Genomic DNA, 141,809 nt, shown 5'->3' with positions numbered 1-141,809 from the left:
TGTGTGGGCACACGAGAAAGGATAAGAATAGGAATGAAGATATCTGAGGTAAAATAGGAGTAGCCGAAATTAAAAGAAAAATGAGAGAAAATTGGTTACGGTGGTTTGGACATGTGAAACGAAGGCCTACTGATACTCTGGTATTAGAAAATGCGATTACAGGACTGAGGGCCGAAGGGGTAGAGGAAGACTTTGGAAGAAACTCTAAGAAAAGATTTAAAGTACTTGAACCTAATGGAAGACGTGACACAGAACCGAGTGCAATGGTGTTTTAGGATTCATATAACTGACTCCACTTAATGAGAAAATGTCTTGTTGTTGTTGCATGCCAGTCCATTAACATTAAACGAGTACTCGTAGCCTTCGGTGCTGTGAGTGATCAGAGTACTCGTTTAATGTTAATGGACTGGCATGCAGCTACAGCAGAAAAAAGAAAAACAGACTACCCTTTTGGTTTTTTTACCGTTTACTTCCTTTAAACATTTCGTTCAAATTTACTGTTATAAATTCAACCAAACCCAAAGGTAACCCCTGACCACCACCTCTTTCATTCACCAAAGGTTACCCTCTCTCTCTCTCTCTCTCTCTCTCTCTCTCTCTCTCTCTCTCTCTCTCTCCATATTTTCTGCTTTTGGTTTAGCAACTAGAGCTAGCTCTTAGAAGTGTGATTAGGGTTTATATATTTTCTACCACTTTAAATGCATGCATATCATGTCTGTTTTTGTGTGTATACGTATGTGTACACATGCGCGCGTGTGTTTGTTTTTATATCGATCGATCATAATAGCGTATTCCCTTTTTTTGCTCTTAGCTTATTCCTCAATCACTTGAGATTTCAGTTCTAGTAATCAAATTTTTACAGCTAGTTTAGCGTTGTACTAGTCGTATCATCATATAATATGTTTGTATGAAAAAATCTATTAATTTTGATTTGTTTTTTAATTAAGGGAATTAAATAATTCCTTGCATTTTATGAAAACCATATGGCTGCAAACCAAGGAAGAGTTAGGGAAGAGCTAAGGAAAAAAAAAACTGGAATCCGACAAGTGGATCAAATCTTAACTGTTCACCGGTGTGCTCCTTGTCTTCCCCTCCCTTGCCTTGCAAGGAATTTTTATTTTCATCGCCACCTATAGCGAAGCTTTGAGACGCTCAACCACTTGGTTCATCCTCAGGCACTATCTGTTCCTACGTACAGTTCGTTGGTTTCAACTGCTTTTTCGAAGCACTACGGAGCACGACCGGAGCTGGAATGAGCTCCGAGAGATAGAGAGAAGGCTGGTTGTTAAGGTATCCGGGCTTCAGAACCCTAACGGTGAGCTGTGTCAACTTGCTTCGAGAGTTCCGATGGATCTTTGTAAGACCTCGATCATCGTTGGCATGCTCAAATTTTCGTTCAAGGCGTTTGGAGTATGAAGGGGAAACTGAAGAGCAGTAACTAGGCTTTGGATGCATGGTCAGATTTCACTTTCAGACATTCGTAGTTGTATAGCATTTGGACGCAAAAGTTTCAATTTCCTCTAATTTTGTGATTCCAAAGTTTAATTAGGCAGTTGTCGCATCCATGATCAAAGTGTAGTTTCTTATTTAAAGCCATGCTAGAAGATATAAGGTAAACTTAAATTAAAGTAAAAATAAGGTAGTTGATGAGAGATGTTAATTATACAAGATGACGAAAATGTTGACGATGATGTCGTACGGAGAATAGCTGCAGCCAAAAGCGCAGGCACAGAAAGGACGATAGAGGAGGTGCTGAAGTATGTTAAGCCGTCAGTGCAGTCCGGGACCTCCGTACTGTCCAAGTTGTCTACAAAACTTCTCAACTGTCAGCCCTCCTTGTCCCAACGTTGATTGGACTTCGTCGAATTCGGATACTTGATTGCACATCATGGACTTCAGAACGTTTTCTTCAAGTGTAGATGGCGATGTGGATCTCCTGGAAAGCCTGGCGTTGTAACCAGGGAACTTACCATATTTTCGCTCAATCTTTGGACGTTCTCGTTTGATGCTTCCGAAGATAGTCTCTAGATCTTATATCAGCCTGCATCAACATCAGAAAGATCAGCTAAAGCTTGAATATAATTTCCCAAACATAACATCAACTAATGAAATAATACAATGGAACTCGGTGGTTCTAAAAACTGAGGAAAAAAAATTTTTAGCAAACATGCGAACTAGAATGCATCTTTGTCTTTAGTTTGTGGTAAATTAAGTGGTCCCTAATATTTTCATAACACATAACTTTGGTCCTTGAGATTTAAAATCAATAGAAGTGGTCCCTGAGATTGTCCATCATCCATTATTTTCATCCTTCCATTAAAAAACTCCGTTAAGTGGTCCATGAGCTTTTTAATGGAATGACCAAAATAATGGATGGTGGACAATCTCAGGGACCACTTCTATTGATTTTAAATCTCAAGGACCAAAGTTATGTGTTATGAAAATCTCAAGGACCAAAGTTATGTGTTATGAACAACCTCACAACTTAACGAAAGTCACATTGAGATTTTCTGGACCAATTGTGGAATTAGAAGAGATTATCACCATACAAATGTATATTGTTGTTTAAAAAATTAAGCTCATTCTAGGTGTTGTAACCATAAGGTTGTCCTCACCACAGAATCTGCTCTGCAAGCAGCTTTTTTATGTCCGCATATTAGTAAGAAACAGGAAGTATTGAATATGGAAACACTGAAAACATTCCAAGAGTTCCGGTTTTCACCTGCCGGATAGGCTCAGGGACACGAAATTTGCAAGTCATTTTCACAATTCTGGTGGCAGTATCAAGTGATATACGGTGACCAGTTGAAATAAATATAGGTTTCAATGAGCCACCTGTAGATCTTGCTGCCTGAAGAACAGAAAGAGAATGCCGTTTCAGTTTTATTGAATCAATTGAAACTGAGAACACAAGGCAAAGTGCGAAAATAGTTCCAGCAAAGGCACTCTACTTTTTAATCAAAGTATATGTCCGTGATTGTTCAGATAAACAAAATATATTACAAACAAAAAACCAAAATGATAAGGATCTTCAAGTTCCTTTTACTGCACTCCAACCGCTAAAGATTCCCATCACAGTTTAAAAACCATAGCAGATCAAAGTTTAATAAAAAAATTAACAGTTATGAGAGGAGAAATAGAGCTTATATAATGCTTACCGCTCCCCATATACGGCCTGAAAATCCTTTCAAAGTAATAAAACCTTCAGCACTGTCTTCTTGGGCTTCAAGAAGCTGCTTCACTCCGGATAGTGTTAGACCATCCACATGATGAAGCTGAAATACGGTACTTTGTCACAACTCATGCATTCAATTTATATCAAGAGAAATTTCTCAAAGTTAGACATGCAGAGAAATCCCAGATTATGAAAGGTATGGATGTAATATAATTTTTACTATCAGTATTACATTTTTTCCGATCCCAATAGTAGGTAGATTTGCCAGAATGCCAAGATGACAAGCCAAGCCAAAACCTACAAAACAAACTCTACCCTTTTTAAAAAATCTCGAGTTGAGTGAGGGGCCAACCGTTCTCAATCAACTAAGGTAAAGACAGAATTTTAACAGACTGTTTCGTCTAAGTTACGAAAAATTGAACTAACAGGTTCTAAATGAAGTGAGCAAAAGATTCACTAGGCCTAAAAGTGTTCCCAAACCATATTTTCAGCAATTTCAGACCATCATTCCCCCCCCATAGGTCTCAAATCACATTTGAAAGCAGAAGTATATAAATAAGAAAAAGCGGTGATTTAGCTTCATTTGCAAAGGGTAAGCATGTAGTCCACGGGTATTTTTGCCAAAGGACTTGCCTCGAGGATGAAGTATTCCGTTTCCATCGACCATTAGAAGCTGTTAACATTAAGGATAAACATTGTTATTTACCCAAATTGTAAGGTACCAACTTGCCGGATTTGGCATAAAGTTAAAAGACATTGATATGTAAAAATGAAAAACCAGAATCAAATATTAAACTTTACTGATAAACTCTAAGCAATTCTAAACAAGTTCAAATATCTAACATTATAACGAATTCGTGTAGCCAGAGAATGCAAGGGCAACGGTCACCTGTGGGTAGAAAGGACTATTGTTGTTTTTCATTTTCTCCAAAAGCTCAAGCAACACTGGGGCCTAATCAATACAAACAACCAAATCGCTTACATCCATAGGGATGCAAAATTCATGACATGGAAAAAAAATGTAATGCATTTTTCTTTTTTGACAAGACGATATTCTAAACTAGCTTATATTGGGAGTGACAATACAGAAAACCTATGAAATGAAAATTGGACCTCTCTGAAGGCAAGGAAGCCAGGAACATAAGGCACATTGGGAGTGACAACACAGAAGTTTTGATACACAACTTGGAGAGTTTTGAGCTCCAAAACCACAAGAATTCCACACGCCAGTGATGGGTTTTCTTTTGAATAGCTTATATCAACCCCTCCCACATACTTCAACACCTCCTCTCTCTCCTCCTCTTTCTCCTCCTCTCTCTCCATTGACTTTGAGTTTGACTTTGAACCTAATCTCCATGAGAAATCATCTTCCGCAATCAATTTTTGCTTCAGCAAATCTTGGGCCCTGAAATTTTCAATTGTGTTAGAAAATTGGCATGCAAAAATTGAGAAATGTGGAGAATTTGTGATGACTAATGTGTTTTGCTGTTCTTCAGCCTACTCTGTCCAAGCTTTGTGGTCGACCGACGAAGAAGAAGGTGACAGCTTTTCCATTTGGATTCTGAAACACTCCGGTTATTGGTTTATGGGTGGAAATCGGAGCATGGATGGATGATTGAATCTTGACGACGGCGCGGGAAGAGGGCGGGGTGGCGCTAACACCCGACGGATCCTTTTGTGGCCCGTTTGTATTTGAACTACTTTGAAAATTGGGCTGGCTCTTATCACACCCAAAACCAAAACCCTAATTTTTTCCATTCGATTTTGAAAAGGTCGTGCAGCAAAGCTTATAAAATTTTGTTTTTCACAAGGCAATATTTTTTTTTATCCAAGCTATATAATATATTGTATCTAAATTACAGAGATGAAAATTTGAGTGCAGGAGGGATATACACATTATCTGTCTATCAAACTTAACTAAGTTTAGATCGCCTTAACTAAATCCAGGTCTTTTATTACCGTTTGCTTGCTTCGAACAAATCATTTCTTCACAGCCAAGTTTTTGTTACGCCCGAAACTCTACTTTGTCCTTTAAAATTCAAATTTCTCTATTTTACACCCTAAACTCCAATTTCGATTAACTATGCCATTTTCCGTCAAATTCATCAATAAAAGACTAAAAGTGATAATATTCTGACGTAGCATGCCTAACTACGGATATCACTGTCACATCACAGTATTCTCATATTTTACCCGTTCATCGTATATCGTGCGCTTAATTTTCCTCAGATACTATTTGTGTTTAATTTTAAATAAAAAAAATCAAATAATTTCTGACCGTACAATACACGATGAATGATCGACAAAAGATGAAGTGGACGAAGAAGATCCTTGTTTGGTAACATGCTTTAAGTGAGAGTTTCTGTTTGGTTACAAATATTGCAAGTATTGGAAGTTTACAGGTATTTTAAAATGATTGGTCCGCGTAGTTTGGTAAGTAAATTGGGTCCTCCTAGTGAGGACCCAAGTATTGTCTACCGACCAAACCCACACGAGAACCTAGTAGGCTACCACGTCTCTCTCTCCCCCCACCACACGATACATATATTTTTGTCGTGTAGGAAAGATTGTGCAACTTTCCTACGCATGGATTCAAATTTTTGTCACCTTTTTATCTATATAATAGTCATAGAGATTTGTCGAAACCTGATGAACAAATCTCAAATTTTGCTTACGATGAATGCATGGAAGCAAGGTCTAGTTCATATAAGAAAAATTATTTGTTTTTACACGTAAGATTTCGATAAATTATACTTAAAAAAGCACTTCAAATTCAATAATTTATTAACATAAAAAAAAGTAATTTATTTTCCATTTAAAAATTCATAAAAATTGGAAAAAATAAACATGCACATTACATTTTGAACTCCGGACCTCTCGTTAATTTTAAGCAACAGAAACCACCGCTTCTGATAATTTTTTTTTATAATTTGTAAAAATTAGAATGTAAATAAAAATATAGTACTTTAAACCCATGACCTCCTCATTAATTTTAAGCAACAAACTATTAATTCTAATTAAAATTCTTGATCATTTAACCAAATTTTATAAATTTATACTTTTATGAAAACATATGTGAATATATCATCCTAATAATTTTGGTGCTCCAATTTTGTTGGGCTTCAGACGGTTGCCCAACCCGAACTAGGCCAGGGGCCGGCCTTGCATGGAGGTTGGAGTTTTAAATGATTGTCAAAAGAGAAATGATAAAACACATTCTTTTTAACTTTTTACACATTTTTGCATAATTTTGGTTGTTGATTCTGTTAGACTTATTCAATCCGATGACTAAAAATAAGAAATGGTGGGTAAGATACTAAAAATAGTTTGTGAAAACCATGTTACTTATCAAAATCATGTGCAAATCAAACTATGGTGTTGAAATGTGCAGAATTCCAGTGGTATAGTCTCGTCTTTGAAATTGTATCAAAATCTCATCTTAATGACTATTGACGAGTCTATTTTGATGTGTAAGAAATTTCAAATGTTAGTTAGAGGTTCGAGACAAAAACCAATCGAAAATAATAAAATCATATAATGTTTTTTTATTACAAGCGATATTATTGTCCTAAACTATACTAAGAGGAGAAAAGAGATTTTGACCCCATGATCAAAGTTAGTGCTTTAGTTCAACTATCAACCGTCATTTAGTACATCGACTCAGTACTATTCATTTTCATTTGAATGGAAAATGTCTTATATTCAATTCTCATAAATATGGAGGTCGATACCAATTATTATTGTTAGTTTATGTGGAGGTTGATACCAATTCTCATATTAATTACTGTAAATATGTCATTTTATTAGTAAAACATGCACCCAACGTCACTACTTAATTTCGATTTGAAATGACCACTCAATGACCATTTGGTAACTAATTTCAATTTTTTTCAAAATCAAGCCAAATTTTGAAAGAAAAATGGGCTAACAAACGGGAAGAATTGGTGTAGCTAATTAATATTATAATATAATGATATTTTTCTTCACTGGCATATAATAAAAGTTTTAAATTCGATTATCAAGTATAACAGATTCAATTCCAATTTATTTCTCTACCTGTTTTAATGTAAACATGTCGTATTAAGAAAAATTGGGAGTTTATTGGAATGCAAGAAAGAGTGTGCTCATTAATCAGAGCCGTTGACCTTGTACTTTGTCGGTCCAAAGCCGTTGATCATAAGTGAAGAAAAGAGACCAGTGGAATATATTATGAACGTTCTCTTTGTTTATTTACCACAAGTAGGCCGGAGTGGGTTACTTGCAGAGAGAGCACTGGGCAATATTCATGAGGGAAGAAGGGAAGAACAGAAACCCACTTCTCTGCGTTATCTCCTCCAATTAACTCCCGTCAAGGTATTTGTTTTTAGCTCTGGGTTTTGGAAATTTGGCGGTTTTAATTTTACTGATTTAAGTGTGTTCTTTTTCCATGGCAGCTCCATCTCTCTTTCTGGCGTTCACAAAGCTAAAGCTACCATCTTTTCCAACAGGCAATTTTTTTGTGAAAATTTCGTTTTTAGTTGAAAGTTTGTGAATGTGTAGGGTTTAATCACTTGCAAAGTCGTTTATTTATTTTCTATTTGTCAGATGTGGTTATTTGCTGCTTTTCCTCTGTTTGGTTTGTGAGAAAAAGAAAGGAAAGAAAACAGATTTATTCAGTTTCATCATCTTCTTCCTTTTTTTTTGTAGGGTTTATGCAAAAAAATAATGTATCACACTTGTTGGGAGAATGGGTGTGCAGAATGATTCAAAGGGTGTATCTAAAATCACCCAATTCGATATTTGAAAGCTTTGTGTTAGAAAGTATTGAGAGTCTCTACATTTTAATTTTGTTCCGACAGATCCATCGATCATGTTGAGAAATTTTTTTGCTGCTCATATAATGTTTGTGAAGCGTTTGTATTGAAAAAGTGTTGAATCTCTTAACTTGTGTCTAATGTTGGGTGTGAAATGTGCATAGTGATTCAACGGGTGTATCTAAACTGACCCGATTCGATATTTGAAATTTCTGTTGTATTTTAGGAATACAGAAGCATTTGAAGTCATGGCGGGCAGAAACCACGCGATTGCACAGAAACTGAAAACTTGGTGCCGGCTACATTGTTCTTCATTTTTTTCCAAGAATGTTTTTGGCACATCCTCGGCCATTCCGTGCTTGTGTAGTTAGCCACTTGGCTTGGGATGTATGAGGCAGAATGTGACGTTACTAGAACCATTCGAGATAGAGAGAGGGATGTTCTGATGAATGATGATGATGACATTGTTGATGATAATTGGGCAATGATGCAGCTTGATGCTCTTAAAAAGCGTCACCGAAAGCGCAAGAAAATGATGATGATTTGATTGGTTATGTTTCACGGCTTGGCCTTGTTCGTGTTTGCACGTTGCTTCTCCGGCCTGCGTGTTCGCAATCCAGAGGGCGCTATGAGGCTGTTGTTCTAGATTTCAGTTTTAGTTATCAAGTCACTGGATGAATGTAAAACCTTAAGAATTTGTGCTGATTTACGTCTTACCCTGACGTTTATGTTTGCATTGCAGCATTGGAATGTCGTGGTTTTCAGAAGTTTTAGACATTTTTCTTTAATCCAGTTCCAAATTTCTAAAGTTTTGAAATTCATATTTGAATGCTTTTCTGCTGGTTTGTGGATTTTCTGAAGAAGAATGTGACTGATGTCTTCTGGTGGATGTGAGGTTTGTTTGTTCTCACTAAACGGTGCGTTTTAAGTTGTTCCCGCCCCATGCCACTTTAGATATTGGGCCTTTTTTGACTGAAACATTGGGCCTACATATCAACCTTCTTATGTCGTGACCCATACCATTCTACTCATCTCTTCTCCTTAAGCTAATTTGTTTTTTGATTGACCAAAAAAAAAAAAATAAATAAATCACAAAAAAAAAATATGTTTTTTTTGTAATAAAAAATTTTAAGGAGTTGTTGTCGGTACTCCTGCAAGAGTGCATTTTTCTTCTCTTACATTGTCATGTTCGGAGCACCGAATAACTTTTGGTGTCTTACTAACATCTCTCAAATTTTATTTTCTCTACCTATCTCCACGTAAGTTCGAAGCACTGAATAACTTTCGGTTATTTTCTTACGATATATTATGCACAGTGATATAATAATTTTGTATGAACCATGGTTTTATCCTGATTTTCCAAATAATACATTGGCGTCACCTCAAGTTAAATACCATAAGCGACGTAGTAAATGTTTTTTCTTTCTAACAAATGGTATTATCTACATTAAAAGATGGGGGAGTGGATAAGCCTGACAATGAATTTGCAATAATGTGATTCAAATTCGTTTTTGGCAAAAATCGAACTTAATACTTCTTACTTACGAGTAAAAATGAGTACCACTATACTGTAGTAGTAAGTAAGTGGTGGTAAATTTTAGATTAGTAAAAAAATACATGCAATAAGTGATGTGGTAAAGTTAATCCAATTTATACATGAAAAAAAAAAATAAAAAAAAAAGAAGGAAATGTCCTCTGTAAAAAAAGTCCAAACAAAAAGCCCAAAAGTAAAATGTCCTCCAACAAACGCCGGGAACGGCAGGGTAGGGCTCCAGCTAATCGGGTCGGATACTTTCCGGAACTTTCCTATTCGACCTTCCTGTCTCACTGTCCCTCTCTCTCCTCCGCTGTAAAAACGAACGCTCACTGCGTTGCTTCCTCTTTCATTTCTCTCTCTCTGCAAACTCCAGAATTATAAATAACACAAACCCTGAAATTCCAATTTCAAAAAAAAAACAATAGCGAACATAACTCACACACAAAAAAAATATTAATTCAATTTCCAATTGTTAATCCCTTCTCTCTCTACAACTTTTTCTCTCTAGGATTCTCTGTATTTGATATGGAGGCGGCCATGGACGAGCAGCAGAACTTAGGGCAAGGCCAAGGGGAGGAAGGCGAACCCGGGACGCCAGTTCCGCCTCCACCGCCTCCGCCGGCGGCGGCGCCAGAATCGCAATCTCAGGGAGGCGAGGAGGAAGAAGATGAGGAAGAGGAGGAGGAGGTTAAGAATGAAGGCGACGAATTGGTTGCCAAGGCTCAGAAGCTTATGGACAAGATCACTGCCGCGCCTGATAACCCTAATCCTACTGTTCTTCACGCCCTTGCCTCGCTCCTTGAAACTCAAGAGTCTCGGTTAGAACAGTTTCTTTCCTTTTTAGCTTTCGAATATTGTAGTTATATTGTGTTTATTGATGCCTGTCGATATAATTTGCATTTTCTTGTTCTTCTTGTTCTCGTTATTTTCTTTAAGTATTGGGTTTTCGCTTTAGATTAATTTGTAGGCTGTGGGTTTTAAAGGCATTGAGTGTGTATTTTAATGACTTTTGTTGGCCTATGTACGATTATATATTTGCTTGCTGTTTTGTTGAAATTGGTGAGTAATGTGAATTTTCCGAAAGCTCATACTGTCATTTAGTGGGAGTTTCATTTCTTAGTAAGCAATACATTCTCGGCTTTACATGGTAATGCATGGCCTGCTGGTGGTATGACATAAGTGTCGTTTGAAGACTTTTCTTGACGGTTGTCTATGATTTGCTGTGGTTGAAGTTAGGTTTAAGGACGGTATGGGATGTAGCATTGTAGTTGTATCTTGAGGTTAGGGTTTTTTCAAGTCCAAAATGATAGGTGAGTTGAAGAAGCTGTCTTTGAGATGTGAAGTTAATGAGTTAAACTTTTCCTGGTGATTTTGAATTTGTACTCTCAATCTCAGCAAAGGAAAGACATTTGGAAATAAGTCCACTAGATTATGAACTTTCGACTTGGGAAGTTACACTAGGGTGTGATCGAGTGGTTAGACGTGGACTTTTTCAAAAATGGTGGTAACTATTAATTGTTACATGATATGCTTTTGGGTTGATTTGATGTTAATAGGTTATGCATATGTACATATGCAGAAAGGAGAGTTTGAGATCTGAAAAGAATATTGATTTTTAATTAAAGGAAATGGTTATTCTATTATGTTGGTGGTAATCATGATTATTTTCGTTGCTCAGAATGCTTTGGATGGATGTATATTTACCATTTGGTGACTTTTCACTGTTTTGGTCATTGCATAACTCTGTATATCTTATATGTATGCTTGGCGTAATTTTTTTATTTCTCTTTGAACCATAATTATTGATTAAAAAAATTCATTTAATGCAGATACATGGAAGAGAATGGTCATTCATCTGGCAATGGTCGGGCTTCACATTACATTGGACGGCTTGGGACCTCAGTCCGGGTAACTGGTTTCGGCATGTGATTACCTTTTACATTTTATATCTTCAGGATGGTTGGTATTATATATTCATATGAGTGGAATGTAACTTGTTTCAAAAAGAAAAAAAAAGCTTTCTGTCCTAATTTTTTTTCTCTTTTACAGGAACATGAAGATTTCTTTGAATTAATATCTTCAAAATACCTGTCAGATACAAGATACTCTGTTGCTGTGCAAGCAGCTGCTGCAAGGCTGCTTTTAACCTGTTCACTAACCTGGATTGTAAGACCCTTTTTTCTTTGTAATGATTGATTTTCATTTAATCATAGTTTTTTCTTAAAAAATGAATAATATGGGTTATTATCAATCTGACAAGCCTAAATGTGATACAGCATCCTCATGTTTTTGAAGATGCTGTTTTGGAGAGAATAAAAGATTGGGTGATGGATGAGACTTCAATCTCATCGGTCGAATATCAGAAATGGAAGCATGATTTGGGGGGGAAGGAGGTCTCAGATTTTGAAATGCTGAAGACCTATTCTACAGGACTTCTTGCTGTATGTTTGGCTGGGTATGCTTTTGCAGTATATCTTTATTTTTTTGCATCCTCATTTTATTCTTATTTACTAGTTTGGCTGACATATCTTAATCGTTATTGAAACCAGTGGCAGTTCAGTAGTAGAAGATGTGTTGACATCTGGGCTGTCAGCCAAACTTATGCGTTATCTTCGTGTGCGTGTTTTGGGGGAGACAAGTATTACTCAGAAGGATGTTACTCATTTAGCGGAGAGCAAAAATACTTTGGGTGCTATTTGCATAAGAGGTAGAGATGAAGGTCGTGCTAGGGTTCGGCAGATTTTGGAAACAAATCATTTTGATGATCCAAAGATAACAGATGAGAGATGTTTAGATGATCGGATTGTTGAAGGGGATCATGTCAGAAGTATCAGTAGGCAAACGTTTGGTGAAGAACAATGTGTTGATGGAGCAAAACCACCTGATGGATTGGCTGAAGAGGTTGAGATCAATGATGCTGATGGAAAGATGAAATCTGGAGATTTTGATGAAATCGGGAGAGATGACTCCTCAAGGCGCAGACCCAACCGTGGATGGGCAAGATCTAGAGGGAAGGGAAGGACCAATGAAGGAGTTGTAGAGAATGAACAGCTCTTGACCTCTCCAGGATCTGGTAGTCAGTTGGGACATGGACGGAGCGTTAAAGATAGGAGTTCGCTAAAAAATTCAGATGTGAAAAAAATACCGGATTCTAGGAAGAGTGCAGATGTTTTCTTTTTGGAAAGGGCAGATAACGATGACTGCTTCCAGGACTGCAGAGTTGGATGTAAAGATATTTCTGAGCTAGTAAAGAAAGCAGTTAGAGCTGCAGAAGCTGAAGCTAGAGCAGCCAATGCACCTGCAGAAGCAATCAAAGCTGCTGGTGATGCTGCTGCTGAAGTGGTCAAAAGTGCAGCTTTAGAGGTACAAAAGATGTTACTGTCACTTTCTGTAGCCATTTTGTCTCTTTTTTTCTTACACTTCTCAGTTGTTTGCCACTTAATTACGCAGGAATTCGGAACTACAAATAATGAAGAAGCTGCAGTTTTGGCCGCTTCAAGAGCAGCGTCTACTGTCATTGATGCTGCCAATTCGGTTGAAGTTTCAAGGTAAGGTACCTCTGGGTGATAAAGAAGACTTGTATCAACTTTTTAAATTTTAATGATTCAAAAAAAAAAAAAAAAAATATGACTTGTAGGTGCTAGAATATCCTTCTTTTAGTGGGCAATAATATTTTCTATGGATTGGCAGGAGCTCTAGTGGCATTAATGCCGAATCAATGACTTCAAGCAGCATAGAACCGGAAAACCATGTAGATGCTGAAGAATACTTCATCCTGGATGCTGAGTCCCTTGCACAGTTGAGAGAAAAATACTGTATTCAATGTCTTGAGACTTTAGGAGAATATGTCGAAGTTCTTGGACCTGTACTGCATGAGAAGGGGGTAGATGTATGTCTTGCATTATTGCAACGAAATTCCAGACATAGAGAGGCTTCAAAGGTTGCTATGCTTTTGCCTGATGTAATGAAGCTCATCTGTGCTTTGGCTGCTCACCGGAAGTTTGCTACCCTGTTTGTGGATAGGGGTGGCATACAGAAACTTCTTGCTGTCCCTAGGGTTGCTCAAACCTTCTTTGGTCTTTCTTCTTGCTTATTTACTATCGGCTCTCTCCAGGTAATGACATGTCGGGTGAAGTTTAGCTGTTAAGAGTTCTGATTTCAGATTAGGGTGATGATATCCATCTGCTCTGTTGATCTTGACTGATGACTTATTTATGTTTTTAGGGAATAATGGAGCGTGTTTGTGCTCTTCCTTCAGATGTGGTCTACCAGGTGGTTGAATTAGCTCTTCAACTTCTTGAGTGCTCACAGGATCAAGCCAGGAAAAATGCAGCCTTATTCTTTGCTGCTGCATTTGTTTTCAGGGCAGTTCTTGATGCTTTTGATGCTCATGATGGCTTACAGAAATTACTGGGTCTTTTAAATGATGCTGCATCCGTAAGATCAGGAGTAAATTCTGGGGCACTAGGACTCCCAAGTTCAGGATCACTTCGGAATGACAGGTCACCTGCAGAAGTACTGACTTCATCAGAGAAACAGATAGCTTACCACACTTGTGTTGCTTTGCGGCAGTACTTCAGAGCACATCTTATTATGCTTGTGGATTCTATTCGTCCAAATAAGAACACTCGAAGTGCAGCTCGGAATCTTCCAAGTGTAAGGGCAGGTTACAAGCCACTTGACATCAGTAATGAAGCTATGGATGCAGTATTTCTGCAGCTACAGAAGGACCGAAAGCTGGGTCCTGCATTTGTGAGAACTCCTTGGCCTGCAGTCGATAAGTTTTTGGGTTCTAATGGACATATTACTATGTTGGAGTTATGCCAGGTATAATATATTACATTTAAGTCTCTCTCACAAGATTTGTGCCCAGGTTTTATTGAATTCCCCGCTCTTGCAACATGAACTTCCAGTGTGCCCTATTGCCTTTTCACTTTATATTCCGTATCTTATTATACCTGATTTTTCTTTCTGCAGGCTCCACCTGTTGAGCGTTATTTACATGATTTACTTCAATATGCATTAGGTGTTTTGCATATTGTGACATTGGTCCCTAGCAGCCGCAAGATGATCATGAATTCAACAGTAAGCAATAATCGTGTTGCTATAGCTGTCATTTTAGATGCAGCAAGTGTTGGTGGTAGCTACGTGGACGCCGAGGTAAAGACGTGCTTATGACTTCATTTCTTACTTTGATGTGTTGCTTTTCTTATATCAATGCATTTAATCCGATTACCTATTTGTATCTTCTCAGATCATTCAATCGGCCCTTAATGTGTTGGTCAATCTTGTCTGTCCTCCACCATCAATCAGTTGTAAATCACCCATACTTGCACAAGGTCAGCAGTCTGCCCAACCCTCTACTGGTCCTTCTGGGGAATCAGCTGTAGCAGATCGAGGCTCCACGGCAGCTCCTGGTACACAGTTCAACAGTAGCAGCACACATGCTCCTGCTGCCACACCAACTTCAGGATTGGTGGGGGATCGCCGAATATCTTTAGGAGTTGGGGCAGGCTGTGCAGGCATGGCTGCACAATTAGAGCAAGGCTATCGCCAAGCTAGGGAGTCTGTTCGTGCCAACAATGGTATAAAGGTTCTTCTGCATCTCCTCCAACCCCGAATATATTCTCCTCCCGCAGCACTTGACTGTCTCCGTGCACTTGCTTGCCGAGTCCTTCTTGGTTTAGCCAGAGATGATACTATTGCCCATATATTGACAAAACTCCAGGTAAATGACTTATCAATTTTTCTGTCACTTCACTAGTTCAAATTGAAGGCTTTTTGAGTTATATCCTCAGTCTTGCAATGATTGGGCATGTACCTCAGATATTTCAACTTTAGAGTTTACTCCAAACATATTGAAGCCTTTTATTGTTATTCTTCACTGTATCCATCAAGTTATCGTCTTCAAAATCTCAATTATGGTTTTGTTGTGTCAATGCCTGAAGTTAGGACCTTATGTGATAAATCAATTTTTGTGTGCTAGCTGCTACTAAGTGCAATTTGATGTTCTAGGTTGGGAAGAAATTATCAGAACTGATTCGAGATTCAGGTAGCCAGACGAACGGAACTGAACAAGGCAGGTGGCAAGCTGAACTTTCACAGGCAGCGATTGAGCTCATTGCAGTAAGCATTTCTCTTCTTGTACTAGTGTTCCAATCTATCAAAATTAGTTTTAAAAACGATATGGGGTTGTGGATTACTTTTTAACGGCTTTAATTTACATCCAAAGAATATATTTGATTCCATATTCTTTTGCCCCCTCCCCTTTGTCCCACTGATTTATTAGTTCATAGTGTAAACTCATTTCATATTTCTTTTTCTTGTAGATTGTGACGAATTCGGGACGAGCTAGCACATTGGCTGCCACTGATGCTGCTATGCCAACATTGAGGCGCTTAGAAAGGGCAGCTATAGCGGCTGCCACTCCTATCACATACCATTCCAAGTATGGAACGATTTCTTTTGTTATTCCATTCTTCATTTGAACTTCATTGCTTTTGAATTTTTCTGCTTACTAATTTTCCTCTCTGTACATACATGTATGCTTGAAAATTCAGGGAACTACTGCTATTAATACATGAACACCTTCAGGCATCTGGGTTGGCCACAACAGCTGCCTCTCTGCTGAAAGAGGCTCAGTTGATGCCTTTGCCATCTTTGGCTGCCCCCTCATCTCTTGTTCAGCAAGCCACACAAGAAGCCCCTTCAGGACAAATTCAGTGGCCCTCTGGTCGAACCTCAAGTGGGTTTCTTACAAACAAATCAAAGATTACAGCAAAGGATGAGGAATTAAAATTTGATCCTACTTTCTCATATACGAAGAAAAAACCTCTAGTTTTCTCTCCTAATCTTGGTCTACAGTCAAAGAATCAGTCTAATGACTCTCACCTCACATCGCCCAGGAAAGTTTTTAGTGCAGCAAAACAGTTTTCTGCTTCTGCAAATGCATCAGAAACTCCTTCAGTATCCCTGCCAAAACCTACCACCGATACTGAGTCCCATTGTAAGACGCCGATTGGCTTGCCAATGAAACGAAAATTATCTGAGCTGAAGGATCCTGGGTGTTTGTTATTGTCTGGGAAACGCCTTCACACTGGCGACTATGGACTTCGGTCTCCGGTTTGTCCTACACCTACCACGGTGCGGAAGAGTGCCCTACTAACTGATCCTGTTGGATTCTCTACCCCAACTGCCAACTTGAGAGATCAGTATGGTCGATCAACACCAGCTTGTTTGCCATCAGATTATCAGGATGATAACCAGTATGGTAGTTCTAGTGTCAACCTTGCAACACCCGGCTACCAATTTGGGCTTCAGAGTGACCCTCAACCAAGCAACTCAGAGCGATTAACTCTAGACTCTGTGGTTATTCAGTATTTGAAGCACCAGCATCGCCAGTGTCCTGCACCTATAACCACTCTTCCACCACTCTCTCTTTTACACCCCCATGTTTGTCCTGAACCAAAACGAAACCTCGATGCCCCATCGAATGCAACAGCCCGGCTTGGCACACGTGAGTTCAGAAACATATATGGTGGGGTTCACGGTAATCGTAAGGACCGTCAGTTTGTTTACAGTAGATTCCGACCGTGGCGAACTTGTCGTGATGATTCTGGTACCCCTTTGACATGCATTTCCTTTCTTAGTGATTCCTCTCACATTGCAGTAGGCAGCCATGGTGGAGAGCTCAAAATTTTTGACTCCAATAGCAGCAACGTACTGGAGAGTTGTGCAAGCCACCAGTCTCCTGTAACGCTTGTTCAGTCACGTCTTTCTGGTGAGACCGAACTTGTGCTTTCGTCAAGCGCCCAGGATGTGAGGTTGTGGGAGGCATCTTCAGTCTCTGCTGGGCCTATGCATTCCTTTGAAGGGTGCAAGGCTGCAAGATTTAGCAATTTTGGGGATATTTTTGCTGCTCTATCAACAGAGCCTGCTCGGAGAGAGATTCTCCTGTATGACATCCAAACTAGCCAGTTGGAATCGAAACTGTCTGACACATCTTCTAGCTCTACAGGTCGTGGACATGTTTACTCACAAATACATTTCAACCCTTCTGACACAATGCTGCTTTGGAATGGGGTCCTGTGGGACAGGAGGGTTTCTACCCCTATTCATCGTTTTGATCAGTTTACGGATCATGGGGGCGGTGGCTTCCATCCTGCTGGGAACGAGGTATGTATAACTGCACTTCCATTTCACTTTATCATATTCTTTTTATTGCCAACATAACATCGTTGGCTTTTTTTTTCTTCTCGCAAGCTTGTATTCTTCCCCTTTCTTGATCGATTCTGTTCTGATTAGTGTAATTATCCAACAGGTGATTATAAACTCCGAAGTCTGGGATCTCCGGAAATTTAGACTCCTTAGAAGTGTACCTTCGTTAGACCAAACAACAATAACTTTCAATGCTCGTGGTGATGTAATTTATGCAATCCTCAGAAGAAATCTTGACGATGTAATGTCAGCAGTTCACACCCGACGCGTAAAGCATCCACTCTTTGCTGCTTTCCGCACAGTGGACGCAGTTAACTACTCTGACATTGCCACTATTCCGGTTGATCGTTGTGTCCTCGACTTTGCAACAGAACCTACTGATTCGTTTGTTGGGTTGATCACAATGGACGACCAAGATGACATGTTAGCCTCTGCTAGAGTTTATGAAATTGGCCGACGAAGGCCGACTGACGATGATTCCGATCCCGATGATGCTGAGAGTGAAGAAGATGAGGATTCCGAAGACGACGATGATGGGGACGTGGACCCCATACTGGGCCCGGATCTTGATGGGGATGATAGTGATATGGATGATATGAGCAATGGCGATGACGATGATGGCGTGAGTGACGATGATGACGATGACGACGGAGATTTCATCGTGGATGACTTTGAGACCGGAGGTGGAATGCTGGAGATTGTGACGGATGGAGAGGAGGATGACGACGACGACAGTGATGGGATGGAATCCTATAGCAGTGGGGATGAAGATTATATGAGCAATGGTTTTGGTGTTTAACTGTAACATAATTATCGTTTAAGTTGGTGTTAAAGACGAGTAGTATTTTTTTACCAGATATCATAGTGGTATTAATTAATCTTTGGGTTTCCTTTTCCTTCCAGTGTTTTATTCTGTCCTCCAGTAAAACGACAGGACTTGTAAGAATGGATGGCGTCGTATATCTAAGGGTTGACCCTAAGTGGATCACGAGAGAGGGAAAAGGATCATCTCCGGATCATTTCCTTCTAATCTACCAAGTACGGGAATTCGGACCGTTGAAATTTGATCAAACGGCTAAAGTTATTATAACTTTTAAAGGAAATTTCTGTTTGTAGTCGTTAGATCAAATTTCAATAGTTTGAATTTTCAAATTTGGTGAATTAGGAAGAAGAGATGTGAAGAGGATTCCTTTCCATGAAGGAGCATACAAATTTTGCGGATGTCGTCATGCGTTTCGTCAAACACCTTGTAACCTGCAACATTTTAACACGGAGGGATCACCTGAAAGCATCAATATATGTTGCTATCGTCTTTGCATCAATTGCACACGCCCGTGCACGTCAAGTCAATAACTCCGGAATATGGATACGTGCGTGCACGTCAAGTCAATAACTCCCCAACATGAATACGTTACAACAAGAATAAAATCAACAAAGCCTTAGTTTACAAAGTGAGAACAGTTTTGCGTTAAGTTTTTTGTTAGTTTCAAGTACTCTGTTTTTACTTAAGAGGGCTTTTTTTTTTTTTTTTTTTTGGTTAAAGTCTTTCTAGATCTTACACTACATTTTTCACTCAACATTTGTCTCATAATTCTAACCAAAGTATGTGTTTGTCTTCGGCTCAAATGTTCAGATCACCTTAACTGGTTTTCTCTCATCTTACCTTCAATTGAGCAACTCCTAGTTTACTTCAAATAACCTCATTCTTAATTTTGTCCTTTCTCGTCTGCCCAAATATCCAATGGAGTATTCTCATATCCGCTACCCTTATTTTTTGCACGTGACCTCTTGTTTGGGCCCAAATTTACACCATCGGCCCGAGTAATCGAGACGGTTGAGTAAGCATCCTTCTACACCATCGATCGAAGAGTGAAGATAGTTTTGTTATTGTTGAGGATAATAATATGATTTTTATCATAATAATTATCTTTCAATATGATTCATCTTTATAGTTATACAATAGGATAAATGAGATTCTCATTACCTCTAATGGAAGCAACAACAACAGAGTTCGAATTAATTGGGGTTTGTTGACAGAACGTGCAAAGATCAGCACTTGGCGTGATCAGATAAGTCTTGGATGATGGGATGGCGTGATCAGATGGGTCTTGAAGGGATAATGAAAGAATATTATTTTGTTTTCCTATATGGTCAAAACAACAATATACATTGAATGTTGCCAATAATCTAGTCAAAACAAGATTGCATCAGGATAAATCTTTGAAAGTCGAATTTGATGGAAGGTCAGGTTCTCAAGATGATAGCAGGTTTTGATTGATGTGATAAGGTATGGGGTTAGCAACATATAAAGACTTAGAGTCACAATGCAATTGGGATTGGTTTCCACGACTTGAGCATGCAGGTCTCTATAAATACCAAGCGGTAGACGACTACAAAAGCTCTTTCCAATACAACACACAAATTGCCCTGCGCAAACCTCTCAAACATCTTGAGATTTTTTTTATTTTCTTTTTCTGCCAACACACCTTCAGTTTGGATAAACATTACTATGAAGGCAACCGGTGACATCTTTAGTTTGGACAAACATCACTGTTGCTGTAGAATCAGCCGTTCCCGGAGCACTTTCAGTTTGGATAAATAGCACTGCGTCGAGGCCGACTGGTTATCTATCCAAGTCTCGATTGAGAAGGATGCTCGAATCCTTATTGGCAGAGGTCATCTCATTAGTCATCTCGGCAAAGTGAGGTGTTACAAGTTACTACATTCAGCACATTGAAAGCCGAATTTGATATTGAACTTCGCAAAACTAGCAGCCTTGTCTTCAAGCTTTAGAACCCGAAGGCCGAGGCGTGTTCCTTCCTCGGCCGCAGTCGCAAGATCAAGAAGTCAGCAGCGCGCTCAACGCAACATCAACAAATTTTACTCAGCCGAGCTTGGCTGACGAGTTGGCACGCCCCGCATCAACCGAAGGACATAGTTAGCTCATTAGTTACTCGGCCTGCGCACTAGGTAGGCTTGGTAGTTTTTAGGATCAACATTTTGACACGCCCGGTGAGACATGTGCTAAAACTACGGAGTTCACATGATAAATCAAGATCTCAGAGAGGATGAGATTTGGCGCCTATTCAAGGAAATTGTCGAGCAACAAAAAAGCCTTGACTGGATCATTGAAGCAAATGAAGAAAGGCAAAAATCTTTCTCTCAAATGAGAAAGGTGAAGGTTCATCACAGCTTACAAGATCAATGGTTAAATGAAGATAGAGCTCGATATTATGAGTGGCTCGATAAGAAAACGCCTATTGGGTTCAAATCAATTCCATTTGAAGAATGGTTGGATCAAAAGGTTGGGGGGCAATTTTTCGCTCTGACCACAATTAAAATTCGGCCAAAGAAGATGGTCGAGATGGCCGGAGAAGAACCTAGGCCACCTGTTGTTTTAGTCGAGACTGAAATTGTGGTAGGCCTAGAAGAAAAAGTTCCAGTTTCTGAGCCACAAATCAGCTTCGAAAATTATTTGTCAGAGGAGTGCTCCAATAACGAACAGGGCCAAGACATGGTCTTAGATGCCGAAACCATGACAGTGGATATGGTTATTGGCGATAAAGCCGATATGGCGAAATCCCATTCGGCTAAGTTGTTCGAGTTAAAAGCCGAAATTAATAGGGTAATTATGCCTAAGGGGCATAATAATTGTTCAACACATTCGGCCGTTGAAAATGAAATTTTTTTCACCAAAGTACAAATATTTGGAGAAAATCCTTTATTCGGCCTAGAGCGAAATCAATTTAAAATTTTTAATACAAATAGGTCTCGGCTTGGAATAAAGCGTTGTTGGCCTCCTCCTAATTATGGTTCGGCTACTTTTCATTTTCTTTGGCGAAAAAAAGAAAAGAAAAAGGAGAGTGAATAAATTATTTTCTTCACTGTTCGGCCGTGCAGGCCGATGCTTAAGAAAATAAAGGGGGCCGAAGAACATCCCATGCAGTACAGTGGAGAGTCTACGTGATTGACAGCCTGGTAGTTCAATTCACACTAGGCTTGTTTAAATAAAGGTTGTTCTACTGAGTTGAGGACCATCCCGTGCTCTGCTTATATATATATCACACATGCCGAGCTCAGCGAGCTGGTACTCGGCATAGGCTCATTATATATATATATATATATATGGGTGCTCGGCACATAACGGTTTACATATACATATATATATATATACATACATATATATATATATATATAAATAGACAGGCCGAGGCAATCATGTTATATATATGTATATAGGCAAGCCAGCTCGGCCAAAGCTTGATTATCATGCCGAGCCAATATAAAAGATATCATTTGCTCGACCCCAATTCTTCTCGGCCTTGGCCCAGTTTTACAACAGTGGCAGAACGGAGGTGATTTTAATGTTGAGTAACAAACTTTGTTTCGGCAATATGACGAAATGTTGTTGGCTACGAACAGTTAATTTCCTTAAACATTCAGCTTACGAGCTGAAGTTCAAGGAAATTGGGGGGCAATGTTTAGGCCCAAATTTACACCATCGACCCGAGTAATCGAGACCGTTGAGTAAGCATGCTTCTACACCGTCGATCGAACAGTGAAGATAGTTTTGTTATTGTTAAGGGATAATAGTATGATTTTTATCATAATAATTATCTTTCAATATGATTCATCTTTACAATTATACGATGGGATAAATGAGATTCTCATTACCTCTAATGGAAGCAACAACAACAGAGTTCGAATTAATTGGGGTTTGTTGACAGAACGTGCAGAGATCAACACTTGGCGTGATCAGATGAGTCTTGGATGATGGGATGGCATGATCAGATGGGTCTTGAAGGGATAATGAAAGAATATTATTTTGTTTTCCTATATGGTCAAAACAACAATATACATTGAATGTTGCCAATAATCTAGTCAAAACAAGATTGCATTAGGATAAATCTTTGAAAGCCGAATTTGATGGAAGGTCAGGTTCTCAAGATGACATCAGGTTTTGATTGATGTGATAAGGTATGGGGTTAGAAACAGATAAAGACTCAGAGTCACAATGCAATTAGGATTGGTTTCCACGACTTGAGCATGCGGGTCTCTATAAATACCAAGCGGCAGACGACTAAAGAAACTTTCTCCAATTCAACACACAAATTGCCCTATGCAAACCTCTCAAACATCTTGAGATTTTTTTTATTTTCTTTTTCTGCCAACACACCTTCAGTTTGGATAAACACTCTGAAGGCAACCGATGACATCTTCAATTTGGATAAACAGCACTGTTGTCGTAGAATCAACCGTTCCTGGAGCACCTTCAGTTTGGATAAATAGCACTGCGTTGAGGCCGACTGGTTATCTATCCAAGTCTCGGTCGAGAAGGATTTTCGAATCCTTATTGGCAGAGGTCATCTCATTAGTCATCTCGACAAAGTGAGGTGTTACAAGTTACTACATTCGGCACATTGAACCGAATTTGATATTGAACTTCGCAGAACTAGCAGCCTTGTCTTCCGGCTCTAGAACTCGAAGGCCGAGGCATGTTCCTTTCTCGGCTGCAGTCGCAAGATCAAGAAGTCAGCAGCGCACTCAACGCAACATCAACAAATTTTACTCCTCGGCCGACAAGTTGGCACGTCCCACATCAATCGAAGGACGTAGTTAGCTCATTAATTATTCAGCCTGCGCGCCACGTAGGCTTGGTAGCTTTTAGGGTCAACACCTCCCCAACCTTTAATGCCATAAAGCATTGATGACCTTATTGTCATTCTATAAAATTTCTCCTTCAACTCTAATGGCATACATCAGTCGCACAAGATACCCAATACACTATTCCACTTCATCTATCCAACTTATATCCATGGTTGAGATCACCATCCAATTTTCCGTTCTTTTGAAAGACAAATTGAAGAGAAAGCTCTCTCTTTGATACTTCTTGATCTTCAATCCTCACCCTTATCTCATTTGCACCCCATTCACACTGAACTTACATTCCATATACTGTGCCTTTGACCGACTTGGGTGAAGACATTTAAATTCCAACACTTCTCTTGATATCAATACAATAGTCTTAAAAGAACGGACGCCCGTTTATGAGAGAACTAATACTGCTGTATAACTTGAGTAAACATAAAATGTGCATAAATCTAGAAAATAGCATCACATCTCTCGATATAATCATGATCATCTGGCATAAATTAAGTTGATTGACAAGGATGCAGACTTAAATCGCATTCGAACAGATTTTGCGATAAATCTGAACAAAGGAATTAGCAGAAACTACATCATCCTACTGCATTTACAAACAAGAGATTCCCAAAAAGATTTCCTCCCTAATACCAAAATTGAGGAAAATCACCTTAAACTGTGTACTGATTTGCATATTCTGTTTTGCTTCAGAGTACTTTTAGCTTTCACTGACCTCTTCCGGAACAGTAACCGGTGATTCTTCATGCACTGCTCTTTCACTATATTTGTGTTCTGAGTTTTCATCGTCGGAGTCTGGTATTACAACAGAATCAAGGGCAGAGTTACAGATAGGTCTCTGTCTGGACCTATTCTTTGTAAAGTTTCTGTTGTCCATGACCAGATGGCTACTGTCTCCTGCTAGTCTTGAACTCCAGCGCACGCCCACAGGCTTTTGGGCGATACCATCAGTCTGAGCACAGGTCTTGTCCATCTCAGAATTTCCCGAGTCACTCTGGTCACTGTCGTCTTCATCCTTCATGCCACTACGATCACCCCAATTTTTATCATCGTCATCAGTAGAAAATTCTTCAAGCATGTCACTTGCAGTGTCACTACCTGCAGTTTCATCCTTCTTGCCAGAATCATTGTTGTCACCATTCATATAATCATCTTTTTTGTCCGAACCATCTTCTGAGTTTTCCTCTGAGGCACCATTTCTTCTACGCTTGTTTTCTTGCATTTTCTCTTCACTAGTTTTCTTCTTACTGAACCACAAGTAGACTTGCCAGTCGTTAGAGATAAGCGATATAATGTGGAAACAAACTAGTAGATTCAGTTACAAGCAGGAACCCCAATAAAATGTAAAGATTCAAGAAAAAATTGAGTGACAAATAGACAAGAAAGAACATTCTGAAAGGTGTTGCATAACTCCAGAACTGCAACATCCTTTCAGTAGTAACCTTCATAAGCTGACGAAATCATTTTTCAAGAAAGCAAGCATGGCACTTACTTTGCTTTTATAGCATCATGAATGGCCCGATCGTACTCATCTGCGTGTTATTCAAACAAAATCTCTATTAGATTGTAAAATAAAAAATCTGAACACAAGGAAGTAGAGGGTGGTACCATCATTCATCCGGAATAAACTCATTACCATGGATGACAACATAATTAAATCAACATATCAGTTCACAAGTTCAAAGCATACCCTGAAAATTCTCTAATTCTCAGACATCGTATTAACAACAATCAGTTAGAGTAGAACAGTGGCCCAGTTACATATAACAACCGACTTTAAATGTATAAGGTTATCAAAATTCAACCATGACTGCTTCACATGCTGGGGAGAAGCTAAACCAAATAAATTTGCATCATACCAAATGTGTAGCTGACAGCTCTACGGGTGCGAGTGGTACGAATGGTTCCAGCAGCATAAGAATTTCTCGAATCATTCAGTTGCTTTTCTAGCCTTTGTTTCTTTCTTAGTTCCTTTTCTTTCTTCTGTAGAACACAACCGTTTTTAGTATCAATAACAAACGACTGTGCAAGCATAAGCTATCAAATAAGGTTCACTGCTAATGATGGCACCCCAAGTCTTATAATTAACAGCCAAAGAAGGATTGCAAAAATTTACCTGCTGAAGTTTCTCAAGAGCAGGAATAACATCGGATTCAATAGTCTTAGCAATAGCAACTTTGGTGGCAACTTTGCTTGATGAGAATTCATCCTACCATTACAGCAAAGGAAGAATTTTATTTATGAAAACAAAATGTTATCAAAAGTACTCATATAACGAATGAGAATACTCAGTTAACAAGAGTTCCACCAACAAATTAATATGGATTCTAATCTCGGAATAAATAAGAATTTTGCTTACAAGAACTTTATGAAATTCCTCGAGATTGGTTGCCAGTGTCTCCCACTGAAAACTAATACTTGGCAGGTTTCCTTTTCCCCTAGCTTTTGCCTTCGGCTCAAGGACAATTACTTCCTTGTATAACCTATGGCCAACAGCTGCATTTCCTTCATACCTGTCATGAATGTAGTAACTAGTATTACAGCCAATCGTTCATCGAAGACATAAGTTCATAGCATATCGATAGATTACCAATAGGTAGTTCCGTTTCGATCTCCTCCTATCTTATCTTTGCGGAAGAAAGAAACCTCAGTTCCTTGTTTCAGATTAACATTAATATAAGCCAATACATCATCTTGCTGGAAACAAAAGGAATTTATATCAACAAGCAGAAACAACACAATTGTAAAAGTAAACTTAGGCGATCAAATGGTTAAAAAGCATGTTAAACTACCTACACATAAAAAACAATTACATAAAAAAATGACTTATTACTTTAGCTCGGAGTTCACAGAGTGCTTTTAAGAGTAGTAAACGTTTTGTTGGATCAAGTTCCTTGTAATGTGATATCTCCTCTCTGCACAAACAGCACAATGATAAAGATGGTAGTCTATTTAAAACATGAAATCAGATCATTAAATACAGGGAAATGAACACGTTGTCAATACCCTTTAGCTGCCAGTAGCGGAATTTCCCCTTCAGCAACCTGAATGAACAGAAGATATATCCCTGTAGGTTATACACACACTATATAACAAAAGGGTGTAAAAGCAGTAAAACTACCAAAGTTTAGAACAACTCACCCATGGCCACCAAGGAGCAAGTTTCTTACAAAGCACAGTCACCCACGCATCTTCCAAGCCATCCAATGTTTTACTTACAGGTGGTATCCCCTGGCAAAAAAACAGGTCATCGAAGTAGTGAGAAGAAGATGATCACATTGGAAAAGAAGAGAAAATAAACAGAGTGATATAGTTTGCATATGCATGGATTTCAGATGCTGAAAACAAATCAAGTTGTTTCCCTTTATGACTTCTGAAATTGACGTGTTCCTACCAGTTTACAAAGACCATTATGTTTGTTTCTTAATCAAAAAATCTCCACAAGTAATAAAACCGGACTTCAAATATGTCTTCCCCCAACCCAACTATTAGTTCAACAGTCATACTCTAAACAGAGAAAGAATCACCTAAGATATTTAAATTGGGTAAACAAAATCAGCCACAAACCCTTGAAAGAAACAATATGGCGCCGTTCAACTTAGAATTTAAGTTAAGCTTTGGAAAACAGCACTACTAAACAGAAACTATGCAGCAACATATAAATTAGGAATCAAATCGTATAATTACCATAAGTATATCACAGTAAACCAACCCATGACCTAATACAATCCAGCAGAAATCCTTTCGAACAAAAATTCGATAGTAAGCAAATCAAAATAAACCACTAGATGCAATTTCTCGCCCCAAAACAAACAAAGAAGATAAAAAGATCAAACACCTTCAACATAGCAATGTGAAGCTGAGCAAGTGAGTTCGGGTTCATCAAACCCATCTCAATTTCTTCAGCTGATAATCTAGCAGCCTTCCCAATCACTGGCTCAAAAACCTACCAAAAACAACAATAATATTACTAAGCAAAAATAAAACAAAATTATATCCTAAAAAAATTAAAATACGAAACCAAACCAACAAAATAGGATCTTACGATCAAGAAGTTGAGGACGGAGGCCAGTTCCCATCGTCCGCGAAGCCTCGCGACCGTGGCTTTCAGAGGATCTTCGTCCAAAACCCCGACTTGTTCGTCTTTCTTCGGCGATCGGGTTTCTTCTTCGACGACGTCGTTCGCCGGCCGTCTCCGGCGACCCCCGGCCATACCTGACGGACGAAGACACGTTGAGAGACAGAGGGAGAGGGAGGAGAGGAGGGAGAGTTGCGGTGTGGGCAGTGAATGTTTTGGGGGGTGAAATGTTGTGTATTTCAAGGGTTTTCCCGCCTAAAATTTTACCAGATGTTACCTTTCTAGGGTTAATTTACAGAGCCTATATTGCACCCAACTTCAAATTAAGGATTTTTTGACAAACGTGCTAGTGGGTGTTTTTTTTTTTTTTTTTGTCATTAGTTAAACTTGGTGGTGGGGGCAATCGAACTTGGATGAGGTGGGATTTTTCTTGGCTCTAGTGGGTTAAATAGTTTTTTTTTTTTTTTTTTTTTTTTTTTTTTTTTAACAAAATCTATATTAAAAGTATGAAAAGTGCCCAATCCACCAGGCCATCACATTATGATTTCCTGTTTAATCTTGTATTCTTTTCTTTTTTTTCATCCATAATTTTATTGGAATTTTCCTTCACTCGGCATGTGTTTTGTTTTGAACCATAATCTTAAAAAATAAACTGTTTTTATTATGGGATGATGGGTGAAGTGCGTGTTTATTTGCATATTAAGTAACTAATACTATGTTTGGATAAGAGAAATAAACTTAGAATTTGGGTAAAAGTCAGAATTTATAAATTGACCAATTCTCTTGTTTAGATTCATAAACATATAAATTTATAATTTCCGTCTGGAAAAAAATTTTCTTTACATTGCAAGCAAGATTTAAACTAGCACATGAACACCGATTCATATATTTGTATTTCTTGTTCAAGCAACAAGCATACATGACTAGAATTTCCAGTTATAAAAGGAAAAAAAATTGCTATATATTATGGTATCAGTACATTCCATGCATTATATTTCCATTTGTTAGCCCTTCATTAGATTTTATATGTGTGAGACACATTCACGATGACTCAGGGAATTGGCATCTCATTAAGAAATATTTCCGAAAAAAAAAGCTGCTTGCAGGGGTTTGTATCTTTATCTTCTTTTTGGTTTCAACTTTGTGTGCCTTTTAAGCTTCTTATCCATACTATTTCTTGACTGTAAAGGAAGCGAAAAGGGTACTTCATTATCAAGCCGAGAATAAGAAACTTGAAGCAGAAGAGCCATCAAACTATATATTTTGGTAAAGCAATTCAAGTTATGTACTCATAAGTTAATATCTAAACATTTAATACTATATTCTAAAGTATTAATTTATCGTACACCAACTCATATATTACTTAAATTAGTAATATCATATAACATTGTTATATTTACAAACAAAACTTATTGATCATAAGAAGAAACGAAGTCGAGTTATGAATATATATATATATATATATATATGGGTGTAGACTTGTGGAGGGCAATGCAGTAAACCACTATAGACACATTACGAGAATATGTTAGAGTGTGTTGGGTAAGAATAATGTAGTGTCTTGCTCTAAATTTGGATTGCTTGTAACTGAAAATGTTGAGCAATTTTTTAGGTGTGACTAAAATAATGCAAAATATGATTCGGTCAATCCCATTTTGTTCTAATTTGTCTAATTATAACATTCGAACTTGTCCGCCATATTCTTCATACAACCTTTTAGGATTTATCTCTGATAACGCAATTATCGCATACTCATTATCTTGCCTACTGCTACTTGAGTCTTATATTGCTTACTAATTTAACCATCGAACAACCTCTAACCAGCACACTCCCTAGTATTTGGCTAACTCATGGTTGTTTGTTCTTTTACAAGTTATTTGAATTTGTGCATTATTCTTCACGGCGGTGCACAAATTTAGTTCCAACACTAAACAACCAAAATGCTATATATGAGGAATTACCTCTTCCTAGTCAAGCTAAGATAACAAACTTGAACATTATCAAACTTGGGAATTGGCAAGAAAGTGTTCCAAATGAAAACAGAAAATTTTACTTGGCTGGACAAACGTCTGACAACGAAATTGCTACCCTTGTTGCATGATCTGTCGGCTTTTGTCATTATTGTCGCGGAGATGCTTCAGTTTCTGTTCTATTTTCTTAGTTTTTTATTGGTTGAGTTGCTCGGATCTGCCAATTGAGAGAACAAATTCCAGTTTACAATTCTATACAAGCCTAGGAGTTAGCTGCGCATTACAAATTGCAAAAATTATCATTGAAAGAAAATGAAATCGGGTAGACAACATCCCAAAGATTTAGCTGCCGTTTCAAAAAACAATTTGTTTGAATCAATGCTTTCTCACGTTTTGATATATTTGGCATGCTAGTGCCCAACTTTCTAGAATTATAACATGAGCTATGTATTTTGATATCCATTAGCATTGCTTTTGACATTTTGCACTCACAAAACTTCATGCCTCACCCAATGGCGAAGTCAGGAATTTAAAGCGATGGGGTCAAAAAATAGCTTTAAAAAATCCATCATACTTTCATTTATAATTGTCCACGACATGTTCTCATATTTTGGAAACATCCTATCACAACATTATTATCAATAGAATCAAATACATCTTTCTTAATGTACACAACCAAACTATCATTCAACCATTAATCATCCATCTTATCTTATTAAGACGTGGATTCTTCATAATTTTCATCACTGAAAAAACTCTTTCAACTGAAGCAGTCGCAACAGTTAAAATCAATGCTAATTTCACTAACAAGTACACCAAGGGATACTATCTGTTCCTCTTTGTCTCTGCCAACTTTTTTGCAAGGCTACTAATTCCTTTCAATGCAGAAAACTCATTATGCAAACAACTTAGCTTTGTTAAATTAAAAAGGTATTAATTAAAAATTATTTTTTTACTTTTTTAGCGATAAGTTTAGAAAAGGATAAGTTTACGAGTAAAAGGTTATTGGGATAAGTTTACAAGGCAGCGTGCTACTGCAATGCTGCTGTTGCAGTGGTGCTATACGGGTTCATAAAATTTTCAAAGGGATAACTTGACAAGGTTATTGGGGTCAAGGGATGCCAATGCCCCGCATTGGCTCCGCCAGTGGCCTCACCAATAGGTTACGTACCTTCCTCATAAACTTATATCTGCTCTACGTCCAGATTTTTCCCAAATTATTAGGTTTTCACTAAAATACGCTATAAGAATTGGGCTAAAATTAACTTTTTTTTTTCTTTTTTTAGTGAAAACCATGACATTGAAAAATAAACCAAAAAAAAATAATTAATTAAGAAATTGGTGAATAAAAGCGGGTGATCTGTTTTAAATAAAAGACAACGTCTCTCCAAACCTTGCCCCAACCCCACCACCACTTTCCTACTGCCATCTTCCCCGTCACCTCCCAACCCACAACACATCCCACCCCAAACCCGACGTCTTCCTCACTAGTCACTAGTGACTCACTACTCAGCCAGGCTGGTTTTCTGAATGGGTCAAAGAAAAAAAAACAAACTGAAAAATTAATAACAAAAAGAAAGAAAACACGAAGTTGACTTACCTATCCCCAATACCGCTCATTCCCAAATGTGGCTTTAGTCCATTTTGTGGTTGTCTTCGCCCTCATCATCGTCTCCACTTCAGTTGTGGTGGCCATCGGAGAGAGAGGGTATGAGAGTGAGCGAGCAGAGGGGAAAGGCTTACAGAAGGAGAGAGAAGAAGAAAGAGTCGGTGAAGAAGAAGAAGAGAGAGGGGAGGGTGGGAATGAGAGAGATTGGGTTGGGGTTGACAGAGGTGTGGCCCTGTGGGTGACGTTAATAAGAGAGATTGGAGCATCATATGAAAACGACGACATTGATTCATCAAAATTGCATGTAGAAGCAAAAACAAATTCCAATTTTTATCGCCAAAAAAAAAACAATATATATATATATATTAATTTATTGCTCAGATAAGTTAATAAGATGGGTAACGTTAGAGAGTTCACACTTTTATACCACATTGATACATTTACATGATGTGTCAAATGATGTATATAATAACATCTAATGAAATAAACTTATTAATTGGCACAATATGTACATATTACTTGCCATATTCGATGGTACACCAATGTACATATTAAATTGTTGATGGAGCTCTGGTCACACAGTGCAAGGAAGAAAGAAAATTAGCTTACAAAAACAGATCATCTTAATTGTCTTCGTAAAAAATAACATTTTAATTTTTGAGTACATTGGCTATAAGTAGAAGAACTATACTTTACACAAGTGTACGATAGGTTTCTCCAATTAGCAAATATGTCGTACTTTGACTTTGGTAAACCTTTCTTTCTCTAGCTCTATGTTTTTCATGTTATCTGATTTGATAGGGTATAGTGTATAGTGTTCTTGGTATCGACTTTGCACTCTTTCATGTATTTGTTCAAACATCCAAATAAAATTCACTTTTCTCATGCGATTCTTTCAGTTTTTCTTTATTAATCTTTATTTAGTGCTTAAATTATCATTTGTATTGGTAGTTGTTGTGATTTTTATACACTCTTTTAATTATCATTTATTAATCTTTTATTCAGTGTTTTATTTAGTGGTTAAACATTAAAGCATATTATTACAAGAAAAGATTGAAGCATTTTATTAAAAGGAAAGATTAAGCATATTATTAGAAGCGCTATTCATATGTGTTCCATGACTTTTATGTTTCATCGATTTCGTATGTGTAAAAAGAGTTTTCCATGTTGTTCCACAAAGGAAATTAACAAAAACCCAACCAAATATCTTGAATATCATTCACCCTATGATTTCTATAACTTTAATGTTGTGCAGGGTAGGTTTAATGATTTTTTATTATTTATCAAAATTTAAATATTTTGAAGTTGGAATGTTCATAAAAAGAAATTTGCATAATTTATATATATTTTATTTTATTTTTAAAAAAAATTACCGAAGAAAAATTAGATTAGAATCCTTTTTTAAAAATCTCGGCTTATAATTTTGGAAAATTATTGAAGGAATAAAAGTCACTTTTGGGTTAGAACTCATAATTTATTTTAGCCTCACACTGTTCATTTCAGCAAGACTAGCCTCTAGATTAAAAAAGCATTGGATCTCAATAATTTGCAGCAAAGTTTAGGTTGTGACATTTTGCACAAGTTGAGGATTGACAACGCATGAGTTCGTACAAAAAATGTCAAAATCTACACTTTGAATTTCCATTAAAAGCGAATCAAGAAAAAATCATTCATATTGGCACTCAAAAGTGCAACTAGTATATATGATTGTGTTCCTAGAGATCATTGACAAATCTAAAGGTTGTAATATTTCTGGCCAATGAGAACCCAAATTAGTCCGTCATGAATATGTGGTGGGGGTACTCCCTATGTTCAAAATATTTCCTGCCAATTAAGAAACTTGACCAGGTAGGATGTCTAAATAATGTAGATGATGGTGAAGAGTTGCTGACGGAAGTTTTGGGGTTTGTTGATTTGTGTTTTCTTCCCTTAAAGAAATTATATATTTTTGATATCCATATTTAGATAAATCCAACTTATTTAAAATGATAAATTCCGAACGCTGCACTGTTTGGGTATAAAATTTAGTATATAAATTTGGTGTCCATAATATTAAGTGAATTAATATTTTGCAATTAGTACTGGTCTTGAGATTTCAGAGTCCCTAATGAGTTAGAGAGTTAGTGTGAGCAAAGGTTCAAGGCTTATGGCTTACAACCTAGGGTTCGCTCATACGTACGTACGTTGAGCACATGAGTCCTCCATCACAACGACTCAACTGATTATCTTCGTACGTAAGGAGGACAATCTTTGCTAATAAAAATGTGAAAAATATGACAGTAAAACAGAGCAAAACATGCAGTGAGCAATGTCGGAGCCAAATGCATTCGATCGAGTGCTACAGGTTGATCATGCAAGAGGTCATGTCTCAACCAACACGGGATTATATAGGAAGTGCTTCAAGTCGAATGGCATATGCTGCTCGACTTCCACAAGTATAATTCATACAAGGTATCCACTACTATAAAAGAGGCTATCACTGACGATGTAAAAACCGACAATAAAACCTAATTATTGTCGGATTTTTGGTAAAAATCTGACATAAAGTCGTGCAATATCGGATAAGTGAAGCGACACCATTGCTACCATCACCAAAAGAGTATTGACGTCGGTTAGTCCCTTTAATCCGCCACCAAGAAGCAAAGTAATATAAAATAAAAAGAACAATAGCGTCGCTTAAAAGCGACATCCAAAATTACATCGGTTAGAAGCGACGTTAAGTTCTGGCATGATGACGATTCTAAGCAACGTCAAGCAACAATTAAAGAATTAAAATATCAAACCTACTATCGGTGACACAACCCGACCGGAATGTCCACTAGGACTCCGAGTTGGGGTGTGTCAGTTTGGTATCAAAGCATAAGTTGGGCAGTATTGCGTTCATCACACGCATGACGAAAGCATTCTCTATTCTTGAGCCTAATGTTCGAATCTTGCCACCTCGTCGGATATGAAAAATATGTTAGTTTTTCCTAAGTTTTAGGTTGTTTTGTCTACTTGTCTGACATTTTAGATGCTCACTTTGGCGAACGCTTATAGACTTACGCGAAGAAATTCCCTGCCAAGGAAAGATGTAGACTTAAGTTAAGTGGATGGCCTTGAAGCAGGGCTAATGTATCGATAACGATGTGTCACTAGGGAACTATAAATCAATCCCATCATTATTTTCATGCTAACATTATTAGCCTTTTTGAGATAGGAAACCATAATTGACTTTGATTCCTTGGCAGTACCCCGTTAGCATACCATTTATTGGGATTCCTACAAAGTTTACTTTGTCAAGATTCCAAAACTGTCTGGACCGACAACTTGATGCTAAAGTGGTAGCACTCGATGAAAGAAACATATGGGGGACGGTCACTTATGTTTCCCGATAGTACTAGTCTTCTTAACCGCACTAATTATCATTTCGGATCTTCAGGGGGAAGATTGACTTCCGTTTAAGCAGTTCTAAAGTAGATTATTAGTAAATTCCTCTTTCTGGCTTTGGGACTTCTTAACCAATATTAGTTTCCAAATTTCTTTTGGTGATGTACTCGTCATTTTGATGAGTATATGCACCGAAGTACGAGTTGTTATAACTACGATTGGTACAAAATCCTCCAAGTAGAGAGTATTTCTCTTAGAGTTATGGAACCCCCCTCATAGGACCAGTTCCTTATTAGTCGTTCAAAACCACCCATCTCCCCCTGAGCGGGCTCTAGTCTGTAATCAGCCTATGGTGGCCCTACTAATTGACGATATTGTTTGATATTCAGGAACTGTCAACTAGTATTTAAGCGGTATGATTCCTGATACCAGACACAGGTGCTGCTATCTAGGAGTGATACCTTTATACCAGAATGTCGGTTCACAGTTTCAGGTAACGAATAATATCAAAATGTCATGAAATTGTTAATTAGCGCATGACTAATAGACTGATTAACTGTGACTACTAAGCTGAAGAAACTAAATCTTGGAAAGTTAAGAGCAAGTTTGTATTAGGATAGTAAACTCATAGTTTTTTTTACCTTATCACCTATCCAGGTAACACATAACCTCTCCGATTAGCCACCTTTTCGATCACCTTCATAGGTAGATTGTAGAATTGAAGTACGAGTTAATTTCTCACTGTTAGGGTGAATTGAAAGCGATGAAGACCTATTAGCATGTGACATAGTGAAAGGAAGTATTATGGTACGTTTTGAGGACGTACATTCAGGTTTCATGTTCCAAAGTCTCACCTGAGATATTATCACCAATCTACTTTCTCTTTGATTAAGTTAAACATTTTCACGTGTTCAAACATTGAAATTGTATATCTAATTCCGATATCTTGTACTCTAGATTTCATGGACTTGCTTTGACCCTCAATTTCTTGAGTGTTCTTTTAGCATGCTCAACATGGTTTCTCGCTCAATCAGTGAGGAATTCACAATGGATCGACTTGGCGGATGCGTGCGCCAGTTTTTTTTTATTTTTATCCTAGCAGGAACCATTAGAATAATCTTCTTACAAGTTTATCAGATTTACCAAGGAAAGAATTTCCAAGCAACTTGAGGATTAAGCAGTAGTTCAATATGGATTTGGTGAAGGTATGAATGTAGGTTTTGAACTTGGCGATTGTGGCGTTAATTTTCAAGCGTCGCTCGAAATTGCAACTGTTATTCGAAGAATGTCGTTAGAGATATGGTTTCTCTGATCCGAGCTTTTAGATCTTATACCCTACGATTTGGAGAGTAACTCTAGTGATTAGTCATGAATGAAGCTTCTTGCAATATGTGTTCATCTCCACGTATATTTCCACTACTTCACTCTAGGGTCTTCTTGTTGTGGGAATGTGGACGTCGAAACACTTCTAACAGTTGGTTTGGTGCGCTCTAGGGTAGTACGGTATCGTGATTGAGGCATGAATAGGATGATCTAGGCATATTTGTACATGAGGAGCAAGACGATATTTTGGCATCCTTAGGAACTTCTCACTAGCTTATTAAGACAATGATGAGTTATTGGCATTATAAGCTGCAAACTGAAATATCAATGGCTTAATTGTTAAGTTCACTAAGCAAGTGGGTAAGACGACTCATCTACGGTAACACTTACTGGTTAACTATGGTTCATACTTATTCTCGAAGTTCGTGACATGACGAATGTTTGGTGAGACCTATTTTCATTTTGAGTTTTGATTTTTCATACAAATACTTTCTTACTACATTATTTTATTTGGATGGGTATTTCTGCCATTACAAGTTTTGGGTGAGTTATTTTCACTCTTGGTTTTAAATTCAATACAAGTATTTGAATCGTACGTTTATATATATATATATATATATATATATATATATATATGTATGTATCTATTCTTGATATTTTATTATATGTATATATTTTCCTTATGTTATTACTTAATAATTGGTGTTTTCAACTTTACGATTTATACGGGAATTGTACTACTATATTATCGAGGAAGGAAGAAGGGATGAGCTTGGAGGCATGAAAGAGGAATAATTGCAATCCGATCGCGATGGAAGGGCATTCTCTTTTATGCAGCCATTCTAACTCGATTTCTCCCTTGTGTATGTATTTATATACATATTTTCTCCCTATTTCCAAGTATTTTACATTTAGTAAGTAATTTTAAATTTTGGAGATGAAATTTTATTAAGGGGGGTAGATTGTAACAGCATGTTCCTAAAAATTATGATTTTTATAATTTTAATAAGTGAAGTTACGAAAATGACCTTCGAGGTAAAGTGTTGACTTTTGTTGACTGCCATGTCATGTTACGTAAGGTTTGTTTTCTTGGCGTATTCTTGTAGTACTCATCTCTACGGACGTGTGGGCGCAAACAGGACGTTATTTGAAGTTATAATGGAAAAGTTATTAACGTTTAAAGTTAAGGATATTTTGGTAATTTTATTTAACTTGGAAGGCTCCAGATTTTTGGAGCAAAGATCTGTGAGGCCATGTGTGTGGCTGGGATGGAAGGAAAGAAAGAAATCGATGGCTGGATGAGAAAGAGAGAAGAAAATGGGGGTGGGGGAGACACGGGTTGGCCCGTGTAACCCGTTGGGCACCACCCACACCGCTGCCTTCCCGACATTTTTCCGTTGGTTTTCCGGTGATCTAACCCTCACCACCACCTAAATACTAATCCTTATCTTCCCTTCTTCCATTTCCAACTAAATTTTATTGGTTTGAGCTTGAATTCGAGTAGAACGAACCCCGTGGGTTCCATGGCGAAATCTGAGGGTCGTGAAGTTAACCCATCAAATTACCACCACCATTAGGTTCCTTTCAACCCCAAGAACAAAGCCCAAGCAATGTTTGAGGCGTTGGAGTGAATTTGGAGGTTGAATCGAACACACCCAAGTTTAGGGTTCCGTATGGTTTGAGCTAAATTGGAGGTTTTCCCAGTCAAATTGGCCTTAGTCACAGGTATGAAAGTTACTCCACTCATTGAGATCTTCATTCCTGTAAAATTTGAGAATTTTTAGAAATAGTAGAATTTTCCGGCGAGTCAAGGCGGCCGACCGCCACGGCGGTGGCGCGTGGCCAGTCGATCGCCCAAGGTCAGGGCTTAGCCTTCACATGATCGTTCACCTCCCGCACCACACGCTCCCCTTGGATCCAAGGCAAGTGTCAGCTTGTTATACATACCACATTAAGTGGATCTAACTCTTAGGTGACTTGCGATATTTTGCACAACCTTCACATGATCGTAGCACTTGAGCATCTTTATTTACAAATAGCCTATTGTACAGACCACATTATGTGGCTCTGACTCGTGTGCAGGAATTGTTTATGAGCTATAGATTCAGTCGTACATGTTACGTTAGGTGACTCCGGCTGATATATCTTTTTATATTGATTTGCATCACTTGGCTTACATATTTATTATTGAGATGCTTGACATGGCACTCATTTTGGTTTTCATTGCTCTCAAGCCTGATTTTTATATACGTATATATTTTTATTTTCTGGGAAATTATATGGGTTTTACGATGAGGGGTTATTATTTTTGGAAAGAGAAATGATTCTAAAAAGCTTTGTTTTTGCCCACTCACATTTTCTGTTTTTCACCCCTCCAGGTTTTAGCTACTAAAAGTTCTTATCGACAAGGATTCTTGGCAAATCTCAATATGGGTGGCTACCTCTGAGGGTATGATCCTTACTCACACTACTGTACTTTACTTATGCTCTGACGTCGCGTGTGAAATGGGTTCATTCCTGCTCATAGCACACTCTGGTCTTTAGGCACTTTTAGGTTCAAATTTATTCACATTTTCCACATCACTATACTTTATGGCTTCGTCACCTTCCAGGTGTCGGCCAGCACAGCTCGACTCGGAGTCCTAGTGGACATTCCGGTCGGGGTATGGCAGTCGATCCGAACCGACATCAACAGTTAAAATAATAAATTAATCAAACCTATTGTCGGTTTGAACCGATATTACCTAACATCTCGATACATAAAATATTTCTTGTGCTGTCGTCCATAAGCGACACCAAATATTTTAATAATAACAAAAAATCTAAATTAATTAATAATAAAAAAATTATATAAAAAATAATTTCCAACATATTTTAGGCCAAAGCAAACATTAATAAAAATTAATAACAATTATCTACCATAATAAACATTTTATATCACACATAACATACAAAAACTCATCCGCCATAACAAACTCGACTGGTTTATCAGTATAATACGTTTTTTTTTTAAATTTATTTCTATACTCTTTATGTGCATGCTCCGCAATCTTAAGCGTTATGTGGCGGATCATCGACATTTTTACTATATCTTCTTCTTGAAAAATAACATTGTCCTAAATTCATCAAAAATATCCAAGCTAATTAATTATTATTATAATCATTGACTTATTCTACAATCTTCAAGCAAAAAAAATTATTTATACCTTTATTCTATTCTAGAACACTTCCTTGTCTTCTTCCTTGATAAAACACCAATCTCTCACCATTGGAATATTTTTGTAATCTCTAACCTCTACCGCTACATGTTTAGAAAACGCACTAGAATTATCACTAATGCATTCTCCAGATGAATCAAATGAACAAGGTTGTTCTTTCTAACTGGGAATTGAGGGTCCGCGTCTCTGTTGAGTTGATCCTTACAAATACAGAAAAAACAGTTAAAACCCAAGAAACAAAACATAAATTTTCAATTTAAGCATAATACTAGTTAGACTACAAAACAAAAATAGAAATTAATAATCATAATAATTTAAAAATGAACCACCCTCTAACTCTTCCTCTTCGAATTGGAGTTCCTCAGATTGTTGATCCATAGCACAAGTTTATGGAAGGAGAAAGAGAAAAACTAAAATGGGGGAAGAAAAGGACACAGGGGAAGATGGAGCATGGATGAAATGGGGATGGAGAAGGAGAAAGATAGAAATGAAGGCACATATGAAATGGGGAAGAAGGGGTTTAAATATGGATACTAGTTGGTGTCGATTAAAACCGACATTGACTGCAGGGCATCGAAATAAAAGTCACCAGTGTCAGTTAAAACCGACATTAGATGAAGCCTGCCAAACTTTATTGACGTTCACATGGCATCGGTTTAATGAAAGTTTGTGTCGGTTATAACCGACACTAGATTCTGACACACTTTATTGAAATACATGCAGCGTCAGTTTAAATGGATTTAGCGTCAGTTAAAAACAACAGCACATCTGACACCATAACTGCGGACTGACGATCCCCTTCCCAAGTGACTGATTAAATTTCTCTTCCCAAGTCACTTTGCATCGCTTTTAACCAACACTACTCACATGGCGTCGAATTAAGAGATACAAGTGCGAAAATTCCCGCCTAAGTATTTCAAATAATCCAACCAATGGCGTCGGCTAAAAACGACAGAAAACTATTTTGAAAAAAAAAATGTTTAACCCAAAGAAAAAAATTAACTAGCGCATTTTTTATTTTTTTTAATGTTATCTCATATAATATTTTAAGATTTTAATAAATAAAATACGTAATAAAAAACAAAAATATAATTTTATGATAAAATATCATCACATACGAATTGAAACATAGTCTAATTAATACATAAAATAATTAATATATTTAGTCTAATTAATATCCATCACATATTCATGAAAAGGAGTCTCTTCCACACCAACCCTTATATGGAAATTTTTATTGTCAAGTATCCGATTATCCAAATTAGGTATGGCATAATCATCAATATGAATACAATGGCCGTATATGAATACAATGAATGAACTCAATCTTCAATTTAAAATATTTACACTAGTAGATACCACAAAATCTTATGTTATACTTAATGAAAGTATGAATAAACTCGTTAGTGTTAGAGAATCTATTGTTTTGATGGGATACGCATTCTACGAAACTAGTTTCAACGATCTAATCGTCAAACTTGTTTGTATATGCTTCGAGATTGCATACGCCAAAAATCGCAAAAAACAAACATTCAGAGATCAAGTAACGGGACAAAACTTTTCAAGGGTTATAAACGAAAAATCAAGATTTAAAGGTTATTTTAACTCTGATTTTGATGATTTTTTACAGCTACACTCCTTGACCCTGTATGAATACAATGAATGAATTTGATCTTCAATTTAAAATATTTACACTAGTGGATACCACAAAATCTTATGTTATACTTAATGAAAGTATAAATAAACCCTTAAGTGTTAGTGAATCTATTGTTTTGATGAGATAGCATTCTACGAAACTAATTTCAACAATCCAACCTTCAAACTTGTTTGTATATGCTTTGAGATCGCATACGCCAAAAATCACAAAAAACAAACATTCAAATATCAAGTAACGGGACAAAATTTTTCGACGGTTATAAACGAAAAATCAAGATTTAACGGTTATTTTAACTCCGATTTTGATGATTTTTTTACAGCTACACTCCTTGACCCTATATGAATACAATGAATGAACTCAATCTTCAATTTAAAATAGTTACACTAGTGGATACCACAAAATTTTATGTTATACTTAATGAAAGTATGAATAAACTCTTAAGTGTTAGTGAATCTATTGTTTTGATGGGATACGCATTCTACAAAACTAATTTCAACGATCCAACCTTCAAACTTGTTTGTATATGCTTCAAGATCGAATACGCCAAAAATCGCAAAAAACAAAAATTCAGAGATCAAGTAACGGGACAAAACTTTTCGATGGTTATCAACGAAAAATCACGATTTAACAGTTATTTAAACTCCGATTTTGATGATTTTTTACAGCTACACTCCTTGACTCTATATGAATACAATGAATGAACTCGATCTTCAATTTAAAATATTTACACTAGTGGATATCACAAAATCTTATGTTATACTTAATGAAAGTATAAACAAACTCTTAAGTGTTAGTGAATCTATTGTTTTGATGGGACACGCATTCAACAATCCAACAGTCAAACATGTTTGTATATACTTCGAGATCGCATACACCAAAAATTGCAAAAAACAAAAATTTAGAGATCAAGTAACGGGACAAAACTTTTTTACGGTTATAAATGAAAAATCACGATTTAGCGGTTATTTTAACTCCGATTTTGATGATTTTTTTACAGTTGTGCTATATGAATACAATGAACTAATTTGATTGTCAATTTAAAATATTTACTCAAGTGGATACCACAAAATCTTATGTTATGATGATCGATGAAAATTGAGGATTTTGTAAAAGGAATAACATGCAAGCTTTGAGTTCCATTGGCAAGGTTTAAACTTTTGAGAAAGGCTTCACAACCTTGAAAACAAAAACTCTTTCATTTTGCATATCCTTGCACATTTAATATTTTGTAATAGACTAGTAGTGTATGGATGTTTGTTTATTAAGCTTTTATTTTCAAGTGTAGATGTAGTACTTAAACGACAAATGTGTTTTAATGTTTTGAAGTAATATTTATGTGGCAATGTGTGGTATGTGCAAATTTAAGAAAAAATTTAAAATCTATGTCGGCTACAAGCGACACAGGCTTTGAAAATATTTAAAAACTTTCTCTAGTGTCAGGTATAAGCGACACCAGTCTTCTTTTAACTGACACTAACTTTATGTCGATTACAAGCGACACCGGGTTTCAAAATATTTAATAAAAATTAAAACTTATGTTGGAAACAACCGACACTGGCTTTGTGACACATCCCGACCCGGATTGTCTACTAAGACTTCGAATTGAGTTGTGTTGGTCGACATCTGGAAGGTGACGAAGCCATAAAGCATAGTGATGTGGAATATGTGAATAAATTTAAACCTAAAAGTGCCTCAATACAAGCGTGCGCTGTGAGCGGAAATGAACCTATTTCACACGTGACGTCAGAGCATAAATAAAGTACAATAGAGTGGATTGAAAATCATACCTTCGAAGGTAATCTCAAATACCAAGATTTGCCACGAATCCGCGTCGATACAAAAACTCTACTACTAGAACTTAGAGGGATAAAAAACAAGAGTGAGTGGGCCTGAAAATAACGCTTTAATAAAGACATTCTAAACGTTATAATTCATCACTGTAATACCTGGATAGTTTCTAGGAAATCATACTACGTATAAGTATGAAATCAAATGTAAATCAACAGTAAATCCAGGAATATTCCAAATCACTACATATTGGCAGCAGTACATAAAAAATCAGGTGCTCATCAATCTATGATAACACACGAGTCGGAGTTGCCTAACGCAACCTGTACGACTCATAAATCAATCTATGATAACACATGAGTCGAAGTTGTCTAATGCAACCTGTACGACATTGTCGGAGTTGCCTATTATTGCAATCTGTACGACAATGTAGGAGTTGTCTATTATTGCAACCTGTACAACAGTGTTGAAGTTTCCTATTATTGCAACCTATACGACAGTGTCGAGTTGTCTAATGCAACCTGTACGACAATGTTGGACTTGTCTATTATTGCAACATGTACGACAGTGTCAGAGTTGCATAAAACATATATATATAGTCAAGTCATAACTCAGTCATTTCAAATAACACCATAAACTCACTTAAACTTACCTGCGTGTTCCGCGTTCACCTTAGCACCTCCAAGCATTCACAACAATTATATGCGGGTAATATGCATATGGATATGCCATGATGCAATCTAAAACTCAACCATGTCATAGTATTTTAAAATATATATTAACATGGTATAAAACTCATAAATCAATTTTAAAAGCATTTGTGGAACTATCAATCATATATATACTATAAAAAGGAAAAAACTCACTCACTTGAGGTCCGCGCAACAACTCCCTAGCACGAATATCGAGACGTCACGAACGATCATCACCTAGAACAAATATTCAATCACGTCTCAAAATTCTTATCAATAAAACATATAACTTACATAAAACACATCCCAAGGACGTTCTAGAATGATTTGAGACCCATTGACCAAAAGTCAACTGTCGGTTAAAGATCAACGGTAGGGTCCACAACCCTACGTAACTCGATTTGGAAGATCCGTTCCCCGGATTTCTGATCTGTAACATCCAAAGATCCACATTATGCTTCTAGAGCAACATCCTCAAGTTTCAGAACGATCCAACGGTCGGATCTCCACCAATTGCTAAATTAAGTGGCGGCCGATGTTTTATTTTACAAACTTACAAATCTGATTCGGAAAGATCGATAAGTCAGATTCCTGATTCGTAAGTTCCTATGGTTCTCAAATATTACGTATTATAAGGTACTAAGGTTTGGTGACGATCCAACGATCGGATCGTCAATTCATGCAAGGACCCCGTGCCGGCGAACCAAGTGGTCAACTACGAAACTACATTAAAACATCGTAATTTCACTAAATGGATGTCAAATATAAAATTGGAGCATCTAAATTAGCCAAAGATGGTCAGATGGGGTCTCGGCTCACGCGTCGTCACACGCGGTGGTTGGCCACCACGGTTCGCCAAAAAAATTCCACTATTTCTAAAAATTCTCAAATTTCACAGAAATAAAGATCTCAAAGAGAGGAAAAACTTTCAATCCGGCTACGAAGTCCAAAAGTGGACAGAAGATGGTCAATTTTGCCCACAAAGTCAATGGGTGCCTAAAGCTTCCCGGCGTCGATTCATCGTCTACGGTGGTCCAACGGGGTCAAGGTTGGTCGGGATTTTCTCCTGGGATGATGGGCTACAAAGTCCAAGTGGTGGCATCGGCAATCGCGTTGCCAATTCACCGAAAATTTGAAAACAGTGGCCGAAGCACTGTTGATTTTCGTTAACTTTCATGGCCTAAAACCTCCACATACTGTGGTTAATCAAGGTAGTTCTTAAGTGGGTTTTGTAGAGGGGAATGAGCTTCAAGATGGTGGTGGTGGTGTCGAAAAACTCCATTGTAGTTGACCGGAATCGGCCTTGGAAAATGGGAGGTCGAACTGGGTTGTGTGGTGTGCATGGGTTGAAAGGGAAGGGGATGAGGTTCTTCTCTCTTCTTCCTGATTGGTTGATCCCTTTCTCTAATTTCTGATTGGTCCTCCTTCTAACATATCTAATTGGTCACTTAAACAAAATAGCTGATTGGTCCCCTTATTCTTGCTTAAAATCTGATTGGTTTCTTTCCCACAAGGTGGGGGTTCAATTTATTTATAGCTAAACTTTAAATAACCAATTTCAGACATCCGTAATTATACCGTTATAATCTGGACTCGCAAACAGCTTTCGCCTATGCGTTCGTGACAATGATTACTACGCAAATACTGCAAAAGAATGACTCATACATCTCTCTAAACAATGGCCAACGGACGTCAAAATCCTTGCCTCTAGGGCATTTTCGTTAATTCACGCTTTTAAAATTTATAAAACGTAAAATTAGGGACGGGTTGTCACACTTTGAAAATATTTAAAAGCTATCATTAGTGTCGGAAAAAAGCGACATCAGTCTTCTTTTAATCGACGCTAACATTATGTCGGTTAAAAGCGACACCACTATTAAAAAATATTAAAATCTATGTCGATTATAAGCGACATTAACAGTTTATTCCGATACCATGTAATGTAGGTGTCGGAATGTCTTAAGTGCCACTATGTTTTATAAAAGCGACACCAACCACCGACACAATAAGGCCTTAGTGATCATTCCAAATATTCTCATGATCCCAAGGCATCATTTAATAGTAGCTCCAACAAAATAAAATGGGCCGATTTGTTCCATATGAATCAAATAAATAGATGGTTCATTATGAGTTAATATGTTACTTGTTTCTAACACCGTCGATTTGTTCCTTATATTTGGATGACAAAACAATCTCCAATTCAAATAATTTTTATAGCAATGATCTTCAAATGAAGTTTGAAAAATTACACGGTTCCAATTATAAAATTTATATGGTGAATATACGTTATTCATAAAGGGTAAGATATGTGCATTCATTCCCCATGGATGCAAATATTATCCATAAAATTACATTGGAGACCATCCATATGAGCTCATGTGAAACTTTAGGACAGAAATCTAGTTTTTCACCAAAGTGGGTATGAAAGACACAATGTTTACAACATGAACAACATCTTAATATAACTATATATTTTGGAAAAGCAATTTAAGATATGTACTCATAAGTTAATATCTAAACATTTAATACTATACTCTATATTAATTTATCGTACACTAGCTCATATATTATAACATGTGGATCAGTAACATTATATAACAACGTTATACCTACAAACAAAAACTTCTTGATCATAAGAGGATTTTAAAGAAGTCGAATTATGACCATATATTGATGTAGACTAGTAGAGGGCAATGCAACTTCTATACCACTATATACACGAGCCAGAGCATTACGAGACTGTTAGAGTGTGTGAGAGTGAGAATATAATGTAGTGTCATGCTCTAATTTTGGATTGCTTCTTGTAAGTAACTAAAATGTTGAGCAATTTTCTACGTGCGACTAGAACTAATCCAAAATATGATTCAGGCAAAAGAGAAATTCACTCCCAACCTTTTGAGTTCTAACATCCCACTTTGTAATTTGTCTAATTATAGCAATATGACTCTTTATCCCCAATATAAATCCCACAAACTCCCTCCCCACAACAAACCAAGCTTTGAAAGCATCAAAGAAAGAAAGCAAAGCAAAGAACTAGTACTAGTTAAAACAAAATGAAACGTGGCATCCTCTTCTCCTCCTTCTTCCTCCTCTTCTCCGCCTCGTCGGCCTTCAACATCACCAAGCTCTTAGAGAAGCAGTCGGACTTCTCCAACTTCAACAACCTCCTCTCTGAGACAAAGCTCGCTGACGAGATCAACAGACGCAGCACCATCACAATCCTCGCCGTGGACAATGGCGCTGCTGGAGGTCTCTCAGGAAAATCCTCTGACCTAACCAAGAAAATTCTGAGCGTCCATGTTGTCTTGGATTACTACGACACGGACAAGCTTAAAAAGATCTTCAAATCAAACAAGTCCGCAACTCTCACCACATTGTTTCAATCAACCGGCGAAGCTCGCAAGGAACAAGGTTTCATCACCGTTTCGGTGAAAGACAACCAAGTCTCATTTGGATCCGCAGCCAAGGGAAACAATGGCGACAATCACGTCAGCCTTGTTAAGTCGGTTATTTCCCAACCCTACAACATTTCAGTTCTCCAAGTAGGTTCCATCATCGACGTGCCTGACATCGAGAATTCCGGCTCTGCGCCCGCCCACTCACCAAAGTCTGCCAAGGCTCCCAGCCCCTCGAAGTCTAAGAAAGGAGGTAATGACGGGGCTCCCAGTCCATCAGATGACGACGAGTCATCATCTGACAAGGCTTCAGCCCCGTCTAAGAAAAATCACGACAAAGATAGTGCTTCAGCACCTACACCCTCGTCACCTGCTCCATCTGCTGCCTCACGCACTTGTGGGATCGTGGCCGTTGGTGCCGGGGTTTTGATCATGGTTTTGGCCTCACTTTTGGCAGCTTAAATTTAATTTCTGATGATGAGGTACTGAGCACAGTTCATCACAGGAAATTATGGGAATAGGAACATCGGAAGGGCCCAAAATTTTGCAAGAAGTTTTGTTTTGGAAAAGCTGGGGAAAAAAAAAACAAAAAATGCTTTATGTATTTTTTTTTTCTTTTCTTTTTCATAAAACATTGAGATGGGAGAGGCCATTGTTCCTCTTTTCAAAGAAGGCCATTGTTCTTTAAATTGGTTAAGTTGTAAGAACCCATGATGCTGGATTTTTACATTGATCGATCCTTTTAATAATTGTTTCGCATATATTGTCATAGATTAATTTCTCACAAGTCACATGTCATCACAACGACATTAATTAACTTTCTAGCATATCGGGTGCTAATTTTCTACTTACGTGCCTGGTTCGAAATTTTTTTACCCTCCCCTAAGTTTATTGTAATAGTCCCTTCCTTTAATAATAGCTTGTATATTAACACCCTACGTATTGTTGAATGCACTCCACATATTTACTACACCTCATATTTGCTTTTTCAATTAAAATTTATCTTAATACACCCCACATACTTTCCCGTAATACTCTCACACCCTACACTCTCAACATACACTTTGTATTTTCTACATCCCACATTTTCTACATACACTTCACACTTTTCGAACCTAGGTGCAAGTGAAAGATCATGGAAGTATCCTTCTTGTTTCAAGATCATGATGTGTGTGCAGAGAGACATATGGAGAGAGCTAGAAGGTATGTCTAGCTCTTGGGTGCTTGCATTGCTTTAATAAACAGCTCACAAGAGACCAACGGAGCAAAACTTATTCGGTATTGTACGAGGTGGCTTAGCTGTTAACAGTGCTCATTTGTCACATAATTCAATGGTCCTCCCTGGAAATATTTCAGTTAAACGGAATTCATATTTGCCTTTTACTCAAGTATCTGAGAAGTGTTCCTTGAAAGATGAAACTTCAAACAGACAGGGCAATCCAACTGATGAAAGGACATTGAAGGTTCGAATCAAAATGAACCCTGATAACACAACTCGGAAGAATGTAGCAATATATAGTGGTCTTGGACTTGGCTCTCCATCTTCATCTTTGGAGAACAGCCTTGAGGAAAGTAAGAAGATGATACCTCCGTCTCACGTGATTGTGAATGACTCTCCCACTAACATTATCCAAGTAAGCTAAGATATTTTAGTGCAGTTTCTAGGGCTGAAAAAATATCCCAAAAATCCCGATCCCGACCAAACCCGAATCGAAATTATCCCGAAATTTTCGGTTTTTGAAATTTTTCGGTTCGGTTATTATCCCGAACCACCCAGTTCGGTTTGGTATTCGGTCTAGCATCATTTGTGAATTTTGGTTTTTCCCGAACTGAACCGATTTTAGATTATTACCTCAAAAATGAGGCCGCAAGGATTCGAACCCTTTATCTCCTCTTGGGAATCATGGAACTTCACCACTAAGCCAACTCTCGATTATTGAAATTATAATACAGAAAAGGTATTTATATGCTTAATAACCATTAGTTACTTATACTTAACCATTGAGCCAACTATCTCTCGTATCTCTCAAATGAATCTCTGCGCCTTTCTCTCTCTCACACTCAAACTTTCTCTAACCTCTCGGATCTCTCTACACTCTCTCATCTCCTCCTCTGCTATATTAGCATCCTCAGACTCAACACTCTCTCTAATCCCTCGAATCGTCTCTGCACTCTCTGCTCTCATCCTCCTTCCTTTGTCACAAACTCAACACGTCGGTAATCGAGTCATTGACCACTACACCATATTCCAAATCCAAACTTCCATGGTTCCACCTCCAACGACCTCCAAATCGAAGCCTCTCTAATCTGAAGGTGCCAAACTTCATGAAATTATTGTACCTTGATTTGGATTTGGATTCTGAAATTGAGGATTAGAGTTTTGAACTTTCAATTTGGGGATTTAGAATTAAAATTAGGATTTTTGTTTTGAAAATCCCCTAATTTCAATTACTACATCCTTGATTGCTTTGTATTTTTCTACTTTTGAATTTTGATCGACGGCTTCTTCGATCCTTGACTGTCTGATTTTTTATGGGTTGTCTACAAATTTGGGATTAGGAGACTGGAAATTTGTTATATGGGGATTGCATTAATTCGATCTTCCTAAATTAGGTTGATATCTTTTGACTGCATCCATTCCCGATCCTGAACTGAAAAACCGAAACAATTTTGGGATTCCCGAAATTCGGGAATACCAAAATTCGAGTACGATTTCGGGTTTTAGAATCGTATCCCAAAGAGAGTCGGTTTGGGATTCGGGTTTTGGGTTTCGGTTCGGGATCCCGACCCGAACCACCCCTAGCAGTTTCTATTGCTGCAAATGAACCTAAAATGATCTGTTGCATTGATGGGCATTGTTAATGTTTTGTAACAAGTTATGACTTCCTTCCATGTTCCTGGAGATGCATTGATATTACCACTTCATGACAATTTTCTTTGCTTAATAAGAAAGTGAGAGCTTTATCAACAAAAACTAGTGCCTTCATCTAAGGGTCATTGATGCGTGATTTATACGCACACAAATTAAACCCTCTTTTTGTCAATTGTAGTATAAGTATAAGTAGGGATCGTTCTTAACCGGGGATTAGGAGGGATTGCAAATCACTTGGAAACTGACTCAAAAACGTAAAATAAAGTTAAAAACGTTCACAAAGACTCAAAGGACTCAAAACAAGTTCAAAAGACTCAAAACTGCCTAAAAACACTAACTAGGCAGTTTCTGACCTTAAACCCAATGTTGGACGAATTTAAGATTATGGTTTGATTCAAACGTAAAAACACAATATAAAACACTATACTAGACTCAAAGAATGCAAAACTAAACTTTAAAACACTAAAACAAACCAAAAGACTCAAACATCACCCAAAACACTCAAAACAGCCTTAAAATCACTTTCTGGGCAGTTTTGAGCACTTTGGTGAATTTGGACGAATTTTGGGAAATAAATTGAATCAAAACACTTTAAAACATAAACTAAACAAAGTCTAAACACTAAAGAACAAGAAAGTAAAGGGGGGTTTTAAATTGACGAGAATTGAAATAACGAAAGAAGTTAATAAACTAGACAGAATGTAAAGATGAATTTGATGGAATTGAATGGATGGGAACCTAGCTAAGGGGTTCATCTCCATACATGTTATACTTGCATAATAAAATGATTTCCAATTGCATTTCAATAAACTATGATACTCAACACCCCAAGTTAACCGTGATGCACTAATTAACCTTCAAATCTTCCTAACGTTATTGAATTGGATGATGCATGCGACAATTCAAAACATTCCCCACAAGTCCTCAACATGAATGCATAGAAGAGGTACAAGCAAGAATCATTACGCTCTATGAAAATTATAAGTGTTGACGAGGCATTCGTTACTATGATTGCATGAAACTTATGCCAAGAATTTGTTTAACGCGATTGTTTATAAGCAACCTCCACTACTTGCGAAATATAAGTTCGTAACTATTAGGTGAAACTCACTTATATTCTAGCGTCATATTCATGCATGAAAATTAAGCGCGCATTCTTAATAAACATACATAAATAAGTTATCAATCAAACGGTTAAACAAATTGAATCCACAACTTATGAAACGCAATTAGAAGTAATCAAATCAAAATGCAAGCATAAACATATATTTCGAATCCCCCCCTAGCCAAGGGGGGTTTAGTTGAATTTAAACATTGGAATCAAAGAAACACCTAAACATTCCAACAACTCAAACTTGAATTGTATGAACGTTTAGGCCCTCTTCTCTTCCATTCCTCATTCGTACAAAACAAAGAGTATTGAAATTAAACATTGAAATCAAAGAAACACCTAAACATTCCAACAACTCAAACTTGAATTGTATGAACGTTTAGGCCCTTTTATCTTCCTCTTCGTTGTAGCACAAGGTCTAAGGATAGTTTGATGGTGTGAATGGTTTGGGGAGTGGTTGGAGTGGCTGCAATGGAGGAGAAAAGTGTTTTGGTGGCTGCTGCAAGGGTGTGGAGAGGTTTTGACGAATTTCTGGAATATGGAAGAGTGAATCAATCTTTGTGTGAAGTGTGTATGGTTTTTATAGGGAGATGGATGGATGGGAGAGAGAACATGACAGCTAGGTTGCATGTGCAAATGTTAGGATGGCTGAAATTGTAAGGGGAATGCATGTGCAATGTTGGAAATCTGATGGGAGAAAGGTGGATGCATGTGTTGGCTGATTTAAAGAATGTGAGGGAATGATGAAAGGGGAAACATGACAGCTAGGATGAATGCATGTGGAGTGCATGTGCAATGTTTTAAAGGATGGAATGCATGGGAATATGCTAGAAATCTGATGGGAATGAATGATTAAATGTGAATGGCTGATTAGAATCTAGGGTGCATGTGGGTTAGAAATGCATGTGGGTGAATGTTTGAATGATTAAAGGGGAAACATGACAGCTAGGTTGGTTGGTGGCTGCCATGGAGGTGTGGAATGATGGAATTTCACAAGGGGAATGCATGTGCACGGTTTTGGTGTGGAGAAATGATTATGGATGCATGTGTTGAATGATTTCTTGGTGAAGGATGTGGAGTGGCTAGAATGATGAATGAATAAAGGGTGCATGTGGGTTAATTAATTAAAGGGAGTGCATGTGCAATGTTGTTGTTGGTGCAATGATGGAGGAACAAGTGCATGTGGCTGAAATGTGGAAGGTGTGTGGCTACTTCAAGTAGGAATCCTTGTGACATCAACTCTTCAATTTCATCCATTCCTTTTGCTCCAAGTATAAGTTATCCCTTCCAAGTCCAATTTTGCTCCAAAATGCTCCAAAATGCATCTTTTTGCTTCCTTAGCCACATGAACCTAAAAACACACGAAAATGGCTTAAACGCCAAAAACAACTATGAATTAACAATATAAATGCACGAAAACAAGCTAAGTAAGTCGCCTAAATATGCTCCTATCAGTCATCAAGAACATTCATCTTTTTCTGAGAGTAGAAGAAGATAAATAATCTTGGGATATATAAGTTAAAATGATTTGGGATGTATTTAGAAATGATTTACTTTTTTAAGGTTGAAATTGTCATTGTGTAGTAAGTTAAATAACTTATCTAGTATTAAATTTAATGTGAGGTGTATTCAACAATATATGGGGTGCTAATAAAAAACCCTTAGGAATAATTTTTTTTATTTTATTTTAAATCTCAACCCTAGTCACAAGTCTTCAATTAAACACTAACATATATTCATTATAAGGCAAAAATCAAAGTTTATAAATCACCATTATTATGTGATTCCAATTCGCTATATGCATAATTTAAATATTAGAGATTGTTGTAGGCCTATTTGATTTAACTGTATAAAGGACAGAGATGGAGAGGGGGCCGGCGGCAACAAATAGAGAATAGAGATATGTAATTCTGAGGTGTATGTTGTATCACCTCCTTATGCCTCTATTTATAGTAGTAGGATAGGTAGAATCCTTACCCTAATAGGATTACATCTCTAATATGAATTAAACTACTAAAAGGAATATAGAAGATACTCCTCGATACACTAGGATTTACACAATCACATTCTTAATCTGATAGGACTGCAACACTCCCCCTTAAGTGTGTAAATACTCAAACAAAATGTTGCATTAGATCTTTAGCAGATGAGGTAGAACAGTTGATGAATTCTTCGGCAAAACCAGTGAATGCGAGCCTTAAATATAAGAAAGTGAGTATGCATTGGTAGTAAAACTCACAAAAACTCGCTATTGTAAAACTCAAGGCATGGAGAAAACCCATAGACTAAGGAGAAAAGTGAGAAGTATGCATAATGTCTAAAACAAATGTCAAACATGACGAAAGTAGTGAACTCAACGGAGTATGATCATCCCAGAATGGGTGTCTCGTTAAAACCTTGTTATGTAGCAAAAACCTAGTGGGAAAAAAGCTCATAATCGTAGGAAAAAGAGTACATTAAGATCAAGTAAGTATGCTTTAGGATACTCCCCCTGAGTTAGACATAACTTCCAAATAAGAAAACTACAAGCAATTCAACACAGATAATTTACGCAAACCGATTCCTTGGACGAGCTTCTAGAAAAGTAGACTTGGGCAATGACTTCGTGAAGAGATCGGCCAAGTTGTCCTGGGAACTCATTCGCTTCACTTCAATGTTCTGATGTTGTTGTTGCTGGTGAGAATAAAAGAACTTCGGCGCTTTGTGCTTGGTGTTGTCTCCTTTGATGTATCCCTTCTTTAACTGCTCGATACATGCTGCATTGTCTTCAAAGATCGTCATAGGAAGGTCCATGACTGAACAAAGATCACTAGTGCTTCGAATATGTTCCATAACTGTGCTCAACCAAAAGCATTCTCACTAGGTTTCATCTAAGGCTAGAATCTCAGCATGGTTCTAAGAAGTCGCAACTAGCGTTTGCTTGGTAGACCTCTAATAAATAGCGGTGTCTACAACGGTAAAGACATAACTCGTTTGAGAACGTGCCCTATGTGGGTCATACAGATAACTAGCATTTGCGTAATTAAAAAGACGGTTCATCTCGAGGATTCTTGGGTGTAAAACAAGCCCAAATCCATCGTACTCTTGAGGTAGCGGAAAATGTCTTTAACACCATTCTAGTGCCTGCGTGTAGGCACAATGTTGTATCTAGCCAAAAGATTAACAGCAAAGAAGATGTCGGGTCTAGTGCATTGAGCCAAGTACAATAAAGCACTAATTGCACTTAGGTGTGGAACTTCAGGCTTCAAAAACTCTCCCTCACCCTCTTTCGGACATAATGGATCTCGTTTTCCATCTAGAGTCCGAACAACCATAGAAGTACTCGAAGGCTTACTTTATCTTCATTAAAACGTCACAACACCTTCTGGGTGTAGTTCGATTGATGTACTAGGATTCCATTCGAACAATGCTCGATCTCCAGGCTGAGACAATATCAAGTTTTCCCAAGATCTTTCATCTCAAATTTTGATTTCAAGTAAGCGACAATTTCCCTAAGCTCTCTGGAAGTTCTAATGAGGTTCATGTCGTCAATATAAACTGCAACGATCGTAAATCTGGAATGTGACTTTTAATGAACATGCATGGGCATAGTTCATTATGTGATATTCACTTAGACGGTTATACCACATCCACCCAGATTGTTTCAATCCGTAGAGTGATCTCTTCAATCTAATCGAGAGAGTGCTCTACGGTCTAGAACTATTTGAACCAGTCAATGGAAATCCTTCTAGAACTTTCATGTATATTCTGTATTTAGATCCCCATAGAGATACGTGGTTACCAAGTTCATAAGCTGCATATTCAGTTTTTCGGAAACTACCAAATTGATTAGGTAGCGGAACTTTATGACGTCCATTATAGGGGAATACGTCTCCTCATAATCAATCTCAGGACGTTGAGAGAAGCCTTGCGCTATGAGGCGTGCTTTGTATCTTACTATTTTATTCTTCTCATTAGGCTTCTTCACAAAAACCTACTTGTAGCCAACGGGCTTCACATATGATGGAGTAGGAGCTACAGGCCCAAACATCTTTTGTTTCGCAAGTGAATCAAATTCGACCTAGATTGCTTGTTTCCAGTTTGACCAATCTGTTCTATATCGACATTCATCAACGGAACGTGATACAATGTCATTGTTAAGCATGATGTCGGAAGCAACGGTATACACGAATGCATCATCAACAATCTTCTCATTCTGATTCCAAACCTCATCCAAAACTACGTACTGGACTGAAATCTCATGATTCCTGGGAGGCCGATATGTTTCATTTAAAACATCACTATAATCTAGAATAACATCATGCGTTGAAACAGATGAGTAAACAATGGTCATTTTCAAACTAGGGTCACTAGCTTGTGTCATTTACCTCTTCCAGGGTTGTGAATCATTTGAACTAGGAGGCCTACCACATTTCAGGGTAGGAAAAAGTGATTGGTTAGCTGCCAGTGTACCTTGCCATGTGGGAGGTGCAGTTGCCCCACCCTAGGGGACAGTTTGGCCTTCCACAGCAATCGTACGGCGTATGTTCGGAACGTCCATCCTTGCAGATGCGTTTGTAGCGGGTATATGTGATCTTGTCACCTTTGTTGGATTAGGAAAAGTATTAGGCATGCTTTGAGCAATGCTCTGAAGATTTAGAACACGTCGCATTTCGGTTTCAGACTGAGGGGTGCGGAGTGCGGGGATCTAAATGAGACATAATGGGAGTAATCCATGACAATTCGCGGCGTTCTACAAGAACGTTAGTGATCTTATCTCCCCTTAACGACAGGAAGACTGTCTCATCAAAGTGATAATCCGCAAAACGTGTGGTAAAAAGATCTCATGTCAAGGGCTCTAAGTAGCGTATAATGGATGGCGAATCATAACCGATACGATTCCCATTTTTCTCTGATGACCCATTTTGGTATGTAGTGGCGGCACTATTGGCACATATATTGCGCATCCAAACACACGTAAATACGAGACGTCAGGCTCGTATTTAGTGACCAACTGTAACGGTGAATGAGGTTAGATAGCAGTGGGCCTCAGGCGGACCAACATAGCTGTGTGCAATATTGCATAGCCCCAAGCAAATACTGGTAAGTTGGTTCGGATAACTGAAGTCTGAGTTATCGTTTAAATGCGCTTTATGAAAGCTTTTGCCAAGCTATTTAAGATGTGAACATGAGGTACAGGATGTTCAACTTCAATCCCAATAGACATGCAATAATCGTCAAAAGTCTATGAGGTAAACTCTCCAGCATTATCCAGTTGAATCAACTTGATCAGATAATCAGGGTGGTGAGCCCTAAGCTTAATAATTTGTGCTCAAAGTTTCGCAAATACAGCATTATGTGTGGACAATAAGCAGACATATGACCATCATGTCAATGCATTAACTAACACCATAAAGTATCTAAATGGTCCGCATATTGGTTGGCTAGGTCCACAAATATCCCTTTGAATCATCTGAAGAAACTTAGGGGGGTCATGAATAATCTTTGTAATTGAAGGTTGGATGTTCAACTTCCCCAAGGAACATGCTTTGCAAAGCGGTTGGCCGGGATAAGATTTCAAGTGATGCCCATGAGATACTTTGAGTATACGGCGCATCGTCGATTAGGTCCTCGATAGTAGCTCTAAGACTTTTGGTAGTAAGATGGAGCTTCACGTCTTGAACCCACTTCAAGTAGTTTCTTCCAGAAACTTCTAGAGTGATGAAATCGAGCTTGTTCAAGTTTGACATGTCCCTAAACAGAGGGTACAACAAAATGTGGTTAGTCGTATGGAAAGTCATAGACATATATCATAAAACATTCAAGTTCTATAGACATGTATTGGTTTAATTTAAGCATAAAAACTACAGGTTTCATGTGGTAAGTTTTGAATGAAAACTTCGGGTTTCAAAGGCACTAAATTCGAAACTACAGGTTTGATTTAGTTATGAACTTTCAGTTCATATATAAGGGTACCTGCAAGAACACAGAATACAATATACAATAAAGTGTCGTGGATTTGTGGATTGCTTCAGGAACTCAAGTGTGAGTGCTTCGAGACTACGAAAGATAGTCAACGATTCAAAAAAACGAAATAATTTATCAAATCGTTAATACCAAAAAGTGAGCTTTGGGCAAATAATTTTGGATTAATTGTCAGATTAGTGAACTGCTGGTCACTTTAATTAATTCAATAGATTGAGACCATTCAGGATTGATCGTAAAAGCAAAAATAAGTATAACACTCGGGTTAAAATTATTTAAAATACCAAAAATTAGCATTGGCCTTGGGTGCCGTGAGTAGGGCAAGGCCCTAAAGGGCATGTGGACTCGGGTGGTTGCAAAAAGTAACCCAATACATGGCTACAAGCTATGGGTTGAGAGATGGGAGACCCAGCCAAAGCTGGGTTTCAGGTTAACGAGCTGCAAGGACAAGCCCAACAAACTAAAGGCTTACGACATGTAGGCTGAGGAAAGGCAAATGCCCAACAAACGGAAACAGGCCATGCTGACATGGGCCAGGTTTTCAAGCCCTGTCAGGAACAAGCCCAACATGGCTTAAGGCATGCGAATGTGGGCTCGGGTTGGACCGAGGGCTTCAGGCCTATATGGTAGTCAACCCAAGCCGAAAACTAGTTATGTTCGAAAAGGGCAGCAAGCCCAAAGGGTTGCGCGCATGGTCTAGGGTGTCAAAATGACACCGTTCCTTAGGCGGCTGGGCTTTAGGCCAACACGGTGGTCCGTCTATAGTGCCACGGTGGTGTGATGGCGGTGCCACAAAAAAATCCCAAATTTTTTTTCTCGAATTCTAGGGTTAAAAACCATAATGGCTTCTCAATTAATTTCAATGCTTTTACTCACAATTCCACATAGCATAAATGCATAATGCATGAACAAGTATATATATTGACAAAATACATGAACATATATACAATATATATAATTGGAAGGAATAAATATAGGGGGTTCATACATCATAGGGAATGTTTTCATGCTTCAAGGTTTTTTCAAATATCTTAATTTATTTTAGAAGAACCTGATTGGTCGAAAACAATTGAAAGCCTTTGAATTTGTAGAAGAAAGCTTTTTCCTACGATCCTTTAGTTCCTTAACTTCTGGCAAGAGCGTGCTGAAAACGTGTTGTAGGCCTATTTGATTGGACTATATAAAGGACAGAGAAAGAGGGGACTGGTGGCAACAGAGAGAGGAGAGAGATATGTAATTCTGAGGTGTGTGTTGTATCACCCCATTATGCCTTTATTTATAGTAGTAGGATAGATAGAATCTTTACCCTAATAGGATTACATCTCTAATGGGAATTAAACTACTAAGGGGAATATACAAGATACTCCTAGATATACTAAGATTTACACAATCACATTCCTAATCCGATAGGACTGGAACAGAGATTAGTTTTTTTTTTTTTTTTTTTTTTAATTTTATATATTATTATTTATAGGAACCGCCTTTGTTCCACACATTCTTCATGACTAGGTTCGTGATGGTAATTATGATTTAGGGTTATGAATTAACTTATAGTCTTGATCACTGTTCTAAAAATTCCCGCCTAGGCACTAAACAGTTAGCCACCGCCCCGATTAGTCCTTAGTCATTTGAAAACTAAGAAAGTGCGTCTAGACCCGCTTAGACGTCCGCCTAGCCCCACTAGGCGCCCGCCTTAACCCACCTAGGCACCCGTCTAGATCTCAACTCTTATGTAGATAAAAAATTGATAACTTTCATCTTGCATTTTGTTTTGTTAATAGAATGTAAGAGACTTGTTGGATACTTGGATAAACACTCATTATATGCTTGTTCTCCATATTTTCAATATGTTCTAATACTTTATAATCTACATGTCATTTTATTTGCAATTTATGTATTCCAATACAATTATGTTTTTTTTTTAAAGCATGAATAGGCACTTATTTGCATATATTAATAAATTTACTTAAATCCGTCTAGGTCCTGCTTAGCCACCTAGGCGCTAAGCCCCAGCCAATCGTCTGACTAGCGCCTAACATCTTTTAAAACCTTGGTCTTGATTGTTTTGGGATATTTAGATTATTTAGGGTTATGAATAAAACAACGGGAGACTTCTCTAGTGCACATTTCTAAATACGACATGTAAGTTGCACATTATTTTTTACCGTTCGATAAATCTGAACGGCTTAAATTTTTATAGTTCCTAATCTGCACCCCAATCAAGACATGGGTTGGGGCAGTTAAGATTTCTTACCCCCAATTGTATCATCCAATTGTATCACCAACACACCACTGCTTTTACACCATCACATCACATTCAGCTCAGACCTTAAAGTGAACATCTCCTCCTTCCATTCTGATCCAAGGGCTATTATTCATGTGTATTTAAGGTGTGTAAATAGGAATGTGCACTAGAGAAAAATCCTAAAAACTGACCTTTTGTTGTAGGCCTATTTGATTGAACGGTCTAAGGTTTAGAGAGAGAGGGGGCCGGCCACAATAAGAGAGAAGAGAGATCGATTTAATTGTGAGGTGTGTTTGATTCACCCCATTGTGCCTTTATTTATAGTAGTAGGATAGGTAAAAACCTTTCCCTTTAGGATTACAACATTGAATATGTAATCTACTCCTAATAGGAATATATGATACATTCCCAGATTCCCTAGGATTTACACTATCACATTCCTATTCTAAATATGACTGCAACACTCCCTATTGAGTGTGTAAATACTCAACAAACCAACGCATCAGATATTCAGCAGATAAGGTAGAATAGTTGATGAAGTCCTCGGCACCACAGGTGATCGCGAGTCTCAAATTTAAGTAAAGTATGCACATGTAGTAAAACTCACAAAACCTCGCTATGGTCAAACCCAAAGCATGGGGAAAACCCATAGACTAAGGAGAAAAGTGAGAAGTATGTATAATGTCTAAAAACGAACGTCAAACTGGACGAAGATAGTAAACTCAAAGAGTATGATCATCCCAGGATGGGTGCCTCATTAAAACCTCGTTAGGTAGCAAAAACCCATTAGGAAAATTGCTCCTAATCGTAGGAAAAAGAGTACATTAAGATCATGTGAGTATGCTTCTAGATACTCCTCCTGAGTTAGACATAACTTCTAAATAAGAGAACTACAAGCGATTCAACTCAAATAATTTACGCATACCAATTCCTTGGACGATCTTCTGAAATGTAGACTTGGGCAATGACTTGGTGAAGAGATCGACCAGGTTGTCCTGGGAACAGATTTGCTTGACTTCAATGTTATGATGCTACTACTGCTGGTGTGAGTAAATGAACTTCGGCGCTATGTGCTTAGTGTCGTCTCCCTTGATGTATCCCTTCTTCAACTGCTTGATACATGTTGCATTGTCTTCAAAAATCGTCGTAGGAAGGTTAACGACTGATGTAAGACCACTAGTGTTTCGAATATGTTCCATAACTTCTCTTAGCCAAAAGCACTCACGCAATGCTTTATGCAGGGCGAGAATTTCAGCATGGTTAGACGAAGTCGGAAGTAGTGTTTTCTTGGTAGACCTCTAAGATATAACGGTGTATCCAATGGTAAAGACATAGCCCGTTTGAGAACGTGCTCTATGTGGGTCAGACCTATATCCAGCATATGCGTAACCAACAAGGCGAGAATCAATCCGAGGGCCATAGGGGGCGGCAACACTTGGAAATTCACGGGTACAGAACAAGCCTAAATCCGTAGTACCTTTGAGGTAGCGAAAAATGTCTTTAACACCATTCCAGTGCCTAGGTGTGGGCGCATTGCTATATCTTGCCAAAAGATTCACAGCGAAGGAGATGTCAAGTCTAGTGCACTGATCCAAGTACAATAAAGCCCCAATTGCCCTTAGGTAAGGAACTTCGGGTTCCAAAATCTCTTCCTCGTCCTCCTTTGGACGGAAGGGATCTCGTTTAGCACCTAGAGTCCGAACGACCATGGGTGTACTCGAAGGCTTCGCTTTATCCTCATTAAAATGACGCAACACCCTTTAGGTGTAGTTCGATTGATGTACTAGGATTCCATCCGAACAATGCTCGATCTCCAGGCTGAGACAATATTGAGTTTTTCCAAGATCCTTCATCTCAAATTTTGATTTCAAGTGTCCAGCAATTTCCTTAAGCTCTTTGGGAATCCCAATGAGATTCATGTCATTGACATAAACTGCAATGATTGCAAATATGGAACGTGACTTCTTTATAAACATGCATGGGCATTGTTCGTTGTTCACATAACCATGACTTGTCAAATATTCACTCAAACGGTTATACCACATTCGCCTTATTGTTTTAATCCGTAAAGTGACCTCCTTAAACTAATTGAGAAAGTATTTCGTGGTCTAGAACTATTTGAACTAGTCAATGGAAGTCCTTCTGGAACTTTCATGTGGATTTCTGTATCTAGATCCCTATAAAGATACGTGGTTACCACGTCCATAAGTTGCATATTCAGTTTTTCAGAAACTAACAAACTGATTAGGCAGCGGAATGTTATAACGTCCATTATGGAGGAATACGTCTCCTCGTAATCAATCCCTAGGCACTGAGAAAAGCCTTGCGCTACGAGGCATGCTTTTTATCGCACTATTTCATTCTTCTCACTACGCTTCCTCACGAAAATCCACTTGTAACCAACAGGCTTCACGCGTGGTGATGTAGAAACAATAGGTCCAAACACTTTACGTTTCGTGAATGACTCGAGTTCGACCTGGTTTGCTTGTTTCCATTTTGACCAATTGGTTTTACGTCGGCATTCATCGACGTAACGTGGTTTAATGTCATCGCTAAGTATGATGTCAGTAGCTACTGAGTACGAGAATGCATCGTCGACGATCATCTCATTCCTATTCCAAACCTCATCCAATACTGTGTAGTGGACCGAAATCTCACGATTCTTAGGAGATCGGCATGTTTCATCTGAAGCATCACCGTAATCTAGAATAACCTCATACGTTGAAATGGATGATTGAGTGATGGTCGGATTCAAACTAGGGTCACTAGTTGGTGTCATTTTCCTCTTTCGGGGTTGTGAATCCTTTGAACCAAGGGGTCTGCCACGCTTCAAGGTCGGAACAGATGATTGGCTAGCTGCCAATGTACCTTGCCGCGTGGAAGGTGCGGCCTCCCTACCTTTGGAGACTATCCAGCCTTCCTAGGTGGGTTGTTGATGTATGAGGGGTACATCTATCCTTACAGGTGTGTTTGCAGCGGGTATATGTGATCTTGTCACCTTAGCTAGATCATTAAAAGTATCTGGCATGCGTTGAACAATGCTCTGAAGATATATAATTCGACGCACCTCAATTTCAAACTGGGCAGTGCGGGATCTAAATGAGACATAGTGGGAGCATACCACGACAATTTGCAGCGTTCTACGGGAACGTTAGCATGTTTATATCCCCCTAACGATGGGAAGACTATCTCATCAAAGTGACAATCTGCAAAACATGCGGTAAAAAGATCTCCTGTCAAGGATTCTAAGTAGCGAACAATTGATGGTGAATCATAACCGACATAGATTCCTATTTTGCTCTGAAGACCCAATTTGGTACATAGCATCGGCATTATTGGCACATAAATGGCACACTAAACACCCGTAAATGCGAGACGTCATGCTCATATCCAGTGACCAACTGTAATGATGAATGTGGTTGAGTAGCGGTAGGCCTCATGCGGACCAACATAGCTTCGTGCAATATTGCATAGCCCTAGGCAGATACCGGCAGTTTAGTTCGCATAACCAAAGTCCGAGCTATCATTTGAAGGCAATTTATGAAAACTTCTGCCAGGCCGTTTTGGGTGTGAACATGGGGCACAGGATGTTCTACATCAATCCCTACTGACATGCAATAATCGTCAAAAGTCTGTGACGTAAACTCTCCAGCGTTATCCAGTCGAATTGACTTAATTAGATAATCAAGGTGGTGAGCCCTTAGCTTAATGATTTGATCTAGGAGTTTAGCAAATGCGGCGTTGCGTGTAGACAACAAGCAAACATGTGACTATCTTGTCGATGCATCAACCAACACCATAAAATATTTAAATGGTCCACAGGTTAGTTAGATTGGTCCACAAATGTCTCCTTGAATCCTCTGAAGAGATTTAGGGGGGTCATGAATAATCTTTGTATGGGAGGGTTGAGTATTCAACTTCCCTAAAGAACACGTTTTGCATAGCGGAACTCCAACATAGGGATGTAACTTATGCCCGTGAGAAGATTTGAGGATACAACGCATCATGTCACGTCCAGGATGTCCCAAACGGTCATGCCAAAGCAATAAAATGTCTTGGAACTCAGGCATAGGGCCGGCCACATTGTGGGCTTCTATGCCGCGAATGGTTGTAATGTACAACCCATTCGACAGTCATTCCAACTTCCCATGAATATGCTTCTGGCCATATTTGTATGAAGTGATACAAAGAAATTCAAAACCATGATCTTCAGTGGTTTCAAGATGATATTTATTATCTCGAATATCTTTAAAACTTAACAACGTTTTTCCGAAATGTGGAGAATAAAGTGCCTCCTTAATGGTCAAGATTGTACCATTAGACAATATGAAACATGTCTTTCCGTATCCTTCAATCAGGTTGGATGGGCCTGAGAGAGTTGTCAAATGAGCTTTCTTAGGTATTAAGTTAGTAAAATAGTGTCGTTCACGCAAGATGGTGTGCGTGGTTGCACTATCTGCCAGACAACTAACTTCCCCACTAGACATACCTATAAATAAATTGATTGAATTGGTCACATGCATATATTTAAGTGCATTCATTCAATTAAGCAATTCAAGAAAATAATATCCATTCAAATAATTCAAAACAAACCAAAACCAAACAAATTATTCCAAATACATAGAAAAATTGTTCAAAATTAAACCATAAACCTAGCAAAATAAGGGTTAGGGCCGGCCACTCCTAAACACCCTAAAAAAACATGTCTAATTTATTCATCCATAGATGCTGATGCCTCCTGAAAATCCGATATCTCCATTGATGTAGTTGCATCTTCCAGATGATCCACATGTGCAAAGTTAGACTCACGACGGGAATGATACTTAGCAATAGCCTCAGGGGAAGCTCGGCAAACGCGTGACTAATGATCCCTTGATCCACAACGATAGCACATGTCCAGTTCAGAAGGAGTAGCCTAAACGGGAGCTTTGCCCTTGTTCTTGAAGTTTGGGACCTTAAGGGCGAATAGTGGACTCTGCTGGTTCACAATTCTTCCCTTAGGTGTAGTACTCTGTTGACCTTGGGGTCGTGGTTGGGCTTGCTACCTATTACCACGGCCACGACGGTTCTTTCGTCGTTCATGGCTACTAAAATAGTTCACGTGCTCTTCAGGAGCAGCGTTCGAGCCAGTGGGTCGAGCTTGATGATTTTTCATCAAAAGCTGGTTCTGCTTTTTAGCGAGAAGTAAAACAGAGATTAAATCCGAAAACTTGGTGAATTTCTATACCCTATATTGTTGTTGTAGGACTATTGGTGGCATGGAAGGTAGAATAGGTCTTCTCCAAGAGATCTATTTTTGGTTAGTTCCACTTTGCAGAATTTCAACAAAGAACGGATTCTACAAACTTTAGAGTTGTATTCATTCACGGACTTAAAGTCCTGGAAGAGAAGATGCTGCCAGTCATGTCTTGCTTCAGGAAAATATATGTCTTTCTAGTGATCGAAACGATCGGCCAGAGCAAGCTAGAGGATGCGTGGGTCCTCCTCAGCAAGATACTCATTCTGCAGTGCATCATGGATGTGTCTTCAAATGAAGATCATTGCAGTAGCCTTCTAAGCTTCGTCAACAGGTTTGTTGACGATAGGTGCCTCGATGGTGGCTCGAATGCCCTTTGCAGTTAAATGGAGCTTCACGTCTTGTACCCACTTCAGATAGTTTCTTCCAGAGACTTCTAGAACGGAGAAATCAAGCTTGTTCAAGTTCGACATGTCCCTAAAATGAAGGGAGAAAACGTGAGTAGTCATATGGTAAGCCATAGACATATATCGTAGAACATACAAGTTCTATAAACATGTAGTGGTTTAATTTATGCATGAAAATTACGGGTTTCATGTGGTATGTTTTGAATGAAAACTTCAGGTTTCAAATGCACTAAATTTGAAATTACAGGTTCAATTTAGTTTTTATGAACAATTAGTTCATAATGATAGGTTCCTGCAAGAAACACATAATACAATATACTAATTTGGATATAGTGGATTTGAGGTTTATCGGGAACTTAAGTGTGAGAGCTTCGTTACTACAAAAGTATATGACGGTTCAAAGTATAAAAATAAATTATTGAATCGTTAATGTCCAAAAGTGATCTTCAGGTCAATAATTTTGGATTCATTATCAGATTAATGGACTGCATGTCACTTTTAATTAATTCAATAAATCGGGCCATACGAGCTCGATTGTAGAAGCAAATTAATATTAAAATAATATTATTGGTCGAAAAATATAGCCCCAAAATAATTTGGGCTTAGTGTCGTGGGTAATATGGCACGGGTTTGGGTGCCTTAAGCATAAGGTAAGGCCCAAAGGACCTCGAGTGATGGCTGCAGGTCACGGGTGAGGAAGGGAAACCCCAGCTGCAGCTGGGTTTCGAAGTTGGACCCAGGGAGGGGGGCACAGGAGCAAGCTCAAAAACTTGCGGATTTGGAGCAGGAAGCCCAACTGCAAGGGCTGGCTGCATGGGACGCGGGCCGTGAAACAATCCCAGTTAACTGGGCTGGATTGGATATAGGCCGGGGCAGGCAATGAGCCCAGCAACCATAAAGGCTGTGGCATGCAGGAGTGGACCCAGCCAATTTGGGTTGGCAGCGTTTTGGGTGTGGGGCTTCAGGCCCTGTCGAGTTGAAATCCAGGCCGTGGCCTAGTGCTGTGTCCATAGTGATAGTGCGGTGGTATGCCTCACCATATCCCATTCCCATATAGTTTTCAAAATCCCTTAGGGTTTAGGAAACCCTAAATGTGCTTCTAATTTATTTTATATATTTTGACTCACAAATTCCACATAACAATTTAATTGTGCGATGCATGAAACAAATATATATATATATATATATATATATATATATATATTGAAAGGAAAATATAAACATAGAAGGGTTCATACATCATGGGAAATGTTTTCATGCTTTGTGGACGTTTCAAATATCTTCATTTATTTTAAGCATACCTGATTAGCAGAAAACGAATAAGCCTTTGAATGTGGTGGATGATAGCCTCCTCTTACGATGCGTCAATTCCTCAGCTTCTGGCAAGAGCATGCTGATAATGTGTTGTATGCCTATTTGATTGAACGATCTAGGGTTTAGAGAGAGAGAGAAAGGGCCAGCCACAATAAGAGAGAAGAAAGATTGATATAATTGTGAGGTGTGTTTGATTCACTTTTGATTCACCCCATTGTGCCTTTATTTATAGTAGTAGGATAGGTAAAAACCTTTCCCTTTAGGATTACAACATTGAATAGGTAATCTACTCTTGATAGGAATATAAGATACATTCCCAGATTCCCTAGGATTTACACAATCACATTCATATTCTAAATATGACTGCAACACCCTTCAGTTTATTGAAGATTTAAATTGGCAATTAATTAATCTTCCAGCATGCCAATGCAAAGGATAATTGCCATCGAAGTTCTTATAAAACAGTTATATACACTCATATATATATATATATATATGAGTGTATATAGTTGAGGCTAAACAGTATAATTGTTTTCAATTAACCATGAACTTAAAAGTGATGCGATAAATTGAACATGGATGTTAATAATCTTTTTATTTCGCTATGGTAATCTATCTTTACATGGTTGGAAAGGCTCATAGAGGCATATCAATCTTCCTCTAGCCACCATCATGTGATTCACCAACGTTAGGAATCAAATCGAGGATGTGTCGTGTGGAATACGGACCTAGAATTCGTCTATAACTACTGAGCGTGAGTACTTAAGTATTATTAAATAGTGATCTTGATATGTTCACTTTGGTGACATCACACTAAATTATCCTGTACACTTTGGGTTCTTAGGAGCCACATCTGCTATAGCAAGTTTTCGCTCATATTCGATTTAATGCGTACCGTGCACAATTTCTCTTTAAATATTATCATTGGATGTTTATTACAAAATTCTTTGAAAGAGATGTTTGAGATTATGAAAACTATTGCTCTAGGAATTTTATGCTTCTCACCTAATGTTATTCCCATTGCAAACTATTTGTTCTTTTATAAGAGAATTAGTATCTGATTTCTAGAAAAAGACTAGCTTTATTGAAGATCGCAAACTAGATTATCCTCGTATAATAAGTTTAGCAAAAGGTGTTTTATCGCAGTGACGGAAAGTAATTATGCTTATGTACTCTGGTGCAAGTTCAATCTTATAGATCTCCCTCCTCTCCAGGGACGGAGTTAGAAATTTCTTCTAGTGGGGGCAACCGAAAACAACTAAGAAAACCTTATTAAGGATGGTTTCAAATGATGATGTATCACAATTCCAATGTTACAAAAATTTCAATATAGTAGTGGAAAGTGGCAAAGTGAGGAGCAAAATATAAGTACATGATAGGCGGGAGAGGGTTTTTTTTGTTTGAATGACAGAACAAGAGCACTATTGCTCATAAAATATTTGATATGGAGTATAGTAGATTAAATGTATGTTGGATATTAGATACATATATTTTCTTCAAAGATAACCCGTGTATAGTATATAATTGTAGTCTACAACTAAACAAACAAATTACTTGAGTGGGTGCATCTGCCCCCACTGAGTCTTCATTAGCTCCGTCCATGCTCCCCTCTAACAATTAACAACTTAACCCACTGACAAAAATAGTAATATTAGTTTATATCATATCACCATTTAAGCTTATACCTAACCTAAAAAGCACATTAGCTCTAGTATTATTCCTCTGAGCTTTGCTTTGTGGAATATTAAATACAAATAACGAGTATAAGTTCTGCCATTAGTATTGGATAAAGTACCCTAAGTTAAATGTTATTCTAGTTTATGAACTAAATTATACATAGGCTTGTGGCGTTCAAATCCCGCAAAAAAAAAAAAAAAAAAAAAGACGGTTCATCATGATTATTATGTAACTTGATTCATCTTGAATATAAAAATCAAGAAATTAAACAGTTTTGATTATAAAATTAAAATGACGAATCTATGTTATTTGTAACACCTAGAATATATGCATTTCCCTTCTGAGAGATGCAAGTACTATCATATTTTTCTCTTATTTTATTAAAAAAAAAAGATAGTGAGGAGCTTGGCACATTCTAGTGGAAGCTGCCTTTCCCTTGATTCTCACTTCAAATGAGATGTATGTATAAAAGGCTAAGCATGTTCATAAAGTTTGTGGTCTACGTATGTAATATTGGAATCTTATAATTCTCCCCCACCAAAACCCTAATGCTTGTACGAGAAGAAATGTCAAAATATAAAAGTTCAAAGAATAACAAAAGGAATATGGAAATAGATCCGATCAAAAAAATGGAAATAGATGGTTGTCCAACAAGATCTAAACACTTCTATCATCATGTACACGTAGGGCAAGGATTCTCTTGTCTGGTTCAAAATCACTTATTGAAGACCTTGAGGTATCCAAGTGCCATTGGTTAGCTCAACTTAATTTTATCCTCCCATTTATTCCGTTTTTTTCTTTCTAATTTGAATCGTTCTTAATTATACTCATGTCATGTATACTTAGCTGCCAACTTTGGATAAAGGTTGTTTAACAAAACTATATAAGGGGCAGATGAAGTTTTACTGCAGTGGCGGAAAATAATTATGCAAATATATTTTGGTACGGGTTCTGTGGATGCAAATTTCTTCCTTCTTGTTCTTGGACGAAAATGCACCTGCAAAAAACAATTAACACCTCAAGTTAAGGCCAAGAGCGTCACACACCCACGATGAATGGAGGGGGGTGCTTTGGCCGAAGAACCTCTAATGCCAAAGTTAGAATTTTGAGGGAAAAAATGTTTGGAGAATTTAGAGAATTTTGCAAGAGGATTCAACTTAGGTTTTTGGAGAAAATGGGGTGGTATTTATAGGAGTGTGGCCGGCCCCTTTGGGAGAGATGGGAACCGGCCACTTTAGTGGTTTTTTGCATGGTAATCACCATCAATTAGCTAATTAATGAATTAATTGAGTAATAAATCAATTAATTAGCTAATCAATATAATTTGAAAGAAATAATTTGGGAGTTACCTTGTGGGGAAGATTTGATGAGGATGGATGAAATAGGTTTTGAATAAACACCTATTTTGATCACTTTTGACCTTGATTGAGTGATGATTATCCGTTGCTCGCGCATAGGAGTTCTGATGTGCCTTGAGGGTAATCTTGTCTTTTTAACCCAAAAATCCACGTGTCGCCTCCATATTTTTCTTGATTATTTTTTGCTCTACATGTTCGATTCTCACTGATTCTTGTTCCCACTAACAATTAACTATTTAATCCATTAACGGTATCGTTTGTAAAACAAATAACAAAACAAAACTATGAAAGAGGTGGTATCCGCTTTTTTATCACCTTCATTAAGAGAGTAATTAAACCATCGAATACCTCCTGAATTTGTATTGAGTTCCCATTTTTTTTCTATCAACTTCTTTGTTAGAAAATTAAGGACTCAAACTAATGATTGAGTTGATTGCCCTTAATTGTTTGGATTGCTTCTTTAAAATACACTTCTACTCAGAAACATTTTCAATAGAAGTGTTTGAAACTTGTAATAAAATTCAACTTCTCCCTAGAAAAGTATTTCAAGTGTTTCCTGAAAGGAGCACACATTTCCTTATCACTTAAACATTTATTGTAAGAGAACCAAGGGCTGAAATTCTACCGACTTTGATATGTATAACAAATATGCAAGATTCATGGTTGAAATTTTAGTAATTAATAGGTCCTAATTGCACGCAATTAAACAATAAATAGGGTAGCCTCATTGAAATACACGAACAAAGAAATTGAAGTAATTAGCAAATGCAATATAATACCAGCAGGTAGTGCAGCTTAGAACCTGCAGCATGCAATCCACTTGACATGGGAATGAACGTTCTAGACAAATAAATTTCTATGGTGAAAGAAATGAGAATCGAAGGAATTGGGTACCCCTGGATACTTCTGTAGTAGATAATACCGAAACGGAAATGGTAACAACGACAGAGATGACCAGGATCGAAGGAATTGGGTACCACTCAAGATTTTCTGGAAGGATTGGAGTTAGGAGGGAGTCTATATCAGTAGGACCTTGGGCATGGAAAAAGTGGAACAAACAGAAGCAAAGTTGGCATTGTGCTTGAGGGGCTTGGAGGCCTAAAGGCATACACAAGCCCTGCATGCAATGCTCTCTACATGCACGAGGGGGGAACATGGGAATATCAACTTTTAAACTCAAAAGTTGATCGAGGACCACTGTTACTTTGATTGTGTACATTTATTTTTTCTAATACTGTATGAGAGAAATTTAATTATGTGGATTAGTTAATTACATTAATTTTTTATATATATCTTGTTAAATTTGCATCCGATCAATTGGTAAATATATATTTTTTTATTCAATGATTGTCGTTTATGAAATATGAACTTAGTACTTAATTACTATAACAAAATAAAAACAGACTGTCATTAGACCAAATTTAATCAACTATATGTTGAATTAGATATGCATCCCTAACCAAATGAACCCACATAAATTAAGATTATTCGTACATGGTTGATCAAGTATGACAGATTCGCCCTTCACCACATGATTACGTGACGTTTTGATCCTAGATTCAACATCAACCACTGGAAAAGTTTATTTGGTTAAATTTAAAGAAAGAAGACAGAAAATGAAGGATGCAATGGACAATGACAGCCCTAATATCTATTTCTTATAAGTTACCTAATCAACAAAAAACTCAATATTGACTAATCGAAACAAAAATTTTCTTTTTTCCAATTTGCAAACAGTAAGAAACAGATGACGTAAAGTGCATCAGTAATTATAGCAGAAGCCAACATTTGTACTGAAATTGATTTCTTGTCGCATGGTTCTTGATTTGTTATTGTTAAGTTCACTGAAGAACATCACAGTTTCTGTGTTGTCATATTTTTCACAGGCCCTTTTGAATGTGGCGAGAAACTTAACCTCCAAAATATCCTATGTAAAACACTAATCATGGATTTGACAAGACGGCCTCCTTTTTCCTCTCCTCCTACAGGACCATGTATGCCCATGTGATGACATGTGGAAAAACCATGATTTTTTTACAATGATTATTGAGAGTGGTCCTTTTGAATGACAAAGCACACTACATTAGGGCTCAATTATCTTTGAATTGACTTTGATATATCTCGAGGCTGTGATTAGATTTGAGTGGTGTTGGGAATTTAGATTTGAGTGGCGTTGGGAATTTGTCATTAAGGACAATAATTGACTGTCTAATCTTAATCATAAAGTGTTTAATATCTTATCATTTTCTTTCATTTTATCTATGAATGAGTAAACTCATAATCTAGTTCAATGGAACTTCGATGTTTTAACTTTAAGTTACTAATTATTAACCATTATACACACATACTTTTACTATTGAACTGGTTATCCCATTCATTTACAGAAAATATGTGTCGTCTGTAAAGAGTCATTTTTTTTACACTCATTAAATAACGTATTTGTGCTAGATTAAATAAGATATTTATGTATCTTTTTACTTTTGCTTTTACGCTGCCCTATCAACAGACAAACATTTAGTACATAATTGATGAGTACGAAAGAGGCCAAAGGTCGCTGAGGAGATGGCAAGGCCATCTCTAACTGAAAAATGACCAAGGGGTCATGATTAGCTTTTTAGTTCTGCAAAAAAAAATTATTTTAATGAATAATGATATACCATATTATATACTACTTCCAATCGAATGAGACAAAAGGTTATAGGCCAAACATAGCACTTTAACCAAAAACTCATCTCCAACCGAAAGGGTCAAATGACCATAGGCCAAACATAACCTCCTCAATAATTTATAATTTTAATTGAATTAATATGGTTAATTAAATTAAACTACCATATTAAAATAAGGTTATCAGACATATTTTGAATGTCACTTGTCACTAAATAAATAAGCCTCCCGATTTCTCATCTTTATATAATCTCAATAATTTTTCGGATAGTATGGAATGGTGAAAATTATGTGAGAAATGATGTAGGAATGACTTAGGTATTTATAGGAAAAAAATTTTGAATTTTTTTTTACTAAAAAATTTCAAATTTCAATGGTAACCTGACGTCAGCTAGCCGTTGGAAGGCAAGTGGGTTGGACTAGGGGCTGGTTGGCTGGCCTGATTTGGGTGTTTTGGCCCACTGGGGCCCAGAAGTCCTTTAGCCTAACCCTCGGTTGGAGAATGTTTTCATGTCATTCCGAGCTATTTTTAGCCCTATGGCTCTTTAGCCGGGTCAATTGGAGATGGCCTAATAGTTGAACCCTAATGAGAAAGCAAATATGTACTCCATAGGATGGTATAGGAGTTGGAGTTCGATTTCTTTGAGATGTTTTTTGGGGTGCATTTTTCCTCACCACCATCAAGTAGTGGTAATGCTCACCACCTATTTATTACCATTTGATGAATTTAAAATTTGACATTTGTGTCTATCGACTACATAAATCTCAAAAATTAAATTCACGTAATAGTGATATATAGTGTGGTAATTATCAATTACTCCACTTAAGGGTGATGATAAAAAAATATTCCCATTTCTTTTGCTCATTTTTGAATAATAATTGCTTTTTTTTTTAAAGAGTCGAACCCGAATGAGAATGTAAATATGTATTGGATAACATTTGTATGCAATTAAATGTATGTCCATTTGAGAAGAGCTCAAAGATTATAACTCTATCATATATGCCTCTAAATTAACAAAATAGAAAGAAAAAAATTATTCTGATTAAAACTGAAATAGTATTGAAGAAACGAAAATCGCATTATGAATTGAATTATAATTTTTTAGGTTCTAAAAAAACTTAATCTGATTAATCATTCGTGATTACAAGAATCATTCAAATTAAATCTAATTTATTTACGAAGACAAACACAATTCCCCACTTAAAAGTTCAATGTTGAAAATAGTAACTTTGGTTACCTAATTTCTAATTTGTCTAAAGTTTTTATCTACTTGTTTTATGATCAATAACTAAAGAAAAGTGATATTCACACATCTATTTTCACTTCTCATACACCCCTCTCAATTTCAGTGGTCGGATTGAATGAATTGAAGAAAATCAATGACAAAATAAAAACGTCCATTTTAACTAAACTACATTACTAATGCTTTTATTTTTAGTTGGAAACTCTGAAAATAACACATGAGACTCCATAAACTTTTTATTACATCATGTTTTTGGCGAAATATTTTATAATATTGATAAGTAGGTGAATTGACGTTAAACTGTAAAATGACAGAGAATAAAAGGCTTTGAAAAATTCTCTTTACCATTTCTCATCCAACAAATCGGATTTGACAAGACACCAAAAATTAGCTTTTAAGGTTACAAAAGCCAGCCCCCGGCCCAATCACTCCCACTCCCTTCACGTGGACATCTCGTGATATAAGTGGGTGCATCATTGACTTTCTTTATTGAATCTTTTCTTAAACAATGAACAGTGGCATGCATTCGTGTAGAAATATTCCCACATCACCAAAAATTAAAAAGAGAAAAAGGATGAAAAAAAAAATATAGCATTTTGCAATTAAGCTACACAAAGATTCTTCCAAACCCCAGCCCCACGGAATTGGATGTTGATGGTGATGATTTGCGCCCTAAATCAAAAAACCCTAGGGGCATCCATGCACCCTCATATTTTAATCACATTGGTCCCACAATATCTAGATTCTCTTCCAAAGCCAAACATGCCCACGATCACGCTCCTTTTCAGTTTCTCACTCCCACCCAATGAGTATTTGCCTCTTGTTTTTATTTGTCCCTTTGACACGTATAAATACACCCTCCCACCTTCTGTTTTCCCACACCACACCAACCCAACCCAATTCATTTCCTTCCCCTCCTCTTTCCCCAAAGGAGCAGCAACAAATTACAACCAATACTACCCACCAGAGAAAACCCCAGTTGCAGATACCAGAAAGAAAAAATGTCTGGGGTTTGGACTTTTAAGAATGGGGTGATTCGCCTGGTCGAAAATCCTCAGGCCGAGACATCTTCCAGGAAGGCTTTGGTGCACTTGCCGAGTGGAAAGGTGGTGTCGTCCTACTCGATGCTCGAGGAAATATTGACGGGCTTAGGGTGGGAGAGGTACTATGGAGGAGACCCCGATCTCTTCCAGTTCCACAAGCGATCTTCGATCGATCTAATCTCTCTCCCCAGTGACTTCTCCAAGTTCAACTCTGTTTACATGTACGATATTGTCATTAAAAACCCCAACATCTTCCACGTTCGGGACACGTAGGCATCTGTGTGACATCAGTTGGAATTCAAAAGTTGTGTGAGTCTTCCTTGATATGTTGTTAATTTCTCCTTCTTTTTTCTTCTTCATATCACTAGGTTACTTGGTTCTTTTAGTACGTGATTGATCTGCTTTTGGGTTTGTTGGTGTACGTCGAGTATACGTAGGAATGGCTTCAGCCATAGGTTTCATTCATGTCTCCCCTAATTAACCCTTCCTGGTTAATTCAGTGTGTACTTGTAATAAAAAGTAGACCTAAATGGTGTTTGTGTTATTTTGGATATTTTGGGTTGCTTTGTAAAATATTTTGGCATTGTATCATCTAATAATAATAGTGTATGTCATTGAAAGAAGCAAATAGATCGATTCTATTTCCTTTTTGTTCCATGCCAGCCTAAGATGGCTACCTAGTGAGGAAGAGACAGTGCTACAGCTCGTTGCTATATATGAACGACATACCACGGTTTGATGGCTACTTTGCTTATATGATTATGTGAACCCTGAATTTATAAAAGCTGACCAATTGGTACTCACTTAAATTAAATCTTGAATTCAAGATTCAAGTTCTGGGGAGTTCGTTACAAGGCACGTCCTGTTTCGCTTCAACGTTTGCTCATCTTCATGCCTACAAAATGTCCAGAAACGTTTTAACGCCCACTTTCTTTAATTGTTCTTGAATGCTTTTTTTTTCCCTTTGTTTTTGGTTTAAATTGATTCAAGTTTTGGGGTGGGTTTTCACTTTCTATTTTAAATGATTAAAAGCTTGAAAAATCGATTTTGAAAAAGAATGTACACAATTTTCTAAAAATTGCAATTACATTAAGGATAACATTTGCTTCTCCCCGCTTATAATAGACAATCCCACACCTGTAATTAATGAATTTTTGCGATCTGAACATTATAATCATACTCTAACCAAGCCAAAAAAATTGTACTCTAAAACAAAAGCTATATTTTTTCTAAACTATTTACATAATTGTCACACTATCCAAAGTCTTGTCTTAGGAAAGTTTGGGTGAAAATATTAATTGGGGAGAAAACTTTATCCATTATCCAGTAGAAATGTGCCCTGTGTTTGTGGCTGAGAAAGAGAGAGAGAGAATCACTTATGAACACGAACACTTTTACAGTTGTTGTTGACTGGGTTTTGATTGGAAATGATTCCATAAAAGTGACATGATCATGAGGCCCCCGACTTGAGGGGGATGAAGATCAAAATCTCAGAGTGTGAGGGGCTGCACGTGAAGGAGATATCACCAGCCAGGTGTCACCTGCCACGTGTAATAATGGGATTGTAACTTCGCTTGAGCTTTTCTTGTATAGAGTGTGTGTGCACGTGGCACAGATTTTGAATCCCAGAAACGGATTTTGATGTTTGTGTTGTTTTCTGAGAAATCAAAAGAAAAGAAAATTACATAGTATCTAAAGACTTAGAGTTCGTTTAAAAGTGCTTTTAATCAATATTTTAAAAGACTTGTCTTAGGGCGTGCTTAATTAGGCAGCCTTTGAGGCTGGACGTGAGGATTGCTGCCTCTATTTTGAGGGAGTGGGCGGACGGCGAGCCGCCTAGGCGAAGGAGGCGTGCCTCAGGACGTCCAGACATCTCTGTTTGGTTGCTTTAAAATAAAAACTAACATTTGCATACACATTTTGTGTGTATAAACACATTTTTTTAGAAAGTGAGAAGGAAAGAGGGAGAGAAAACGTGGGGGGAGTGGGAGGTTTTTTTTTTTTTTTTTTTTTTTTTTTTTTTTGAGGCTTCAATAAAAAACAGTAAATTTTGGATTTGTGAAATTACATTATTGCTCATCATTTTTTTTGTGTGATAGAAGGCTAAGTAGTCTTTTCATCCTTTTTTTATTGACAAAAAGCGTTTCATTAATTAATAGAGATAAAAAAAAATTAAAAAAAACTCTCAAACCCAAATTTTGAATAGGTTTTAACTACTTTATACTTCTTCCTTACACCATCCCGCGTGCTCCGGCGACAACCGCGACACTAATCTTTGACAGCCTTCTGCAGCACCCGTTGCCAGCGACAGCACGCAACACCCAAAGACTGCACTGCCGCCAGCACTCCCCACAGATCCCCATTTTTTACGGCTAGGGTTTCTGATTTTTATTTTTTTTTATATAATGCATGCGTGTGATGTCTACATGCGGTTTTATGTGTGCTCATTGTTTTTTTCATCCTTTATTTATATAATATATATATATATATTTATAATATATGTGTGTGCTCAGGATGATTATTGATTAATAATATTTTTTTTAATATAATATATGTGTACACTCGGGGTGTGATTAATATTTATGTGCTGTGTTCACTTGTGTATGCCGTGCATTGTAATTACATAATATATAGTTCCATTGATTAATTGTAATGCTTGGTTAATTTTATAATAGATTTGGATGATATTACCATTTAAAATTTTACAAAATATTATTTTACATATAATTATATATAATATATAAAACATATATATTTTAAAAATTAGATCTCATGAGGCTTCGCCGCACATCTAGGCAGGGCTATCCATGGGACGTCTTGCCTACGCCTTCGCATTTTAATAGATTGCTTTTAGTACAGTTGAATTTTGATAAATTTTGTTTGAAACCAATCTTTAATAAAAATACAAGCAAATCCTAAAAAACACTTTAAGATACTTCTTAAGAGAAACACATAACTAGTATTTTTTCACATAAAACACTTAAAAAGTATTTTTAAAAACCATAACTAAAAACACTTTCGATCATTTTAAAAACGCTTCCAAACGAGCCCTTAGCAGCGTGATTTTTTAGAGACTAAAACCGAACGAGTAGGAAACAAGATATGACATAACCAAGAATACAAGGAAACAAGAAATGATATTTTCCCAACAGTACGTTGGAAATGATTAGTATAAACTGAATTTGTTATCTCGCAACATTTTTTGATCAACCAAAATAGCGAGCTCGGTTAAATTGAACTTTGATACTGAACCCACCTGAAGATCCAAAGGGATAAATTAGATATGGGAAGAGAAATACACATAACAGTGTTCATACAGGTACTTCCAAGTTCCAACCCTAAGCACCAAGTTCAATTTGTGATGAATATTAACCATATGCTGCTGATTTGTAGTGAAACTCGTCGATTGTGGAATAATTAAGCCTTCCTCCTCGAGAGACCTGATAGCTTCCCTGGAATACCAAAGTGAAATTCAGAGTAAGAATCAAATATTTCAGCGTGTGAGCAGGTGCAAGCGCATGTCTGTGTGTATGTGTGTTTGAGAGAGAGAGAGAGAGAGAGAGAGAGAGAGAGAGAGAGAGTTTGAGAGAGAGTACAAGATCTTTTCCATGGGAACTTTCAGGTGCTGGAAGAATTAATCTGTGTGTATCCCCTTTTCTTTTCCACTGCAATAAAATACCAGTACCAAAGTTTCAATACAACCGGCACCAAGATAACTAAAATGCGAGGCTGCAGCCAACACGTCTTAGGCGACAAAAACAAAACCAAATCGGGAAATGAAATTAATAGTAAAATTGTTACTCACATGCTTGAAGGCTGCTGCAGATAGTCAAGGACCAACTGATCACAGCTCTTTAGTCCATCAATGCTAACTTGCCCGGAGAACTACAAAATTGAACATTAATTGCTTGCCAAACAAGTAATGACAACATAATTGGTTTGACGGGGCTGTCTGATATCCAGTTGACCTGCTCTCCACAGGAGTGTTCAAAGATGAGTTCATAGGCTGGGTTTGAGTGGCAGTATTCCCTTGCAGCTTTAATAAATTATAAGGTACAGTCTATCAAATTCATCTTCAAGTGAATGAATGCAGAAAACAAAGTAATTCGTTCATCAATTCAAAATAGTAATGTAACTTGGACATCTGCAAGTGGGTATGTATGCATTCAATGAAGTGGAAGGTAACTTCGTCGAAGTTTTTCACAGGCCTGTAACAAATTCAAGGCATATACTGTCAGTTTTAGTATGAGTGGTTGTTAAAGCAGTATCAACAAAGCATGATATACAACGATCATACATTCATCAAAAACAAGATAAATAAAACATCCAAAAGGAGTACTAGTTCGTGTCAATCATGCAGCAAATCAACACTAACAGAATGCTCCCTTACAGAAAGAAAAAGAATTGACCAATTTTTTTAATCAGATATCCAAATTAAAGTGAATGTCATTTTTCTATAGTTGTCTGAAAACCTGAGTTCTTTGACAATACATAAAGACTTCAACGTAACCTAGAGGACAGGGGGACTACTCCCAACAAGTTAAGAAATTGTTGAGCTATATCAAAAGCTCAGTAGTCACAATACATCTATGCTAACAGATTTATAAATTCACCTTTATCTTGCTTCAAACATATGAGACACAATGTTTGTTTGAGTTCACATGCACAGTGCACCTGTGTATATTGTGTGTGCTATGTACAAATATTCATATTTGACAAGTCCTGACAGCATCATTCTACATCAATTGACAATCTGAAATTATCCATATGATACATTCGTGCAATGAGAAGTGTAAATTTCTACAGGCACTCAAAGTAATAAAAAAAAAAAAAAAAAAGGAAGATCTATATACCCATACCTCACAGAAAAGGCAATAATCTGTCGAACACCTTGAAAGACTTTCAAGTGTCCGTTAACACGAACATACATTCCATCTCTATTGCAAAATGGATCAGAACATAATATGTATTAGCACTTCACAAGGTTTTGGTTACTCAACAATCCCGATATCTATATACGAAGACTCAAAATTCCAACATAAAACTCACTGATGATAGTGAGATAACTTACTCTATTTCTTGCATTTCTCTTGAGTCAAAATTGTCATTCACCCTGTTGAGATAATTAAACATAGAAGATTCAGAACTTAAATCATTACAGGTCTATCCATATAATCGAAACACATGTATAGCTTATGTTGCTAGATTGTGCATTGCACTGAACACCAAATGCAATAAACTCTTCAAACAGTTAATATTGTGATAATATAAACGGAATCAAAATGGACAATGCAAAAAACTACCATCTTCGGCACTTGATTCGCCCTGTCCCGTCATCCACAGTGAAACCAACATCAGTGTTCCTTTCGGCTTTATCGAAAACCATCCCAACCACCGATACCTAGACCAACCAAACATCATATTAACTGAAACTTTTCGAAAATCTCTCTTTTTCCATTTCAAGTGACTGTTATGAGTAACAAATAATAAAATCCCGATGAAAATAAAAATGGTGCGTACATACATTGGCAACGTCTGCACCATTGATCACAGAGTTTGATTTTTCATCACCGGACTGGTGAGCTTCGCTGATCTGCTTCACCATCACCGGAACCAATCCGTGAGTTTCGCGGCGCTGAAACAACAATTGCAACAAAAATACTTACAAAAATCGATAAATAGCAAACATAAACGGAAGTAAGTGACGAAACACCGACTTGGCCGAAACCCTAAATCATTTTTTAAGCTGATAAGCATCAAAACTAAAAACTAATTAATTAGACACTCTTTAATTTTCTACTTTTCACAGTTATTCGAGAGATGCGTTACCTTGGCGGGAGAGGGTGTGGAATCGCCGAATTGAGTGGACTGAGAAGCCATGAAACCGCCTCCGGAGAAGGCGTTGGTCGCGTCGAATTGGGAGCCTGAGAACATCTTTGAAAACCTTAGAAACCGATCTGTGAAAGGAAAGAGAGAGGAAATGAAAGTGGCGGTCTGATATATTTAGGAAGGCAAACAATCTTCCCGCCAATCTTGTTTTTACTTTTTTATTTACCCGCTGAATTTTCGTCTTCATATCGGCAAAATGATTCGAATTGAATCCGTCCTTTTTATTATTATTATTGATTTATATTTTATGCATATGAGAAAGATAATTGTTATTTATGAATTTAACTTTAATGGTACGTGACACTTAATTTTATAAATATTTTATTGTTTGACTTGATTTTCACAATTGTAAGATTTTTTATCAATTCATGTTAACAATTCATTTTCGTATCACCCAATATTAAATATTATTTGAAAAATTGGTTATTTACATATACAAAGCTATTAACACTCATCAAATGTTTATTTTCTACACGATAAAAAAATTTGCTCACTTGGTAAGGTCATGCTTTGTTTGTCGCTTCACCAAGGTTTAAGTCCAATCGTCATCAATTCTCGTTGATGCACGATATGTAAAATTCTTCCGTAAATCTATACCGCTAGTAGTTATGTGTCACACATAAGTCCTCCTGCTCGAGGTTACTTATTTATAAGTCCATGCAAGGTTCATTCTCCCATCAATGTGGGACTCATTCTTAGCATGCCCCTCACGTGTGACAAAATTTTAAGCCTAATAGGTTGACAACACAACAAGGTAACGTGGAACATGTGTGGCCGTTTGGCTTCACACATACACGAACAACTTACTCTGATACCATGAAGAAATTCTATCAATGTGAGACTCATTTTCAACAGATAGCCAAACGGTGAGAGTAACCAATCTCCCCTAAATTTTTATTTTTTTTTACCAAAAAAAATTTCTAGGTAATTTTTTCAGAATGCAAAGAACAACTTAGTGTCTATAACCGCTATATAGTTATTCCAATACAGGTTCTTCCCCTTAGCGTTCAAGCCCTCTCATTCCATTAAAAACAACCGATAACTAGTTGGTTCGCTATACGTTGTAATAGAAGTCGCATTTAAGGTGAATATATCAAAAAAAAGGAAATTGTATTGGTAACAAAAGTAATTTTTGGCAAATATGTGATTTTACCTCCAACTACTGACTTTGAAAATTTATATGAAAAAATTAGCCAATTTGTAAAAAAAAAAAAAAAATAATGATAAAAAATTGCTGATAAATGTAACCCTCTAAGAGCAAGTCCACCCATTTTAGGAGGACAAAGGTGATTAAATTGCCCCTATGATTCACTCAAAGTCTAAATAGTAATTGCCTTTATGCAAGTACACTGTTGGGAACAGGAAAGTAAGAGTAGTAGCAATTACTATTGATAAATATACTATTTAGGAAGGAATATAAGATAAAATATTCAAAATTTCTATAATTATGATTACGTCACCCAATCCTAAGAATATCCTAATTTGACTCAAATTTGAGTTTTTTTTGCTTCGGAGACAAATAATATTGCAAAATAACTATTTGATTATGCCTTTGACTCCCATCACCTGAACTTCATAGGCTATATGCATTTTGGTAATTAGCACGATCGCCTAAACTTCACGGGCTATAGGCATTCCATAATTGCATGAAGTCGTTGGTGTCTAATTAGTCCATAATTTTTGCTAAGAAAAAGTCATATTTAAAAAATAAAATAAAAACCTAACATATATCACAAAAATCATAAACGTGACATATCTACAATAAGAATTCTTACAAAATAAAAATATTTAACTACATCAACTCGATAAAACGAGACAAATCTAGTAAACGAACAACACGTAACACTAACACCATTTTATATTGAAGTGCTAAGAACAATAATACCTCATTTAACAATGAAATGATCTAACCAAAAAACTAAATGGAAGAAAAGACTTGCTTAGTTGGTTGCCTGGCACTTTCCCAACCGTTAGACCTAATCTTCCCGTACAAAATTGTATGTGGATGGATGCCCATCCATCACACAAATAAAATTATAAATATTATTATCTTTTTTTTAGTTTTCGAACTAATTTTTGATGTCTTTACTTGCTCTCTTCTTCCTTTTTCCCCCTAACCACCAAAAATTATAATCCCACTCCCATTTCACTCCCCGAATCCCTCAACCTCCACTGAGAGAGCAGAATCCATGAATTTGCTCTGCATAAATTGCGTAACCGCAGCTCCGTTTCCCGCCAATCAGCAGCTGAGCTCGCGAGCTCACAATGTTCCGAGTCGCATCAATGCGCCTTCGCGTGCTCCGGCGTCGTTCGATTACAGGCTTCGGATACGAAGAGGCAAGAAACCCTTGCGATTCCGAGTTTCGAATGCCGCAATCGAAACGCGGAGGAGCTTGGCGGCGTCTGCTGGCGAAAGGCAATTGAGCAAACCTAGCGCGGCCATGGAGCAGCTCGACTTCGAACGCGGTGTTTGCGTGCCGTTTCGGAAGTACAGTCCGGAAACTGTATGAAATTGAACTCTAGCTCAGTGAATTTATCTCATATTTTGTTAATTTCTTGTAATTTTTTTGTGAATTTTTGTGTTAATCTTGTGATGGTATGCAAATGATCAAGCCTGGTTGAAATTCAGTTAATCTGTTACATTTCTGAACTAAATTCGAGTTTGATTTCGTATGGATTCGATGATCCTCTAGTTGAAAATTGGATGTATTTTTTTTTTTTTTTTTGGTGTGAATTTGTTAGGCACTTGTATTCAATTTGGCATGAATTTCTTGATGTTATCTATAATTAGGTGAGGAATACGGTGTTGGAATCCAGAGGAGCAATTGTGTCGTTACTTTCGAGGGGTGTGGAGATTGTCTGGAGTTTGGGATTTTACTGGTCTACCTTGGCGTATGACTACGTCATAGGAAGGGATGAAGAGGTTGTTTCAGCTCGTGCTCGGCAGCTTAGAAACCTCCTATGTGATTTGGGGCCTTCTTTCATTAAAGCCGGCCAGGTTTGAACCTCACTCAAATGAGTTATATCCTACTGTCTTTGCTGAAATTTGTCAGTTTACTTCATTGGATTAACTGCAAAACTGAATTTTGACATAGCAAAGCAAATTAAGAGAAAATAATGCATCAACTATAGGTTTACTATCAGGTTTTAATAAGAATAAGATGGATTATCCAGTGAAGAAGTAATATGTCAAGATCTAAAAATGTAGATGTAACTGGAGACTGCCTACACATAATTAAAAAAAAATGAACAATGAGAATTCATTGTGGTCAATCCTATGCATTTGGGACAACGATTTTTTAGATTAATTCTAATATTTAGGTAATAATTCTCGATGAACAGATTTTTTATTTATTTTTAAAATTTTTGTTTTTAAATTGTAAGCTATTCTTTTTTAAATAAATTAAATGGTTTTTCTGGGTTATACATAGAGATTTCTGAAATTTCGATCATCGAGATTTTGCTGGCTGTTACTTGTCACCATGTTCATATTATTCTAATCAGAACTTCAGCTGTAGTATGAAGTATCAAAGTTGAAATTTTCTCTCCGAGTACCAATTTGAAATCTACTTGCACTCAGACAACGAATTTAAGATTCATATGCTTGCGCAATTAAACATTTCCTGATTTCACCCATTTATTGAAAGGTTCTTGCAAACAGACCTGATATTATCAGAGAAGATTATATGAATGAACTCTGCATTCTTCAAGATGACGTTCCTCCCTTCCCCAATCAGGTAAAATCTCAATTTACCAAAAAGTCATTGGTTCCAGTTGCTTGCATTTGTGATGAGACACTTTTACTGTGTGGGGTTTGCTTAACTTACAATAGCATATGGCATGCATTGCTTCAGGTTGCCTTTGACATAATAGAAGAAGAAATGGGGAGACCCCTAGAATCTGTTTTCAGTAAAATTTCATCTCAAACGATAGCAGCTGCCAGTTTAGGTCAAGTATACCGAGCTACATTACGTGACTCTGGCGAGGAAGTTGCTATTAAGGTTTACCAAAGGGCCTTTTCTTAGGTCATTAACAGCTCTACAGTTATTGTGTTGTGAGAATAATGAAAACATTACCTGTGACAAAAATGTTGAAAAAAAAAATTCTAAATTTATGTTTGTTTTTTCACTTACAGGTTCAAAGACCGCAGATAGAACCTATAATTTATCGGGATCTTTTTCTTTTCCGAACTCTTGCTTCATTCTTAAATGGCATCAGTCTACAGAAACTGGGGTGCAATGCTGAGCTGATTGTTGATGAATTTGGTGAGAAGCTTTTGGAGGAGCTTGATTACACTTTGGTACCTTTCAGACCGCGCTATAGGAGGACTAAAAGTGGACTTTGGCCCCATTATATTTATGCCTATGACTTCATTACCATCGTCACTTGAATGCAATTTAAACTGCCTTTTTTCTTTTGACCTTTCTAATTACTACTCCAAATCTCTTTCCTCTGAACAGGAAGCCCGCAATATTGAAGATTTTCTTCTGAACTTTGAAGGTGATCCTACCGTCAAAATTCCTCGGGTTTACAAGGAGCTTTGTAGTTCACGTGTTCTAGTGATGGAGTGGATTGATGGTATTCGGTGCACTAACCCACAGGTATGATTGTCAAGATAAAATATTTTAAAGCAATGAGATATCATATCTATATCAATAATATCTTGCCCCGCATTTCAGGCTATTAAAGAAGCTGGTATTGACGTAAATGGGTTCTTAACGGTTGGAGTCAGTGCTGCATTGCGGCAATTGCTAGAATTTGGGTTGTTCCATGGAGATCCACATCCTGGAAATGTTTTTGCCATGCGTGATGGGCGTATTGCATATGTGGACTTTGGGAATGTTGCTGTGCTTAGTCAGGTGAAATAGATACTTCAATGGCATTCAATAAAATAATGATTGAGAGTAGATAAGGCCCCTGTTTTTATTTTCTTTAGCACATAGGCATCTGCATTTGACAGTTTGTTGATTATTGGGGTTAATGAAAGAAATCAATATACTGTCTATAAATAGTACATGTCTTTGCATCGCATAGATGGCCAAGGTACAAAGATGTATCACTTTCCCTTATTTCGAAGTCTTGTAATATACTCTTTTAAAACTTGAATCTTCAATTCTCCTTATGGCTGTGAGGATTAACATAGGACATAGCAACCATGCATTCATGTACAAGGACACCCCAGCCACCAAAACCAGTGCTTTTCTATTGTCCATATGAAAATATCATGTATCTATATCTGCTATTTTCCTATTATGCGTTAGTTTTTCTTAATTTTCATGTCCTACATATTGATCTATCTTTTAGTTTTTCAGCAAAATAAACAAATTTTAATTGATGCTGTTGTCCATGCTGTAAACGAGGACTATGTTGAGATGGCAAATGATTTCACCAGACTTGGCTTCTTGGCTCCTGGGACCGATGTCTCTCCTATTGTTCCAGCTTTAGAATCAATATGGCAGAACTCTGTTGGAAAAGGACTGTCTGACTTTAATTTTCGAAGCGTTACGGGTAATTCATGTCCTAAAGTCTTTATTTTTATGTCTGCTTTTAGTTTTCTTTCTGTGGATTCTACAATCAACTTGTTTTAGAGCTCTTAGAACTTGGGAATGCTTCTCCCTTGTCTGCATTATATAATATACATTGTGGTTTAGAATCATTAGATGTTCATTTGGGACACTCATAATATTTGAAGCACAATTGGTTGGGGAGGTAAGAATTATAACTGCATAAAGATAACAACTAGCATAACTTATAAAGTTCCTTGGCATTATATTACATCAGTCTGGCTTCACCATGATTAAGGGTTTATAGATATACAGAGAGACACCTCTTATTGTGTTTAGTAATAAAAGAATAAAAGTGTTATTGTTGTTATGATATTTTAACTCTCTGAAAATTGACTAAAGTAACCTATAGGACACCTTCACTGTTCTCAGACAGTGAAGGTATCTATTGGAAAGCGAGAGTTAATCAAGATCAATCTTAGTTTTTAACTGGAAATTGTATGATGCCTTTGCTCTAGCTTACTTGTCAAAATTATACATATTATGTTGGGGTACCTGGTAATGTTGGGAGTTATCAGATTCTTATAAAAGAAACATGACTTTCAATTCACTCTGCATGTGTTAGCGTGTGCAGACTGCGGATATATTTTCTATTATGATTTAGTTGCCTGCGGGGTGTTCTTGTGCTTTGGGGGAAATGGATAATTGCATTTCGTTAGTAACTTTTGTTTGATCTTTTCTAGTGCTTTTTTTGACATGCACTATTGCTGGCTCTGCTGTAGGGAAGTTTAACCAATTAGTCTACAACTATCCCATCCGTATCCCAGAGAGGTTTTCCCTTGTCATCCGTTCTTTGTTGACTCAAGAGGGCATCTGTTTTACTTTGCAGCCAGACTTCAAATTTCTTGAGGCAAGGGCAGATCTTTTTATCATACTTTTTCTGGCTATCATATCTTTTAATTGATGCTATATGTAAAAGTTCTGTTATAGATACAACCCTATGGTAGTGATGGAGCCCCTGCCATGTTTTACAATTAGAAACTTCATATATCATATGCAAATTTCGTTATTGCAATGATAGCCATCTGTCTTGTACATGCTTTCCTTCCCCACACTATTATTGACATTATTCAGTCAAGCAGGTTGCCTATCCATATGTGGCAAAGCGCCTACTGACAGATCCAAACCCAGCTCTACGTGAACGCCTCATACAGGTCAGTTCAAAGCTATTATGATGTGATGTGCTTAAAAGTCTGTTAGTTGAATAACTTGAAATTAAATCATATCCCCATATATTCAAGAACTTGTACTCCTTAACTTGCTCTACCATGAAAAAAAAAAAAAAGAAAGAAAGAAAGAAGAAAAGTAAGAAGTTGCTCTGAATGAAATGAGCAGTATGGCCCACCGCTTATTGATTGTCTAGTTTAAAGCTTTTGTTTCTGAAATTGAAATCCTTCAGTAGTAATCTGCTTATGGTTTTAGGTATTATTTAAAGATGGTGTTTTCCAATGGAAGCGGCTAGAAAACCTTATTGTTCTTGCCAAAGAAAATGTGACCAAGATGAGCAGCATTCCTGCATTTCAAGCTGTAGACACGTATGTATCTGTATCTACTCATATCGTGCTTTGCTTTGTTTGTTCTACTGCTTGGGGGTTTAAAACCCTATATTTTCTTTGGCTGTTTTGTGCAGGCAAGGGTCAATAAAATTGCAAGTTAGTAGAAAACTGGACCTCACTGACACCATCAAAGATGGAGCTCGCCTTTTCATTTTTGATGAAGGAATTCGTAGAAAGCTTATTCTTGCTTTGACGGAAGATTCAAAGCTTCACATTGAAGAGGTATGAAAATCTGAGAAATGTTTTTAGTAAAATTAAAAGATAAAACCCCAAGAATTGAGTTTTGACAAGATATGTTGTCAATGTCTTCTCTCTAGCTTGTGGATGTGTATAGACTCGTTGAAGATCAGATAGACATACCGTCAGTTGCAGTGGAAGTAGCACGAGGTAAAAAACTTCATTTTACCCTTTTTAAATCAAGTTCAGGCTACATATTATCGTATTTGCAATCGTATGTTTTACAAAGCCGAATCTTAAGTAGATTCACTTGTATCAGTGGGTTTCATTTTTGCGAGAGATGTGGTAAGCAATGTGGTACAAACCTACAAGTAGCATTACTTGCCAGATTGTTTATAACGTGGCACAAGAAAACCGATTATTTTTTCCGAATCTTTTGTGTTTATATCTCAAAATCTTGTGCTGGGACTTGCAGATTTCCCAACCGTTGTACGAGATCTGATGCTTTCGTGGAGCGAGTCGGTGTTATCTGATAGATAGACCAAGTTCTGGAGTTGAGCTGCAAAAACATAACCGAATTACGGGTATTATACGACATGAATCTAACAGACTTATCGGATGTCAACCTGTTATCTCAAAAGTTGTAAATTGCCTTGCAAATGTTGTAAATGAGAAACATTTACTGCATCCGTATTGGGAGCGATTACTTGGTATAGTAAAAAGTATCTGCAAACCAATTGCAGTTTTTGGGGGCAAATTGAAGTACTAGCGATAATGTTGTGAAATAATGGAAAACAAAAAATTACTGGAAGATTATAGCAAAAATAAAATACAAAATGAGGATGTGTAAGAATGTGTTTTTAATATGTGTGCATCATAGGATTAAATGTGTTTTAAACGACAGTAAATAATATTTCATATAAAACACATTCTATGTTTTTTACAGTTACACATTAAATTTTGATATGCGCCATCAAATTCTATGATGATTTATATAATGCCAAGTTTGGAGTAAAATGTGTAATTACTTCATATTTAATTCTAAAACGAACGACAGAGCTAGTTGAAAAGTGATTGAAGATCGAGTTATCTTCCAGGGTTCTACGTGAGAATTTACTTGAGAATCCGGATTTGGCATGATTGCCGGAACCAACGGATGGATGAACCGAAGGGAGGAAAGCCACATGAAACATCTTTTAGAGAGAGAGAGAAGGGGTATGTATAATTATATCTTACCATGAGATAATTATTTAAACTACATACTAATGAAAATCTTTTTGTCAAACAAAAGAGAACAAAAAAACATTTTTATCTTGTATCACACCAAAAAAATGTTAAAAAAAGTAACGTAATTTCACAAAATAAAATTTGGTATTTATTTGTACGTCTTATTGATTTTATCATCTCTAATTAAAAAAAATAAAAAAAAAGTAAACAAAAAAACCAAAACAGAACTAAAACTAAACTAAACAATTTGGCACATACTTTATAAGTGGACATATACTAATTATATTAAAATACAGGTAAGAATTGTAATATTTTTTTTTTTTTTTTTTGTTTTAATCAGAAGGATAGTTGAGTTGGAGTTCAGCAAGCCTCTTTTCTTCAGTTTCGTCTTAAATATCCTGTCGAGTATTAATCCACAGAAAACGAAGAAGAAGAAGAAGAAAGGGTCAAAAGTACCATCTTCTCCCTTTGTTCCTCTTTACTTCTGCTGCACCAGGTAAACCCTAATTCTCCTCTCCAAGTATTCCAATTCCTCCAATTTCAATGAGCGCCACCGCCACTGCGTCTTTATTCAGTTCTTCGAATTTCCGTCCTCGGATTTTACTTCTGCGTATGGTTCATTGAATTTTACTGAATTTCCCCCAAATTTTTCATTCGGCATAAATGTGTAATTAACAAGTTGTTCCAAACTTCCTTGGTTGCTGAGAAAGCTTTTGATTTCAATATGCTTTTATTTTATTCTCAGTTGCTTGCTTCAAGTTTTCATTTTTCAGATTTGTTCCCTTTACAAAACAGAGCATTTGAATTTTGTAATAACAACTGATTGTTTTCGGGTTCAGGTTTATTGGATGCAGCTTCATATATACGGCAGAGAGACAGAGTAACTCATTGTACTGCTTGAATTCAAACTTGTACAATAGTTTTTGGCTTTGAATAAGCATTGTTGTGGTTTAGGTTAAGATCACATTGTTAAACCAACCCGTCTTAAGGGTTGCGGCGGTGTATGATCTTCTGGGTATGTCACTGATTTTTTTAATTTTTAATTTTGTGGTTATTGGCTTTTTGTAAGTGCGCAGTTTTGTTTTTAATTGAGCCATTTCTGTCCATAGGACCATGCCTCGTAAAGTAAACTATGGAATTGATTATGATGACGAGTATGATGCCTATGAAGATTATGATTATGGCTATGATGATGATGATGAGTCCGGAATAGAAAAGAATGGTTAGTTACCTTTTTACTTGAACTTCTCTTCCTTGGTAGTTTTCCGTTGCTCTTAGTTTGCTGCTCTTGATGCAATTTCCATTGGTAGACGACTATTTGAGAATGTATTCAAAATTTCAAATTAGTATTTCATTGACTAGAAAAGTGGGTGAGCAGATCAATGTCACTCTGCATGGTAGTTTAGATGTTTTGAAAGTGATTTTCATTTGCTTCTTTACCTTTTTGGTACAATGTTTATTGGTTTGACAGATCTATTTTGTTGGTTTATTCTTAAAAAAAATATGCAAAGATTTAATTCACTTTCATCTTGAAATATACTTTTGCAATCTAGAAGTAGACGATGTTGGTTTGTCCAATATTTGAGATTCCATATGATTACATACTACCTTGCAGTCTGAAAAATGCTAAGTTTTTCAAATGCCAGTCTCTGAAAAAATCCTTATTGATCACTTTACCTTGTTCTTCTACTAATTACAGCCATCACATATACATCTTGACTGTTATACCCACTGCTCAATTTGTTGCAGTAACAGTTGAAGCAGTTGAATCAAAACGGGAAACTGAAAGGCCTAAGGTCTGGCGTTGTTCCATTTGCACATATGATAATGAAGAGAGTATGTCTGCATGTGACATTTGTGGGGTTCTTCGCAACCCTTTGTCTAAAAGCAATAGTGATAATAAAACAGGTATTAAGTGTATCCTAGACCTTCATGAGCTAATCTGTGAGTTTCTTTTTTTTTTTTTTTTCTTGCGAGTTTTGTGTGACAAGGACACTCCTTTGCCTAATCCCTACTCTCATTTTTCTGTGTTAAAAGATTCTGCATGTATTTGTTTGTTTGGGAAAGGATACTGTGCTTAATCTTATTTTTTTGTTTGACATCACCCTTTGGGTGGATCTCATCTTTTTCAAGAAACGGTTTCTATGTTAGCTTCATTGTCACTGCCTTTTAAAAAACAAAATAAAAGTCTAGTTCATTGCCCTTTTTTAGAGATCTCTTTCATGCAGTTGAAGGCAGATGCAAAGATTCTGGAGCATCCATAATGGCCAAGTCTATTTTTGCATCATTGCTGCACCAGAAGCCAAAACAGGCTGTACTATTTCATCTGCAGAAAGATGATTCTGTGATAGAAGAGGGCAATAACTTCCATAGGCTCTGGGATTTCAAGAGACCTATTCATGAATTCCATAAGACTTTTAATGTTCATAACAAACACCATATTGATATAGGTCTGCACTCTTTTTCCAAAAGATGATTTAGAGTAGAGTTAGAACATCACCATTTCTACAGTTGGGAGATACTTTTTAATCCAAGCATCTACCATCTGTTATTGCTTAAAGAACGCCATTATACATATTTGTGGCATGTATGTTCTGAGTTTTAACTTGCTTGCATTGATGATACAGCTTCTTTCAAGTTTGATGTTCCATCCCCAGATGATGTGGTTTCTAATGGATTGTGGTCCTCCAGAACAGGTTCAAAAGGTATGCTTTTCTTATATTATCAATGTGGTTTTTTTTTTTTTTTTGGTCATAACGTACAGTCCAAAGAGAAAGGTCCCTGTATTGTTATATAGGAACCTATGGAGGGGACTAGAACAAAGCTCTCTTGAAATTTGAGATTTTTGACACTATAATGTACGTAATCCAGACTTACAATATAAGTGATCTAAAAGTCCTTGCCAAAACCTGGACAGAACTTTGCATGGTTTGAATTTGTTTGGGGGTCTTCAACAATGGGTTTCCTTCAGACTCTTAATATTTTTCTTTGGTTGGTATTGGACTGAGAAGAAACCTGGTACTGTAACTGATTGCATGCAATGCTTTCCTAGGGCACTAATTGTCATTCTAATCATCTATTTTTCAGAAAACTACAAGCTCTATTGGTCAGTTTTTTCTAAATGTATTTTTTTATATATAAAATTCTTTGATGATTCTCTAATATGTTTTATTTGCAGCGGGTGTTATTGACTTAAAATCTTCAAAAGCTTCCCTGAATGTGGCTAAGAAGAGTAGTGCAGTCGTACAATCAAGTGCTGAATGGTCAGGTAGCTCATCTACAATGGCACAAACAAAGGAACAAGATAGATTAGATGAGGAAAATGGGTTGGAGAATCAGACAGTTAGTTATCACCACGGAAGTAGTGGCTCTATTACTGTACAAGAAAATGGTAAATTTTCAGACAGTTCATCTGCTTCGCAGCCAACAAGCAGATGTGACAGTGGGGTTCAGAGCACTACTTCTTCTAAAATTAGGGGCAAGCCACAGAGTGTTACTGGTGGCTTGAAAAACATGACTTTGGATGCTCAATCTGGATATTCTAATAATGGTAGTGTTAGAGAATCTCGTTCACAAGCGGACTATAAACCCGAGAAGTGGATGCTTCCTGACCAAGCTGTTGATACACTGACTCAACTGAATCTTGCAATAGTAAGCCCCACTAAATTATGGTCATATAATCCTACTCCTTCTCCTCATCCTACTGCCACTTGATAGGAAATGAAGCTAATTTTTATTTCACTTGTTATTGTAGGTTGGCCATGTTGATTCTGGAAAATCAACACTCTCAGGTAGGTTGCTTCACCTTTTGGGAAGGATATCTCGAAAAGAAATGCACAAATATGAGAAAGAGGCAAAGTTGCAGGTAATCTATTTGCAATTTTGTTTAGTACTTTTGGAACTTGAATCTCATGTTCAACTTGGGTACATGATTTAATCAGGGAAAGGGGTCTTTCGCATATGCTTGGGCATTGGATGAGAGTGCAGAAGAAAGGGAAAGAGGAATAACTATGACAGTGGCTGTTGCATATTTTGATTCCAGAAAATATCATGTTGTTGTGCTTGACTCTCCTGGCCATAAAGATTTTGTTCCAAACATGATATCTGGGGCAACACAAGCTGATGCTGCGATACTTCTCATAGATGCCTCAGTTGGTGCATTCGAAGCTGGTATGGATGGCGGCAAGGGACAGACAAGGGAGCATGCGCAACTTATTAGAAGTTTTGGTGTTGATCAAATTATAGTTGCTGTTAACAAGATGGATATTGTTGAGTACTCCAAGGATCGATTTGATTTGATCAAACAGACACTTGGAACATTTCTCCGTTCCTGTGGTTTCAGAGATTCTTTGGTGTCTTGGATACCATTGAGTGCCATGGAAAATCAGAATTTGGTAGCAGCTCCTTCTGATGTCCGTTTATCGTCTTGGTGAGTGTGCTTGCTTTTCCTCTTTAAAATCACTGCTGATGATGGATACAAGATGAAATGTTGTCTTTATTTGGAATGTAGGTGCGAACTCATTTTTATTTTATACACTAGAATTAGAATTTGGTGTATTAATTAATTAACTAAACTTTATTTATGAAGTTTTTCGTCTACTTGAGTTCATGTTACTTGCCCTCCTCCCTCATCTCCCTTCTCTCATTCTCCTGTTATCTCTCGAACTCCACCTCTCAAAGCAATACTTGTTCTGCATCAAATACTTTTTCACCCTCTTGTAGGATCTTCATTTTTTATTTATGAGAACTTTTCAGATCATTCAGAAGCCGCTAAGGAGAATAACGGGATGGTAACTTGTTCTATATGAGGTCGATGTTTCACTAGGGCCCCATGTAATGCAATCCAAAGTTTATGTTGATAGTAGCTCACCTTAAGAAGTAGACAATTGTAGCATTCTTAATGAAAACTTTTGAGAACTTTTCCATATTGCTCCTGATATTGTGAGTGAAAATAGTCTGAGGTAACCGAATTGCAGGTACCGTGGACCTTACCTGTTGGATGCAATTGATTCCCTCCAACCTCCTACAAGAGAGTTTTCAAAGCCATTGCTGATGCCTATATGTGATGTTATCAAATCTTCCTCACAAGGGCAGGTGTCTGCTTGTGGTAAATTGGAAGCGGGTGCTCTTCGAAGTGGATTTAAGGTATGTTGGAGCCTTGTGGATAGTAATAGAAGTTTTCATTAGTAATCTGACTAAGTCTGTCATTTCTCTTATGGATAGTTCATTGAATTGGTTAAAAATCATAGATATCTCCTCTGAGAATATTCACACACATGTACATACTCACATATAAGTACGCATATGCAAAAATGTTCTTTTATCAAACTGGTCTTCAATCCAAACCATTGATCAGTTCATTGATTGTTTGAAACTTTCATGCGTGGTCTATATTAATAGTCTGAAAAGTGAGATTGCCATACAACATTGACGCATGAACACATGGTTGAAGTTAAGGAAAATCTTGATGTAGTTCAAGATTAAGTGATACATTCACGCAATTGGATTGCATTGGACAGTTTATTGCTCGTTGGGTTTGGTGGGCATGAGCTGTTGAATTGGCTGTCTCTTGTCTCTTTTAATGTTACTTGGAAAACGTTGTGCATATGATAAGATGACAGGCTCTTGCATATAAAGCCAAAGGTTCCTTTGTTTTACCACTCCTGTATCTTTCCTTATACCAATAGCCATAATCGGTGAATTGTGTAGGTTCTGGTGATGCCTTCAGGAGAACCAGGGACTGTACGTGCGTTAGAACGTGACTCTCAGGCTTGTGCAATTGCAAGAGCTGGAGACAATGTGGCTGTTACTCTGCAAGGTATTGATGGAGGTCGTGTGATGGCAGGAGGTGTGCTCTGTCACCCTAGTTTTCCAGTTGCAGTTGCAAAACATTTGGAACTAAAGGTGCTTGTTTTGGATGTTACAACCCCAATTTTAATTGGCTCTCAGGTGTGTATTTCATTTACATGAAAAATTTACTTTTCTTTTTTGTGCCACTGTTTTATGGAAATCAAATATAATGTCTGGAATGAGCAGTTGGAATTCCACATACACCACGCAAAGGAGGCTGCGAGAGTTGTAAAAATATCATCATTGCTTGATCCAAAGACTGGCAAAGTGACAAGAAAAGCTCCTCGCTGTCTTACTGCAAAGCAGAGTGCAGTCGTAGAGGTGAATAAAATCAAAACCATTGCTTCAGTTTCACTTTACAGGTTACTTGCATTGTACTTATGGTACTGACAGTAACATTATTCCGATCCTTTCCTGCCCTCATTTCAGGTAATTCTTCACGCGCCAGTTTGTGTGGAAGAGTTTTCTAATTCTAGAGCTCTGGGGAGGGCATTTTTAAGGGCATTAGGAAGCACTATTGCCGTCGGCGTTGTTACCCGGATTATAGAGGAGCAGAAGTAGTTTGTGCACAGGTATGGTTGTGCTACGAGAATTGGACCGACCCGCAATGGGGTTCCAGGGATTAGGTCAGTTTTTGGTAGCGGTGGATAATTTTGGGGTTTGATAGGAATTGAGGTTTGGTTGTTGTATGTGCATTAAGCAGCCTCAGCTCATAAACTTCATATTCCTATTGGTAATTTTCAAAATTTATTGGTTCTTTCAAAGAATTACGTTCTTTTAACTGCGTTTACCCCTGCATCCGAGGTCATTTCAAATCCTCCAATCCTACCATAATTTTTCTTAACTGCATACATAGAGTACTTGGAGGATTGGTTTCTGCATTTTGGCCTAATTGTTGCTCCTGAATAAAAAGTGAGTATTGATCCTTAAATTTGTCACGGGTGGAGCCTATGGTTCTTTCAGACGTGTCTTGTTAGAACTTTCGATCTTCATTTGATCTTTAAAACGTTTTATTTTGGATGAAAACTTTAACGAAGTTAGCTAAATGAACAATTTTTCACCTCGTGACAAATCTTCTTTGATCAGTGCTCTCGAATTTTTAATCTGACGATCAAACTTCCAATTAAACTAAAATTCAAGGGCTGATGGTTTAAATTTTCTCTTAACTATTTTTGTTTTTCTTAAACTAGAAAATTCTCGCTACTCACGCTATCATCAAATGAAAATTTCAAATACGCAATTATATACAGACAATTTCTGTTTAGGAGAATCCAAATCACACGCAAATTAATTATTAATGTCGATTGACTACCGGTTGTTCCTCCATTAAACATTTTGATTTAATTAATTTTCAAAGTTCTTTATATACATTTTGCTTGCACGAGATGAAATCCATGATACCAAAGGATCTTTTATAAAATTCATCTGATGTCATATTAAATAAAAATAAAAATAAATAATTGAGCAAAATTAAATTAAATTAATGAAAACGACATGGTTTCTTCTTTCACATTCCTTCTTTTAAATTAAATTAAATTAAATTAAATTAAATTAAAATATTAGGTATTGGAATCAGCTACTTGTCGTATTAATTGTATAATCTTCAATTAAACAATGGGACTAAAATCATGAGAATCATTATCAGTTAACACTTGCACGTCTACGTCCTCTAAAGGTAGATATTTATGTATTTAAACACTAAAAGGCCTCTACATGATATGCATTCTTTATTTTGAGATTGTTGGGATATGAACAATTCTCACACAATAACTCAACCGTTGAGACTTGACATGAGTACATCATCATTGTGACTGAACTTTGATTTAAAGAAGTCGTTTAATTCGATGACATTTGTTCGCTTTTACGATGTCTATGCTTTGATACGACATTAGGTGAATAGAAGTTTACACATGTTGTGTGACTTGCATCTCATTGACATATAATGTCACGATAACTGTTGACTCTCATTATGAAACTCTTTCATGCATAGCCTGACCAGAGATTTTTGGGGTCTGAGACGATACCAAAAAATGTGCCCTAACTTCATATAAGAAAATTATTTATTTTCACACGTAAGACATCGATAAAATTATACTTAGAAAAACAGTTCAAACTCAATAATTTAGAAACACAGAAAGACTAATTTATTTTGTATCCAAAGAATGAAACCAAAAAACTCCAATCTTACATGTAGATAGATGATGAGTTTTGTTTTCCATCTGAACTATTAAAATGTTTTTGTATAAATCGTGAGGTGTTTTTCTTATTTACTAACCTTGTCAATATGAGACTCAAAAAATAATGATGTTTTCGAGTCTTTAATTAATATGTATAAGTAATGAATGGTACTAAATTAAACCTTTTGATGGCACGTCATATGATTTGCAAATTTGCTTTAAAATTTTGGTCTACGTATTACTCTTTGTAGAAGATTAGACTTGAGTTCAAACGAATATGTAAAAATAACAACCCACATAGCTACTAGCTAGTAACTAAAAATAAATTAACAACCAAACAAATATTCGTAAAAATTGAAAAGAATAAACACTCATATAGCATTTTGAACGTAGAAAATCTTGATAATTTTAAACAACAAAAACCATTGCTTCTAATTAAACTTCTTGATCATTTAACCAAATTTTATGAATTTATACTCTTATGAAAAGAAATTTGTAAAAATTGGAAAGTAAATAAGCACATATAGTGTTTTGAACCCAAGACCTCTTCATTATTTTAAAATGACAAAACCACAACTTCTACTTATATTTCTTAGTCATTAAACCAAATTTTATAAATTTATACTCTTATGAAAACATATATAAATATATCACTCTAATAATTTTGGTGCCCCAAATTTTTTTAGACTCCTAACGGTCATCCTGCCCACACTAGACTTAGGCTGACCCTGCTTTCGCGTGTCCTACACTATGCACTGAAAATTTGATTTTCCTTTTCCACAATTTAGTCTATATAATACCGCTCGACTTAAAAATAAAAACAAAAAAACAATTATATCCTCCATCTTGTTCACGATTTTTTGGTGTTTATTAGGAAATTGACATTTTAAACATTTTAGTGCCCTTTTTTTACACCAATAAAAAGTCAAAAGAAGGACAAACAAAACAGTAGCTTTTGACTTCAAAGAAAGTGCGAGGAGGCTTGCCTTTCCGGGCATGGAATGCAATGCAAATAGTGAACCGAACCGGGTTCAGTTACCGGTTACCTTACCGCTCACCAAAGTGGGCACAACTCCCTCGCCTCACAAATCACAGTCACATTCTTCACATGCCAACTTTTAGCAATTCAATCCATGTTTTTCGTTTTTTGTTAACTTCACTTGATGGTTGATCAAACATAACGTAATTTTAAAATGAAAAAGAAAAACGACACAAATTCGCGTTGAATTTTAAATTTGTATATAAAAAAGAGAAAACAAGACTTGTTATAAACCACTCAGGACTATAGTTTGGTAATATTTTTTTTCATTTGTAAGTGAAATGTCTTATATTCGAATATCGTGAATAAAGAATTTCATACCAAATTAAGTTGTCCGTTGTGTGACTAACCCGAACTCCTCTTTTCTTTAATATAAAATATATCGGTGTACGCAAACAAAAAAAAAACAAAAAAAGACTGATTATAAATTGCGCTAAAGAAGAACAATCGTATTTTACTAATAATGACGTGGATCGAAAACAATCGCGCAAGTCTCCCTAATTTGAAATTGCGATTGATCGTTTAACTGTCTTAGTGTTTTTTCCACAAGAAAATAACAAATTGTCCAATTAAACAAGAAAATATTTCCAAATGCATATGGAATATACACGTGTAAATACGTGTCAAATCCAAAAATTTCGTTTTCAAACATAGTAACTAATTGAAGGAAAGACAAAATTCCAGGCCAATGGCCTACATAGCCGATCGTGGGGTATAACTTAAAACACAAGAATCGTGCTCAATTAAGCAACGCTATGTCACTCTCACTAAGAACTTAAGAAGCTTGGTCAAAGCAGGAGGCCATAACAGTCATTTTACTCTAAAAGTTCTACGTGTAATTTATCTTTTATATATATATCGAATTTTTATTTTTTCTCAAAAAATAGAAATTAGTTGTAGAATCCACATGATATCGAATTTTAACAATTCGAACCATTTATTTTTTAAGTTACATCTTATAGATCATCCTTGCAAATTATTAGCTAAACAGGAAATATTTGAGGTATCTAATTGGGTTTAAAAAAATTAACAAACACTTTGTTCTCAAATAAACATTGAAACTTTATGTGATAATTAAATAGGCAAATAATATTAGATTGAGTTGAATTTTTGTAAAGGATGATCTATGAATCGAGACTTACAAAATAGACGGTTCAGATTGTTGAAGTTCGATATGAAGTGGAATCACATGAGTCTCGTTTTCTTATTCCTCAATTTTTTTGGTGACAAAAAATTTATGATCACTTATACTTAAATTTGATATCAACGGTAAGATATAAACATTAAAAACATGTTCACTCCACCTTTCATATCAATTTAACAATAAGTGACCATCCACTTAGTATTACGATTTAATGATATTTATTTTCACTCGTAAGTGAGAGGTCTTAAGTTCGATTCTCATCAAAAATGAATTTGAACTATATTATTGCTAACCTATTATGTGGCTAAGTCCATCATTCTCTTTAGTATAGATCTATAGTTTGTAAAAAAATAAAATTTGAAGATAAAAAGAGAGACCCTTCAACCTACTCCTCACAAAACTGACTTCCCCAAACCCGAATCGCGCACACACAAAACATAAACAAAAGAGGGAGACCAAGAAAGAATACTCTCTATGCTCTCATAAACCTCAAGCCTTTCTACAAAAATCAAATAAAATAAAGTTTCTTTCATTTTTAAGCCCCTCCCTGTCTCCTCCTCTTTGGCCTCAATCTCCACTTCGAGTTCTCCCCCATTTTTCATTCGAAGATTCTCATATATTAGGTGAGACCCAGGTTCCCAGTTCTCTCTCTCAATTTCTTTTGGGTTTCTTTTTTCCCTTTCTGATTGATGCTTTGGTTGTGAATCATGGATTGATTTATTGGTTTTTGTTGATTTTCTGGATACTCATTAGAGTAAAGTTTTCATCTTTTAACTTTTCACCGATGATTTTGCTGCCTTGGGTCGTTTTGTTGGATCATTTCTCAGTTCACTGAATAACCCATGTTTTGGTTTGATCAGTTTTTGTGATTAGTTATTGATTCTGATTCATATTTTCTCAGAACAACTGTGATTCTTTGTTGTTTATGCTTGCTGGGTTAATCAATTTGTTTAATTTGAAAGATTTGCGATTGATTAATTTGTTTTAATATTTATTTTTTCAGCTTAATTGATGTTTTCAAATTGATATAATTACTTGGGTTTGCTTGTTCTAGTGTATAAAGATAATGTGTTGTTGAATTTGATGGGATAGTATATTATTGGTTAAGTAGGCCGAAGAAACTGCTTGTTGAAATTGATTTTCCTGTGATGGCTGTTTGCTTCTGTTGACTTTTCTTATCGGTTGTTCTAATCAACATTCAACCTGGAGATTGGTGACAAGCATACAACATAATTTATTGGGTACTGAAACCAACTCAGAAGAAGGAAACAAAACGAATTGAGATTATATATGTATTGTGTTCTATGTTGATTGGTTACTCTGCTTAGCTAAATCCATACAGTTGACCTGGCTTCTTTCGGTTCGGAAGAAAAAATGTCTTACTGAACATGCTTTAATTTTCCTGGTGATCATGCTGCACATTTAGATCATAAAAAAGGGGTAATATGCTAATTTAACAGAAGTTCTGTGATGGGTTGTGCTAGTTTCGGTACCTTGTTTCAAAAAGCAGTGTTATTTGGCTCATCGCAACTCATCTTTGTTAGAATAATGTCTACAAAAACCTATCCTTCTCGTAACCCTCCCCCCCTCTTTTGTTCAATATATATCATTTACAGGGTTCCTCTAATATGCTTTAATAGCTATAGTCATTGGTAATATTGTTTTTAATTCTAGGTTATTGAAGTTTTTTTTTCCGAAGAGTATAGAATATGGTGAACAATTTTGCATTTCTTCATCTCCGAGCTTTTCTGTACACTATTCATCATACTTACTGTGATCATTTGCTATGCAGAGTCTCATGTAGGATGCTATCATATTTGATCAGTGGCTATTAACCTGGAAGATTGGTTTACCTATGCTCAGAGTTTCTATTGTTAAAGTGGTAATTCTGATCTGATTGTACGGTGCATGCCATGTGCTTGTGTTAATTCTAAGTAATATACCCCACCATGGCCTTTGAAGCTTCTAATCAAAGAGAGCTTCAACCCAGTTCATTCAGTTTGGATGATATTGAGTTAAATATAAACTGGGAAGATGTAACTTGTCCTATATGTTTGGATTTCCCCCACAATGGTGTACTCCTTCAGTGCTCATCTTATGAGAAAGGGTGCCGTCCTTTTGTTTGTGACACAAACCACCTACACTCCAATTGTTTAGACCGCTTCAAGAGTGCATATGGTATGTCATCTCCTACAAAATCTGTTGTGAGTCCTGCAGAAAATACTGAGCCAAAGGCATCAGAAGACGATTGCAAGCCTACTTGTCCCTTGTGTAGGGGGGAAGTTACTGGGTGGGTTGTTGTTGACAAGGCTCGTGTACATCTGGATGTGAAAAAGCGTTTTTGTGAGGAGCATCATTGTAAATTTATGGGTTCGTATTTGGAATTACAAAAACATGCTCAGCTGGAGCACCCTCATTCTCGTCCTTCAAAGATTGATCCTGCTCGGCTGCTTGATTGGGAAAATTTCCAGCAGTCCTCTGAGATCATAGATGTTTTGAGCACTATACATTCAGAAGTCCCTCGCGGGGTGGTTTTAGGAGATTATGTGATTGAATATGGTGACGATGAGACTGGAGATGAGTTTGAGGACTTCCATGGGGATGAACGCAACTGGTGGACCTCCTGCATCTTATATCAGGTTTTTGATAACTTGAGGAATTCTAGAAACAGAAGAAGGTCAAGAGTTGCTGACACAAGAAGAGGAAATCGCCGAGCAAGTTATGATAATTCAAATTCTGATGAAGGTTCTGTGACATCTGTTGAATTCCCTGAGTATAATGAGACCGATGATGAGTTTATGAGTACAAGTGGCTCCTCCAGAGGTGGCTCGAGTCATCGCAGGTCTGCAATGTTCCTTATTCAATTTTTGTGTGGGATTTCTTTAGATTTCAACTTCATTGATTCATAGAATGGTATCTTTCTGTTACGAGTGTGTTTGTACATCATTTGTTTTTTAAAATAAAAATGGAATCCGTAACTCATCCTGTTATGCTCTATATCATTGAACAATCAACATTCTTGCATGGATAGGAAGTCATGACTATTACGCTACTGCAAGAAATCTAGTGCACCATCTTACTGAAATTCCCTTAAAAAAATGCACCATTTGATTCATTTTCTTGTTGGACTGATTGTGCCAGTAGAGGAATCTCTTTAAGTGGGGCTTGGAGAGCTCAGTACTGGCACATGAGCATTACGGCTCTTGTTTAACTTTCGTAAAAGATTGTAGAATTCATTTGTTTCTTGTCTCTACCTAACATTTATGCACGTTTCCTCTTTTATTTGCAGTTATCGTAGACGTCGTTCTCGCTTCTATGACAATTAGGTATGCTCTATTCATTGATCACCTGCATACACATTCGTTCATTCTTAAGTTTCCATTGAATAGAAAGTTCTTTAATAAATTAATCTGGGCCTTAATAACTATATATTCTAATATAAAAAAAAAAAAAAAAAAAGACGGGACTCATTTTCTACGCGGCGTTAGGTTTTGTAGCCCTCTCAAGTTCTCGTATTTCATACATTAAGCCGAACTTACAGTACGTCTATTGATTTCATACGACGTGTATTATATCCTTTGGCAGGGCTCAAGTAGAATAGAAGAAGTGAAGGAAAGAAAGAAGGAGATCCATCGGAAGACGCCAAAGTGGAAAGGCACTGGGATGCTTGCTGTGGATCTCATCTTCTTCAGTGGTTTTCACATGTAAAAGAAGCTTACATCTGGATTGTAAATTGCTGAAATTTGATATGAACTTATGAGATGTGCTAATTGGTCATTTTACATGACAAATCCATTGCCTCCTTTGTTACTTAAATGTTTAGCCTTAATTTGCTTCAAATCTTATAAATTTCTCAAAATTCGGGTCAAGCATGAGATTAGCATGGTTTCTTCTAGTTAAAGTTTGCTATATATGCACATTCCGAAAATAACCTTTATCCTTCTGCAACCAAATGCTGAAGGTGATCATTCATTCTAATTGCCCATTACAATTTCCGTTGTTTCTTTTTATATATATTCCTTTCTCTCCTCCTCCTTTGTGTCTATGTCTGAAAGGAAGAGCATCTCTCGTTAAAGCATATCCAGTTCAAATCCAAAAAAAAAAAAAATTCTATCTTTGCATGGCATTTCTTAAGACATTTGTTGGTGTTAATTGTGTAATAATTATGCAGTTAGCGTCTGGAATCGACATCCGTTCTTAAGAGGAAGCGCGTTGAGAAAATCTCATTTCAATTTTTTTTGTCTCGAATTGGCAACCTATCAAAATGTTGCATTAACGCACGTGCAACAGTCCTTGCTCGAGAGTGTTTTTGCTTATCGCTATAACTCTGGTGTATGCTTACTATACGTCTAATTATCTACAATGTGTTTTTTCACCTAATTATTTTTAACTTTCACATTAAAAGTTACTTTTTCAATTTTGAAAAATATTAATCAAGGTTATGCGAAATGATACGTAGCAGATAATTAGGTATATGATGAGCATTTATGGTGTTCAAGCAAAAATGCCCCCGTCCTGCACTCCTAAGGTACTCATTTTGACGACATGTAAGGACCAAATGCATATTAGTCACAAGATTATATTAGTTGATAGGTCTAAAAGCTTAAAAAACTTGACAGCTTAATAAAGCCAAACCATCTTAAAATACATAAACCACTAGAAAACTCATATCTTGTTTTGCTTTATTAAGTTGTCAAATATTTTAAGCATATGAATCTATACTAATATAATTTCGTGGCTAATATGCATTTTGATCAAACCCCGACGCCGTGGGCCTTTTCCCTCTGAAAGCCGGCGAAAAAAGTGATTACTTGTATTGCATGATGGTAAAAATTGTAGTTCATACAAACGAAATACTGCCACTTGCTATGAATGCTCAAACTGGTTTTAAAATACAAAAGATACAACTTAATAGATGTTTACTGGTAGAAAAACTCTCAGAAAAATAGAAAAATACATCAAAAACTTCAGGCTCTCAACACTCATCATTCAGCTCCAGATATCGCAGGTGTTGAGACTAATATGTGCAATTCTTGGGCAGGTTCCGGATGACGTTGCTTTTCATTCCCATCTTACTCCGCATAGCCTCCACTCCCGATCTTCTCATTTCCTTCAGTACCTTCATCCTGACCATTCGTTCTTTTGACTGCACCGTTGCCAATCCCATGCTTCGGTACCTGAAAATTAGAACACAACTTATGTTATCAAATGATTTGTTCTAACCTAGCGTTTAGGGTTTATGCTGAATATGGGGGAATTATTTTGTCAAAACCAGAGCAGACTCAGCATATGGGATTAGAAACCCACCTTGAGGCTAATGCAGCTGTAATGGCGACACCATTAGCAGGTGATGGACGCAGCTTCTGGCGATAATAGCGCAAGTATTCCCTGGAACCAAGTGTTTTGGATGATATACCATCATCAGATCTTCTAGTAATAATGAGCTCAGAGCCAACACTCCCAAGTTCTACGCTGTTAGCCATATCACCGGATACTACGAGTTGTTTGCCAGCCTCATCCACATAACTAAAAACCAAGACAGAAGCAATTCAGCCAAGATATACCAACATATATAAAGAAGGAAAGGAATACTTGGAACACTTTGACATAATTAAACAGCCATCAACAGAATTAAATAAATTGGATAGGACAGGACAAAAACCTGCTGCTATAATCATAGAACTCTTCCAACTCAGCTTCTTCTTCATCGTCACCATCACCGTAGTGTACCTTGCAGTGGCTTTTTGCCACCATATGCTTCCTAACTGCTTCCAAACTATTAAAAGGATGGCGGCTATCATTGCAGTACAGACACATGAAATCCCTTTTAACCTGAAAAGTAAGGACATGAAGAGTCATCCAATTTATGAGGAGAAATCCAAAACGGGAACAAGTTTCTACAGGAAAAGAATGTACACATTTCAGTACCTTGAGACCAAGATAAGTAAGGAGGCCTTTTGGATCCTTTAAATACTCGATATCAGGAATGAAGAATCCATGTTGTTTGTGCATGTGAACCATGCAGCTCTCTATGGTGTCGTGATCATGATCGCACATAAAGCAACAAGTTGGATCCAACTCCTCAAAGTCGTCATCTTCATCCATATCCTCTTCAGATGCATGCTCATCCACAATCATATCAGTCAAAGATTTTGCCAAGTCTTCGTCAGGATCAAACTCCACCCACTCATCTTCACTTTCATCAGTTTCCTCATCATTTGCCTCTCTTTTCGGGGGAGCTTTGTTAACAACACGACTCGGAAGTGGCCTAATTATTGGCTTCTCGTCCTGTTCACTGGCCCCTTGAGAGGCCCGCAGAATGTGACTTCGTGACTTGAGGTGCTCAGCATGAGCCTTAGAACTTCTATACCCTTTGCCACAAAGACCACAACTGTAGAGCATTGGGGTTTCACTCAAACTGTTTTTCTCCTGAGCAAGTGCAGCTTGTCTCGCTATAAATAACGCTTCTGTCACTCCAGGAACCCCAGCTACCTGATTGTTTTCAAGAAAATTTCATAATTTATTAAAATTCATCAAAACACGTCTGTCACTGAATAAGCCGGTAAACTGTAAACTACAAAGGAACGATAGCACGCCACAACATATCAAACGAAAGCATTTCATCAAACGAGCATTAACAAGACAACATAATGCATAGCCAATTAAAAAATAACTCAATAGAAACTCAAAATACATGAATATTGCTACAAGCTTAGTGGAAAGAACCGAGACCAAGAAATGATTAATTATGCAGAATCTACCGTCCTCTGGTAGACACATGAGACTCAAAATCTCGTGCTAAAGAGCCTGGAGGTTCGAGTCCTCTTCAGTTTAAGTAGTTGAATGGGAGGATCACTATGACTATAGCCCTTGGTAAATTTACCAAAGATGAAAATGATTTATTTGATATTATAGATAACTGGTTAGGCATCCTCCGGATAATTCAAATCAAAGCAATTGGATGTCCGACTTGGGGCAATTGTCACTGCTTATGGACCTGAACCTGGGTGATCTAAAAACACGAAAAAACTTTAACCAAAATTATAATTAATACGACTAATCGCATTAGTTTCAGCCCCTTTGTTGACCATAATTCATGAACCCAGTTACCATAGAGAACATATATGAATAGCTTTATGTGCAGAATTTATAGCCGGACAATTAAAGAATAGAGTTTCATTTAGCAAAGCAATGAAAAAAGCTATTGAATTAACTGAACAGGCAGGTACAAAAGGGATTCAAGTACAAATTGCAGGGCGTATCGACGGAAAAGAAATTGCACGTGTTGAATGGATCCGAGAAGGTAGTGTTCCTCTACAAACCATTCGAGCCAAAATTGATTATTGTTCCTATGCAGTTCAAACAATCTATGGGGAAATAGTGAAAATTTAAAGACAGGCAGCTCAGTTTCATCAGAAAACCAAACAAACATCCAAAAAGCATCAGCAGGACTAAAATTTAATCAGCAATCAAAGTATTCAAACATCTGTTTGGAATCAAAGCCAAACAAACAAAAACACATGAACTTTATATTCATCCCAGAAGAATGGAATTCGTTTTCTTATCCAGCGTTTGGGAAATTCCAATCTTTCGATTTTCCCACATCAAAAAAGCAATAAATCGAATGAAAAAACATCAAAGCAAAACCCTAGAAATAAAATTGTCAGGTGAGGAGAAAAAGATCGGGGACCTTGCGCTTGAGATTGTAGCGGTGCCATTCGGACTTGTAATGGAGCTTCTGCTCCGAGTCGTCCAGAAACTCCTTGTTGCAAGAGTTGCATGTTAGCCCTGACATTCTCTCTCTTTCTCTCTCAGTGGTTTGCGATACAACGGAGGAGGAAGGAGGCGGCGGGTGGGTTTTATGGGGTCAAAGAAAATCGTGCGACGGCTCGCAGTCGGTGACAATTGAAACGGTGTATGAAAGAGGAGCGTCGTCCACCAGGTGTTTGATGGCGCAAGCACAAGCCTCAGCATCAGGAAAGCTTTTCCCAATCCTCATGGGCCTGAGTTTTGGTCCATTGGTCATATTTGGGCTCATGTGTTTGAGGCCCAATACCTTAAACCCAATAAATATTCGTTTTCCTCTTTACATATATGGAGATTAAATATTCGAACTTGAGATATTGTTCAATATTGAAATGGAAATATCACTGTGCTAATGTGTAAGATTCCACATCGTCTGGGGAAGAGGAGGTGATGTGTCTTATATGTAAATGCTCACCTCCCTATAGTAAGACGCGTTTTGGGTGGAAACCCAAAAATAAATATGTGAAGGCATGGCTCAAAACGAAAAATATCTTACTGTACGGACTGAGATATAACATAATGACTAGTTTGTAACTGAAACGTCGAAAAAAAGAGAAAAATGAAAAACATACGACAGCCACTAGCAGCCCGACACCGTAAAGCAGAACCCTAAGTTGCACCCTAATTTCGCCTCACAGCTTCCTTTCTCTCTTTTGCCTTCCTCTCTGGTATACTCCTTTCTCCCTCTCTCACTTATCTATTTTTTTAATCTTTTGTGTAAATTTTTCGTTCTGGAAAAAAATTTGATGTCCTTAACTTGAAATTTTTGTTTGCTAAGTAGGAGATGGATCAATTTTAAATTTGAATTCAATCTGGAAAACACTTTGATAATGGTTTGTTAAATCTGTAAATAATGGTTTGTGGTTTTGATAATGGTTAAGGACATCGATCTGGGAAACACTAATTTGTTAAATCTGAAAAACAAAGTGTTTTCTTTTGTGTAAATTTAAATTCAATCTAGAAAACAGATTGTTAAATCTAGAAAAATACTTTGATAGTTGTTAAGAAAAACATTATCAAAAGATATGCGAGAATGAGAAGAAACAAAAAGGAGGGACGACAATATATATGGTTGTCGTGTTGGAGCCTGAGATTGATTATGGAGGGAGTTTGGGAGATTGTTGGACTGTCTCACAGGGTGGGCGATGGTTTTTTTTCTCTATTTTTCTTTTATTTTTTAAAGTGATAGGTTTGATTAAGTCCAATTGTGTAAGCACTGAACACATGACAAATTTTCAATGGAAGTACTACAAGCTAATGTGGTAATACTGTACTACCTAATAATTTCTCATATTTGAGAAGATGGCATAAATATTAAATGACAATGACGCCGAAAAAAATTTAATTTATCTGACAACTATCATCTTTGAGATCGAACATAGATTATGTTTAATGAAGATTAATTCATTCCCAAATGGGGTAAAGATCTTGAAACGACATTTGGACATTACTCTCTTCTAAAAGTTGATGGATTGGTACTGTTTATTAACAGTGCACTTCCCGTTTCGCCCTTTGTTTTCTTCACGTTTTAGACTTTTTTTTTCAAGTTGTATAGCGACTTGCCTGTTTTGCCATTTTCTCAATTTTGTTCTCGCCTCTTCCTTCTGTGAGAAATATGTTTTTTGTTGTTTTTGGTTTAGCTTCCGCCACGTGTCGATCATCCCTCACCTTTGCCTTCTCAGCTTTCCATTCTTCTTTCTCGTTCTCTCCCGCTATTTTCTTTTGTTTTGGAGTTCTGGGTTTTATCCCGTTTGTGTTTTTGCTACTTTCAAATCTGAGTTTCTAAGTTTTGTTCTCTTTTTTGTTCTGCTTTTTGTCTTTGTATTTGTTTTACTTTTGAGCTTCTATTTTTCCCTGCAACTATGATGTTGTTAGTCTGTCGTGTGTGATGTTATTTCGTTTTGAGCATCGAATTTTAATTGCTTTTTTTTTTTTTTTTGTTTTTTTTTTTTTTTTTGTGCTTTTGTGTTCAGCATTTCACAGGTTCTCTCTTGAGGATATGCACTTGGAGTTCTTACTGTCTTTGTTAGGTAACGGGTTTTTAGACTTTTTACATTTTATGGAGTTATTTGAGTGCTATGTTTAGTTGTTTTAATTATTTCAGATCATATGTTTCGGTGTTCAGTTGGATGTATTTATTTATTTATTTATTTTTGCTGGTTGGTTTTGCCTCTGTTAAGAAACTATGCTATGGTGATAGTGTGTTTTGTTCTTTCAATTAGTTTTTACGTTATTTTTGTGTAGATTGGTCTGGTTTTCATGTTAAACTCGCAATTTTTATTTCATTGAAATGCAAATGTTCCTGTTTGTTATTGCTCTTGATCTTTCACTTTTTTTTTCAAATTAGTTGATTTGTTGTTCTTATATGGTATACATATTTGGGTTTAGATATGTAATTGTATACAATGGGTGTACCTTCATGAAAATATGGCTATTTTTATTGTCGTGGTGGAAGATTTTGGCAACTACGAAAATAGCAATTGGAAGAAGGGTTTGTTTATAGATAATCACTTACCATCACTGGTTTGTCAGGAATAATAGTTATGTTTGTAACTAAGTAATCAAAAGAATTAATTTGATAGTTGTTGTGAATGATAATACATATTGGTAACTATTTATGACTATTGGACCAACATCTCAATTTAAGAGTGTATATTAAGATTTTCCTGCTGCAATTTAACAGATTTAATAGTTACATCATTCAATGAATGGCTCTTCAGTGTATATTTTAAAATCACCATCACTAATCTAGAGCTACTTCCATATTGATTCACTATCACTAATGAGGTTTCTTTGGCCTCAAAAGAAATCATGATTAACTGTTCACTAATCTGCTGCTTTATTCTGATCGACTCTTTAGAATAGGTAGCACTTGCTTCTTCTTTTTTTTTTTTTTTTTTGTGTGCGCGCGCCCGCGCATGCGTATAAAAGATTAATTACATCAATGATAACTATTATGATTGAGGATCAATATGTTGTAAAGATACCTCAATTTGTTTGGTTTTAACGTAAAAAATATGCTTTGTAAGTGAGGCTTTAATTTATTCTACACCTGATAAATTGGTGATTGTTCTTTGTTTGCTTTTTTTTTTTCTTCCTAATTTAGTTGTTTTCTTTGATCTTTGCTTTTTAGAAAATTGGTAGATTTCCTATTACTGTATACCACACCAATTTTTATGTTTATTATGCGGCTGTGTTGTTGTAGTACATAAGCCATGTGAGGCATAATCTAAAATTTTAAAGTCTTGGGATAAAACTAGAGACAAGTAATTGTGTTTGGTTTATTCGCATGTATTATGGTTTGATCCAATTTATGACTGAATGTGTAGCTATATTGCTGTTGTGGTTTAATTGAGTCTAATTTAGCTTAATAGGGATCCCTAATTGTCTTTTGCTTCTTTGTATTAACTCATAGTTTAGTTTATCCTATGGTTGATAAATCAATTATGGTTTACATTTCACTAGGTTGGTAATATTTTCATTTGTTGGTGTTGTTGATCTTTTTTTTTTTTTTTTTTTTTTTTTCCAAACTGTTTAGCTTGGTATTGTTATATTGCATGCAGATTTTTTAGTTCAGTCTCTAACTATATTACTGTGGTGCTTAAATTTGGTGTAGTGTTGAGATCAAACTAGCGACAGCTAATTATCATTGTTTCATCAGATGCAGTCATGAATTAGTTTAGCTTATGAGTCATCAATTTTTAATTATAATTTGTTTGTTAGTTTACCTGGATCAAAGCTGATGGGAATTAGTATTCTTTGATGATTCGTTCATAAAATGTGAAACTACTTCTTATCTTAGTTTTAATGACATGAATGAATTCCGCTTCATAATTAAATATTGTTGTTATTTGGTTATAGGAAAAACTAACAAGTCTTTTCTACATCTCTTTGGTTCTGTCGTATGAATATGTTGCTGTAGTCGTATAATGTCATAAATTATTACGTGCTCTCATCAAATTAGACATATATGGTTCCCTTTTGCTTTTTTGCACACAGTAGTAGTTTACCTTACTCTATGACTAATAAATTCCTTTGTCGCTGGATATTCCAGTTGTGAGTGCAAACTTTATAAGTTTTTGACAAGTATTTTGATATGATGATTTTCAAGTTTTTCTTTCTCATAGTGTTTTAATTGTAATATTACGTTTGCATCCATATTTTTCATTTTGTTAGCTACGTTATGGTGTTCTAGACAGGCCTATTTAATCTTGAATATTTCTTGGATGAAAATGATGTCAGGACTTAATGAAATTTGATAGGATCCAGAGACAATAAACTTTTACTTTAATGCTATTAATAAAAAAAGAGGAACAACTGATTTTATAACTGTGTGTGTTTTTGTTTTACCATCATTATTTCATAGTTGTTCCAACTCCACTTAACCAATTGGTGGCATATAAAAAGGTTGTCAAAATTAAAGTGCGTGTTTGTAGAATATGGAAACCAAAATATCCATGCATGGGCGATAAATATACAGCCTTACATTGTATATTGGTTGATGAAAAGGTTAGTGATCATTTTTTCGTAAAATTAGTTTCTAAACTTTTGATCTTCTGTGTTAAGGATGAGTTATTTGTTTTAATGCACATGACATGGTTTTTATACTCTATGTAGTAAAGGTTGTATACAATTTATCTCTAAACTCTTTATTCTTCAATTTTATGTTGTCAAATGATACATTCATTTTTGAGTTTACTCTGTGTAATGCACAGTTTTTTTTACACGTATCTATCTCCTTTAAATTGTTAGTTACACCTGTTAATTTACAGTTGCTATTTACCATCCATGTTGTTGTTCAGTATCTGTCATTTGTACCTATTTCCATGTTATTTCAACCATAAAAGTTAGGGCCATTTACTTATACACAGTGCTTTGAATGTTTTTATTTCTTATATTTTGATCTCTTTAATTGTCAAGCAACAAGCCATCGAAGTGTCTTCTGATGAAATGGACCGTGAAATAATAGTTCCAAAGATTGAAGCGGGTGCTTGTTATGAAATTATGAATTTTCGTACAAACAAGACAATAGCTCAGTGCAGAGTTGTTTTGCACGACACCCGCATCATGTTGACTTCCAAGACAGTTTTTAAGAAATTGACAAGTGCCTTTCCGCCTATTCCACGACATAGGTTTTTCTTACAAGATTATAATAGATTGTATCCTCCGTTAAACAAGCTTGACATCTTGACATGTAATAATACACATAACTAAGCATATTAATATCTATTGGTGCTTATTTTATTCAACGTTTTGCTATGAACTTATCAATTTCTTTTTTTTTTTTTTTTTTTTTAATTTGAAGATGTTATTGGCCACCTGATTGCAGTCTAGGCTTTATAAGCAATACATATCAATCAGAGAATTGATCACAAATGTGATTTGATCATACAAAATATCAGGTCATTTCGTATCCATAATAAAATTTAAAATTATTGTGTCTCAATTCCATATGAGTTGTCTAATACTCATATTCTTCTCTTAAAAAGTTTGAACGATTATAAATAAATAAATTAAGATTTTCATGACTCTTCAAATTTTTATTATTTTTTTGGCTTTTCTTCTATTACAGGAATGAAGAGACTAAGATTACACTATGGTCAGATGTTGCGCATAGCTTGTCTGCTCTTTCATTAGAACAGCTACCCAAGCCAATAATTGTTGTTTTTACAAGCTTGAGAATAAAAATCTATTTATTATTTTCTACTTTCTTTGAAATCTGTTTAGCTATTGAATTAACTTTCGTTCTGTTTCTCTGTGCTTGCAAAACGATGTCGTATGATTTTATTTTATGTTTGTTGATGCACAAAATCGGCGGGGATTTTGGTACAACAGAAAGTGTCAAGTTTGTGACATTCGCTAGATTGCTCTGGTTATTAGTGTGGATAAATATGTAAATGAATAAAGACAGGGAAGCAAACAACACAAGATGTACGTGGTTCAGCCAGATTGGCTACGTCGACGAAGTAGAGGAGTTCTCATTAGTTGTGAAGGGTTTACACAAATACATAGGTTCAAGCTCTCTTCTAGTGAGTTCTAGTGAATAGTTTAGTACCAATGACATTAGGGATTATTGTGGGAGAATGATCATTTTTTATAGAAGAGAGTTTCTAGCTTTGTTTTGACGTTGACACGTGTTGTGTTGTGAATAACCTCTAATATCGACACGTGTTGCGCTGTGATTGGCCTTTGATACCAACACGTGTCGCGTTGTGATTGGCCTCATGGTTGGAGGAATAGTCTTGTGGGTCCTTGACGGTATACTGTTGACCGGTGCTCAGTAGTTTCGGGATTGGTCAAGTATGATACAAACAGTGCTCCCCTAAGTTCCCGAGTGAGGGAAGCTCCTCGGTTGGGGACTTGCAAGATCTAAGCCATTGAGTAATCACGAAATTTCCAAGTACCGAAGTGTGGTGTCGCCTTCACTTGCATTTTCTGTCCTGTAAGTAGATGTGACATCTTCTCTTGGAAGTACTTTTTCTTCATCTAGGAGTGATATCTTTAGTTGGTGTTGACGCACAAGGTAATGTATCATTTTCATTTGAAGCTTATTTGTAGTTTTGAGTTTGGTCAAGTGCGATACAAACCATATAGTAGGAGTCCCCCAAGTCTCTGAGCGAGGAGATATGCCGAAGGAGGTGACAGACAAGGGAAGCAATCAAAGTTCCAAACAATCAGTCTCAGATCGGTAGGTTGATCTTGGGTTCCGGTTGATTGTGCTCATTCTCTTTGTCTCTCATTCAGCAACAAAGATAAAATGAAGAAACAGGGAGAAGAGATGATATGAGGTACTCTTGATTTTGGAGAAGACGGACGAATCGGCACGTGCTTTGTTGTACTTAACTTTCCACATGTGTATTCCTGAACTGGGTTGGAGGGTTTTCTAGTTTCCTCCAAAGGAGCGAGCCGACTCCAGAATTTGAGGATCAAAACAAGTCCGTGAAATCTGGAGTATGTTCGATCCTGATGATATGGGATACTTTTGCTGTTTGACAAAGTAGTGGATGTGGTATGGCGAGGCTTTGTTCTTCAACGATGGTGCTAGCAAAAGGCTATTAAGGCTTCTCGATTTCTTCAATTAGAGCAATGATGGCGAGCTTGGATTTGAGTTAGACTCCTCCGTCTGGATTGTGCGGTTCCACAGGAAGGGCGTCGTGCTGTAGTGATCTGTTCTAGCTCGTCGTTGAACCTTCTGCTTCAATCTTTTGTATAGCAGAAATGGTGTGCAACCTTTGCATTTAAATGGTCATTCACAACACTACTTCTCAGCGACTCATCCATGCTTGGCAACTTCAGTGTAAAGAGTCAATATCGTACCAACTGTTCTGAGGTATTTGCTGAAGGAATTCATGACCTTGACAATAGTTGAGGATAAGTACTCGAGAGCAATGCTAGGCAAGCAACCATGCAAAGGTTCCGGGCAATCAGTTCTAGATCGGAAGTTTGATTTCAGGTTCTAACTGATTGCTTTCTTTCTCCTTGTCTTGCAGGTAAGAGCAAGGGCAAAAGAAAAGACAGGAAAAAAGCATGATATGGGATACTCTTGCTTTCAACCTTGATGATATGAGATATTCTTGCTTTGATGTGGCTGGTTGGCAGAGGTATTATCGAGGGGGAAGAAAACGGAGTATTTCGAGAGGCTAGATTGAGAGTGCCATTTCGGATGTGAGGAAGGTTTGAACATTTTTTTTTATTTGGCAGGTCTACCTGGTTGTGGAGGATAGAGGTCAACATATATAGAAATTGTCCCAACAACGAGTAGTAATGCTATTTCTTTATTCTTCTCGGTCAGAGCAATGTAGTGGTAACTATAAGGTTCACGTGTTTTAACTTTGTCAGAGCACTTTGAAAAAGTGGTCTGTGGTATCCAGAAAGCTGAAGTTGCATGTGAGGATTGTGGACAAATTTTATCCAAGGAAATCCGACTCTTGAAGTTCGGGGAGCGGTGCCTTTTTGATTTCTAAGCAGGCAATCTTGTTGGGGATATGGTTCTCGAGATTCGGAGAGTGGTGCTTCTTCGATTTCTGGGCAAGCAATCTTGTTAGGAGTGTTGTCTCGGATGTGAAAAAAGGTTGGGCATTTTTGCAAGTCTGCTTTTCCACGGAGCACAGAGGTTGATACACACAAGGATTTTTCAATTATCAAGCAGTTGTGCTGTTCCTTTACCCTTGTGGGTAATAGTAGGGTAACTGGACTTTCAAAATTTACACGTCTTAACTTTGTCAGAGTTTTTTGGCAAAGTTATTCTTGGTATCCAAGGAACTGATGTCGCGTGTAAAGATTGCTAATAAATCTTACTCAGGAAAATCTGTTTTTTGAAATTCAAAGAGTGGTGCCTCTTCGATTTTTGAACAAACGGCCCTGTTGCCCTTTCTTTTATAGGGGCACCAATTGTGTTCAAGAAGTACGTTAAGAGAGTTACTGTTTAGAGGAATTTTTCTCTTATTTTCGTACTTCTGAGACTTACTGTACCTCATTCTCTCTTCACCTTTTCTGAGAATGTCTTGTCCGTCCGACCGTCGTTTGGATTTGAATGCTATGGAAGAGGTAGCCATGTCTCCTCAAGATAACATATGGCGCTCATCCTTCTTATCTCTTACTGGTCCCCTTATTATTGGGGACTCTGTGATGAAGAATGATATGATCGCTACAGTGGTGGCCAAGAATCTTCTTTCCCAAAGACAACAGACTACTTTCCAAACGGTCCGATAAGTTGGCTGTTAAGGATTATCTAGCTTTCAGTGTTCAGTGTGCGGGTTCTGTGTCTAATATGGCCCAACACCTATTTGCTTGAACCTGCCAAGTTGAATCGTTAGCGGCTGCAGTGATAAATCTTAAACAAGAGATCAGAGGGCTTAAGCATGAGAATAAACAATTGCACATGCTCGCACATAGCTATGCTACAAACATGAAGAGAAAGCTTAACCAGTTACAGGAATCCGATGGTCAGATTTTAAGTGATCATTAGAGGGTTGTGAGTTTGTTCGAAAGACATTTATTTCCTTCGTCTTCTGGGGCTGTACCACGTACTGAAGCTCCAAATGATTAACCTCTGGTGCCTCCTCTTTCTAGGGTTCTGCCCAGTACTGAGGCTCCAAATGATCATCATTCGATGCCTTCTATTTCTGAGGCTTTGCCGAGTGCTGAGACTTCTCCTGAGCAACCTTTGTGAAGCCCCTTCCTGTTTGTTTGTTCTGACTCCTGTGTATGCACGTATTTGTAATTTATCGAAGATATGAATAAATAAACTTTACTTCATTCAATGTGTTGTGTTAAATACACTGAGGTATCCTTCACTAAGTTCTTTGAATTTTTTCTTTTGTTGAAGTTTGCACGTTGAAACTTTGTGGGTGGATCCTGTAGGTTGAAATAATGTTCCCTTAGGTACCGTTTGGTACGTAGGACGGGACGGAACAGAGTGGGACAAGACGTTCCGTCCCACGTTTGGTGCGCCTAAAACGGGTGGAACGAGCTGTTCCACGGGACGAGTTTTGGGTGAATTTTCATTCCGCCTCAACCCCCTGGAACGACTCGTACCACATCCGTGGAATACAAAATTATAACCTCTCCGTCTCCTTCTTCTTCCTCCTTGTTTCCATCCGAGGGCATCTTTGCTCCCGCTCTGTTCCGTTCCGTCCTGTCCCGTCCCGTCCCGTCTGCATACCAAACGATACCTTAATTTCCCGAGTGAGGAAAACTTCTTGGTTGGGGACTTGAAAAATCCAAGTCACTGAGTAAGCGTGAACCTTCCGAGTACTAAGGTGCAGTAGCATATGGTAGGAGTTCCCCAAGTCTCTGGTCGAAGGAGGTGTCTTGCTAGTAGCCAAATTTCCAAACAAAACTTCACCATTTTCCTTTCTAAGTGGTTGCCCAAAACTCCTCCTTCATATATATTTGGTATGAAAGTCGTTAGGCCCAAATAAGGGGAGGCCTAGGCTCCTTTCTTTCTTTCTTTCTTTCTTTCTATTTTTTTTTTTTTTTTTTTTTTTTGAATTTTCCAATTTTCGATTTTTTTTTCCTCGAATTTTTGAATTTTCAAAAATATTTGTTTTTTAATAGGTGAAGCTTTGATGTTGAAGTTTTGTAGGTGAAGATTTTGTGTTGCAACTTTGTAGATGAAGCTTTTGTTGGGCACCATAAATTGATTTTGCTTAACACTATCTTGATCAAAAGTGTGAAGCTTTTGAGACTTGTAGTTGCTCGCCATTGATGAAACTTTGTTTAATGTTGAAACTTTGTTATTGAAGCTTTGTAGGTGAAGCTTTTGTTGGGCACCGTAAATTGATTTTGCTTCACATTATCTTGATCAAGAGTGTGTAAAGCTTTTGAGAATTGTAGTTGCTCTCCATTGATGAAGCTTTGTTTGATGTTGAAGTTTTGTTGTTGAAGCTTTGTAGGTGAAACTTTAGTGTTGAAACTTTGTAGATGAAGCTTTTGTAGGGCAACATAAATTGATTTTGCTTCACACTATCTTGATCAAGAGTGTGCGTAGCTTTTGAGAATTGTAGTTGTCTTCCATTGATGAAGTTGATGTATTCCCCTTCCTTTTTTTTTTTTTTTTTTTTTTTTTGGAGTGAGGGAACTGAAAATTTAAAGTTTGATACTCCCTAGACTTTTCATGTGGGGTTTTCTCATGGTTTGAATTTGAATTTTGAATTTCTTTGATCCTGTTGAACTTATATAAGAAGGATAAGTTTCCACTTTTTACCTTGCCTTCATTTGCTCATTTTGTAGTAATCTTTGAAGGCAGAGTATTCTCTAGTTGAGAGGGATTCCGGCATTGCTTTGCACCATCTTCAAGTTGGTAGTCTTCTCCATTAGATCGCATGTTTTCATTCTTGTTGAATTGTTTGAGTGTTCATGTATTTGGTTGAGAACATGATGATAGAGTTTGTTTCTGTTTGTTGTAAATGTCAGAGTCTGGAAGTCCTAATAATGAGGGCTCCCCTAGCTCTAGCTCTAGGTTTGAGCTTGCAATGTTGGAGTGTTCAGGGCCTTTGTTGGAGTTTTGTACAAAAGAAACATTGGATGATCTTCGCAATTATTGAACCTTAGCCAATATTGATTCTTCCTCCTTCATGTCAGTGGGTGAGGAGGTTGTTTTTGACGCCATACCCATATTTCGCTCTGAGTTACAATGGACCATTTGGAGAAAATCTTGTTAGATAGCGAAAAACAGCTTGAGGCCTTAAGACAGTCATGTAGTATCCCCCGCAGTGTAGGAATGCGTTTGGTACATCATGAAGAATTGCCCTCTGAACCGCCTAAGGGTCATGTTATGTTCTATACCCAAATATTATTGACCTTAGGGGTGAAGTTGCTTTTGCACCCTTGGTTGCAACGGATGCTATCTTTCATTGGATATGCGCCTAGACAACTCAATCTTGGTTTTTGGGATACCTTGATCGGGTTTTATATTATTTGGATGGAATGTGGGTTAGGTGAGCCTTCCTTCCATCAATGGCGCTATTGCTATAAGATGCGCCCGATGAAAGCATGCCCTGGATATGCCGAGTGTGCATGTCGAAGTGAGAGAGAGCGTATTGTCTTTGGTAAGAAAAAGGCGTACTGCATTTGGAAAAATCGTTGGTGTTTTCTTTATAATGATTGGGAGCATGTTAGGGGTGTCACACCTGAGCGACGTGTTCTCACTCATTTCCAGACTGTAAGTTGTAATGTATCCATTGTTCACATTGTTTGCTATTTGTTGTAGTTTCTTCTTGCGTATAACATTTTCCTTCATGCAGTGACTCGAGGAAACATCAAATTGTCCAGACGGGAACTAGCTGATGTAGAGAATGTGTTAAGGTGCCTAAGGAGGATAGACATTTGGGCAAGCTACGACCTTTGTTTCGAAAGTACGATTTTCAACCCCTAATGTCGGAGTGCCAAAGACGAGCAAGTAAGTTGTATCTTTCATTTCACCCCCTCTTTCTTCTTCCAAGTTGCATTCTTTACTTTGATTTTTCTTGTTCAGTGGAGAAAGTGAGCAAGAAAGGGGAGACTAGCACCAAGAAAGGGAAAACACCCATGTTAGTTCCCGTAGACGACATTTTGTTACACAACGGAGCTCGTAAACACCGGGTGAGGCCAACCCCTAGACCTAAGTCGCAAGAGGAGGTCTTCAAGATTACTGCCTCAAAGAAAGCTGAAGCTGAGGTTATCGGGTGTGCTGCTGCCATAGTTGCAGGGGAGGAGAGACGGATGTTGCCTCATTTTCCTACCATCGATCTCATCTTTCTTCTAATTAGGGAGTCCACTGACCAAGAAAGTGACCCTAGCTCCAGCCGTAAGAGGAAGTATAAGGGAGAGGTTGGCAACATCCATTGGAAAGATCTGAAGGTTGCCATGTAGCCAAGTATTTTAGGTGTGTCAATAATTGTCTGGCAGGACGTCGATCCACTGTTGGCGAGCTTAGCGAGCCGCTAGATGAGAACGAATCAAATCGTGGCCGGATGATGAGGCTATCTTCTTAGGTAAGTGTTATTCTGTCATTTCTTTATTTTCTTCCCTCTTTTTCTTGGGAGTGACGATCATCTTGTCATGTAGGTCATGACTGGGTACGACGACAAATTACGAGAGGTCGAGCGGTACAAGGTAAAGTTTAAAGAGAATAATCAGCTTGTAAATGACGCCAGAAAAAGTGAGCAAAGCTTTGGCTGAGGCCATCCGCCTCAAAGATCAACACTTTAAGAGTTTGAAGAGGTGAAATGGTGAGAACGTGAGGCTCAAGAAACAATTGGAGGGGACTGGGAAACAGTTGGAGACAACTATCCTCGAAGTTTCCAAGGTTAAAGGGGAGTTGGATAATGCCTTGGTTGAAGTTTCTGAGCTAAAGAGGAGTATCCCAACTAAGAGGGACGCTGCCGTGTAGGAGTTTTTAGGTTCCCAGGCCTTTCACGATGCCTTTAGACCTCACTGCATCCGGGCGGCTAATTTTGAGAAAAGGAAATAGATGGCCGTCCTTAAGCGTTACGATAATGGAAGCATTATCCGAAAGTGCCGTGATGAAATGGATGAGTACCGACAAAGAGGTGAAGTCTTCGTCCTCACAGTTGATCCTAGTAGTGAGGATGACTCTGATAATGAGGTTAGTGTCGGTGAGCAATCTCAGGAGAGTGAGGATGGTTTTGGAGATACCGAGGATGGTGGCAATAGCAATGCGGTTGAAACGCAGAGTGATATTGTCAGGGGTTCGGCCTCAGATGAGGGTGACTCATAGTGCCTTCTTTTTCTGCATGTACTTTGAATGTACTAGTTTGTTGTTTGTATGGCATGTGCCATGTACTCTGGATGTACTAGTTTGTTGTTTGTATGACATGTGTCATGTTATAAGGCTGAGGGTTTTTTGTTTGTGTATGTTTGCAACCTCGTACTATGCGCTTTGATATTAATTGCCAAGTATTTGTACTATTATTGATAAATGTTTGGCTATGTTTGAATATATCCTTTGTTTAGATATAAGTCATGTTGACATATACTTAGACTTTATTTCATGTTGTAAGCATTCGTGTTGAAACTTCAAACCCGAGCGTTTCAGTGATAGGGATGTAAGGGAGTTATGACCAAGTTGTCTAAATCACCTCTTTACTGAATTGATGCCAAATGACCTTCATTACATAGGATGCCGAATGGCCGTAGCTCAATACTTGTACAGTGTGAGTTTAATTGTAATAGTACTTCAAGTGATCACCGTTCCATGGATGGCCAAGGGTTTTTCCATCGGAGCTCCTGAGCTTGTAGGAACCAAGGCGACTGATGCCAATAACTTCGAACGGTCCATCCCAATTTGGGCTAAGCGTGCCTTCACTCGGGACTCTGTCGCAAAGTAGTCTTTTCTTTAATACCCAGTCCCACACTTTGAAAGAGCGAGGTTTAACTCTTGAGTCATAGTAGTTGGAGATGCGCTACTTGTAGGCGACATTCCTCAAGTGAGCCTGGTTTCTGTGTTCCTCTACTCGATCGAAGTTGAAGGTGAGTTGTTTGTCATTTTCACTTTGCATGTAGTTCTGGACTCGGAACGTTGCTTGCTCAAGCTCAACTGGGACAACGGCCTCTCTACCAAAGGCAAGTGAGAATGGAGTTTCTCCTATTAAAGTTCGATATGAAGTGCGGTATAACCAAAGAACTTGGGGTACAAATTTTGCCTAACAGCCTTTAGCCTTGTCCAAGCTGGTTTTCAAAGTGCGCTTGATTATTTTGTTGATGGCCTCAACTTGTCCGTTAGACTGGGGATGAGCTGGGGAGGCAAAACATAAGTTGATGTTGAACTTAGAACAGAACATCCTGAACTTCTTGTTGTCGAACTGTCGCCCATTATCTGTGACTATCGCATTAGGAATGCCAAATCTGCAAAGGATGTTCTTCCATACAAAGTCTTCTATTTTTACCTCAGTAATGATTGCCAAGGGTTTTACTTCGGCCCATTTTGTAAAGTAGTCAACTGCAACGATTGCATAGCGGACCTTGCCCTTCCCTGCAGACATTAGGCCGATCAAATCACGTCTCCATTGGACGAAGGGCCAAAGGCTGATCATAGGAGTAAGAGGCTTGGGAGGGGAGTGATGAATAGTTGCGTAGCGTTGACACTTATCATATGAGCGGGATATTCTGATGGCATCTTGGTGGAGTGTTGGCCAGTAATATCTTTGGCGAAAAGCCTTGTGTGCTAGGGATCGAGATCCAACATGATCTCTGCAGACTCCTTCATGTATTTCTCAAATGACAATTTCCGCTTCTGCAGGTGTAAGGCACCGTAAGTATGGTAGGTTAAAACCTCGCTTGTAGAGTTGGTCATTAATGATCAGGTAGCGGGTAGACTTGTATCGAATCTGCTTAGCTTGAACTTTATCATTTGGGAGGGTGGCATGAGCAAGGAATTTATAAATCAGGGTGATCCAGCTTTCCCCATGTTGCAAGTTGCACACTTTTGCGACCATGGTACTTAGTGCTGCCAATAATTTGACATGAATTTTTCTCCCAATCTTGTCTTCCACTGCTGAGTCAAGGCGAGCCAAAGCGTCTACATGACTGTTTGCCGCTCGAGGGACTTGGGTGATCTGGTAGTGAAAGTGATTGAGCAAAAGCTGTGTTTGCGCCAGATACACTGCCATGAAGTTATCCTTAACGTCAAAGTTGTTCGTGACCTGGTTAACCACCAATTGGGAGTCACTGAAGATATTAATTTGTTTAACTCCAAGGTGTTTGGCCAAACATAAGCCTGCTAAAAGGGCCTCATACTCGACCTCATTGTTTGACGTCTTGAATTTGAAGCGAAGAACATACTCCATTGCCACTTTGTCGGAGGTAATCAGGACTAGTCATGCTTCACAGCCCTGTTGGTTGGATGAGCCATCAACATATAAAGTCCATACTAGGAGTGTTGGTTCTACTTTTTGGGTTTTCGGGGGTGATAAAGCCACTGCCTCAGGTGTAGGAGAAATGTCAACAAGATAAATGAATTCGGAGATGAAATCTACAACTGCTTGGCCCTTTTCAGCTGGCTTTGGGTGGTAGGAGATGTCAAACTCTCCCAGTGATATCGCCCATTTGATCATTCTCCCCGAAGTGTCAGGACTCTGAAGTGTTTGTCGAAATGGGTGATTGGTAAACATAATGATGGAGTGTGCTTGGAAGTAGGGACGAAGTTTCCGAGCAGAGATGACTAATGCTAGAGTTAATTTTTCAATGTTGGAGTATCGTGTCTTCGCATCTTGTAGAGCCTTACTAGCGTAGTAGACAGGTCGTTCGATACTACCATCCCAACGAATGAGGACGGAACTAACTACTGAAGCCGAGACAGACAGATAGACAATTAGGGTGTCGCCAACTTCAGGTTTGGAAAGCAGAGGGGCTTTACTTATGTTCTTCTTGAGGTTCTTACATGCTTCGGCACATTTATCAGTCCACGTAATGTACTTTTTACTTCCCTTAAGTGCTTTGAAAAAGGGAGCGTATTTGTCTGTGGCCTTAGAGATGAACCTCGTTAAGGCTGCCATCTTGCCAGTAAGGCTCTGGATGTCTTTTGAGGTTACTGGTTCTTTCATGTCCATGATTTCTTTGATCTTCTCGGGGTTAGCTTTAATGCCTCGTTGGCTAATCATGAAGCCCAAGAATTTTTCAGAGCCCACACCGAAAGCGCAATTGTTAGGGTTCAACCTCGTTGGATACTTCTTCAGGATGGAGAATGTTTCAGACAAGTTGGCGATGTGTTGGTCAACATGTTTGCTTTTGACTAACATATCATCAACATAAACTCCCATGCTTTTCCCAATCTGTTCAGCGAACATTGAATTGACTAATCTTTGATAAGTCGCCCCTGCATTCTTTAGGTCGAATGGCATGACGTTATAGCAATATAATCCTCTGTTAGTAGTGAAAGCCATGTGTTCTTGGTCCGAAGGGTTCATGAGGATTTGGTTGTACCCTGAGTAAACATCCATGAAGCTCAGGAGTTCACGCCCTATTGTAGAGTCTATAAGTCAATCAATGAGAGGAAGGGGAAAGCTATCATTCGGGCATCCTTTGTTTAAGTCGGTGTAGTCGACACACATTCTCCACAAAATCTTTTGAAGCAAAAGACTTTCTTTGGTTGGATTTTTTTTTAATAAGGGCCACATTTGCTACCCACGTTGGATAATTGACTTCACGTATGAAGCCTATGCTTTTGAGTTTTTCAACTTCTGCCTTCATTGCCTCATATCGTTTAACATCATAAGATCTTCGCTTCTGTCTCACTGGCTTGGTCTTGGGATTAATACTTAAGCGATGACAGATGATATCGAGAGAGATGCCTGACATGTCTTTGTATGACCAGGCGAAGACTTCAGTGTCAGGTGGAAGACGACAATATCAATTCAGAGCTTCGCCAGAAAGGGTAGAGGGGAAGAGAAGACATCGCTCTTCGTCAGTGTGCATCTGGTATGCCATGGTGGACTCAAAGAGGTTAAGGTGTTCAATCGGGTCTTCCCTTCCAGTGTAGAGTTGTAAGCCAAGCTTCTGCTTTGTCTTTGCTTGGAGGGGGTGTCGAGGATCCTCTTTGTAAGAGGGCCAGACTTGGGTTGGTTCCAGTCAGGTATTTCGGCCTGACGTTCAACCTTCAACTTGTTTGCTTCCTCAAGGAGTTGTAGGACAAGGGGGTCCTGAGTGGAGTCAGGTACTGCTGGATCCTTCTTTCGTAAGTCTCCATCTCCTCTTGGAAGTAGGAAAGCTTGATCAAGAGCATGAGATTTTTCTTTAGACTCACCATACTGAATTCCAGGATGAGCCTATCGAAACACCCCCGAGTTCCCCGTACCTTCATATTCCTCTAGGACATGTCGCTCATTCCCTAGATTGGCATCTGGCTTGGGGCATGAGAGAGGACCAAATCTTTCAGAAACCCTTGGGTCATTGACCTTCGAGCTTATGTGGATGGGGTTCTCTTGACGTTGCCTCAGGAAGTCTCGACAGTCGCGATAAACGGCTTTTAATCCTTCTACTCCTTCTGTAAGAAGGTGCATTCGTCCACTTCTCTTGCTTCGGGTCGAAGCAGCTGGGTCGAGAGAGGTCTCATGTTGATCAACACCTTGATGAGTAACTCGCTCCCCATTAGAGATATCCATGTTGAAGACAGGTGATCCCCCGTGTTGGGGGCACCCAGGTGGTGGTTGACTTCCTCGGGGGCGATGAGTTCGTGTGTTTGAGTATGCCTAGCTTCATGGAGCATCCCGAAAAGCTTTTCATACTGCTCATGGAGGATCTCATTTTATATCGCTATCTTGTTGTTCTGAGCCTCTAGCTCATTGACTTTAACCTGAAGAGCAAACTTCTTTCGTTCCTTCACACTAAGTGCAAGGAGGGTGTCGTTCTGCGTGATGTGGCTTTCTTCACTCCCCATGTTGGAGATGGGTGCCTGGTCGAAAGAAACTGTACGAATGGTGGAAACCAGCTTGACAAAGCTGGAGAGAGTAAAAATAAGTGTGATTCCTACAGACGGCGCCAAATATTGATGCACAAAATCGGCGAGGACTTTGGTACAACAGAAAGTGTCAAGTTTGTGACCTTCGCTAGATTGCTCTGGTCATTAGTGTGGATAAGTATGTAAATGAATAGAGATAGGGAAGCAAACAACACAAGATGTACGTGGTTCACCCAGATTGGCTACGTCCAAGGAGTAGAGAAGTTCTCATTAGTTGTGAAAGGTTTACACAAATACATAGGTTCAAGCTCTCTTTTAGTGAGTTCTAGTGAATAGTTTAGTACTAATGACATTAGGGATTATTGTGGGAGAATGATCCCTTTTTATAGAAGAGAGTTTCTAGCTTTGTTCTGACATTGACATGTGTCGTGTTGTGATTGGCCTCTGATATTGACACGTGTTGCGCTGTGATTGGCCTATGATACCGACACGTGTCGCGTTGTGATTGGCCTCCTGGTTGGAGGAAAAGTCTTGTGGGTCATTGACGGTATATTGTTGACCGGTGCTCAGTAGTTTCAGGATTGGTCAAGTATGGTACAAACAATGTTAAATTGTTTCTAGAAATGTGTTAAAACATTGACTACCTTAATGACTCAGATGTTTAAATGATATGTTGTTTTTCCATTAACTTCATTATTGGAAGATCATTACAGGTATAAATTAGTACTTTTTCTAGACATTAATAAATATATTTCAGTTAATCATAATCAAAAATAGATTTTGAGATAAAAAAAAAAAAAACTAATACAGCAAATGATAAATCTGCATCACATTCACACAAAAAAATGTTATTACCATAATAAACATATTACACAGGTTGTTTTCAATGCAGGAAACTTAATTTTCATCCTGTCCTTTTTTAATTAGATATGACTTATTGTGATGCACAATATTTGAAATGTATACAACTATCTTAAACTGCATAAGTTGCCATTTACAATTTTTCTTCGGTTAGATAGAAAACCATTTGAAATGTTAGTTAATACATAATTGGGTAATTTACATTTTACCCCCTCAGGTTTGAGGTCGATTTCAATTTCTTATATCTTTGAAACATTTCAATTTCATACATTTACTTATCATTTTATTTCAATTTCATACATCCGTTAGAAAATCTGTTAAGTGATGATGTGGCAAATATGAGATTCACATTTGTGCTGACGTGGTTGCCAAATTTGTGCCATGTGGCAAATTTTTTTATACATTTAAAAATAATTAATTAAAGAAAAAAAAACAAAAAAACAAAACCAGAAACCCATCCCTTCCCCTTCCCCACGACCCCCCACCCCTTTCCTTCACTCTCTTCACCTCTCATCCCTTCTCTCTCCCACTCCTCCCTTTTCACCTCCCCGACCCACCTTCTCTCCCCTACTCCTGCCTCTGTCTCATCCTCCACCACCTCAACCGTCAATGCATCCGTCGCCTTGCGCCTTCCCCAGCCTTCTCATCCTCCAATTCTCTCCTATCCACTCACCGAGTGAATCCGGTGACCTTGCCCACCGTCTTTCTCTCCACATTATCCTCTATCCCTCCCGCTCCGCTGCCACGCTCGCACGCCGCCTAATTCCAAATTTTTTAGTTTTAATCTTTTGCAAAATTTGAATTTTCTGCATTTTTGTTCTTGGGTTCGGATTCTGAAAAAATGGGGTTGGAATTCATTGAATTTTTGGAGTTATTTATTGTTTGGTTTCCTAGAAAACGAGGGAAAATTGATGGGAAAGCTGGGTAATCTGTTTTAGAACAAATTTGGGTAATATAGGTAATCTAGGTGGGATGGGTGAGGGTTTGTGGGGGAGGTGGGGGTGGGGTGGGATGGGATAGGGGGGTTTGGGTTGTGGGGAAGGGGAAGGAATCGGTTAGGGGAGGTGAAGAGAGTGGAGGAGAGGGGTGGGGGTTACGGGGAAGGGGAATGGATGGGTTTCTGGGATTTGTATTTTGTTTTTTTGGTTTTACTTTTCTTTAATTAATTATTAATATTTTAAAATTTTTAATTAAGTGTTTAGCCACGTGGCACAAATGTGGCAGCCACGTTAGCTCTTAATGGACCAATAGATAGAAAATGTAACGGATGTATTATATTGAAATAAAATAGTACTTGAGGTATGAAAGTGAAATTTTTTGAAGATATTGTATGAGATTGCAATACACCTCAAACCTAAGGTGGTAAAGTGTAATTTACCCTACATAATTTTTCCCTTTTCCTATCTTTACTTTTGTTTATTGCCCTGACACCATCATCTTGAACAGCACTGGTTCAACACTTTTTTTTATATACATCCAGACATTCTAGAGTTGAATTCATACAGATCAAAGTGGGTCCATTCATTCTCATAAAATGAGAATCATCATGTGGTTAAGATTCTTCAAAAAAAAAAAAAAAAAAAAAATTATTATTATGTTTATCTCTGTATTTAACCCATGTTCAATCTAAAGTATTACAGGTTTTCAGACTGGCCTCATTCTATTAGAACATTGCCTCCTTCTTCCAAGAAAGCAAATGAGCAAGAGATTTTACAAATTGGGAAAAAGGTTACAATTGAGGAGTTAGGCTATTTGGATCCTGATTTATATGAGGTATATCCAATGCTTTTATTTTATTGTGTTCAATCAAAACCCTTTCAGTTGTTTTTAACTCATTTGATAAAACTTACCTATTTAATAATTGGTGTGTGTGCAAATATAATTTTTTAACATTTTACAGAATGATATGTTATTTTGCAAAGCGTCAATCAAGCAATGTAACACAATGTATGAATAGTGGTACACTGCTTGTCCTACATGTGCAAAACAAATGTACAAAGATCCGACAAGTGGTCAACTAATTTGCCAAAAGCATCCAAATCAGATTCCCACTCCAAGTTAACAACTCTAACATTGTATTTCAATTTTATGTCTTATGAATCTTCTCGAGCACATATTGCATTAAATCCAAACTTTTTTACCAATACAAAGTTACAAACTAATTTGCTGTTGTTTGTTACTTTGATAAATCACAATTGTTCAACATATTATTATGTGTCTTATGAATCTTCCCAAACTTAGATTACATTAAATCCAAACTTTTTTAAAAATACAAAGTTGGAAAATAATTTGTTGTTGTTTATTACTTTGATAGATGATAATTGGTTAAAGCATTATTGTATCGCCATGCACTTTCATAGATGAGCATTCTTTTAAATGTCTATTCAATGTATATTTTATGTTGGAAAATACTATAATGATTATACCTTCATGAAAAAAAAGGTATTAAAAAATAATTAAACATACTGGATACACTAAAATAAAGAATCATAGTATACTTCAATTTTAGCATATGGTTCATCTTAACATTAAACTACAACATTTAAAAAATTAATACGAATCCAGCTTTAAACTCATTAAAGAATTCATGCTTTCTAATCTATGCATTATGTTTTTAAATGAGTTTTTGGTCATTGAAGATGAAATTGACGAGATCAATGCTCTAATTATTGGGAAATCAGGTGAAATTTTTTTTGGCATGCCCTGTAACGATTTGGTTTTCAATCAAAGATCAGCAGACCAAAAACAATTGCCAAGTGAGTTTCTTAGGCTTATAGGACAAAAACAAATTTCCACCTTCGTTTTGGAAGCAAGAGAAATTCGTTGAACTCAAATGATTTTCTCATTTACAACGTTTCTGAGGACCTAACCATTAAGCCAACAACTCCACAATCTCTGGCCAGAGAAGTTACATTCTCTTCTACAATAGTTTCATCTTTCACTACACATGTTGACACAACTGGCGAATCGCATAAAAGATAGAGAGTCAGTTAGAAGAGCTCTTTTTATAGGATTTGAAAAATGGTTATACTTTGCATAACAATATTTTTAATTCCATCTCAAATTGATCTCAATCTAATCTAAATTTATGTTTTCAATGTTTTTAATATTTTTAATACAGTGAAGTAGAAGAAATATCTGAAACAAATATACAAGGTGTTGATTAGGTTCTGATCAAGTTGTTGAAAAGAAAATCCTCCCCAATCAACTCAAAAACAAATCTTGCTCCACACAAAAAATAACTAGGTAACTTTGGATTACTATCAGTTTTTCCATGCTATAAATCTATTCATCTCCAAAATTTATTGCAACTGTTTTAACGTTTTGTTTCAGTTTGAACTTCCTGCTTTTTTTCTTTTGATGATCCAAATTTTTTCTGATGATCCAAATTGTTTTATTTGCAGTGACTGCTTCAAGGAAAAAGGTTTTCCTGAAGTGTTAAAGGATTTTACATGAACTCCCCATTTTTTTTGTGTATATAAGCAACGTGCTATTCAGGGATATTCTATGTTCAAGTAGTTATACAAATGAAGCACTGGGATGACTGTCAATGGGGAATACTAGGCTAGCCATTTTTGTATATCAATGACAAGGCATTTGATAATATCTTTTTTGTAATTAAATAAACTTAGACAACTTTGTAAAAATATTTGCTCCATTTTCCACTTAATGTTTATCTTAGTCTTCACTTATTTATATGTTAAAAACATAATCTATAGTTATATTTTCGCTCCTGCAACAACTTGGGGGTAAAATTTACTAGTTACAACTAAGGCATAGTTCATGAAATCTGCACCATCAAGCATCAGGTGAATGTACCAAGTAAAACTAATCGGGTTATTCCGATTTTGATATGCTCGCTCAAGCCATCTACAATGAAGAATGCTAAAGGTTTAAAAGCCAAAAAAAATGAGATTTGCCTAAAAACTCAATCAAATGGATGATTGGGGAATAATATTATGAAGCCCACCAGGCAATATTTTGGCCAAGAGGGCATCAAGCAGGCCAAGTGAAATCCCATCCCAGCCCATTTTCTAGGGCCTAGCACCGCTACTTCATAAAATAATTCAAATCCAACAGCTCATAAGGTAACTGCTAGCTGCTAGCTGACGTCAGCTACCCGTTAGAATTTTCTTAGGTGAAATTAAAAAAAAAAAATCTAATTTTTTCTATAAATACTTATCTCATTTATATTCCATTTCTCACATCCTCTTCTCCCTTACATACTATATGTTGGGGGACTTTTAGGTCGAGGTGGACTTGGGCTTTGAGAACGTCATCTTGTCTCCCTTGGTGCAGATTCGTTCCAAGTCTCGGAATATCTCAAAAGAGTTAACTTGTCTTAGGAAATATCTGGATAACATCAACGGCTCGAATATATCGTGATTGATCTCAAAAACGTTAGTTTGTCTTAGGAAATACCCCGATAACATCAAATACTCTTTTTTATACACATATACCTCGCTCAAAAATCCTATTTGAAAAATTATGGAATTATATAAAGATAATAATCTGGAGACTGATTCATTTAGTGTAGGTAGCACTAAAAAGTTATGTTCGGATAACCTTATTTTAATAATGGTAGTAATTAAATTAACCAGTAAATTTAAAGATAAACTTTAAACTAATAAATTATTGAGAGGCTATGTTTAGCTCCTACGTTAGAGATGATATATTAACATGACCTATCACTGTTCATTTAAAAAAAAAAAATTATTGCAAGGCTATAATTTTGAACAAGATTATGTTTAGCACCTTCAGTTAGAGACAACGTCAATAAAAGTAAAAATGTTGAAGCAAAATTAGATCACTTGACAAGTACTTGTTTGGTAAAAAAAAAGTTCAAGTCTTGGAATAGGAGAAGCTGCATGGGATTGGAATTGGGACAACATAAGGCATTTTCTTCTTAAATAAACAATGCTGACAAAGAATCATTCACTATCACTATCAGATGATAACTACAAATTGATCAACTCTTAGTTGAACTTAGTTTGCAATTTTCACATAGATGTGATTATTGAAATGTATGAAAGACTATATGAAAATGAAAAAAAGGGAAGGGAAATGAAGTTAAATACTTAGGAAATACCCCAATACAAAATACTAACATAAAAGAGATACGAAATACAAGAGATTAGGCAAGTTTAGACCTAATCGAGCAAGTTCTTGTAGGCTGCTGAAGTGTTTGAAAATGACATTTTCTCAAATGAAATATATAATGAATAAGGAATAAGAAAATAACACTCAACTCATAACACAAAAAGATTTTAATGCTCTACAGGCTACCTTCTTTCAAATTCCTTATGAAAATGACATTTTTGCTAAAGTAAATATCCATTTAAATTTTAAGTGGAATAAAGGCAATTGAGCCTTGTTTAAATCTAATGTTTATTTTGAGTCCAAACCGAAATCAATTGAGCTGGTGGTAGAAAGGGGTTTACATAACATTATTCTTGAAAGTGATTCACTTCAGACCATTTCAGGAATTCGGGATGCTTCTCTAAATGTCTCTCCTTTGGGACCTACCATTGAGGATGTGAAGTTCTTGCTAACTTTGGCCATTGAAGCTATTGCTTCCTATATCCGCTGCCAAGCCAATTCCGTAGCTCATCGTTTGGCTCGATTTGCTCTCCACTCCGATGGTGAATGTTGCTTGGATTGATAATCCTCCCTCTATTATTAGGGATGTTATTGTAAAGGAAGAATCCTACTCTTGTACTGTCGAGCCTCTTATGACGCTTTCAATGAATTTAATGCCGTTTTATTAAAAAAAAAAAAAAAAAAAAACCAAAACAAAACAAAAAGAATGTCAATGGCAGTTTCCTCCTCCTAAACCTTTTCATTACTTGTATTCATTTGGCAAAGTTGTGCTCAAACCACCATGTATTAGTGACATGAACTCTTCGTCTACCTCTTCGACAATTGAAGGAGGCGGTTTGTTTTGGCATTGGAAATCGACTCTTGTGAATTTCATACAGAATTGAACAGTGTCTCAAATGTCTCAAACACTCTTAACTATGAGCTGCAAGCTTTTTAAGAGAAGTAAGTTTTCAGGTATTGAATATTTGTTTCTAAACTATCTACGCAACTTGTTTTGAACTTTGAGAAAAAAATGAAAATAAAATGGTCATTTCAGAAAAAATGAAACAAAATGTTAATGAATTTCAAGTCGAATTCTTTGCCGACCGAATGAACTAGCTTGACACACAGTTGTGGTCAATGAATCAATTGGCTTATATACCGTTGGTAGATTAAACTCAAAATCCAAAAATGATGCCCGAATTTATATTCACTTTTGTTTTAAAATTCTTCATTAATCTCAAAATTTTCACATTTACAAATCATCGAATGACCAATTTGCCCAACCGTCCTCACCCAGATTCGAATTCAAATGAAAACGACATGCGAGTCCCAAAACCACGACATTGATCATCACAAATCTCTCCGAGAAGCACTCCTCCAAAAGCCGGCACCATCGAATCGGTCCCACATCTCCTTCTCCAACAAATCAGCGCCCTCCGATTCATCCTCGCTGCCCTTTCGGTCATCTACGTCGCCGTCGCTGTAGCTGCTCGCTCTCCTCAAGAATTCGTCGTCGTCGCTATAAAGCCCGCCGCCGGCGAGCCCATTGGGCCTGGGCTGCAACAGCGCCTTCTTCTGGGCCGCCAAGCACCGCCGCTTGTTCCTCCTGTGGGCCAAGGCCCTCCTGCAAATACCTTTCGGGACTTTGTACACCGTCAATATCAGTAAATTCATCACGCTGAACGGGCAGCAGCAGCACACCGCCGCGCACTCCGCCGCGGCGCCGCCGGCCACCTCGCCTACCCTGCGCCTCTCGCGAGGCGGAGGCCGAGTTAGCGGTGGCGATAGAAGCAAAGCATCCCGTGTCATCTCTGAGCCGAATGGCAGAGGAGATTTTAGATTGATCGGGAATTGAATTGTTGGGAGTAGGGATTAATGGAGAATTGGAGGCGGGGTAGATTGGGTATTTTGTGGATTCATTGTGTTTCATGGGGAAAGATGAATTTTCCCAGAAAGCTAGAGAATCCAAAACCCAAAATTCAGAGAGAGAGAGAGAGACAGGAGGGAAGACAAATGCGAATGCCAATGCGAATGGATGTAGAGAGAGAGGGAGAGAGAAACGGACGGGAGACAGAAGGAGAAGACAGCGAAACGGAAGGGATCCAGGGAGGAGCGAATCGTTAGGCAAAATCGTAATTTTAATGAAGGATGACTCGTGTAATTTTTATTTTTTCGATTTTTTTAGCTAAAATAATTTTTGAGATTATATCTAAGTTTGGCCAACATCAATTATTTTGATCATTTCGTGAAAAAATTATATTAAATAAAAATCAAAATGATAAAAATACCATCAGTTTAATAAACAATGGGTGAAAAATATTTGACAAATTTGATGTATTTTTGTCAATTTATCCTTATTTAATGAAGATTTTCTACATAAAAACTAAAATAATTGATGGTGGACAATTCAGAACAATTTTTATCAATTTCAAATCTCAGAAATCAAAATGAATAATTTTGCTAATTTTAGGAACCATTTTGACTAAAAAACCTAATTTTTCACACTTGTTGATAAAAAAATGTTACCTTTTTAAAACTTATCCGAGACCAATATAAAAAGGTAACTTCAATATAAACTCAGTTTTGTAAATTATTATTTTGTGATAGAATTGAAAATTTTATAGAATCATAGAATCTTAAATTATAATAACTAAATCTGTTCAATAATGTTGCATTCAATTTTTTTTCACACTTGTTGAATAATCTACCTATATAAAAAATAAATCATTTTCAGCTACCTATATTATAGATATGTTTTGCTTGTAATCTACCTCTTCAGATTTAGTTGTATTCAAGTTTGTATTAAATATGTTTTGCGTGAAATTTTTTGTAGTTAGGATATAGATATGTTACAGTTGGACTCAATTTAAGAAACAGCTTGGATTTTTGGAGTGGATTTAATTGCCCAAAAATAAAAATTAAGGTAATCTTATGATGGTCATCTATTTAAATTATATTTTGTGATGGTTATTAATGATTAAACTAGTATTTAAATGTTGAGTAACGTGTTTATTTTTTATTAGTAACACATCACATAATTTACAAATGTGGTTTAAAAATTCATCCACCCTAACATTAATAAAAGGAACTATGAAACCCATCAAAGTGTTACAATATTTGGGCTTACTTAAGTGCTAGACTAATGTGCTTCTCTTTTGCACTAATGTTCGAATTTCAATCCCCGTAATTAAGATGAATTTAGTTAAGTGGCAGACCTTCCCGCCTCCCCTCAGTATATTTCCCACAGTGCCGTCTCTTTACTTCTTTCTTCCTTCTCTCCCTCCGTCCCTTTATGTTTCCTCCCACCTCCCTATCTCTCAGATTCTTCCCCCCCCCCTCTCCCTCCGCCTTCCCGTCATCCCTCTACATCTGCCTCTCTCTCCCCTTTCGCCACCCCCGCTACCTCATGTGACCTCTATTCTTCTGTTTTCTAGTTCAATTTTTTTTTTCTTCAATTTTTCTCAATTTTTTCTTTGTTTGCTCAGACACCTTCCTTCCCCAATCTTTTCCCTTCTCCCCACTGTGCTTCAAGTGGCGACTAATGATTAGGTCTAAATGTACAACAGAGCCTCCAATTAAATTTAGGGGTGTGATATCCACACATCCCATTTTACTTGTTACACACCTTTCTAATTTTCGACCATCGGATTAGATGAATTTAAAAAGATCAACGGACATAAATTATCAAAGGGTATGAAAAGTAAACACACCCCTAAATTTATTCTTGAGTCTTCCTAAGGTCGTAGCTTTTACAGTAGCTTCATCGATGTTACCTACCAAATAAAAGGCATGCTCAAGAAGATCGTCTAATTCCTACATTTTGTCTCTGTGGACTGAGGAGAAGAGGTGATAGAAGTAATCACTGATTTCCTGCACATATAGATTCTGACTTGTTTTGTCAATCTCTTTACTTGTAGGAATATCTCCGGTATTCTATTTCCCTTAATTGTAATGTTTGTGCATTTTCTATATTCTTGTAAATCGAGCAATGTACCTTATATATTGGAGATGAATAGAGTCCTCAAAATAATCGAGGTTAGCCATTGAACTGTCTCTCTTCTTTAACTTTGCGTTCAATTGTTGAGTAATCTTTTATGGTATCAGAGACTTTGACTCATTGCCATTTTTTTTTCCCGATCCTCCTTCTCCGTCACAAGCTTCCCAATGGCCGCCACCATCACCACCACCACCAGGGCTGCTGCTACTTTTGATGCCTTTCCATCCGTCTCTCACTCCATCAACATCAAACTTGACTACTCAAACTATCCCTTATGGCTGGCTTAAATTCTTCCTGTTCTCATGAGTCGTCAATTACTCCCCCTTGTTAATGGCTCATCCAAGCGTCCATCGGAGTTTCTCAGCGACCACAATGGCAAGGTCACTACCAAAGCCAATCCCCAGTATCTGGCTGGGTTCACAAGGATCAACTTGTTCTTTCGTGGATCAATGGCCCCCTCGGCCGCTGCCCGTTTCCAGACTGCTCGTACCGTTTGCCTCGCTCTCCAACAAAGGTATGATTCTAAAAGTCAAAGTCGAATTCTTCATCTTCACCAATTTCTTTTATTTATTTATTTATTTTAACCGAGTAACCTCGAAACATTTATAACTAGTAAATTCATTATTTTTCAAAATATATTTTAACAAAAAATATCTAAAATAAATAAAATTAAAAGAATAAAAAAAGCCAATTGCCCTGCATAGATATGTGACAAAAAACTAGTATATACAGTGGTGGAACCAACATGAGATCATTGGCTGCTCATGACCCTAATAGCTTCATAATTTTAATATGTATTTACTTGTATATTTGTGTATGACAATATACATGACTGCCACAAACTGAAAAAATAAGTAAAAAACACTGAATTACAAACCACTGTTTCTTTTGTGCAACCCCATGTATAGTTATTTGGAGAATTTTTATCTTTCTTTCCTTTTTCTTTCTTCTTTTATTTCTTATGTTTGATAAAAAGCTCACATGATAGTCCTCCATAAAATGGACAAATGCAGCATAACTAGGCAGATACTCACCAGAAGCTAGACGAAATGATCCGATGATGTTCCCTTGGCTCAAATTATAATCTCGTTGTTATAAAATTCTGATTCCGTCAATGGGTGTGTGTGTGTATATATATATATATATATATAATACTGAATGGTTCCGATTAGTAAAGTACATCAACAATGACTTGTTTAGAACTGAAAATCCAAATAAAATAGTCAACAAAAAAACAAAATAGTTATAACCGTCACATTACAAACCTCAACAATAGAATGTTCTGATGAGACAGACTGCGAAAAACACACAAACAAACCCCCAACCCCCTTTTTAACCTCCACAACGGACTTCTTCTGTCTATTTCTCATTCCCTCCCTATTTGGCTCCCTCCTTCACATGAGAGAGCGGCCATGGCCACTGCCGCCACTTCCAGATCTCGCCGAGCACTAGACTCCCGATCCGGCGGCAAAATTGTCCGCCCTCGACGGTACGCCGGTGCTAGGACTCCCTACGACCGGCCTAGGTTTGTCAATCCCACACCACCCGAAAACCCTAATTGGTTCTCCCGGCTCATCTACTCGCCTACTCGTAAGATTGCCAGCGGCGCCGGGAAGATTATTTCCTCCGTCTTTGGTCCTGACTCTTCCTCCTCCTCTTCTTCCTCCTCAGGTAATCTAATTTTGCATTTGTATGTGTTTACAGTGATTATATGAAGCTCAATTTGTGTATGTTTTGGTAATTTCGTAGTTGAAATGCCGGAAATCGATACTGTACTTAGTTCCGATCCGGAAATTAGTTTTGATAGGTTGAATGTGTAGGTCGATTAGGTTTTGGTGCTAAGAAAATTGGAGTTACTGTTCTAATTGTGTGCTACATGCTTGGAATTTAGGAGTAAACGTAATTTTTTTGGAAAATAAATTATTTTAAAGATGGCATTTTTTTCCGAGTAAATTATAGCAATGGTGCTTCAACTTTAATCAAATTTGAGCAATGGTCCCTCAACTAAAATCCATTACCATTGGTTCCTCAACTCATCAAAATGTGTAGCTATGGTCATTTTCGTAAACTTTGTTAGAATTTTGTCAAAATGAGTTATGTTGGAAGGACCATTGCTACAATTGGGGTCCCTCAACTCATCAAAATCTGTAGCTATAGTCATTTTTGTCAACTTCGTTAGAATTTTGTCAAAATGAGTTATGTTGGAAGGACCATTGCTACAATTGGGGTCTCTCAACTCATCAAAATCTGTAGCTATAGTCATTTTTGTCAACTTCGTTAGAATTTTGTCAAAATGAGTTATGTTGGAAGAACCATTGCTACAATTGAGTTAAGGTTGAAGGACCATTGCTCCAATTAGGTTAAAGTTGAGGGACCATTTTTCCAGTTGGATTAAAATTGAGAGACCAATGGGAAATAGATTTTTAGTTGAGGGATCATAGCTGCACATTTTGATGAGTTGAGGGACCAATGGTAATGAATATTTAGTTGAGGAACCATTGCTCCAATTGAGTTAAAGTTAAGGGACCATTGCTACAATTTACTCTTTTTTTTCCCTTCTTAATCTTGTTATATCTGTACATAGCAGTGGTGGATTTCGGTTTGTCTGATGTATTAAAGAGTATGGCAGTTTTGTGCTTTAGTGAAGAAAAAAGAATGCTGCCCTTTGGTTTTCGTGGCCTTTTACTGGATTTCTTGTCTAATTTTTCAGAGGATGGGACTGACGATGAGGCTGATGATGATAATGAAGATATTTCGACCCAGGAAGATGATGGATTGAATAAGGTAATAGCTCTACATGTTGTATTGTTCTGTTGTTCTGCACGCATTGGTATGCTTACAATTGGGCAATTTTTTGAGCATTTGAAAGAACTTATGCTAGATGTTTCAAACAGTTTGGTCATTTGACTCATGCCCAATTTCCCATTGATGAACGTACAAATTTAGGCTCGTGTATGGGGCTCTACAAGAGGTTGTAGTCATATCCTTACTTAGGTTGTAGAAAACTAGTTTGAAGTTTTTATACTCATGGGGATGATAAGGAACAAAAGGGAGGCTGTGAATATTTTACAGCACTGAAGGTGATCTTTAAGGATGGTTTCAATGGGTTATTTGGGAACTAAAGTTGTGGAAAAAGCTTGTGGTAAGCGATTTAGTTGAGTAAGAAAGGGATATGATGTGGGGCTACCAAGAATTTTGTGAGGTATAAATTTCAGGGCTGTCCAGGGACTATGAACAGTAACACAATACGTGTAGTTAAACCACTTTTTCAGTTTTTCTTAGCTTCTACAGTTTCATTTTCTTGCATTAGACATGCAATGTTGATTTTTGTTGTTGAATTAGAGGAATGGGACATCAGAAGAGATCAAGTTCCTTGAGAAGGAGCCCCCAGCAACACTAGGGAAGAGCAACAACAAGCATGTAATTGAACAACTACTTATGCAGGAGACCTTCTCGAGGTAATGCTGCACTTTCTTGATTAAAGATGAATCATTATAATTTTATATTTCACATTTGGATTTCCCTTGGTTGTTGCTCGTTTCATCCTTCTTCTACTTATATTAGACTTGTAATGTTTGCTTGTCATTTGTTTGTGTATATATATCATCCTAATTTATTTTCTGCATTGAGGTCTGTAAATTCTTATTCTACTTCGAGAATCTCGTGTTATTGAACCTTGATTTCTAGAAATATTTTCTTAAGGTTTAGTGCTTAGGCTTGGTTCTTCTATCAAAGTAAAAGATGGTTCTTCACACTTCCAGGCTAGGATATGCCTTGACTCATTGGCCTTGTCCTCAATTTATAAGCACTCTACCATGAACATAATGTTTTATGGGTTCTATACTGTATTGGTCTGAAATCTGTTGTGTTATAGAGAGGTTTTCACAAACTGTTGTGTATCATGCAACCTTTCTGCTAATTATTCTTCATTCCTATTAACTAGTTATTTGACTTCAACTTTGTTTTTGACCAGGGAAGAATGTGATAGATTAATAAAGATTATTAAATCGAGAGTCGTAGGTTTTACCAATGCTGAAGGTGCAGAGAATACAAGACCAGGTGAGACACCTAACAGTTTCCAGTGAAACAGGTTTAGAAATTTTACCAATTACTTTTTAATTTTGGTATTAATTGCATTGCAGATGTAGAGAGTCCTGTTATGGAGGCAAAAAAATGGTTGAGTGAGAAGAGATTGGGATCAACTTCAAAGCCAGTTTTGGATCATGGAACCCACACCTTGAGCGCTCTTATGTTCCCACAAGTTAGTGCTCTTTCCTCTGGTATTATATCATGGCTATCATGTGCTGTCTCTTTTCCCATGTTTGGCATTTTATCTTTGGGGTGAAATCTTCTATAAGTTGTCTTTTTATGTCAAATAAGCAATTGTAAGCTTTTCAATATTTTGATGAAAGAAAACTACATCGAAGATATATGCTATTAGCTTCTCCTTGAATTTATATTAGCAATTTGTTGAGATACCAAAGTCTGATGTATCACATTTTCAATTTGATCCTGTTGGGGCAGGGTGGTGAAGACGAAGGTGGTTCACCGGTGGATGTGGCCAAAGTGTATATGCGGGCACGTCCTCCGTGGGCATCTCCTTCTATTAAGCATGGAGAACTGAGATCTCCGTCATCAATAGGGATGCAACTGTTCAACGAAGAAACCCCATATTCAACTGGTGGCAATTCTATGTCTACATCCAAGGTACCATTTGGAAGTTTTCTTGTCATTTCTTTTTCGCTTTTGGGTTTCTGACAGGTAGGATGTAGATTCTAAACTCAAACAGTATTGCTAATGGGAGGTTATTTACTACTCCAGTCTATATAGATGCCAGGTCTTGGTTAATGATAAATGTATGTGACAAAGCTTGAGGCTGGAGATCGACTTTCAAAGTGAACAAAGACTAGCAACTCAGTTTAAGATTGGGTGTTTGTTGTTTAAATGGATGATGACTTTTTCTGAATCAGAAAGATATGTGGGTTAGGGGAGTTCTGGTTATTGTATTATCTGCAACTGTGTTACGCAAAGCAAGGCTGAGTTGCAGATTTTACGGAGTCTGTCGATTTGCAGTGACTAAAAAAATGTCAGGTTGTGTTGTGTATGCTGGGTCAAGTAAGAATAGCTTGTTTTGTAAGCAAGGATAGGTTGTAAAGTTGTAAAATGCAGAGAAAACCTTGAAAAGTTAGTGATTTAATATTTAGGCAGACAAGCCAAAACATTAACCTAGTAGAGTGAATCCACAGAGAACTTATCGAGGTGTCAAGACAATTTATTGGGTCCAATGATGGCGTTGTCACTCACATCTGGGAACATGAAGCATGACAGAAATTTTTTCTCATATAAATGTGTAGTGACCATTTATTAATTGAAAATGCAACTTAATAAATAAGACATTGGATGTTGATGTTGAACCTCACATGTTTCTTTCTCTCTTTCTTTCTTTCTTTCTTTCTTTCTTTCTGTGTTCTGTGTTTTAGTTAGTGAAACAGAAATTAGGGAATGTATGTCGTTATTGATATGCTGATTGTGCTATCTGAAAAGTTAATGCAGCTGAAAAGGGATGCCCCTGCTACTGGGTCCTGGAATATTCAGGAGGAAATACGAAGAGTACGATCTAAGGCATCAGAAGAACTACTGAGGTCCCTACCTTCTACAAGAATTGATTGGTCCACATCTGCTTTAGAAAAGAGAAGTGTCTTGGGTTCTTTTCCGGGTGGCCAACGAGAAGATGATGTGGGAGATAAACTTCACAATTCTAAAAATGCCATAGGTTCGAATTTGAACTTGTCCTTAGGAATAACTGCGTCCAATGGCTCCAACGGTATCTTTTCTTGACTGGAATGCAGTAAATCTGTTGGTTTAGTCCAATAATCCATTGTCATCAGTAGATGAATAAATTGCATAATTTCATAGTTTATGGGAGATTTTGTTGGCTTTCCAAAAGAGTCTGCATACGCTCCTCGTTTATATTCTCTTTAATTATTTTAATCTCAGAATTTATTGATACAATTTCCATTAATACTACTATGAAGATGATATTAATGAAAGGAGAATAATCGTAGAACAGTGGTGCAAAATGACTATTTTGGAGTTCCAATAACACTTGCCTTGAACTTCTAGAATATATGGAAATTAAATATAATAAAACTAACATGTGGGACCTTATCTTCTGCTCGTATAGTTTTGGGGAAGACACTAGGGATTCTCTTTCTTTTCAGTCAACCAATTAAAAAATTTCTTAATTCAACAATTTCCAAAAACACTTCAACGAAAATGAGTTTATAGAAAAATGAATGAAAGAGTAGTGTAAGATGACTGCTTTGGAATGCCAGTAACACTCCCCTATAAATTTTTAGAGTTAAGGAAAATAAATTACAGGAAATAACCCATCTTCTGCTTTCTCAGTTTCGGAGAAGACACAATATGGATTGCAGAAAGATTTGCCACTTCCGGTAATTATCAGTTCTGAAGAAAATCACAACTGTTTATGCATATGTATCATTTTGTTGCAACCTGACTACTAACATATGGTTTATTTATTTTTTCTTTAAGTCTGATAAAGATTGTGCTACCAGCTGTCTTGTTATAACCTTTTCTTTTCTTTTTGTGAAGGATTCAGATGCCGCTTCTATGGGTGGCAAGGGTGATGCTTCTTGTAATTTTCACTTTTATCTTCTTCCTTTGGACATTCATATTAATGCATATGTATGAGTATACTATACTTTAATTCATCTTTTACTCACTTAAGTTTGTCCATCAAATAGGTTCTCAGAATGCCTTAGAAGAGATGTTAAGCTCTGGACAACGACTCGAGGCATCTGAAGATATCAAGACTGCTCCCAGGTTTGCTCCTTCACGGAATTGTTTCTTATTTAGCCAAGAAAACTTCTGTCAACTAATTCTTATAGCTTCTTAAAAAATTATTCAATGCATACCCAAAAATCGTTATTAGATTACAGGTACCATTTGAAAGCAAGCTTATGATTCTTCAAATATCAGCTTGTGGTTAACCTAAAATTGTTGTTTATGCATGTCAACTTGTAGTTTACTTAAGGGTGTCATCTGACCTCAGCATGATAAGACACGGCAATACTTGTCAGGCAACATCTACTCTTTGTCTCCGAATACCATAGCTCCTGTGTTTGAGGAGCAGTTCTAAATAAAAACTTAAAAATTACAAGAAATAGTTGATATTTCATCTTCCTAGCATCCTCATATTCTTGTAGTAACTTAGAAACTACTATTGTTGAGCATGTCTGATACAAGGGCCAAGCTGCGCCTAACTCCCATTCTGTACAGTTTGGGTCGGTGATTTTGATCTTTCCTTCACCTTCCCCCCCTCCCCCTCTCCTCCCCCCTCTTCCCCTCCTCCTCCTTTATTTTTCCATTTTGTACCCTCGATATTTGTTTGGTTTATCACATTCAATTCCCCTTGTACGTCACAGTGATGCTGGTGCTGGTGATTTTGATGGACATAAGGACACTAATGGGTCTGAACAACAAAATTCAACCATACAAGGTGAACTTTTCGACCCTGTCGTTGTGTGGGTTATATAAGCATACACATTTGTGTTGTTATCGTACAGGTTATATGTTTGATATTGTGCTGGCCATTTCGGCATTCAAATGTATTGTACTAATATGTATATGTAGCAAAGAAATTTTGTTTGTCTGGCTGAATAACTAGTGTGAACTGTGTCTTTACTGTTCGGTAGTATATCATTGTTGATGTGCTTTAAACTCTGAATGTCAACACTTTATCCAGGTTGACTTACTCAAAAAATTAGATACTGTGGGAGGACATGTTCATCTCACTTGGTCTTCGTTTCCAATGGATTATATGTGCTATCAACCTATCACCTAAAACTATTTTACTTGACGTGTCATGCATAATACTCTCACCATATTGTGTCAGCAAGTA

General features: G+C 37.2%; 13 protein-coding genes across 21 annotated transcripts in view; 7 read left to right on the top strand and 6 right to left on the bottom strand.

The window, feature by feature from the left end:
• Positions 1-1,565: 1,565 nt before the first annotated feature.
• LOC137718521 (uncharacterized) lies at positions 1,566-4,924 on the bottom strand. The gene is made up of 8 exons (XM_068458077.1): positions 4,677-4,924; positions 4,289-4,580; positions 4,065-4,127; positions 3,809-3,848; positions 3,408-3,472; positions 3,159-3,275; positions 2,723-2,851; positions 1,566-2,041 (listed from the first exon to the last, which is right to left on the bottom strand). The coding sequence occupies exons 1-8, from the start codon at positions 4,727-4,729 to the stop codon at positions 1,982-1,984; spliced, it is 819 nt and encodes a 272-aa protein (XP_068314178.1). The 5' UTR covers positions 4,730-4,924; the 3' UTR covers positions 1,566-1,981.
• A 4,800-nt stretch (positions 4,925-9,724) lies between these two features.
• On the top strand, positions 9,725-18,616 carry LOC137717442 (DDB1- and CUL4-associated factor homolog 1-like). Of its 2 annotated transcripts, XM_068456817.1 has the most exons (15): positions 9,725-9,817; positions 10,014-10,323; positions 11,335-11,413; positions 11,555-11,671; positions 11,782-11,960; positions 12,055-12,868; positions 12,956-13,053; positions 13,196-13,619; positions 13,730-14,332; positions 14,483-14,665; positions 14,760-15,233; positions 15,521-15,631; positions 15,835-15,953; positions 16,066-17,680; positions 17,826-18,616. In XM_068456817.1, exons 2-15 carry the CDS (start codon positions 10,031-10,033, stop codon positions 18,519-18,521), a joined length of 5,805 nt encoding a protein of 1,934 aa, XP_068312918.1. In that variant the 5' UTR covers positions 9,725-9,817; positions 10,014-10,030; the 3' UTR covers positions 18,522-18,616. The 2 variants fall into 2 exon arrangements, with proteins under 2 accessions (XP_068312918.1, XP_068312919.1); XM_068456818.1 differs by lacking the exons at positions 9,725-9,817; positions 10,014-10,323; positions 11,335-11,413 and having other exon boundaries at positions 11,559-11,671; positions 11,801-11,960.
• Positions 18,617-23,849: 5,233 nt separating this feature from the next.
• On the bottom strand, positions 23,850-27,652 carry LOC137718739 (DDT domain-containing protein DDR4). The gene is made up of 11 exons (XM_068458279.1): positions 27,429-27,652; positions 27,222-27,329; positions 26,525-26,614; positions 26,390-26,427; positions 26,217-26,298; positions 25,974-26,080; positions 25,743-25,896; positions 25,500-25,592; positions 25,243-25,366; positions 24,876-24,915; positions 23,850-24,630 (listed from the first exon to the last, which is right to left on the bottom strand). The coding sequence occupies exons 1-11, from the start codon at positions 27,594-27,596 to the stop codon at positions 24,084-24,086; spliced, it is 1,551 nt and encodes a 516-aa protein (XP_068314380.1). The 5' UTR covers positions 27,597-27,652; the 3' UTR covers positions 23,850-24,083.
• Positions 27,653-46,095: 18,443 nt separating this feature from the next.
• Positions 46,096-47,308, top strand: LOC137717260 (fasciclin-like arabinogalactan protein 14). The gene has a single exon (XM_068456567.1). The coding sequence runs from the start codon at positions 46,141-46,143 to the stop codon at positions 46,942-46,944; it is 804 nt and encodes a 267-aa protein (XP_068312668.1). The 5' UTR covers positions 46,096-46,140; the 3' UTR covers positions 46,945-47,308.
• A 12,664-nt stretch (positions 47,309-59,972) lies between these two features.
• On the bottom strand, positions 59,973-60,383 carry LOC137717027 (secreted RxLR effector protein 161-like). Its single transcript, XM_068456345.1, has one exon. It carries the CDS (start codon positions 60,381-60,383, stop codon positions 59,973-59,975), a length of 411 nt encoding a protein of 136 aa, XP_068312446.1.
• A 13,081-nt stretch (positions 60,384-73,464) lies between these two features.
• On the top strand, positions 73,465-74,168 carry LOC137718708 (flowering-promoting factor 1-like). Its single transcript, XM_068458254.1, has one exon. The coding sequence runs from the start codon at positions 73,576-73,578 to the stop codon at positions 73,888-73,890; it is 315 nt and encodes a 104-aa protein (XP_068314355.1). The 5' UTR covers positions 73,465-73,575; the 3' UTR covers positions 73,891-74,168.
• A 2,682-nt stretch (positions 74,169-76,850) lies between these two features.
• Positions 76,851-79,680, bottom strand: LOC137718836 (replication protein A 32 kDa subunit A-like). Its single transcript, XM_068458370.1, has 7 exons — positions 79,447-79,680; positions 79,142-79,252; positions 78,921-79,018; positions 78,689-78,730; positions 77,423-78,554; positions 77,214-77,282; positions 76,851-77,069 (listed from the first exon to the last, which is right to left on the bottom strand). The coding sequence occupies exons 1-5, from the start codon at positions 79,549-79,551 to the stop codon at positions 78,428-78,430; spliced, it is 483 nt and encodes a 160-aa protein (XP_068314471.1). The 5' UTR covers positions 79,552-79,680; the 3' UTR covers positions 76,851-77,069; positions 77,214-77,282; positions 77,423-78,427.
• Positions 79,681-81,568: 1,888 nt separating this feature from the next.
• LOC137717508 (protein ACTIVITY OF BC1 COMPLEX KINASE 1, chloroplastic-like) lies at positions 81,569-87,490 on the top strand. Its single transcript, XM_068456892.1, has 14 exons — positions 81,569-82,010; positions 82,298-82,504; positions 83,154-83,243; positions 83,361-83,507; positions 83,642-83,806; positions 83,967-84,107; positions 84,186-84,365; positions 84,819-85,014; positions 85,793-85,920; positions 86,153-86,224; positions 86,493-86,605; positions 86,701-86,848; positions 86,944-87,013; positions 87,279-87,490. Exons 1-14 carry the CDS (start codon positions 81,696-81,698, stop codon positions 87,341-87,343), a joined length of 2,037 nt encoding a protein of 678 aa, XP_068312993.1. The 5' UTR covers positions 81,569-81,695; the 3' UTR covers positions 87,344-87,490.
• An 872-nt stretch (positions 87,491-88,362) lies between these two features.
• On the top strand, positions 88,363-94,647 carry LOC137717717 (uncharacterized). Of its 4 annotated transcripts, XM_068457169.1 has the most exons (14): positions 88,363-88,526; positions 88,870-88,910; positions 88,985-89,045; positions 89,140-89,252; positions 89,780-89,938; positions 90,259-90,480; positions 90,658-90,735; positions 91,209-91,681; positions 91,785-91,895; positions 91,972-92,459; positions 93,007-93,175; positions 93,740-93,979; positions 94,067-94,201; positions 94,310-94,647. In XM_068457169.1, exons 4-14 carry the CDS (start codon positions 89,144-89,146, stop codon positions 94,439-94,441), a joined length of 2,316 nt encoding a protein of 771 aa, XP_068313270.1. In that variant the 5' UTR covers positions 88,363-88,526; positions 88,870-88,910; positions 88,985-89,045; positions 89,140-89,143; the 3' UTR covers positions 94,442-94,647. The 4 variants fall into 4 exon arrangements, with proteins under 4 accessions (XP_068313270.1, XP_068313269.1, XP_068313268.1 ...); XM_068457168.1 differs by lacking the exon at positions 88,985-89,045 and having other exon boundaries at positions 88,870-88,920; XM_068457167.1 differs by having other exon boundaries at positions 88,870-89,045.
• Positions 94,648-98,654: 4,007 nt separating this feature from the next.
• Positions 98,655-102,158, top strand: LOC137718309 (uncharacterized). Its single transcript, XM_068457831.1, has 4 exons — positions 98,655-98,863; positions 100,033-101,082; positions 101,530-101,566; positions 101,826-102,158. Exons 2-3 carry the CDS (start codon positions 100,190-100,192, stop codon positions 101,564-101,566), a joined length of 930 nt encoding a protein of 309 aa, XP_068313932.1. The 5' UTR covers positions 98,655-98,863; positions 100,033-100,189; the 3' UTR covers positions 101,826-102,158.
• An 878-nt stretch (positions 102,159-103,036) lies between these two features.
• On the bottom strand, positions 103,037-106,185 carry LOC137717964 (cytoplasmic 60S subunit biogenesis factor REI1 homolog 2-like). The gene is made up of 5 exons (XM_068457486.1): positions 105,931-106,185; positions 104,169-104,732; positions 103,903-104,072; positions 103,548-103,766; positions 103,037-103,417 (listed from the first exon to the last, which is right to left on the bottom strand). The coding sequence occupies exons 1-5, from the start codon at positions 106,033-106,035 to the stop codon at positions 103,258-103,260; spliced, it is 1,218 nt and encodes a 405-aa protein (XP_068313587.1). The 5' UTR covers positions 106,036-106,185; the 3' UTR covers positions 103,037-103,257.
• Positions 106,186-131,086: 24,901 nt separating this feature from the next.
• On the bottom strand, positions 131,087-131,918 carry LOC137716837 (uncharacterized). The gene has a single exon (XM_068456206.1). The coding sequence runs from the start codon at positions 131,695-131,697 to the stop codon at positions 131,239-131,241; it is 459 nt and encodes a 152-aa protein (XP_068312307.1). The 5' UTR covers positions 131,698-131,918; the 3' UTR covers positions 131,087-131,238.
• Positions 131,919-135,162: 3,244 nt separating this feature from the next.
• The window catches only part of LOC137717235 (protein KAKU4-like), a 7,769-nt gene continuing 1,122 nt past the window's right edge, over positions 135,163-141,809 (top strand). The window contains exons 1-11 of one of the 5 annotated variants that reach the window (XM_068456531.1): positions 135,163-135,556; positions 136,596-136,669; positions 137,228-137,343; positions 137,859-137,944; positions 138,028-138,146; positions 138,410-138,592; positions 139,439-139,709; positions 140,294-140,340; positions 140,501-140,543; positions 140,653-140,731; positions 141,334-141,407. In XM_068456531.1, coding sequence (XP_068312632.1) covers positions 135,298-135,556; positions 136,596-136,669; positions 137,228-137,343; positions 137,859-137,944; positions 138,028-138,146; positions 138,410-138,592; positions 139,439-139,709; positions 140,294-140,340; positions 140,501-140,543; positions 140,653-140,731; positions 141,334-141,407 — 1,351 coding nt within the window. In that variant the 5' untranslated portion in view covers positions 135,163-135,297. The remainder of the gene's footprint in view (positions 135,557-136,595; positions 136,670-137,227; positions 137,344-137,858; positions 137,945-138,027; positions 138,147-138,409; positions 138,593-139,438; positions 139,710-140,293; positions 140,341-140,500; positions 140,544-140,652; positions 140,732-141,333; positions 141,408-141,809) is intronic. The other 4 variants (XM_068456534.1, XM_068456532.1, XM_068456530.1 and 1 more) reach the window with 4 other exon arrangements.

Source organism: Pyrus communis, chromosome 15, assembly GCF_963583255.1.
Source record: "Pyrus communis chromosome 15, drPyrComm1.1, whole genome shotgun sequence".
NCBI lineage: Eukaryota > Viridiplantae > Streptophyta > Magnoliopsida > Rosales > Rosaceae > Pyrus > Pyrus communis.
Note: the sequence above shows the minus strand (reverse complement) of the source record. Positions and strands in the feature narration are given on the sequence as shown.

Coding starts and splice junctions, on each gene's coding strand:
- LOC137718521 (XM_068458077.1), bottom strand. CDS start 4,729: ATGGAAAAGCTGTCACCTTCTTCTTCGTCGGTCGACCACAAAGCTTGG. Junction 4,128..4,288: donor GCTTCCTTGCCTTCAGAGAG/GTCCAATTTTCA, acceptor TGTATTGATTAG/GCCCCAGTGTTGCTTGAGCT. Junction 3,849..4,064: donor ATAGTCCTTTCTACCCACAG/GTGACCGTTGCC, acceptor TAATGTTAACAG/CTTCTAATGGTCGATGGAAA.
- LOC137718739 (XM_068458279.1), bottom strand. CDS start 27,596: ATGGCCGGGGGTCGCCGGAGACGGCCGGCGAACGACGTCGTCGAAGAA. Junction 27,330..27,428: donor CCGTCCTCAACTTCTTGATC/GTAAGATCCTAT, acceptor TGTTTTTGGTAG/GTTTTTGAGCCAGTGATTGG. Junction 24,631..24,875: donor CATGATGCTATAAAAGCAAA/GTAAGTGCCATG, acceptor CTTGTGGTTCAG/TAAGAAGAAAACTAGTGAAG.
- LOC137718836 (XM_068458370.1), bottom strand. CDS start 79,551: ATGTTCTCAGGCTCCCAATTCGACGCGACCAACGCCTTCTCCGGAGGC. Junction 78,731..78,920: donor CGAATCAAGTGCCGAAGATG/GTAGTTTTTTGC, acceptor TTATCTCAACAG/GGTGAATGACAATTTTGACT. Junction 78,555..78,688: donor AGAGAAATGCAAGAAATAGA/GTAAGTTATCTC, acceptor ATTTTGCAATAG/AGATGGAATGTATGTTCGTG.
- LOC137717442 (XM_068456817.1), top strand. CDS start 10,031: ATGGAGGCGGCCATGGACGAGCAGCAGAACTTAGGGCAAGGCCAAGGG. Junction 11,414..11,554: donor GGCTTGGGACCTCAGTCCGG/GTAACTGGTTTC, acceptor TCTCTTTTACAG/GAACATGAAGATTTCTTTGA. Junction 15,632..15,834: donor CAGCGATTGAGCTCATTGCA/GTAAGCATTTCT, acceptor TTTTTCTTGTAG/ATTGTGACGAATTCGGGACG.
- LOC137717260 (XM_068456567.1), top strand. CDS start 46,141: ATGAAACGTGGCATCCTCTTCTCCTCCTTCTTCCTCCTCTTCTCCGCC.
- LOC137717508 (XM_068456892.1), top strand. CDS start 81,696: ATGAATTTGCTCTGCATAAATTGCGTAACCGCAGCTCCGTTTCCCGCC. Junction 83,807..83,966: donor AGGAGCTTGATTACACTTTG/GTACCTTTCAGA, acceptor TCCTCTGAACAG/GAAGCCCGCAATATTGAAGA. Junction 84,366..84,818: donor ATGTTGCTGTGCTTAGTCAG/GTGAAATAGATA, acceptor TTAGTTTTTCAG/CAAAATAAACAAATTTTAAT.
- LOC137718708 (XM_068458254.1), top strand. CDS start 73,576: ATGTCTGGGGTTTGGACTTTTAAGAATGGGGTGATTCGCCTGGTCGAA.
- LOC137716837 (XM_068456206.1), bottom strand. CDS start 131,697: ATGACACGGGATGCTTTGCTTCTATCGCCACCGCTAACTCGGCCTCCG.
- LOC137717964 (XM_068457486.1), bottom strand. CDS start 106,035: ATGTCAGGGCTAACATGCAACTCTTGCAACAAGGAGTTTCTGGACGAC. Junction 104,073..104,168: donor TTACTTATCTTGGTCTCAAG/GTACTGAAATGT, acceptor CTTACTTTTCAG/GTTAAAAGGGATTTCATGTG. Junction 103,418..103,547: donor ACAGCTGCATTAGCCTCAAG/GTGGGTTTCTAA, acceptor TCTAATTTTCAG/GTACCGAAGCATGGGATTGG.
- LOC137717027 (XM_068456345.1), bottom strand. CDS start 60,383: ATGGTCGTTCGGACTCTAGGTGCTAAACGAGATCCCTTCCGTCCAAAG.
- LOC137717717 (XM_068457169.1), top strand. CDS start 89,144: ATGCCTCGTAAAGTAAACTATGGAATTGATTATGATGACGAGTATGAT. Junction 91,682..91,784: donor CTCAACTGAATCTTGCAATA/GTAAGCCCCACT, acceptor TTGTTATTGTAG/GTTGGCCATGTTGATTCTGG. Junction 91,896..91,971: donor AGAAAGAGGCAAAGTTGCAG/GTAATCTATTTG, acceptor TGATTTAATCAG/GGAAAGGGGTCTTTCGCATA.
- LOC137718309 (XM_068457831.1), top strand. CDS start 100,190: ATGGCCTTTGAAGCTTCTAATCAAAGAGAGCTTCAACCCAGTTCATTC. Junction 101,083..101,529: donor GGTGGCTCGAGTCATCGCAG/GTCTGCAATGTT, acceptor TTTTATTTGCAG/TTATCGTAGACGTCGTTCTC.